Below are 141,981 nucleotides of genomic sequence, written 5' to 3' on the forward strand. Positions count from 1 at the left end.
AGAGATGGTATCTGTTGTTAGTCAATCAACCACCTCCACTGTGCTGTTGCCCCACTGGGGCCTCAAGCCAATTGACAGCATCATGTCTTTAGGCCCTTACGAAAGGATAGGAGGCTGGGGGCCAACCTCCCAATGGGAGAGGCAAGATGTTCCAGTATGTTATGGGCTTAATGGGGCACTAGATTAAGGGTGCTTGCTTTATTTTGATGTTGCTTGAAATGATGGCAAGATCATTCACAAAAGATCCAGTGTTGAATAGTAGTTAAAGAGCCTTGGTGGTGCAGTGGTTAGAATGCAGTATTGCAAGCAAATTCTGCCCACAGCCTAGAGTTGGATCCTAACAGGGCTCAAAGTTGACTCAGCCTTTCATCCTTCCGAGATCAATAAAATGAAGATCCAGATTGTTGGGGGAAACATGCCGACATTGTAAACCGCCTAGTACTGTAAAGCACTACAGGGAGGTATATAAATCTAAGTGCTGTTGCTAAATGCTAATGCTATTAATGAACCAGGACTCATGAGAAAATCCATCCTCAGCCATTGAAGTTTATAGGAAGATTTTTGAGTCAACCACTGTCTCATCCCAAACGTCTACACAGGATTGTTGCTGAAGTGGGAGGTGAAATGAACAACAGCAACAAATGTTGCGAATATAAGATAGCAATCTTTTAGAAAATAACATTGAAGGGTGTTTAGCGCTCTGCATGTATATCTGCCTGTTCGGGAGAGCTCTCCTGATTTTGTGTCGCCTATTTTTTATGAGATCTCATAATTTGAACCAGAAAGTTCTGATTTCTGAAATTCTAAATTGAGATTTTGCTTAATAGCATAACCATGTATATTGTATTCTATATGGTATTACAGTACAGGCAGTCCTCGACTTATGACCACAATTGAGCCCAATATTTCTGTTGCTAAGCGAGACAGTTGCTAAGCGAATTTTGCCCCATTTCCCAGCTTGTCTTGCCACGTTTCTTATAAGTGAATCACTGCAGTTACTCAGTTAGTAACACGGTTGTTGAATCTGGCTTCCCCATTGAGTTTGCTTATCAGAAGGTTGCAAAAGATGACCCTGGGACACAGCAATCATCATAAATATGAGTCAGTTGCCAGGTGTCTGAATTTTGATCATATGATCACAGGGACACTGCAAGGGTCATAAGTGTGAAACACAGTCACAAGTCACTTTTTTCAGTGCCATTGTAACTTCAAATGGTCATTCAACAAACTGCTGTAAGTTGAGAACTCGCCGTATACAATATCTTAAGTGACAATACATGACACAGTTACTAGTGCATTCTGCTGGGCTTTGTGGACTTGCTTTTAGCCATGTACAGATTTTTTTTTTTTAAATTTGATTTATATGCCGCCCTTCTCCGGAGACTCCAGGCGGCTTACAATGCGTTAAGCAATAGCCTTCATACTTTTTGTATATTTATACAAAATCAGCTTATTGCCCCCACAAACTGGGTCTTCAATTTACCTACCTTAGAAAGGATGGAAGGCTGAGTCAACCTTGAGCCTGGTGAGATTTGACTTTACAGTAATTGCAGACAGCTGGTGTTAATCACAATGCTATCAGTCTGCTGAGCCACCAGGCCCTGTATTTTACTGTGGATATTCTTCCTTCGGAAGGTAGGAGAGGTGCATTTGACTTGGATGCAGTGGTGAAACGTAAAATTTGTTACTACCGGTTCTGTGGGCATGGCTTGGTGGTGGTGGGGGTAATATGACTGAGTGGGTGTGGCCAACTTTTTTTTTTTTACTTTACTTTTAAAACCATTTTTTCTACAACCTCTTCGGCTGAAGAGGTTGTAAAAAAAATGCTTTTAAAGCCTCTGACGATCCCAGCTGACTTGCCTGATCGGCAGAGACTTTTTTTTCCTTTTAAAAACATTTTTTCTATAACCTCTTCAGCTGAAGAGGTTGTAGAAAAAATGCTTTTAAAAGCCTCTGATGATCCCAGCTGAGCTGCATGATCATCAGAGGCTTTTTTTTTTACTTTTAAAAGCATTTTTCCGGCCAAAGAGATTGTAGAAAAAATGCTTTTAAAAATTAAAAAAAGCCTCTGATGATTGCGCAATGGAGGGGGGGGAGGGATTTTTGCTACCAGTTCTCTCTGAACCACCCGCCTCCATCGCTACTGGATTGGGCAATCCGGTCCAAACCGATAGCATTTCACCCCTGCTTGGATGCTATTTGCATCAGATAATTCATCACTTAAATTGCGTATTTATTACCATAATTAGTTATTATAGTAACTAATAAAATAGCAACGCTAATATTTTACAGCTGTGTCTTGACCTGCTGCAATGTGAGTAAAAAACATGTCGTAGAGTGACAGCAAGCAGTGAATAAGGAGCGTTTTTAATATTGTTGGGTTCTACCAGTGACCTTTCGTCAAAGAAGCTTGCTTATTCCTCTCTCCTGCTCACATCAAAGCAAGTGCATCTATTTTGTGAAATGCTAGAGGTCGTGGATATTTGTTTATTTTTAAGCAGACTTAGAGGCACCCAGACACTGTCAGAGGTTTCTGTATAAACTTGCAGCCTTTTTTTCTTTCTTGTAAATTCTATGAATTACTTCATGAAATCAAAGCTAGTATTGTGAAAAGCAAGAACAGTAAAATCAGTAAATAATTATACACCCAAACTGGCCAATTAAGAAAAAGTAACAAATATAAGAACAGTTTGATTTATAAACAGTTCAAGTTGAGCCTTCCTTTTCATATACAGATGACGAAATCAGGCTAAGATAGGAACTTAATATACTATTATCCCCTTCATGAAATATTTATATATATATATAAAATTATTTTTGGATTGCCTAGTCTGGTGCCACTTAGCAATTAATTTAAGCTTAGCCAAGCAGGACAGCTTCCTATACATAGAATGGCAGTATAAACATTACAGTTAAAATTAAATATGAATCTGCATTGCAGTTTAACATAGCTGCATCTGGCGAGGCAGGATTAATACTTCTCATACTGTATTATGAGATGGTTGAATATGTATTGATATGTATAATCTGAAAACAAGAAATATTTAACCATGCGTTTTATAACAATGACTCTTGGTAGAACATAGATGGTTAACATCAAAAAAAGGCAGGCTGTCACAAAGAAGAGGGGTCAACCTATTCTCTAGAGCAACTGAGGGCAGGACAAGAAGTACTGTAACAGATGGGAATTTATTAAGGAGAGATCCAACCTACAAATAATGAGAAATTTCCTGACAATGAGAACAATTAACCAGTGGAATGGCTTACCTCCAGAAATTGTGGGTGCTCCATCACTGGAGGTTTTTGAGGGGACGTTGGACAGCTGTTTTCTGAAATGGTATAGGATTGTGATGGCGAACTTACGGCATGTGTGCCACAGGTGGCACACGTAGCCATATCAGTGGGCACGCAAGCTCAGCTCTGGTGCACATGCGTGTGCCAGCCAGCTGATTTTCGGGCCTTCTGGGCCCATCAAAAGTAGAGAAACAGGCTGTTTCCTGCCTCCGGAGGGCCTGGTGGGTGGTGGGGAAGGCCTGTTTTTCTCTCTCACCTGGCTCCAGAGCCTCTCTAGGAGTCTCTGGAGGCTGGGGACAGCAAAAAAGTCACTTCCTGTCCAACCGGAAGTTGGGAAACAGGCCATTTCTGATTTCTGGAGGGCCTCCGGGGTGGGTGGGGAAGCCCATTTTAGCCCTCCCCAGACTCATAAAGAGGCTCTGGAGCCAGGTGAGAGAGAAAAACAGGCCTACCAGGCCATCGTGTGCCAAGAATGAGGGGGCGCGCGCATGCATGCGTGGGGCGCATAGAATTATGGGTGTGGGCATGTGTGCGCACAACCCCCCCCTCCTGGCCCATGATGGCAAATAAGTTAGCCGTCACTGGTATAGGATCTCCTGCTTAAGCAGGGGGTTGGACTAGAAGACCTCGAAGATCCCTTCCAACTCTGTTATTCTGTATTCTGTAAATAAACATCCAAAATGTCAAGCCCAGTGTAAGAATGATGTAGAACAATCCAGCCAAAGTACAGTTCTTTTTTGCTTACAGCAAATAGGCAGAATCTTGTCAGACTAAACCTTTACTAAACCTTTAATCTTCACTCCAACAGATGTACCCTGGGAGATTCTAGGGAGTGATTACCCTAACTCTCTTCCTCTATGTCTGATCCAGTTCTGGGCTGTGTTGTTTCTTGTCTTGCCCCCACTTGGAAGGTGCTCCCTCCTTTCCATCATATCACCTGCCCATCGGTAGACATCACCCTCACACAAAATAGGAACACACAGTAACATACACCGGAGGTTTAAAAATCATCCCATTTTCAGTTAGAAAAGACAGAGCCCAATTCTTAGTCCAAATGCCTCCAAGTACATCTGGGTTTACAATGCCATACCGAAAACCAAAAAAGCTGGGGCCATCTCAAGTGCACAATGTTCCATAGTGCGAGACCTGCAATAGAGAAGGCATGACTCCTAGTTTCCACTAGAGGACATTTTCTAATAAAAGAGACCTGGACATGTCAACCCTGCCAATTCTGATGGAGCAAGCAGAAATGATAGAAACAGGCAGGCCCACAAATATTGTGGCTTTGTGCCCTGTAGGGCATTATAGGTGACAAGCAGCAGCTTAGAAGTCCATTGGGAGACTCTGCAGCTTGTAAAGTAGAGGTGACAAGAGGATGCATTGCAGAGCATCCAATATTGCCCATCCTATTGCATTCGGGATGAATTGCAGCTTCCAAAGGCTCTTCGAGAACAGTCGTAGGTACAATCCATTACAATGATCCAACTGGATGGTGACATGAGTTATTGTGCTTAAGGTAGTTACAAGTTTAGTTGTAGTAGAACAAGACTTATAACCTTCTTTGAATATTAACTTTGCCTTTAAATAGCATATGAGGGGCCATAATTTAAAAAGAAGAGAGTGCAGCTAGACAAATTTGAATTTTTGTTGTACTGACATTTAAATTTAACTAAGGCTGTACAGCGATGTAGATAGATATAGATACATATTCAATCAGGCATTTAATAATTTTCTCAGTCTGTCACATTAAAAATGTTAGGTTGGCAACAATTTTTGGAATTGTTCAAGAGCTTTTTTGTTCAGCTGTGCTGCTTTTAAATGATTCAGCAGTCTGAAATTGTAAATTTTACACATTATATAATGTGATGGTTTAATGGATGCTTACTATAAGCTTCTTTGAGTAAAAAAATAGCAAGGAACAAAAGGGAATATTCAGAGGTGCACAAATTGAGGCCACATCTGGCTCCTGAAATGTTTTGGTGTTGCTAAGTATAAGGAAAATATTAGAGTAGAAAGTATTCATTACAATCCTGGTGTTGGAGAAAACTCCTTGGACAGGCAAGAAAACAAACAATTCAACCTAGAGCTCTGATTCAAGCCACAAATGTCCAGACTCAAATTATTCTACTTCAGACACATGCAAATATGCAGCTCCCTGGAGAAAGCTCTGATGCTAGGAAAAGTGGAAGGAAGGAGAAGAGAATGACTAGCAGCAAAGTGGATGGATTCAGGTCAGGTCTTCCCCATTGGAAGACCTGAAAGACCAGTTTAGAAATAGTTCATCATGGAGAAAATATTTCTATGTGTTCATTAGAAGTCAAAAATGATTTGATGGCACTTAATCACTCCTTCAATCATTACAAGCCCTAATTCAATTCTGCCCAGTTTCTGCTTCTATGTATTTAAAAACAAATACCATGCTCACATTTATTACTAAATGTACAATATTTCATAATTTGCCATATTTATATGCCATTTTAACCAAGAATTATCATGAAGTTGAATAAGAAGACAAAGGATAACTTTGATTTGATCTGCTTGGTTTCAGTGTGTGCATGTTTCTGTATGTGTGTTATTATATAGATAGTACAAATAAAAAAGAAAAGCAAAAAATAATTAAAGAAGCAACTTCCAATCTTCTTTACCCCAGCTACAGACCAAGTTATTATTCCTTCTCCCTCTTTAAGATTACATCACACAGCTCCTCTGTATCCTGTTTTCAATCTTTTTAATCAGCAAATCCAAAAATTACCATTTCATTTCCTCACATTTTTAGTAAAAAGTCCATGAAACACTAGTCTTTGGGAAAAGTACTTGTGGTTCTGATATAATAAAGTTAAATTACTTTGCCTAAAATGTGGATTCTGTTGAATTCTGCTCCATTTGTGTTATGGAATATCACATTATATTTTATGTGCTGTAGATGGATATCAACATCTCTTTGGTAAGAGAACAGCAGCACTGTGGCAATTTAACCTATTTATTAGTGGAAGTAGTATTTTTATTTTAAACAGTACTATAGAAGGAGCACAGGTGAAAACTATGTGAAAAGTATGGTGGTGAAATGGCATCTATGATAAAGAGATAAACATAATATCTATTGTAAAAAGAAAATCTGTCACCCCAAAAAGAAGTGAAAGGAAGATACATATCTGAATAAAATATGCACCCACTAAGTGATGGCTATAGATATAAATAGGGAAATTATTTGAATATTTTAATCAGAAAACAATAAAGCAGAGGTTTTTGACCTGCTGACATGTGTGCCCTAGCAGTGGTGGGTTGCCCCCGGTTCAGACTGGTTCGCAAGAACCAGTAGTAAAACTGGTGGGAGGCTCTGCCCACTGACCCGGACATCATCAAAGTTGATCTGCACGTGTAGGGGCGTGATGCGAACTGGTAGTAAAGGTAACTAGAACCCATCCCTGTGCCCTAGGGTTGATTTTTCAGTCAAGGTGTTAATTATTCATGTACAATTTCAAAACCCCTGCTTTCCCTCCTAATGGTCTTTTAAATCATTAAGTTTGACTTGGATTGGGACCCCTTTCAAATGAGAATATTTTAAACAGAGAACTGCCCTCTGCTAAGTGCTACATGTGACCAGCCTATGGCAAACATGGTCTTTTCAAGTATTTTTGCATCATTGTTTTGCATCACACTTGCACGAGCCATGTTCATCTCGGGATGGATATAAGGACATACAAGGGCACAAATTATTTCCCCTCCCTATTGTAATTAAAAGTAATGGAGTAGGCATGGAGAAATAGGCAGAGTGAGCCCAAGACAAGGTTACTCTAAAATTGCTGCACTGAGTTAAACTTGTGCTGATTCCAGACAGTTGGAATGGAGAGAGCATTTGGCAGAGGTACAACTTATCCAAAGCTTATCCCCATACGATTGAGTTTGTGAGTCTCACTCTTCCTATTGCATCCCAGTCTTCCATCCTTGTAGTCCTCTGCCCATTACTGGGTTCACTTCTGCATTGGGAGCCTTCTCTTCTAATATAGTCTTATGGCATGATTTTCTTTGGATCCTGAAGTCCAACAATACCCCTGAGGCTGAAAAGCTTGTCGTATTGGTGAAGAGAAATGTAGTTTCCAAGGCAACAACAGAACTATAGACCTCTAAGATGACTGAATAACAGTATTACCAGGCTTGTCATTACTGAGCCTGAATCCAAATGGAGACCAGTGTCTGCAGCTTCCAGGCCTGAGCTCAGTAACAATCACCAAGGGCTACAGAGCTGGTACCCCAACATAGACAGCCTGCCCAGGATAAGCTCAACAACAACAACAACAACAACTTTTATTGTCATTGTACGTGTATACACAGTATACCCATACAATGAAATTCCCTTAACACAAAGACCAGGTCCAACACACATAACAATCCCCAAACACACTCCCACCCCCACAATTCCCCACCCCTAAACCACCCAAACATCCACACAACAGACCAAGTAATGCTGTCCAACAGCTCACTGATGGTGGCCCTTTAGTTCATTGTTGAGTGCAATTATAATTCTGGGATAAAAACTATTCAGAAAACGTGTGGTCCAAGTTTTAATTGTTTTAATTGTTCTGTATCTTCTGCCAGAAGGCAACAGTCCAAAAAGATTGTAAGCAGGATGGGAAGAGTCTCTGAGAATGTTATGCAACTTCCTCAAGCAGTGAGATTCGAAGATGTCGTAATAATTATTGCATACCAAGCCCTTGATTAATTGACACATTTTATATATTCTCCATGTTTCCATTAACAATTGTATGTCAGATGGTTTTCATTTCTCAGGAAATGGGTGGAGGCTGGGAAGGATGGTCAGGCTCAAGGAGCATAGAAGAGCTCAGTTCAAAAAGAGGCTGGAATTGGAATAAATTGCTGCTGCCTTGCCTCTGTCCAGGGTCCTGAAAAATTTGCAAATGCCCACTTATCTATTGTATCATCTTCATTTGTCCCTAACTATATACTGGATTTGTACCTTTCTGCCATTTGGTACTTCATTACAGATTGGGGAATGATTGATTGAAGAGCTGAGCCTTGACTGGGCAAATTCAAATTCAAGTCAGCCTCTAAAAATGAAAGCTCATTTGGTGACTTTGAGCCAATCAGTATCTCTCAGCAAAACCTTTAGCATAAGTTTATTGGTCTGGGGGAAATAAGAGGCTATAAATTGAATAAATAACGGAATGCAGAGTATCTAACTCTTCACTTGAAACATTCAGCCATCAATATGTGGAAGACACTGGTTTGGGGTGATGAAGGGACCATAGAGCAAAAAGTTTCAATGGAGAAACTTTTTACATGTAAGCTCAACTATGCACTCATATATCAATGTTCAGATTTGTGCATGCAAAGAAGAAGAAGAAGAATTGATTTTAAAAAATCCTAGAATGTGCCGAGATGGATAAATTAACAAAAGAGCTCAAAGAAAAGGAAGATACAGAATATTATATAATCTGGCACAAATGGTATAAGTTGTTATAGACTAGAAATAATGAATAATAAAAATAGGGGGGAAGTTGAAAATGGAAAGAATGAATATGATAATGTATAGAATGTATAAAATCAATATGATTGTTAAGAAGTACAATGTAATTAAAAGAGAAAGGGACAAGAAGAAAATGGAATAGTATAAAGGGAAACAGGGGAGAATGATTCTTGAGCTGAAAATTTTGCCCATCCCTGGACTAGATTTTTTTTTAAAATGCCAGGTCTGTATCAGCCTGTGGTGTGTAGATCCACTTCAAAAGAAGTGAGCTCTAGATCATGTCTCCCTATCTATACTGAACAACCAGGGAATTGCAAATGTCTATATACTTATTTACCTGCAATATTAGCTTCCTTCAACATGACTTACCACAGTAGCATGACAATCTAGCCACAGTATAATACAGTTATAGCATAATAATAAAGCATTAATGGAGTCCATAAATAGCATCGTTAAATCATTTACTTCATTCTTAAAGTTAGACCTATAACAGTTTAAAAACTTAGAACAGAGTAATAAACCTGTTCAAGAAAGAGTCAATACTTCCCCAGTATCAACCAATTCATACACCCAAGCCTGCCAGGAAGGCTGCCTAGATATAAAACCTATGTTCACAGGTTGATTCATCAGATAAAACAGTAGCCATGAGTTAGACCTTCTTGGAAGAAGCAGCCCAACTATAGATCTCCCATTTAAGGGAAAAAGCTATGTTCTCTTAGATAACATTTATGTTCATTCAGGCATTTGTAGAATAACAATTTATTCCAAGATCAAACTATCTTTTAGATGATGATGTTGATGATGATGATGTGGTGGTGATGAAGATGATGATTCCTCCCCTTTTGCATTTATTGATAATTTTGCTTTTTTATTTTATTTATTAAACAAATTTATTTTAGTTAAATTATGTTGTTTTATAAATTCATCTGGACTTCACCAGGAGTCATTGGAGTGGTGTAAAAAATAATTGAACAAACAGACAGACAGATAGATGATAGCGATAGATAGATAACAGACAGAAAGGCAGGTAGATAGAAAGAAGAAATTTTAATAAAAAACAGAGGGAATAAGGCATTAAAGAATTAAGTATAATTTTTTTAAAGAAAATGAGACAAAGAAGGAAAATTTTAAAATAGTAGGAACATGCTGCACTTGTAAAATTGTACAGTTATCTTAATCATGTGCAGAATTAATGTGCAGTGTAAATATCTAAAGCTGACTAGTTGCTGGCCTAAAGAGAAGCAGCTTTAACTAAAAGCAGGCTTCATTTTCTATGCATTAAAGTGTTTTGTCTCTGTCAGTTGTGTGCAGATATAACCATAACCCAGTTGTTCAGTCCCACCTACTAAATATTCCAGGAAAAAAAAAGAGAGAAGGGATATAGATGGCACTATAGGAAGTTTAACATTCAGAAAACAGCACTGAGGTGAGATATGGCTGAGCTATTTATGGAGTCCACAGAAGAAGACCATGACCTTTTCTCTATTACCCACAATGTAGGATTTGAAATAATGGATTTAAGTTACAGGAAGGGACATTGCCATTGGTGATAGTGGGAAACTGCTCACACCAAGGTCAAGACACAAGGAAAACCAAACAACCTCCAGCCCTGTAAAAGGGGTGAGTGCAAGCCTTTAACTGAAAAAAAAAAAAAAAAAGCAGGCAAAACATTCATAGGGAAAGACCTGAAGGTTTGAAATTTCAAAACCGCACCTCTTCCGTGTCTTGCAAGCTGCAGGAGGAAGCTACCTGCCAATTGCTGAAAACAACTAACAGAGCTTCGAAACAAGGGAGACACAGAACAGCGACTTTGGAGGACATTGCAAGAGACCTATTACACACTTTGGGTGGGGAACCTACTTAAATGGATATGAAAATCAAAATAATTTAAGTAAAGAAGGGACATTCTGACTTTAAAAAAATTAAAAAGTGTTTTTAAAAATTTCAACAGTAAGAATGATACAAACATTGGAAAAATGTCTCAGAATTAATGCCTTTTTCTTACAGAAGGTGCTCAAACTGTCTGGTTATTGCATTTAGAATAGAAACTATACCAGTGATAAGGCCTGTGAGTGGCAAAATTTGAAAGACCACTAGAGGGCAGCACATTAGAGTTGCCTGTATTTCTGCAGTTATCTATTGCAGCCTGTGTCTGGCAGCCCTACTCCATGGCCTAAATGTCCTTCCTAACTATTCTATCACTCCTGACTCTAGATTCTATTACTATAATCAAGGTTATTAGATAATCTTTCACATTTTTCTTCTGGGAGGGCTATCTATGATGCATCTGCTCAAGGTGTTTCTGGTTTATTGTTTTTCTTATTTGATATCTCTCTAGATACAGCCCCAGTTTGGGGACTAAATCTTATTTTTTTGTTACCCTGTTACATGGTGGTGTTCTAAGCTTGTTAAAATTCAACTGTTACATATCTTGTTGACATACATACTAAAAAGCAAATACCAAATTAAAGTGACTTATTATGCCTGCTGTGAATACCAGTCCAAATGCAAAAGTTTACAACTCTCACGTGAAGTGGATAGACTCAGATTCTGTTAGAAGATTTATTCAGGAAGGTGATTTGATGACTGCAGGGGCAGCTGCTGAGCACCTTCAGGCAGTTTTCATTATTGATCTCTTGTAAGAGATTCTTTGAAACAGTGTTAAGAGAGCAGGGAAAGTAGAGATAGGAGCAAAATAGGAGAACTTCTGAACATATTTGTGTTTTTCATGATTGGGCTTCTCTTGTTTTATGAATGCAAAACACTGATCATTATCCACGTCAACTAAGTATTCAAAATGTAAGTAAAGAGAGTGTAAGCACTTATACTTTAGTTCAGGGCTGTCAAACTCCCGGCCCATGGGCCGGATGCGTCACATTCTGGCCACTCCCACGTCCGGTTTAGCAAAGGGGAAAAAAGTGCCCATATGTCATGTGACACCACCGTGATGACATGAGTTTGATACCCCTGCTTCATTTTCTGTGTGATTGGAATGGCACTGAGACAATAGCAGGGTTGGCTCAGGTTTCCCCCACCTGTTTCAAATATTTTGTTTGTTTACATTGTTCAGTGCCATTCATGTTTACAATAAGATCAATTTGCAGAACCCTTTCCCTTCCTTGTAATTTATTTATTTGTTTGTTTGTTTGTTTGTTTGTCAAACATGTACAAGGTAACAAGTATACGCATGAACATAAACATGAACAAAGGAAGTAAATCCCGATAAATGGGGACAGTAAGACAGGAACGGTAGGCACACGGGTGCGCTTATGCACGCCTCCTTTAAGGACCTCTTAAAAATGCGGTGAGGTCCATGATAAACAGTTTGAGATTGAAGCTGTGAAGGTTTGAGACTGTAACAATGGAGTTGGGTAGGGAGTTCCAGGCATTGACCACTCTGTTGCTGAAGTGTATTTTCTGCAATTGAGTTTGGAGTGGCTACTCTCTACTCTATTTTTTACTCTTTTTTTTTGTTGTTGTTGTTAATTTTTGCAGTCTCTAGCTTGTCTTCACTGAGTGAGCATTATAACCCAGAATGTTGCCTTTGTCTCTGGGCTATCACCTGTCCTTAGGTAAGTACTTAAGAACATGAAAACTTAAGCAGTGCCCTGCTGGATTGGACCCCTGGCTGGCCAAGTTCAGCAGTCTGTTCTCACAATGACCAGGCAACTGTATAAGGAAGCTCACTAGTCTCCTAGCAGATGGCCTTCAAAGCAGTAACACTGACATCTAGGCTAATAGTCATTGACTCCCATGATTGCCTTGAACATTTTTCTTTTTTGAAGCCAGCCAACCCTGATAGCTAACACCTCATCTTGAGAGAGACAGCAAAATGGATAATTTCTTGTTAAAGTCAGGCCCTGTATCTCTAGATATTAATGCTGTATTAGCCTTTTTCCAGCTGTCAGGAATCCTAATATTTTTTAAAAATAAAAGTTATAAAGGTTCATTTTCAAACATTTATAGTAAGAGTTCAATAGACCATCTGGACCAGGGATTTTCCTGTTTTAGTCTTTTTTAAAAAGCTTCTCTTAATGTTATAGGTCCAACTTTCAAAATTTGTCTCTGACTCTCTGTAATATTCAGTAAATTCTGCTTATGTAAATATTGACCACTTTTTCCAAAGAAATTTCCGGACCCTTGTGCAAAGGGTGAAACACTTTTTGCTTATTTACATTTTTTGTTATTACAGTTATTACAGTTATTACTGTTCCTTCTTGGAACTTTAGCATCACTTTCTTTTCTTTTCCTTTTCACAATTTATATGCCAATCATTTCCCTCGTTTATTTGCCCATTCAAAACTTCTTGGTTTTGCATAATTCATCTTTATTTCCATCTCTCTCACTGCTAACATAGATAATTGCTTTTATAGAAGTTTAATTTGGTGGGTAATGGTTGTCCTCTATTAAACTCTTCTTCCTTTTCAAATCTCATCAAAATAACTTGTGTTTTCTCTTGCCCTTTCTTTTAAAATTCACTGCTACATGTTGTATAAGATATCCTCTTATAAAAGCTTTGCTTGTATCACAAACCATTCTTACTTCTGTGACTTTATTAAGATTATTCTCAAAAAATTCCAACTTCTTTTTGCAGTCCTTCACTAATGTTTCCTTTTGCAACAACATCTCATTCAATCTCCATTTGAAAAAAGCCATTTTTCCTTTTAGAAGTTAAAGTAAAGTGGTGTGAGAAAATCTTTAAGAATATATCCACTCTATGTATTATTAATAGCCAAATTCTTAGATATCAAAATTGTATCTATTCTTGAAAAAGATCCATGTCTTTTAGAAAAATCAGTATATTATTTTGAATTACCATTTTTCTATCTCCATACCAGAGGTGGGTTGCTCCCGGTTCGCACCGGTTCACAAGAACCGGTAGTAAAAAAATTTAGTAGTTCGGAGAACCGGTAATAAGATTGGCTGGCCACACCCCCGAACCGGTTCCCGGCCCGGTCGCCACTTGCTTACCCCGTCCACCGTCATTGCCCGCATGCAGCCCCGGGACTCCACCCTTTGCCAGCCAGGAGCGCTGCCGCCAGTCACTCCCATGCACCCTTCTGCCTGCCTGCCTGCCTCATCACCGCCACCATGAGGAAAGGCCCCAAAGTTGTACTGCCTGGGATCCACGCCGCAGGGAAAAGCCAGGTATGGCTGGGGGGACCCTGCTCGGAGCTGAGCTCGAGGCTGGCAGGAGGAGGAACGTTGCCTCTTAGCCAGCTCAAACTGTCTGCTGCCGAAGCCTGCCGCCATCCCCTCGTGGTAAGGCGCAGTAAGAAATGCATGAGCCAGGAAGCGGTTATGCTCCCTGGCCGGAGAGGGTTGCACGTTCACTCCAGCAAAGGTTTGTGCAACCCTCTCTGGCCAGGGAGCATAACCGTTTCCTGGCTCATGCATTTCTTACCGCGCCTACTTCCCCACCGGTAGATCTCCATGAGTGAGAAGCTGCGCTCTCCTCCGATCCTCCTGGTGCAGCTCGCCTCCCCGCTGGCAGCTTCTCCTTCTCCTGGCTGCTCCAGGAGCAGCCTGTCTGTTACCCGGCAAGAACGGCCTGCCACCACAGCCTGCCCTGCCCTCTCTGACCCAGCAGTTGCTCCTGGTGCTGCCGGAGAAGCGGCAGCACGAGAACCACTCTTGCTGGGGGCAAGGGTGTGGCGGCAGCAGGAGCAGCAGGCCAGGGCTTCCCTCTCTCCCTCCCTCCCTCCAGAGGCCTGGGGCTATCTTTAGCTTCACTCAGCTGGCGTGGGAGGAAAGGGGCCCGGCGGATCCCCGGGTGAGGGATGGAAGGAAGGAGGCCTGATTGGCTGACAAAAGTGTCATGGAGGAGTGGAGGATGCGCCTATCCCCGACCCCGCTTAGCGCCTTTTTTCTTCCTAAAACCAGGGACCACTCCGCTCTCGCAAGGCGCAGGGACTTCCCATCCCACTCCCTCCGTCAGGACTGAGGAAGACACACCAAACTTCTCTTCGAGGGGTTGCTAAGGAGGGGGGGAGAAGGGCAGCTGACAGAAAGAGCGCCTTGGGGGGCATAGGATGTGGGGGTTCGCCTCAGCGCCTTGACACCCCTCGGTCCCAGACAAGCACTTCCATCATAGCGGCTGTGGAATTTGGGAGGGAAGGCCGGCTGGGGTTTCCATTTGATGCTCACCAAGAGCTGAGTGAGCTTCCTTTCAGTACACAAACTCGGGGCACCAGATAAAAGGCAGGCTGGCAGCTCTGGCGCTGCTTTGATGGAGCCGGGTAAACCGAGGGGAGGAAGGAGAAGGAACTGATGGGCAGGCTAGAGTAGCTCGCTTTCCCCTCAGCGGGGCTTCCCTGTCGGAGCAGCAGCAGCAGCAGGAGGAGGAAGCGGCAGGAGAGGCTTTGCTGGCTGCCCGGCCGGGACCCAGAGTCAGCGGCTGTAATAAGGCGCTGGGTACGCAGAGGGGGGAGAAAGAAGGGTGGGCGATTAAATGTCTTCTGAGTGTATCTATGGATTTTTTTTTGCATTTTTTTCTGCAACCTCTTAAGGTTGTAGAAAAAAATGCTTTTAAAAGTAAAAAAAAAAAGTTGGCCATGCCCACCCAGTCACATTACCCCCACAAGCTACACCCACAAAATAAGCCACGCCCACAGAACCGGTAGTAAAAAAATTTAGAACCCACCCCTGCTCCATACATTAGTAAATTACAAATTCTCCATTAATGGAGTGGCGCAGTGGTTAGAGTGCTATACCGCAGGCAACATCAGCTGACTGCTAGCTGCAGTTCGGCAGTTCAAATCTCACTGGCTCAAGGTTGACTCACCTTTCCATCCTTCCAAGGTAGGTAAAATGAGGACCCAGATTGTTGGGGGCAATACGCTAACTCTGTAAACCGCTTAGAGAGGGCTGTAAAAGCACTATGAAGCGGTATAGAAGTCTGCTATTGCTATTGCTAAATCAAAGAAAACCTTTGGTAGTTTGCCTTGGGTATTTTTAACATTTTTCTCAGACGTTCTATCCATTTGTGGGAAATTCCACCATTACAATCTTCCAGGAGACACCAATTTTCACAGAGAAAGCCCAATCGTTAATCCACGATTGGATTAACTGTTTTCAGTTTCATTTTTTCATTCAATTTCATTCCTAAAGTCTTTACCCTTCAGCCAAATTTTTGTGACTCAAATATTTTATATCCTTTTTCCTAATGTTTTTCATGTAAGCAAATCACATTTTAACTTTTTCAAATATTAGAACTCCCCCCCCCCATTTTGAGGACCATTTGCACCATTTATACTTCCTGTTAATCTTTTATAATCAATAGTTATGCCAAAATTAGAGAAAATTGAATATCTGTAGCAGGGGTGGGTTCTACTTACCTTTACTACCAGTTTGCAATGGGGTTGTGCGCATGCGGTTGCTTCGCTCGTGCGCACCCTCTTCTGCCCAAGCGCAGAAGATTTTCATGACATCAGGGTCAGTGGGCGGGGCCTCACGCCAGTTTTACTACCGGTTCTATAGAACCCACCACTGATCTGTAGCATCCATAGTGGTAGCATCTTCACTGTCCTGCTGTATCTATTGTGGCATTTGTTTAGTTACATCTTTATTGTGACTTTCCTTTGCATTTCCTCTAATTCTTCTTAAAAATTTCTCAATAAATATCTTGCTTTCTTCAGTTTGAATCTCTACTGTTGAAAAGTAAAAATTACCCTTCCAAATAGATAGAATCCCATCTAAATAGAATTATTTCTGTTTTAAGTTTGTGGGAAAAAACCCACCCTATTTTTTCTTGTGCACTATTCCATTTGGAATTTCCTTAAGTACAATTTATATTATCTATATTATCAATCCTCAGTTTAGTATTAAAATGCTGCTGCAAAATCTGTTCTCTAGTCGTCTTGCAGATGGAATGTAGAAGGACATCCTTTGGAATATTTCTTAATTTTGCAAATTGAGGATTCATCCCAATCCAAAAATTAGACAGACACTTAAAAATCTTTTCTCCGATATCTTCCTTTTGTTCCAAAAATCTAGAATTGCTCAAAAATCTTAAACATTTTCTCTTTCTCTCAGTAATGCCAAGTTATCCAAATATTTATTCATCTCTTTATTATAAATTCTATCTTACTTTCAAAAACGTTCATTTGATCATTAATTTGTTTAACTTTTCTAGCCAATTGTCCTACAGATTCTTCAATCTTCTTAACTTCTTTCATATTTTATCCCTGCAAAACCTTCTTCCATTTCTTTTTAAAAGTTTCCAAAGTATTGGCAACTATTTCAGTCACTCTCTTACCAAATTCTTCAAACATTTTCTGCAATAAATCTAGTGATGTCCTTCTGTATGTTTTTCTAGTATTGCCTCTTTTCTTTTCCCATTTTTACTGCTTTTTTGTGTGATTATCACTGTAATAAATTATACACATTTCTATTACTAGGGTGAAAGTAAAAGTCAAGGTTCTCTTTTTTTACCTATTTTGCTTTTCTTTGTCTAATACCTTAATCCCAGTCAGTTGTCCATAGCTACATTCACACAGTCTGTTTACTTATTTTGTAAAATCCGCCAATTATCTATTTTCCTTAATAATAAATAATTGAGATTTCCACAAAGGTCTGGTCTGTTTGTCTAGTTAATTTTACTACTTTCAAGGGAACCTTTATAAAATTATTTTTTCCGTTTTCTAAAATTGTCCCTTTACAAATTTAAAACTTTCTTAAATCATAATATTGTGAAGCTTTTTGCTTGTAAGTCAAAATCCATTATGATAGTATTTTTTTCTGTTCTTTTTTAAAAAGAAGGCAACTCAAGTTCTTTCCTGCTGATTGGAAAATCACTCTTAAGTTGTAAATTAATTGTACCTAAAAATGTTTTAACAGAGTGTGTCTTTTATAAGCCATGTATCCATAAATGCTGCACAGCAGTTTTGATAGATGGATAATCCCTCAGCATCTAAAACACCGAATTCATGATTGACTGCAAGAAATTCAATTCCTGTGGTCTTATCACAGGTGCAGCTATCCAGAGCACAAGTGAGCAATATCCCAATTTTTCTTTCTCTGGAGAGAATTTGATGCCTGGCTGCTGATTTTTGCTGTGATGTTGTATCTGCACATGGAGATACTTACAGATAATTCTAACCAATAGGTCCTCACCTGGAAGTCCTGAATGGAAGAAACTTAAGCCGCCTGTGCAACTAAATTGGGCAACGCTTGATAAGAGGAATGTGTGCTCCAAGATGAGGAAGATGTTGTGACCCAGGCCCAAGTAGGTAGTAGTCGATGCAAACAGTTCCAAAACAAACAGATTTTATTAGAACAGCTGAGAATTAACTTATTCTCAGTGTAGTCCAAACTAAATCAAAACAAACTCTTCATAACACAAATTCTTCAGTCTAATCACCAACCTTGGTATAATTAGGCAAACTGCCAAAGGCTTCTCTTGGCAAAAGCCGACCAGAGATAAGTGCAGCAAGATAAGAACAAGTCTATCAATGTTGTTTTCTGACAAAGAGCCCAAGAGCCATTGCTGGTCTTTTCAGCCTTATGGGAGGGCCCCATCTCTGCCTCCGACACAGAGCCCTCATCTGGGCCTTCCCCAGCCTCCAGGATTGGCCCATGTTCTTCCTCAGCCTCATCGCTGTCTGACTCCACAGGCTGCTGACAGACCACAACAGAAGACTGGAACTCCACTCCAATATACACTATATATAAGTACATACGTGCTGTCTTGGGGTCCCATTAATTTGTCATTTATGCATCATATTATTATGTTATGCAAAGACTAGCACTTTGGTTTTTCTTACAATGTTATTTTAGGCAATAGGAAGCCAATGTCCTCAATGCCCTTCTCTGACAAAATGTACTACATCAACCACATATAGCAAAGCTGGAATTGCATAATGTTGTAACATTGGAGAGTGATAATGATCAGATGAAAGAGACTGAATTATTGAATTAATGGACATATGAAAAAGGGCTAGAATCCATCCTTGCCTCACCCTACTCAAAGAAGATGCCCCCCGGGAAGCACCTGACTCTCAATGAATAGCAATAGCAATAGCAATAGCAATAGCACTTAGACTTATATACTGCTTCACAGTGCTTTACAGCCCTCTCTAAGTGGTTTACAGAGTCAAGATATTGCCCCCAACAATCTGGGTCCTCATTTTACCCACCTCAGAAGGATGGAAGGCTGAGTCAACCTTGTGAGATTCAACCTGCCAAACTGCTGGCAGCCAGTGATCAGCAGAAGTAGCCTGCAATACTGCATTCTAACCACTGCGCCACCATGGCTCTTTGTGTTAGAATAAACAGTCTGGATATGTACAAAGGAGCAAATTTGTCCATTGAGGATTCCTGCAGTTTCTCCCATAGTTCTTTCTTGGAATCAGACTAAAAGATGATTTGAAATCCATAAATGTTGCCAAAAGGTGGCTTTGGACAGTAAGGCATATTTTTCAGCTAAATGGTACAGGACTGGACAATGGTCTAGAGTTGAACTGTCCCCTCTAAATCCTGGTTGTTTTTAAACACGACTATTTTCATTTTGGACTCAATTCTATAGTTGTAAGTAAAGATATTTTACATATAGCTGATTGTACTAAGCAAGCTAATAGGTCTGTAATTAGCAAGGTGAAGTCTATTTCTTGGATTCTTACGGAGAGGGATAACTAAGGCCTCCTTCCCTCAAATGGAAAATATGTTGTGCTGTTAATATAGGTAAAGGGAGCAGCCAGCACTGCACCAATTGCCCACCAATCTTTATTTTTTAAAAGATAAAATAGAAACATTTCCAGAAGCTTTCCCAGATTTCAGTTGAACAAAGAAATCTTAGCCTCAGCTATAGAAGCAAGAGGGCATGTAGGAGGAGTCATCACTGAGTAGATGACCACTTGATTATTTGATTGTTCTGTGTTGAAAATCTTTTGAAAGTAATTCTCCCAAATATCTGCAGGTATTTGGCAGACAGAACCTAAGCAACTACCCGTAGGAGAGTAGATAAGTGGGCTCCAGAACCCAGCAGGGTCCTTAAAATTAGGCTGCTGCAAATAATTGACACTGACATCAGTTAGAAAGTAATGCAGAGAAAAGCAGGGATGAGGTATAGAGAAATAACAACTGAGGTTTTTTAGTAGTGAACACCAGAGAGAAATAGCAATAGCAATAGCACTTAGACTTATATACCGCTTCACAGTGCTTTACAGCCCTCTGTAAAGTGTTTACAGAGTCAGCATATTGCCTCCAACAATCTGGGTCCTCATTTTACCAACCTCGGAAGATGGAAAGCTGAATCAACATTGAGCTGAACTGAACTGCCGAATTGCTGGCAGCCGGCAGTTAGAAGAAGTAGCCTGCAGTACTGCATTCTAACCATTGTGCCACCACGGATCATGAAATAGTATTAATGATATAATTTGTTAACGCCCGGTGATGTCACAGATTTGCTAATACCTCAAATATGTGCTACAATAATTGCTTCAATCAGCCATTGAGTTGAGTTAAAACGGTATCTGTGCAGGAAAAGGGAGAAAATCCGAACACTTTTATGACTGATGAATGTAACTTTACTCTGTGCTGATATGAGATATGTAACTGTTTTTAATAGCATATGTACATATACATATATAAATACATGTGTTTGGGGGTGGGAGTTGTGGGTTTATCTAAATTGCTTTGTGTTTACATTTTATCCTTTTATTTTCTTCTTAGGGATTATTCTAATGATAAGTGATTTGGAAATATATTAAAGTAAGCAATTAAATGGATATGGTTACTTTCTGAATGGCCTATTCCAGACAAGACAATTTATTATTTGTGTGTGTGTATGCATGTGTATGTGCGCTATGCATACCTGTCAGTTAAACTAAGGGAATTGCTAGAGAATATTAATAAACCCACTAAACAATCATTAAACCAGAGTGCGGAGAGCACTGAAGCTTGCAGCAGACCTTACTAAAGCATCTGAGGGTAGATTCTCACTCCTACCAACATTGACTAGTTTTGATTTCTTAGGAAGGAAGCATACTGTGTTATCCCCTCCAATTCCTGGAGTCAATTCAGAAGAATACCATGATTGATGGCTGTGAAAGTCACTGAGAAGTCAAGGAGAGCCAGGATGTGAAAGTCACTGAGAGGTCAAGGAGAGCCAGGATTTACATTACTGATTACATTGTGAATTTAATTGTTGCTTTCTTTGTTCTTTGACTTTTCTCTGCTTCAGTGTGTGATTTGAGGCAAATCTGCCCTCAATAGTTCCTTGTTTTTCCTCTTAGCTAGAAACATTATTTAACCCAACACACTAATTTATATTTCCCTGGGCATTCTCTGAATTTTTCTTCTTTCTTTTTATTTAAAATCCCAGTTTTAACAGCTGGGATCATCAATATAATATTTTATTATTCTGGGTAGCAGAATACAATGTAGGTTTGGGTATGAGCTTAGCTTTGAATTCATTGTGCACCACCACCTGAAATTGAAGAGGAGGAAGTTTGATATAGACTGTACATATAATTTTTGATATACAAGTTACTCTGGGCTGAAATCAGATTGTCTCAGATGGAATGAAGCTTTCATTTAGATAATATCTTTGATTATTCTAATCTAAGCCAATTTAAAACAATTCACACATAGTGATATTTCAGGCCAGTCTTTAATACATCTGGGGTGTAGAGCGGAGATTAAATTCCCAGAATAATTACAATTTTCAAAATTCTGAACTAGCCTCCATGATCTGATGTCTTTCAAACATGCATACTTTTAGCTAAATGTCTGTGGAGATTCTCAGTCATCCAGGTCATGGTTGTCCCAAAGGTGCTTTTTCAAGAGGCAACTGGACTTTCTGGTTTTTTTTTTTTTTAAAGAAGTTTCACTTCTCATCCAAGAAGCTTCTTCAACTCTGAAAGTCCAGTTACCTCTTGAAAAAAAAACTTTGGGATATACATACTTTTAGTTTCTATCATACTCTATCAGTGCAGATTATGACAATTTGGTTGGGATTATTGCAGTATTTTTTTCTAATTAGTGGACAGTATTGCATGACAGTGCACAAAAAAAATAATAATGCAAAGAAGAATGAAAAATTATTTACAATCCTGCAAGGTATTGCACATGAGCAATAAAGCCACATAACACTTCAGGGTTCCCATCTTAAATTTAAATTATGGGAATTAGAAGTTTGGAGGTATTTTGTTTAATAACTTGTTTAATCTGAGAGTTTCATTAACTTTATATGCCAGCTAAATGTGCCACATTGCTTACCTTCTTGATTATAGAAATCTTACACCTTAGGAACATGACATATTATAGGAAAAAGTGATCTAACTATAAACTCAACAGTTTCTTCTATTAGCTATTATTCATTTCACAAGCCTCCCTGCATTCAATTCATACCTCTTTCTTAACCTCATGAATTAGGAAGTCCCATCTTGATCATGCTGTAATTATCTTTTTCTTGCCTCAAGTCTTGAATGATAAATTCCTAGTTGTAGGATCATATTTTTCTTAATTTCTACCTAGTATGATTACCAGTTCTTCAATTGTCTCCCACCACCAATAAAAGCTAAATTGCAAAACAGTGACTAATCATTCCATTTTACAATACCAATTCAGTCAATCTCCATTGACTGAATGGAGTTGACTCACTGACTCATAAGCCAGAACACAACACTATATGATTTTTCTCTTCCATAGATTATCAATTTAAAATAAACAATTTCAACTGACAATATCCATGTCAATATCCATGGTTTACTTATCTAGAACTTGTTTATATTTGATGGCATTTTCCATTGAGAAAATCAATAGATATAATAAACAAGGTTTGGAGTAAAATTTTTTACAATAAATATTAGCATATTATTAATATAATTTAGTATTATAGTTTTATTAGTATTAGCATTTCACTTGGCTAAAATAGACTAGATTTGTATTTTCTAGCTTCTTGCTGACCTATTCTGCCCTTTAGCTGAGCCAAGTTTGGATTTATGCTCAGCTCTGTTATATTTCTCACAAATAATTTTAAAATAACCCAGCAGTCCATTTTTCCCTCTAGGAAATTATTTTGGACCCATAAAAAATTGTAATGTATCTTTGCCCTTCCCATCCCCACACCACTTCTTTCCTTCAATTTTCATCAAAGGGGTGAACTACTTCTATATTTTGTAATCTTGCCATAACTGTGTGTTTTATACTACTTGAACAAATATGCTCTTCAGCATGATCCATATTGTATATTAAATGATAAGTTAATAATTTACAGAATCAAATTTATAATAATGTATAATATGCATATTACTCACTATCCTTTTCCTAGTCTTGGCTATTGCTATATAAAGGTTCTAGAAACATTTGTGAATTGTGAAATTTACAATGACAATAGCAACTTTAGGCAAAATAGTTGTTACTGGTTCTTTTTTAATAATGAGAAGGTCAATGGATAGAATCAGATTGTTTCTTGGCCATGAAATGCCACTGACAATAAGAGATAAGAAGACATAAATGGCACAAAAGTACCAAGCTTAATTTTCACTCATTGTAGGAAACAACTGGAGAGACGCAAGTCCTGACTGACTAGACTTCACATATCAGAAAAACAGCACCTGTAGCATCACTTAAACCATATTAAAGCTGTTTCATATAGATAGCTTGTCATGCTAAGAAAACTGCAAGAAGCAGAATTTAGGCATTTAAAAGAAAATATAGGCTTTGGCAGCTCTCCAAGAAATGGGAATTCGTAATCTGGAATCCTGACAACCAATTTGGTGTAGCTGTTAAAGTTGCCAGGCTAAAAATTGGGAGACTGTGAGTTCTAGTACTGCCTTAGACATGAAATCAGCTGGATGAATTTGGGCCAGTCACTTCCTAAAATGTTGCCAGAAAACTCCTAGGAGTTGTACAGGCAGTGACTAGGATTTAAGATTGACCAGAAGGCGCCATAAATAGATAACCTAACTATCACACATACCCCAAAGCAAACCTCCGCATAATCACTCTACGTTTGACCCCTAAAGCATTTTCAAATAACGGTTTGCAATCATTTTGGGATTAGCTCCAAACCAGATTGATTTCATGCTATCATTTATTTTCAGATGCAAAATTGTTTTGTTCTGAGTTTAATCCAAATTCTTTGGAATCATTACAAAACTAATATTTTACTTAGAATTGCTTAACACTGTAAATCTCGTGAGTGGTTCATTTTCTCATTGGCTGGAATCCTCTCCTCACCCTGCTTCCTAGAATTTAAGTTACACTAGACCCTTCTAGTCCTATGATTCTATGATTCCACCCCCCACCCCACATAAACACTTTTTAAGTTCAGCATCTTGTTCTCAGAGCTTGACTTTTCCTGTATGTATCATTTAAAATTTCTTATTTTCCCCAGTCCAGCAAAGGTAACCATGGTCACAGTTGTAAGGAAAAGTATCCACTTGAACAATTGCCAAGACAGTGAGGTTTTTCAGTGCTTTGAGGCTGGTAGAAGTAATAACATTTATTGGTTGGACTTGGAACCACACTGCTTTATGAGGGATTAAAGGGGTGGAAACACTGATGCTGTGGAAGTGGCTCTAATTCGCATGAGAGCTTCTTTCTTCCTGACAGGCTTTGCCATGGCTGCCAGTCTCTAACAGCATGCTCAATTGTATGATCAACATGGATTGTGTTGGATAAGCATCTCGGTTGCACCAAATTATCCAGATGTGGCAAAGATCTGGTAAGAAGAGACAACCTCTCAAAGGGATAAACTAGGATCCAGTTATTTGCTTGCTTTCTCAGCTGGAGAAGGGGTTTGTCATAGCCTAAATATGAGCATTTCTTCAAAATGATTTTAAGTGTTTATTCTTCCTTTATAGATATTTCAGAATAAAGAGCTACAACCATAAAGCAGCTTTAATGTGGGTCTAATGACTTTCAAACGTACCAGTTTAATTCTATTTCTTTGATCTCTAATATCACCCAAAACATGCAAATGACATTTTCTAAGTATGCACTCCTAGAATAACCTTAAGATAAAAATAGTTTTTTCTATGAATTAACTTATGATGGCAAATAGATAATATTTGCTAAGAGTGAATATGAATACATCTATGTTGCCTCTGTTGGCTGGGTTTTGATAGCTCCCACAAATCTTGGACTCTGAATGTTTTCTTGCCATCTGAAGTTGTGTTTTACATTTTGTTTATTCTTATTCTTCACATCGTTTTGACCCTTGACTTTGGAGTGAAATGAGCTTACTTTCTTGAATTGGTTATTTGGCCTTGTGATGACTCTTGATTTCCCTTCATTTTCACTTGTCATGTTGTTTCTTTTCCTTCTTCATTCTCTGCTTCTCTAGTGATTTCACACAAGGCTGACTGAAAACCTCTTTACGTGAGAAGTGTGTTCTTTGGTAGCAGAGACAGTTGCTTGGCTGTGTCCAAAGCAGCCTTCCCCAATTTGATGCCCTCACCAGTCCCATCCCAACACATCAGGAAGGCATCATGTTAAGAAAAGATGTATAGGGAGCCAGGCTTTTAATTCTTTTTACCCGTTTCCCTGTGTATTTTGTTTTAGAAATACTGCACCTCATAATTACAAACACCGAATGGGGTGAGGTGACCATCTTGTCTCATGCTTTTATTTCAACGGTGTATGTTTTTTTAATATTGTGAACTGTCCTGTACATACCAAAAGATCTGACTTGTGCAGTTTTCCCCGTGACATGGAACTGAAAGTTGGACTTTGAAGAAGCAGAATAGAGAGAGTATAGATGCTTTTGAAGTTTGGTGTTGAAGAATGCCTTTATGACTTTTTTTTTTTTAAAAAAAACATTATATATTTGTGGAAACTCTTAATTTGTAACTTGCATTAAAATGCTTTTAATGAATTATTGTTTTAAAACCGTGTCAGATACATTTCAGCACCAGTGAAATGGAGGGGGTACTGATCTTCTCCATAAATTTTTTAAAACTATGAAATAATTATGAATGCTATCTTGCCCTACTGTGAAAATCATAAAGGACCCTTCTATAAAGGAAAAGGGCGACGCGTGACAAAACGATTTAAGCAAAATGCTCCTTCCCTCCACACCAACTGTGGAAAATCGAAGTTTTAATTCCCTATGAACTTTATGATGGAAGTCAGCGCTCGCACAGATACGGGACTTAGAAGTGGAAGGAGAGGACAGCGCTCAGCCCATGCTCAGAGAGAGAGAGAGAGAGAGAGACTTCATTTAATCATTTCACCACACGAACAAGTGTTAGAATTCCAGCGGGACTCCCGATATAAGCGCAACACCAATTACGCACGAATGAAAGAGCGCCATCTCTGTCACTTCTTCCTCGGAACTACGGCTAGGGGTCGGTCGTTCCTTTTTTCCTCCTGAATGAAATGTGTGCGGAAATAGCGCCCCCCCCCAACCCCCGCTTTTTCCTCTTTTCCGCTCGGCCACGCAAGGAGAGCCAACCAGCCTGCGGCTGGCGAATGAGCGGGGCGGGGACTGAGCTCCGCGGAGGCCCGTCCCTCGTTCAACCCGCCTCGCCAGTGCCGAGAAGCCAGTCTGGAGGCGCGCTTGGTGGTGGTGGTGGTGGTGTGCTGGTTGTAAGAAAGAGCCCGGCAGCGCGCGAGCGAGCGAGCGAGTGCGAGCAAAGAAAGGAACGCGGCGGGGATTTCCAGACTGGGCTCGAGGGCGGGAGAGGAAGTGCCGGGCGGGCGGGGAAAGAAAAAAAAAAAAAAAAAGAACCAGCCGGGGCAGCGTACCAGGGACTTTCCAGCCGGGGCAAGGCAAAGACGTTTGGCTGAACTGCTGCAAGAAACAGCAGCGGGTCGGTAGTGCTGGTGGCCGCGGTTCTTTTGCCTTCCCCCCCTCCTTCTTTTCCTCAGGCGCAGAGTAAGTAGTACGGGGAAGAACCGGAGAAGGTTGGCCGGCCGTTGCTCGCCTCCAGGCAAGAGGCGGAATCCGGAGCTGGTGGGGAGGAAGAGGGAGCGTTTCCCAAAGCCCGAGGCAGAGCCGGTCGGTCTCTCTCCCCCCCCCCAATTCCTGCTGCTTTGCTAAGTCAGGGGCGGTGTAGCTGGCTGGAAGGGAAAGCCGTCGTGTGCCGTGAGGTCCCCCTTCGGAAGAGCCCACGGAGGGGCGGCTGCCCGAACCGTGGACCTGCTGTGGGGAAGGGGCTGGCGCCGCGGCTAGTCGGAGGGAAAGGCGGGAGAGGTCCGCCGCTGCTCAGTTAAGCGCGTGTCTCGAGTGGTGGGAGCTCGCCTAGAACTGGGTAGGGGGCTGCATCTCCCCGCTCCCCCGAGCTGTTGCTTCGCTCTCTTGCCTCTTTTGTTTTTTTGTTTTTCCCAATTAAGGCAGCCGCCCGGAAAGAAGGCTGCTGCTTGGGGAGTATGCGGGGAGTCTGTTGGTGTCGCCGCCGCCGCTGCTGCTGCTTGCCCGGAGGCATTCAGATTCAGCCTCCATGCGCCTCAAAACTGCCTCTCCGAGGTAGATTTGTTCTGCTGCTCTTGCTGCTGCTGCTGCTGCCGCCAAGAATCACTACTGGCTGCTTTGCTCGCACATTCATCACCCTTCAAGCTGTTGCTGCTATTGTTGCTCCTCTCCCTCCTCCTCCTTTTCCCTCCTGCTCCTCCTCCTCCCACTATATGGCTTTGGAAGAAGAGAGAGGTGGTGTGTCTGGCTGCTTTAAGAGACGCGGTGTGCCTTTTCACCCCCTTTTTTTCTGTCCTGAAGCTTGTGGCGAGGCCGAAACCTCTTGTAACGTTTCAGGATCGGATCAGCAGGACGCGGGGTCTGATAGCTGCCGGCGGGGAAGAAAAGCATGCCGGTTTTCTTTTCCCTTCGGCCGCTGCTGCTGCGCTATAAAGGTGTCTGCCTGCATGCATTTGATGTGTGTGAATGCAGAACGCTCTCTTAATTCCTGGCTCCCTCCATATGCAGTCGATGTGGGCGGACCGAAGGGTTTTTCAAAGGGGAAAGCGTCTGCCTTGGTAAAAAACGGGGGTGGGGGGAATGCTGCTTTTAATTCACTTGTGGCAAACTCTGGTTGAACGTACCAACTTTGTATCTTCCCCGAACACTTGTTTTGCTTGATCACTTTGCAGTCAGTCACTGAAGGATGCTCAGGCAGCTGCATTTTGAATTTGTATCAGTAGTAGTAGTCATGCAGGATTAAGGACTGTTGCAGGTGCAACTGAAGAGGAGGGAGGACACTTGTAAAAGATGTGGGATGAATGAAATGCGATGGAGATTTCTTTATTGTGTGCTTTTGTTTTTGTTTTATAGGGATAGCTTTATAGCAAGTGCAGAAGAAGGAGCAGTTAAAGGATACAACATGACGGTATTACGGGCGTTGGGTTACAAATTGTTTTGCTGTTGTCACCACAGTAGTACTTTAAACGTGCCTCTATTTTAAGAAGTAGAAAAGCTTGAATTATACAAGATTACGTCATTTTATAGTGCCGTGAAGAATTTGCTTAAAAGTTTATACTGAGTCATGCCTCTGCAGATAAATCTTACTGATTTTTAAAGCTGATTGTAATGCTTTTTATTGGTTTGTCTGTTTTAAATGAGGAAGGGAAGTTGGCAACAAATCAGTTTACAAAATGTGTATTAGAAAAAGATAGGATTTAATTTAAGAAAATCATAGTTGCATTTGTCAGTCTAGTCATGTCTACATAGTGTTTTACTAAGATGATGTTGAAATATTCAGATGTTATTGTCAATAGCATGGGTTTCTGTCCTTTCAGTCATCTAAATGTATTTTGGAAAGCTTTGTTCTTTATATTATGTTGTGCTAGAAAATTAAACAGATGTGGATCGTTGGACCTTGTGGGTTTTTATATGTGCTGACAATGGGAGGAGTAACCCTCAAGCTAGTAAGGATGAATGTTCTGCATTTTGATCAAAGATTGTAAAAAAGGATGCATGTTAAAGATTTTATGGATAAATGTAATATTTTTTAGAGCTCAATTCTCCCACTTATTGAACTCGATGACTAAACATGTCTCTGAGATCAGGACTGCACCAGTAGTACTGTATGCTTCAGGCATGTCTGTGGAGAGAAGCAGTCTGCTCTAGCCTATGCAATCGAATGCTATAATGTGAATGACTTTGACTTTTTAATTGATCTCTATATAGGCTATTTAGAAAAATGCATTATTACAATTGTTACGGGCTGCATGTAGTAAATAAATTATAACATTCTGACCTTTTTAGTCCATATACTATCTTGTTTTTCTTTTTTAATCTTTCCATTCTAATTTGCTGAAGGCTAATGGTTGGTTTTGAAACTGCATGTATTTGGCTATCTAAAATAATAGAAGATAGATTTATGAAACCATAGTCGGGTTTAAAATATTTGGGAAGCAAAAGCTGGATTTTAGTGTTTATAGCAAAGATGTTCCATGTATGAAAGAATTGTTTTTAGTATATGGTAGTGAGATTGTAGGGTCATTTTGGGAAACGGCTTTTATTAGCGAGGAATGAAAAGAGTGTCAGGTTAAACAAATGAAATAATATTTGCATGTGTCCTTAAAAATAAGTTGTGTTGTTATATATATTCCTTATGTACAATTACAAGGATCTAATCCCAAATCAATGAAGGTGTTAAGAAAATTGTAAACCATGCTTTTTCTAGAATCTATAAGTAAGAAACGAATATTTATGACAGTTTGTCATTTAGATTTAGCGGTGAAGAGCAGACAATTTTGACATTCTAAAGAAAACATTAGACTAACTTATTGCATATGTACATTATTTTTGTCTGCAGTGGACATATGCAGCATTCCATGAAGCTAAAATCAGGAATTATGACATTTCTCGAAATGTAAAGTGTATACTTAAGAACATGACTGACCTGCTGGATCAGACCAAAGTCCTCCCTAATGTGGCATCCTGTTTCCTGTAGTAGCCAAGCAGCTGTCCCTGGGAAGCCTGCAAGTAGGATGTAAGAATCATAACCCGATATTGCTGTTCTCCAGCAACTGGTATTCAGGTTCATGCTGCTTTTCATATTAGAGATAATACGTAGTTATCACAATTGCTGCCCATTGATGCCTATGTTCTGCCTATGGTCATTAATAAGGAATAGCTTCAGTGAATTTCCAATGTTTCAGAGGGTTCAGAGAATGAGGTTTCCATGCTGATAAGAATTCTTAATTCTTGGTTTCATGTCAGTTCTGCACAAAGATCTCTGCTTTTAAATAATATTTACACAAGTATGTTTCAAGATTGAAAGAAACTACATATAATTTGGAGATGATGAAATGAAATAATTGAAGTATGTATATGATACTGGCTAGCATAATATGCTGTACAGTTGCTTTTTTTTTCTTCCTATTTTATTCTGAACTTGGATTCCATCTATAAAATCAATGGAAGTCTACATAAGAAATAAACAGTTCATTTTATAACTCTCTTCTGAAACTTTCGATACAGTCTTTTCTTAAAATGACTCAGTGGGGCAATACAGCAAGATAGCCATCTAGTTCTCTTGACAAGTTTGCTCAGTTTTTCAGAAAATGAAAAATTAGTTTATATTCTAAATATTCATTTCAAGTGAATGGATCAGAAAGATATAAATAGGATAGAAGCAAGATGATGCTTGTCCTCCAGTGGCCATTGAGATCTGGGTACACTATTTCCATAGCCGTGGATAAAGAGCAATGCATGCAGTTCTGTTTTGTGCAGTCATGAGGAATTTCATAAACATCACATTGCCAATATTTAGTGGACACAAAAATATGACTGAACCCCCCAACTACAGAGTTACTTTTGTATGCTGAAATAAATTTGGACAGCCCAAAACTTACAGCAGAACTTATTTTTGCAGTGGAGGAAGCTACATTTTTTGATGTTTGCATTTGCTACCAGCTTTCAATGGCATGGAATAGTGTGTTTGTGTGTGTGCATTCAGAAAGTATTCAGACCCCGTCACTTCTGTTATGCTGCAGCCTGATTCTACAGTAGTTGATTTTTTTCCTCATTAATCTACACTCGCTACCCCATAATGACAAAGTGAAAAACAGAAGTTTACAAATATCTGTAAATTTAAAAAGGAAAAAAAACTCCTGAAATATCACATTAACATAATAAGTATTCAGACCCTTTGCGACAACACTTGATGCCTCCCATTTCTCTTGATTATTGCTGACATGTTTCTACACCTTGATTGGAGTCTACATTTGGAAAATTACATTGATGGGACATGATTTGGAAAGGCACACAACTCTCTGTAGAAGGCCTCATAATGCACACTGTAGCAGAGCAAAAGCCATGAGGTTGAAGGAACTACTTGCAGAGCTCAGAGACAGAATTATTGCAAGGCACAGATCTGGGGAAGGGTACAATAAAATTTCTGCTGCACTGAAGTTTCCTAAGAGTACAGTGGCCTCCATAATTCTCAAATGGAAGATTTGGCATAACCAGGACTCTTCCAAGAAATGGTTGCCCAGTAAAACTGAGCAATTGGGGGAGAAGGGCCTTAAGAAGAGAGATGACCAAGAACCCAATGGTCACTGACTGAGCTCCAGACATCTTGTGTAGATGGGACAGAATTCCAGAAGGACAACCATCACAGCAGTTTTCCACTGATCTGGGCTTTAGGGCAGAGTGGCTAGATGGAAAACCTCTCCTCAGTGTAAAACACATAAAAGCCCACTTGGAGTTTGCGCAAAAGCACCTGAAGAACACTCAGACTGTGAGGAACAAGATTGTCTGGTCTGATGAAACCAAGATTGAACTGTTTGGCCTCAATTTTAAATGTTATGTCTGGAGGAAACCAGACACCACTGATCACCTGCCCAATATCATCCCAACAGTGAAGCATGGTGGTGGCAGTATCATGCTGTGGGGTTGTTTTTCAGCAGCAGGAACTGGGAGATTGGTCAGGGTTGAGTGGAAACTGAATGGAGTAAAGTACAGAGATATCCTCAATGAAAACCTGTTCTACAGTGCCCAGGACCTCGGACTGGACCGAAGGTTCACTTTGCAACATGACAACGATCCTAAGCCAAGACAACCCAGGAGTGGCTTAGGGACAACTCTGTGAATGTCTTAGAGTGGCCCAGCCAGAGCCCTGATTTGAACCCTATTGAACATCTCTGGAGGGATCTGAAAATGGCTGTCTATTGATGGTCGCCATCCAACTTGATTGAGCTTGAGAGGATTTGCAAGGAAGAATGGCAGAAAATCTCCCAATCCAGTCATACCCAAAAAGACTCAAGGCTGTAAGTGCTGCCAAAGGTGCTTCAACAAAGTAGTGAATGAAAGGTATGAATATCCTATTTGATATTTCAGTTTTTTCTTTTTAATAAATTTACATATATTTCTAAACTTCTGTTTTCACTTTGTCATTATGGGGTACTGAGTGTAGATTAATAAGAAAAATGAATTTCAACAACTGTAGAATCAGTCTGAGGCATAACAAAATTGACTAAAGTGAAGGGTTTTTTCTGATATGTGTGTGTGTGTGTGTGTGTGTGTGTGTATGTATGCATGTATATATATTCACACACAATATATAATAAATACAATACAATATAATATATATATATATATAATAAACACACACACGTTTCAATCAGAAAAATAATAAACCCTTAATCTCTTTTAATGGGTAATATGACATACCAGCAGAAACATTTGTTATCACTGTAGATCCAGTTAACACATTTGAATGAAATAGACGGATTTTATCATTTGAATTAAATTTAAGTATCTGTGGCCCAAAAACTTTATTAAGATATAAAGAAGCAACTTTTAGAATAATTTGTATAATAACTTAGTAAATATTTACTAAAGCAAAAATAATCACACTAATTTTCCTTTCCCTCATCTTCCTATCCTTCTCTAGCTACCAAACTAGATGAAATAAAATGCTCTATGGTACTTAAATATTGTAGGGTCTTCAAAAGAGAAACATTCCACAATTCTAGATATGTCTGGACTACTGTAATGTGTTCTACAAGGGGTTGCCCTTGAAGATATCCAGAAGCTTCAGTTGGTTCAGAATGCAGCAGCCTGAACAATTTTGTGCAAGCCTAGATTTGTGCACCTCTTTTGCTGGAGCTTTTACTGGCTGCCAGTTTTGTTCCAGGTACAATTAAAGGTGCATGGTTGTCACCTTTAAAAGCCCACATGACCTTACCCTGTTTCATCCCATTTGCCCAATAGTCGGGGTATGTTGTGGATGCCATCTATTAAGGAATGTACATCTGGTGAGATCATAAAAAGGGTCTTCTCAGTGGTTGTCTCTTTGGAACATTTCCCTTGAAGTATGATTGCCCCCTATCTTGTTGCCTTTCCAAAAGGGTCTGACAACAGGATTTTCTCAGTGGGTCTGGGGACCACAAATGGAGCCGATCAACTGTTGCTGCTGCCATGGGGGATGGTGGGGGATGTTGTTGGGTTTTAATATTGTGGATTTTTAATATAATCTGTCCAGAGTCATCTTTGTGTAAGTTGGCTGGCAATATAAATTTGCTATATAAATCAATAAATAAACAAATTGAATTGAAATGAAATGTTTTGTTGCTGATGCAAATATCCTCCCCTACAACCTACAGGTGGAGATAGTAATCCAGAATTGGTATGGGCAGAGCAATTGCAATATGAGCAATAGCAATGTTGCTAAATAGATTTTTTTACAAAAGCTAAATATGAAGCAGCATCTTCTCAGTCTAGAACTGATTCAAAAACGTACTAGCTATTCCTCAGTGTGAAAATGGAATCTGGATCCAAGTACACTGTAATACTCTACTCAGAGAATCTGACAGAAAATATGTGCAATGGCAGCATGGAATACATAATAATCAGTCTCTTAAGAATTGCATAGACTAAGGTGAGCCATTCCTGCAACAGAATGGGAAATGCATTTGGGTGCTTTCTGCATCCCAATGGCTCTCTTTTATTTATATAAGCAATATTTATATCTTCCTTCCAAGCAAATCTAGGCATACCTATAACTTTTCCAAAAGTATTTGTAAAACATTAATCTTTAAGTTGTTTCCTAAATCCATAAGCAATTAAACCAGATGACTGGTTTTTATAAAAGGAAGAACCTCAGAACCACAACTGAAAAGGCTATTCTTTTATTGATAAATTTTATAGTTATGCTACTCTTCCTCTGTTTACATTTCTGACTCATTCAGTGCCTTTTCATACATTTCAAACCGCAAAAGAAGGAGAAGGTGAAAATCTGCAGAATCCATGCTTTCAAAGGAATATCTTCCAAAGATGGCTATTGCTTTTCATAGATTATTGTTTAGAATTAATAGAAGCAAACCTGTTTTAGAAGTCTTAATAGAGATAGTCCTTGACTTGAGACAGGTCACTTTGCAACCATTTGATGTTCCAGAGGATCTACTTATGACCAGCTTTGAAATTCCAACAGTCACGACCCCCATGGTTATGTATGACGGTACTTGGGGCACTCTGTAACTGGCCCATGATTGTAGTGTCCTGCAATAATGTGATCATGTTTTATGACAGTTTTGCCAAAAATTGGCATTTGCTTCTGAATTTTGGCAAAACTATACCCATAGCCAACTATTGGTTTGCTTAATGAATGTGGCATTCGCTTAGTGACAGTGGTGATTCATTTAATGATTGCCACAATAAAGTCATAAATCGGGAGATCATATGACCTCATTTTATGAGTTACAACCGTGATAGGCAGGCTCCATTATGTTTGGAACACAAGAACAATCTGTAAATACACTCAGTAAATGGGATTTACAACTTAAATGAGCTATTGTACAGTTTACATTTTTAATGTAAGAATTTTTAATGAGGTTACCAGATACAAAGATAAAAAACCAATACAAACTAAGAAAGTACAAACAATAAAAAATGTGAGAAAAAACACAATAAAATATTAGTAAAGAAAAGATATATATATATATATGGCTTCTTCATCAAGAAAGTACAAACCACTTCAATAATTTATCACCTTCTCTGATAATTACTATAAATCATATCTACTTCCTGTATCTCATCTCTTATCTATAAACAAAAATCTCAACATTCAGTCCCAATCAGCAAAAATCCATTAAGAATTACCAGAAACAACAACATACACATTTTAACTTTAAATAAACCAACTTTATATTCCTTCCCTTTGTTTTTAAGAATCTTTAATTCCTTTAAATAGTGTTCCAAAAGATGATTTCATTTTCTCTTTGTTGCTTCTCAGAAACTCCTTCATAAGTTTAACATGTCTCTTTTGTAAATCTAAAATAAAGTTATTCAAGTTACTTTTCTGGTTTGTTATATATATATATTCCTTCTAATTAGCAAAACAAGTGGTTTCATTTGTAAATTCAGTGTAACATCTTTTTCCATATCATTGTAACAGTCATTTTTACAAAACATCCTCTTCTATCACCTCTTAAATCTTAAGATTTAAGATTTTACCTCTTAATTTTTATGATAGCGTCAATTTTTTAAAGTAATGCGAGTTCATTGCTCCTAAATAACATTGGATTCTTCCAAAGTTAGAATACATTGATCCATTCTATACTAATGGATCACTTCTCTTTTAATTATAATCTTTCGGTTTCTCTAATGTCCAACCTTTAAAGTCCCTTCTTATCCTTTTTTGAATGAACAGCATTTTCCATGGGAGGATACTTACATTAAATTTCAAAATGTTCATACTTCATAAAGGAAGCAAGAAACCCAGTGTCCTTTTGAAGGTGCTAAATCATGGCCTGGGTAAAGATGGCGGTTCCTCCAGAGCTCTAAAATGAGCCAATGACCATTGTTTTACTATCTTCTAGATTGAGCACTTGTGGGCTCCATCTTCTCCCCTTGAGCAGAGAGAAATTCTGAGAGCCAGTCTACTTGTCAGCTCCTTGTTCCATTATTCATTGGCTCTGGTCTCAGTGTAACTTGCTGGGAAATCGATTTAAAATTGAGATTCAGATGGCAACTAGGAGAAAATTCCAAGCATGGAGTATCTGTTATTTTTGGAGGTATGTCTTTGAATCAGTGTTGACTCCTGGCAACTGGACTAGTCCCTGAAGTTTTTTGGCAAGGTTTCACAATCAATCTTGTAATTTGCCATTGTCTCCTTTCAAGTCCTGAGGGAAAATGATTGGCTTAAGGTCACCGATGGTTTAAGGTCACCCAGCTGTCTTCGTACCTATGACAGGCCTAGGACTCATGATCTCCCAGTTTCTAGTCTCCTACCTTAACTATACCAAGCTGTCTCTCAGTAATTTAGTGATTTAGTACTATCTCTACTTGTAGAATCCAGACAAGCAGGAATTACATACTATTTTGAATTACCAAGGGCTTTCACTGTTTTTTCAATCTTTATATTGCTCTTTCTCCTAAAATTCAGGGTAGCATTTTACTTTTGCAAACATGAATTTGCAGAAGTCCCAATTTGCTACATATATGAATAGGCTTTCAATTTGTCTCCAACCTAAAGCTCAGCTCATTATACCATGCTAGTTTGTGCAGTTTTCCCTTCTCCCTCCTAATATACATAATTAATCACCATTAACTTCAAACTTTAATTACATATTAAACTTTGGTTGGTGTCACCAATGTTGCTAGGCTAAAATGTGGTTGTCTAATTTGTGACTAATTTTGCAAGTTCAGGCAGTTGAGCTAATAAACCATGGATCAATTAACTATGATTGTAGTGTACAAACACAAGTTTTTCAGCCATTTCCAGTTAATGTGGAAGAGCAGGCAGTTCCTGGACATGGCAGTCTTCAATTTGTTAGTAGAATTTGTTAGTAAAAAAAAAAACCACATTTGAAATTTAAATTTGAAAGAAATGTGTCAATAAATATGGATCTTCTAGAATGTATCTATTTATTTATTTAAACAATTTATATGGCTACCCATATCACTATTGTTACTCTGGGCAGCAAACAAGAAATTAAAACAAACAAACAAACAAAAAAAGAACAATGCAAATAATTCAAAAGAAATGTCAACCACAAACAATATATTGTATAACATGACAGACATTTAAAAAAATTCCATTTTACAATCAATAAAAAAACCCTACAGCCATAAACAAATCAACCAGCAAGACTCACTTAACATCTTGACCCAAATGCCTAAGGGAGCATGGCTTTGTTTGAAGCAATTCTTCCATATTAATGCATTAAATATGATAAGTTCCAAATTATGGTAATTAGGAAAGCAGAAAAAGTATTTTTCTAACACTCCTCTTACACATGAATTGCTGTGCCATCTTACCTGAAAGAAGCCTTTCCAATTAACATCTTTATTAACAAGATGTTAATAAAGAAATATTAATTATAAATAAATTATTATGATCATTTAGCTGACAACATCAACAAATTTTAAATCATTTATCATTAAATGATAAATCATTTATATCTGGTTAATATAAATCTTTAAGTCTTCCATTGATGGCCTGAAAATGGAAAAGAGTAAGCAATTAAAAGCTGAATTTGTCCCTATTGTCACCTGACCAGCGCAGGATGCCTTTGTCTGGTTCCTAAGTACAGTGCTTGGCCATGGACATAATATCCTTGTGTTGAAGCAAGTGAATTGGCTCCCAGTTAGCTACTGGACCTGAAGTAGCACGAGATCAGGCAGATTCCTTTTCATTACAGATTTGCAAAATTGCTAGGATTGTTAAATAATTTTTGTTGGTATAAATTGTGGATCATCATTCTGCAGTCACTGAGAATGGTCTTGTTCATAATATCTGCCCTTTGGAAACTTTTCTCAGTTGATAAGCAAAAGGCAACTATTAGTACATTTAGAAATATACTAATTTGTCATTGTGACTGATAGAGCTGGATTTTAATTTTTTCTCTCCCATTCATTTTTAATGTATATCATATATGGAGTGCTTTAACTTAACGGTTTTATTGTTCTTAAAAGTAATTGTAAACAACTTGGAAATGCAGTATACGTGGCAATATGTAAATGGTTTTAATGAATTTCTATCATGTTAAACTTGTAATATGGCCTTTGGATTGGATACTCTTATTTGAACTATCCAATAATTCTGGCTTTCAAAAAAGTGTAAATATATTGTAACGTCTCCATCTTGCATCTTGTTACTTGTTGAAATTATATTGATTAATCTTTCTACTACTATGATTTCTGTAAGTAAAAGATTTTTCTTGCAGATATAAACCACATTCAGATTAGTGATTTTCAAGACATGTTGAATATGAGCAATCTGATGTTGACTTTCTTGTAACTTACTTACTGGACCAATTTATTAACATCTATCCATTGATTTTTTAAATACATTTCATTAAACTTTTACAAAACACATAAAAACTAATATAGACCAATAAAGAACAGAATCAGTAGAGAAAGAAAGAATAAAAGCAAAAGTGCAGGAAGAAAAATCAAAGAAAAATTTGGATGAAGAAGCTTCTGATTTTCTTTACAGCAAATATAAATGATATTACAGAATTATCTCTTACACTGATTACAAAAAACACTCGGTTTTTTTCTATTCAATTTTTTTCCCCCCTGATCATCAAAACTACAAATCCTAAGTGCATTTGTCCTGTAAGGGGTCAGCCATAAATGTAGATATAAGTTTTTCTCTGACCAAATCAGTTAATTTGGTCATCTCTGCAAATTCAGTCATCTTCACCAAACAATTCTCTGTTGCAGGTAATGGTGAGCCTTTCCACTTTAAGCATATTGTCATACCGTATAAAACTAAGTTCCCCAATTTTTTCCTAGTTATTTGTCTATTAGTCCCCAAATCTCCGGTTTCAGTTGTACTTTAATCCTTAAAATCTTTTGAATTTATTCATGTATTTATACACAAAATTATTTTGAATTTTAACCGGTCCATCAAACATGATAGAATGTCACTAACATTCTACACAATTTTTCTGATGACAAGCACTAATGATATATTATTTTATAAAATTTCTCTTTAAGGCTACAATATAATGTAAATTTCAGTCTTTTCAACCACATTTTTTCCCATTAGTCCATTTGCATGTTATAATCAAAAGTTTAGCCCATTTTATCATACATTCTTTCACTTATTCTCTGTCTCCTATTTCAACAAAAGTTTATACATTTTAGCAATAACACGCTCATCATTAGTGTATCATTTTATTTCAAATTCATTATTACCTTGTTCAAAATCATAACTTTTATCCACTTTAAACTTTTCTGTTAATTTTTCATAAGAAAACTATTGACAGGAATACCCTTCTGTTATCAAATCTCTTGTTTTTATTTTACAGTACCCTTGAAAAAATTCTAGTATATCTTGGTAGGTTAGCCATTTATTTTATTACTTCTTGTCCATAAAATGCTTTTGTTGCTGAAAATCATAAAGATGTTTTCAGCATCTGTTGCTAATTAATCTCGGTGCTCCTTGTTTACCTTAAGCCTGGGGTATTCAGACATCCTTTTGTATTGCTGGACCTTGCAGTTCCTGGAATGAAATATATCACCAAGTACATTTGATGAGGAAGTTATAAATATGTCCTTCAACTCAGTTGTGACCTAACTCATTGTGACTTTCAAGAAGATGATTTAAAAGCTATTTTGGGACAAAATATGTGGAACATCCTCCCTCTGGAGATTAAAATGGCCCCAACTCTGTTAGCCTTTTGTAATGTCTTAACACTGAATATGTCCCCAGGCCTGGGGTTCTAAATGTATTAAATACCCTGTTTCCTGAATGTATTGCTACCTGGCCAAATATCTTCTTCCTATTGTATGTATGTTTAATAAATCCAAAATTATTGTTTTTAAATGTTTAACATTTTAAATGTTTTTAACATTTTTAATTGTAATACACACACACACACACACACACACACAGAGAGAGAGAGAGAGAGAGAGAGAGAGAGAGAGAGAGAGAGAGAGAGAGAGAGAATATATATATTTTAAGCCTCCCATGGTAATTGATTGTGAATGGGGAAGAAAGCAAGGAATCTGCTGGGGCTACAACAGTGATGGGTTGCTACTGGTTCACCCTGGATTGGGCAAAACTGTAACGGCGGTGGTAGGAGGCTCTGCCCACCCACCTGGACGTCTCTGCGCATGCGCAGAAGCAGTGCGCGTACATGCCCACGAGCAAACCGGTAGCGAACAAAATTGAAACCCACTACTGGGCCACAAGGATGCTGAAACTGAACTCTATCAGGGAGAAAGGAACTCTCCCTTTTTACAACCCTTAATTTGGGTTGACTGGATGGATCAGGGAGAAAGGAACTAATGTAGATAAATATTCACAAAGAAGAAACTAGATGGAGTAAAGTGCTTGACAGATAATGAAGACTAAAGAAGAAGCTTCTGATACGTGGCAATATATTATTTGTGGAGCAATAGCGTAAACATAACAATTAGTAAATTTGCAAATTTAGGAGTATCTGAATTTCAAAGGTTTTAAAATATATTAAAATATTCATATTTAATATTTTTTTTAAAAAAAATGTCTTGCTTTAAGGCAGGGGTGTCATACTGGCGGCCCATGGGCCGGCTGCGTCACGTGCAGGCCACGCCCACCCCAGCTCTGCAAAGGGAAAAAAATGTTGCGATACGTGATGGCAAGATGATGTGGCAAGTTTGATACTGTGTTTTAAGGAATGGAATTATATTGATATCCACAACTTAAAAGCCCAAACTGAGTACCAAGATGGAAATACATTAAATCAGAAAGAGAAAAAAACTGAATGAGAAAAGAAGAGAACTAAGCAAAAAAATATTTTTAGGAGTAGCCAACTGCCTAAATGTATTTATCCTACTGGCTAAATAAAATGGAGAGATAATATTTGGATATCTGAGGATAGTATTGCATGCCATTTCTCAAAAAAGGACTTTCACACTAATGACTCTTCTTTAATAAGTATTACTGTCATTGTGCTGGGGATGAGGCTGTTTGGTGTGTTTTGTAGCTGGTAAGTATCCTTAAAAACAGCAACTTTGTTTTGCACCAAAGTAATTGGTGTTTTTACTGGTTTGTCTTAATCTTTTGATAACCATGCATCTCCTCTCACCTGCTATTAGTTTGTTTGTGTGTCTCTGTGTATATTAGAATATGTAGAAAAAGTTGCAGTTGTAAATTCTTGCTCAGAATTGTGTCAACACATCACCTTTGCCCATTTTAGTGATCTCAGCCCTTGTACATGGCTGAAATAGAAAGCTTTCCTCTAGTGTGGGGTCTGTTTTGTATGTGTATAGCCTGAAGGTGGTTTTGAAACCACAGCAGACAAGTGGCAGAAATGGAAACCAAGACATTAGTTAAAAATAACAGAATGGCAATCTGGTCTCAGCCTTTCCAAAAATGGATTTTAATCAATACTGTAGTATAAATATAGAAGGCTGTTCAGTTTTTTTAAAGAATTGTAAGTCTAGCATGTGGTGATTTGTGATGTTTTTATTTTACTTTTTACTAAACTAGTACTCAAACTAAAATTTTATTTACAATAAAAGAATCTTCTGTCTCTCCACATCCCATCCCATCAGGCCAAGTGAGAAAAATAAATCCATTTGTTTGAACTAGAAGTTCAAATCAGACTCAACTTTCTGCAGATTATCTATGTAGAAAAGAGAGACGACTTGAAATCTAATAGACCCCCAACTTATTTCTTCACAAATAGATCTACTGCTGTTTTATTGTACACTTTACAATTATAAAGCTTGTACAGTAGCCCTCAACTTATGACTGTAATTAAGGTCATAAATTATACTGGTCATTAAGAAGGTCAACCACATGACCGAACCTGATTTTATGAGCTTTTTGTGATATTTAATCACTGTGGTCGTTAAACAAAACCATTTCCCTCAATGGGTGTTTTTTGTCATAAAGTGGAAGTAAACACCAGTGTGTAGCAAAAAACATAAAACAAAGTTGCCTGACCATAGGACAGTGTAAACGGCCATTAATGCAGGCCCGTTGCCAAGCGCCCAAAATGAGATCACTTGACAGTAGGAAGGGATGTTTGGGCCATCGGAACTTTGAATCTGGGTCATAAGTGTCCCTGGGGAGATCTGTGATAAATTTGACCAGTTGTTAAATAACTGGTTGCAAGTTGAGGACTACCTGTATGCTTAGATCTATTTTTTATAATGGTGCTCTACAGAGTACAATGATGCTCTGCCCCAACTCCTAGAATTATCAGCAATGGGAAAAGCCCAGGTCTGGGGAGACTGACTTATTTGTCAAGGTATCCAGTACCATTGTTTCCATTATCATGAAAGCTTAATGTTATGAACCTGTTTTATTAGAGTCTAATCTTTAATAATTTAGTATTTGCATGTGTTTAATCAGTTTGGATTGTAAGTGATTAGTCTTCTGTTATTTTTCATCCAAATGGTATTCTCATAGGATAAATTATATCTTTTAACTTTTGTATCTGTGTATTTTATTTTGTGCCTGTTCACCACCCTGAGTCCTTCGGGAGTAGGGCGGTATATAAATCTAATAAAAGAAAAGAAAGAAAGAAAAAGAAAGAAATTGGCAAAGGATAAGAATAGACTGGAAAGATCTATATTCTGATTGAATATAACTCAGAATAGATAGATGAAAATAGGTCTAAAAATGCATTCAATTTAGTACAGGTTTTCTGGAATCAGTTTTGGTAAAAAGTTGGTAGAAAATAAGTTAAAGGCTCGGTTCTGATAGGATCCAGAGCAAAGGGCAAAGCTCTAATAAGAGCTTTTTTCAAAGTCATACCTGAATAGTTTGTTGTTATTTGCTGAGTCATAGGTTTTGCAGACTAGGATACAGACTTATGGAGTTTAAGCATAAGACAGCAAGAGTTTATAAAATGTATAGGCTGCCATGGATTAATCTGGAAAAAGCAAAATCTTTACATGTAACCTAACGCCAGAATGTGAGCAGTTTAGTTTTTTCTGTTTTATAATGTGTCAAACAAAGCAGTATTTTAGTACTTTGCATCCCTTCTTATATTAAAAATCTAGTTCTGTCTTCTTCAGCCTGATGCATCTATACAAATGCATAGACCAATTCCCAGAATTTTCAGCAATGGCTATTCTGACTGGGAAATTATAGGAATTGAAGACTATAAACCAACTGGATGCCCAGGTTGGGTAAGGCTGATCTAGTTTTTCATGAGAATTTTAAGATGGTGAGGCTACAGATAACCATTTTTATAGCATAGAAGGCAGAAATCTGCATCCTTATATGAAGATATGTTAAGAGATGAGAAGGCTATCATTACTAAAAGTCACACAAGCGTCAAATTATGACTTTCTTATCTCCACTATAAATTTGACCATGAAAAAAAAAATACAAAGATCTAACAATAAAAGTATGTAAGGTAGAAAACAGTATTAACTAACTTAGCCTATTGATGTAGAAAATGCATTATTTGATGATTTTATAACATCTTAATTCATCATTCCATTTTTCAAAAGCAAAATTAACTCAGGGCTGGTTGTTAACAAAACCTTTTATGTTCCAATACAGAAATCTTTACATCAATGTTTTGAGCTGGAATTCTTGTGCTCAGTATCAAAGCCAGATTCTTGATATACGCAGTGCAAATAATACATACCTGGCCAATATTTTTCAGGAAAGTTGGGAATGAGCCTGGTTCAGAGCCACCCTTTCTTAAATTATTAGAATAACAGAGTTGGAAGGGTCCTTGCAGGTCATCTAGTCTAGCCCCTTGCTCAAGCAGGAGATCCTATACCATTTCTGACAAGTGGCGTCCAGTCTCTTCTTGAAAGCCTTGAGTTACTGCCAGAAAAGTTCTCTTTATTTCTAGGCTAAATCTCTCATTGATCAGTTTCCATCCATTGTTCCTTGTCTAACCTTCTGGTGCTTTGGAAAATACATTGTCCCCCTCCTCTCCATGACAGCCCCTCAAATATTGGAACGCTGCTATCATGTCACCCCTGGTCCTTCTCTTCATTAGACTAGCCATGCCCAATTATTCTAACCGTTCTTCATGTTTTAGCCCAGGGGTCTGCAACCTTAAACACTAAAAGAGCCATTTGGACCAGTTTCCCACAGAAAGGAAAACACCGGGAGCCACAAAACCATTCCTGTGCCTGACTTTCTTGAGTGGCCACAAAACTCGCATATGTAGTTGAATTAAATGTTCTGTTTTCTTCTGAAACTTTTCTTTTCTTGGATTTATCCATGGTTGGCCTACCGGGGGTTGAAAAGCTCAATAAACCTGTGTGACGGTGGGTGTTGCACATTGGCAGTTATGATGCATATTTTGAATGACAGGGAGCCGCAGTAGAGGGGTGAAAGAGCCATATGCGGCTCCAGAGCCTCAGGTTGCTGACCCCTATTTTAGCCTCCAGGCCCCTAATCATTTTTGTTGTCTGTACTCTTTCTAGGGTCTCAACATCTTTTTTATTGTGTGGTGACCAAAACTGGATGCAGTATTCTAGGTGTGGCCTTATTGTAGAATAGTATAGTAAATAATATAGTCGATAATATAAAATAGAAATTAAGTTACAAGATACAAGAGTTTTTGTTGTTATTTTTCAGCTACCTTGACTTTTTGGTGAAAATTTGGAATATAAATTTAAAGAAAAAATACTAAATCACTTGAAAGTTAATGATATTAAAAATTAAAGTAGGGAAGCACATTAACAAGGGAGAAGAACCAAAACTATTAAAAATCTTTAAGAGCTCATGAGACTGTATTTTTATGAGAATGAGATAATCTGGAACAAACCTGAAATGAATACATAGTTTGTAGAGCTAAATTTCCTGTTTGAGAAATAATCTGCTAGTTTCAGATGATAGAAGCTTTCATGGGACACTGAATGTTCCATGAAACGTTGTGTATTTATATTGTATTATTACTCTGAATAGATATGTGAATTCACACAGTCATGGCAACTCATTAGGAAAGGGCCCATTCTTAGACCTTGAACTTCCTAGCTTGAAGCCATAGACTCCATGGCGTAGGATAAATTCATAAATATAGAGCATCAGAAACTTTTTTACTCCAAGCCAAACTTTTTGTTCAACTAGTACAGTACTGTTTACTCTGATAAACAACAGCTGTTTGAGATTCCTGTCAAAGAAATTCTTTCTCATTAGCCATTGCTTGGCCTTTTTTTTTTATTGGAAATGCCAGAAATTAATTCTAAGCCCTTTTGCAAGCATACCAAGTGCTCTACCTTCATTTGACCTGAATTTTGTGTTTGAAGATGCTAATTGTTTTCATTTGAAAGTTAAACGGTATTCTGAGAAAACATGTTTTAGAGGCAGTGCCTGGAAACAATTTATTTCTTCTGTTCTTTCAGTATACTATTTGTCTCACCTTTCAAAACAAACATTTGTACTTTATCAAAAAATATTTTCAACTAATATTCAGTTCAATGGATTCAATTAATATTCGTTCAGTTAGACTGGAATCCCAGTGGATGGAAAAGAATGGAGTAAATTGAAATAAAATAAAATCCAACTTAAAATAAGTGGGAGTTAGACACTACTTCTAGAAGTGGTGCCACCACTGAAAATGATGTTCCTTGCAACTCTAATTTATCTTAAATAAGAGCAGAGTTTCTGTGATTAATGGTAAAGCTTAGAGGATTCTTATGAAATAAAGTGATCCTTTGTACAATCTGGTTTTAAAGCTTGGCAAACTGAAAGCACTGAGAGAAAAAAATATGTGTGGTACTGAGGTTTTGGTATCAGCCATCACTGAAAAGAATTGGAAAATAAATAAGGAAAAGGTGACTCTTTAGCAAGTTGTTCAAATGGAAATTTATTTGGAACTTTAGAGAGTGTGTTCTGCTTAATGCCATTAATCAAAGCTTGCATTGATACAGGAGTATATATTTATAAAAAATATTTGAATTGAAAATACATATTATAAAGTAAAATTGGACCAAATTTATTCTAGATATTTTGGCATTATTTTTTCAAACTAGGTTTTCATAAGAGTGTCAATTTACTGATGACACCAGGCTGCAAACAGAGAGACTATGAGTTCTAGTCCTACTTTAGGAATGAAACCAGCTGGGTGACCTTGGGCCAGTCACCCACTCTCAGCCCTAGGAAACAGGCAAAAATCTAAATAGGCATTTAGATTTATATACCACTTTATAATGCTTTACTGTCCTCTCTAAGCAGTTTGCAGAATCAGCATATTGCCCCCAATAATCTGGGTCCCCATTTTACTGATCTCAGAAGGATGGAAGGCTGAATAAACCTTGAGCCAGTCAGGATTGAATTGCTGGCAATCAGCAGAATTAGCCTGCAATACTGCATTTTAACCATTGCGCCACCATGGCTCTATGGCGAACAATGGCAAACCACTTTGAAAATCTTGCCAAGAAAATTTCAGGAACTAGTCCAGGTGGCAGCCAAGGGTCAATGCTGACTCAAAATATATACAGTAAATCACTTTAGTTGTTAAGATTATGAAATGAATCTGGCTTCCTCCATTGATTTTGCTTGTCAGAAGATCGCAAAAAGAGGTCACATGACCTTGGAACATTGCAACCATCATAAATATGAGCCAGTTGCCTGGCACCTAAATTTTAATCGTGTGGTTGATGCAATGGTTGTAAGTGTGAATGCTCACTAAGTGAAAGATTGTAAATCAAGGACTACCTGTAGTCCAAGTGGAATATATGTTGACTCTAGACCAATTTGAATTGTCCTAATTGTTTGCAAATTTTAAAATTGGACTAGTAGAATAATTTCTTCATTTTAATTGCCATTGTAAGTCAAGGGCTACTTGAACAATCAGAAGCTTTCACTTCCAGAAGGTATAGTTTGCTTAAATTGGAGGAAATGCATAGCACACAGTTTCATAGCACCTTGAAACTTCCTTGATTCTATATGCTGTTTAGAGTTCTCTGTCACAATTCTGCTGGATTCCCACATGAAACTTCCTTACTTGCTCCCCTGTTTGCTTGCTCAGTGAGTTTGCTCTCTCAGGAAGTGGATTCCATATATGGACCCTGAAACTATGTCATCTAGGTTAACAGTAAGCAGTCCTCCAAACATACACTGTGCACAATCAGCAACCTTCAGAAAATAGCCAGCTACTAGCAATTAGTCAGCAATTTTCCTCCTCTTTCTTTTCCCTCCTCAGCTTATCCCACTTGTGGAACCCTTCTGTTTTCTCCTCCCAGGCTGTCACGGCAGTCAGGCGTGGGTAGTTGACAGGTAGCTGCCCAATAGGACCGAGTCCACTGGAAAAGCTAAGTCCCGCCTCTTCCTCTTAGCTCCAGTTTTTTCGACTCGGTCTGCCAGGACAGCCGTGTCTATCGTGTTATCTTGCTTACTACTGACTAGATTGTTACTTTTGACCACGGAACGTTTGACTTCGATTTTTGCCTAAACCTTTTGCCTCTCAGCCGCTAAGCCCTTCTATTCTCGAGCGGCGGTTTTGTTGGCGCGCGCACGGGTTCGCCCTGCCGCGCTTCCCGGCTTTCCCGCCTTCACCGGCGGAGGCTCATCGGACCCAGCCTTGCAACCTGTGGGTCAGTATCCGGGCATTCCCGCCAGTCAGAGCGGTGATCGCTGCATTCAGGGCTTGTTTCTTGCCCAGCAGCGTTGCCTTCCCAGCCGCTTCAGGAGGCTTGCTCCGACGGATCTGACAAGCCTCCCGCCAAAAGGTTTCTCCCTCAGCCGCCCAGTGCCGCGCTACAGGAGGCTCGCCTCGAGTCATCGGACGGCGGTTTCAAGCCTCCCGCCTTCAGCCTCATCAGCGGGTACGTCTGCGAACTCCTCAGGTCTCTTTCCTCAGCGACCATTCAAGCCGGGCTTAGATCTTAATCAGGGCTCTGTAGTCAAAATGGCGGACGCCCCTAAATCGCGCCATTCCCGCCAGGCCTCATCGAGAGGAAAACGCCCTGCTCAGGAAGACCCGGGGGAAGGCACGTCGAGAGGGACTTCCTCGAGGGCCCCAAAGGCTGCGGGCCCCCCTCCTCACAAGCAATCAAGGGAGGAGGAGAGACGTCACAGGGCCATCGAGAAGGCTTTTCAAAAAGCCCTGGGCCCTTCCTCTGTAGATTCTGGCGCCATTCTAGCAGCTGTGGTCCCCCCACGGCCTCCCCAGGCCCTGTCCCCTGATAACTCTGTACAAGGGGAAGGCATCTTCGATCCTGAGGTGGAATCAGTTTTCCCTCGGGCCCAGGAGGAGCCTGTTTCTCCTCAACATGATCAGGATCTTCACTTAGCGCCTGAAGCGCCTTTGACCAATGTTCCATCTCTTCCTCTTCATAATATTACTCCCGAGCTGGCGAATTTGATTTCCACCGCCATTCGCCATGGCATAGCACAGGGACTTCAACAGAGGCCTCCTTCTGTAATTTCTGACCATGCCGGGACAGGCCTATCTTATAGGGATCAGCATTACCCGCCTCCGGTCGATGAGGTCATAGACGCTGGGGCGAATTTAGATTTAGAAAGCCGAGACTCCCTTTCTGAGGAGGGCCAGGTCATGGACAATGAATTGTCAGATGATGAAGGGTTGGAGCCCGATCAGCCCGCCTTCATTGGTCTTTTTCGCCCTCAGTTATTCAAATCCTTGCTGTTCAAGGCTCAGAAGGTCACTCAACTTGGCATTTCACCTCCCCCGGCGGCGGATACCTCCTCCTCTACTGACCCAGCATCAGTACTCTTCCAGGAGCCTGCTGTCCATAAGGAAGTGGTCCCAGCGCCCAAATTGTTTTCAGATGTCCTTACGCGCCAATGGTCCCTTCCAAGTTCTGGCCCAGTTCCAAACAATTTGGACAAAAGGTTTTATAATATGGCCCCGGATTTTTCCCAGCTTTTGCAGGTCCCTTCGGTGGACGCTCCAGTGCTGGCCCTTTCCTCCTCCTCGCCCCTTGCAGGTCCTCCGGAGGATTGTCTACGTCCTGAGGAAAAGAAAACAGAAAGGTCTTACATCAAGGGTCATCAGGCTTCGGCCTGGTCAGTTCAAGCTGCCTCCGCAGCTTCCTTCTTTAACAGAGCCACCATCCTCTGGCTGCGTCAACTGCAGAACCGGTTACCACCTTCAGATCACCGCTCCCACCAGGATCTGAACAAAATTTTAGCTGCGGTCGAATTTTCAGCGGACGCCACGCTTAATGCCGCCCGGTTTTCTGCAAAGGCCATTGGCTCTTCTATCACCGGTCGCCGTCTCCTGTGGCTCCGTAATTGGCAGGCGGACATCCGCAGCAAATGGCGCTTGGCCTCCTCACCCTTTGCCGGGGACAAGCTCTTTGGCGCTCAACTTGATCCTCTGCTAGTGGAAACAAGAGACCACCGCAAGGTTTTACCCGCCCTCAACCGTCGTCCTGATAACCGTCCCTACACTTCCTTTCGGCCCTCATCCTTCCGGACACATGACTCCTTCTCGTCCACTCAACGGCCTCAGCGCTCCTTCGCTTCCAGAAACCAGACTCCGGCGGATCTCCAGGTCAGGCCCGGTTCCCGGTTCCCTTTCAAACGGCCCTTTCGTGGGGGCAGAGGCCGCCCCTTTAGAAGGTCCCGCTGAACCCTCTGCTCCTATGGCTATAGGGGGTCGTTTATCCCATTTCTTTAATTGCTGGGATGTCACGGTTTCTGACGCCTGGGTTAAGTCCACCATTCATTTTGGCCTTTCCCTAGAATTTCATTCCATTCCCCCCAAATTTTTCCTTAGCTGTTCCCTCTCCTGGGATCCCATGAAGCGTGATCGGATGGACTCTGCCATCCTTCACCTTTTGGAGATCAGGGCCATCCAACCTGTCCCTCCTTCCCAGGAAGGTCAGGGTTTTTATTCTCGCCTTTTTCTAGTCCCCAAGGCTTCGGGGGGCTGGAGGGCCATTCTTGATTTAAAAGCCTTAAACCGGCACTTAGTATACCGCCGGTTTAAGATGCATTCCCTCCAGACCATCCTCCTGGGGGTTCGCCAGGGGGATTTCATGACCTCCATTGATTTAACGGAGGCCTACCTCCATATTCCAATTCGGCCTGGTCACCGCAAATTTCTTCGCTTCTGTTACAATGGGAGGCATTTTCAGTATACGTCCCTACCCTTTGGATTGGCCTCAGCTCCCCGTGTTTTCTCCAAAATCATGGCTGCCCTTATGGCCCATGTTTCGTCCATCCCTATTAGAGCTATGTTTTATTTGGACAACATTCTTATCCTCTCCCGTACTTCAGACCTGGCGTTTTCAGATTTGAATAGAACCATTCAAATTTTACAGTCCCATGGCTTCTCCATTAATTGGTCAAAAAGCCATTTAGTTCCTTCCACCAAGATTCAACATTTGGGGGCGATTATTGACACTACCACGGGGGAGGTTTCCCTCTCCCCAGACCGCATTCGGAGCCTCTCATCTATGGCCTCCCGTGTCCGACTAAGTAGGTCTGCCTCCCTTGCTGACTTGTCAACCTTACTTGGCAAAATGGTTTCGTCTTACGGGATCGTCCCCTGGTCTCGTCTCCACAGCAGGGCTCTCCAATGGCTACTTCTCCCCTTTCAACGGTCGGCCTCTGCTTCCATCTCTCGGCCCGTTCGACTTCCTCAAGCAGTCATCGAGTCCCTTCGCTGGTGGACCTCACCGTCCCTCTCTCGGGGGAGCAACTTCCTCGAGCCACAACGGACAATAGTAACTACCGACGCAAGTCTCCTCGGTTGGGGGGCTCATCTCGGCCCCTTTTCGGCTCAAGGCCTCTGGTCCCTGGAGGAGCAGTCTCTCAGCATCAACATTCTGGAGCTGCGAGCGGTTTACCTGGCTCTCCTCCACTTCGAATCCCATGTCGTCGGTCAGGATGTTTTAGTCCTGACGGACAATGTGTCAACGAAGGCCCACATAAATCGGATGGGCGGCACCCGTTCCACACTATTGATGAGGGAGACTCTTCGTCTAGGTCTCTGGGCCGAGATCCATTTGCGCTCTCTACGGGCCGAATACATCGCCGGGAGGGACAACATCCGAGCGGATGCTCTCAGCCGGAACCACGTGGACCACACCGAGTGGAGCATCTCCCCACGTCTCTTCCAGCTCCTCATGGATCGCTTCGGCCCTCTGCATGTCGACTTGTTCGCTTCCAGCGCCAATCACCGCCTTCCTCGTTTCTTCTCCCGCTTCCCAGATCCGGGAGCGGAGGCGGTGGATGCACTGCGCAGTCCTTGGCCGCGGGGAGTCCAGCTGTACGCGTTCCCTCCCCTACCCCTGATAGCCAAGGTGGTTCGGAAGCTCATCCTAGAGAAGGCCGACCTTCTCCTTCTGGCTCCATCCTGGCCCCGCAGACCCTGGTTTGCGGACCTAGTAGCCCTGTCAGTGGCACCACCGTGGCGCATCCCAGACGAGCTTGTCGAGCTACAACAGGGAAATCTGTTTCATCCGGAACCCCAGGCCTTCCAGCTGACCGTTTGGTCCTTGAGCGGCACCGTCTAACTGCCTCTAAGGTTTCTCCAGCTGCTGCTGAGGTCATTTTAGCTGCTCGCCGACCGGCCACCTTGCGCATTTATGATTCGACTTGGAAGTCTTTTCTCCGCTGGTGTTCCTCTCGGGGTCTAGATCCGTCGGATATTTCAATTGAACATTTGTTAGATTTCCTGCATGACGGTTTTGTCTCCGGTCTGGCTCCTAATACCCTCCGTCGCCAGGTTGCTGCATTATCGTCTGTTCTTCAACTCCGGTCTTCAACCCCTCTTTCGAAGGAGCCCCTGATCCGGAGTTTTCTGCGCGGCGCCACAAACTTGCGCCCCCCCGTCATCCACAGGTTCCCTACCTGGGACCTCAACAAGGTACTTGTGGCCCTGACCAAGCCTCCCTTCGAGCCTCTCCGGGAGACCAGCCTCAAGATGTTGTCCTTCAAGGTCTCCTTTCTAGTGGCAATAACTTCCGCCCGTCGTATATCTGAGCTTGCTTCACTGTCATCCCGCTCGGACCTTTGTCTCTTCCACAAGGACAGGGTAGTCCTCCGTCTGGACCCTGCCTTCCTACCCAAAATCAATTCCGCATTTCACAGGGCTCAGGAGCTCGTCCTCCCAAATTTTTGCCCTTCCCCCCGACATCACCTGGAAAGACTTTGGCACACGCTTGACGTCCGGAGAGCTCTTAAAGTCTATTTATCGCGTACTCAATCCTTCCGGCGAACGGAGGCCCTCTTCGTCTCCTTTCAACCGTCATCCATGGGATCTAAGGTCTCTTCGACAACTGTTGGACGTTGGTTGAGGGCCACTATTTCCACAGCTTACGATGTCCAGGCTTTGCCGGTGCCCCGGAAGATCACCGCTCACTCTACTAGGAGCGCGGCCACGTCGGCTGCCTGGGCTACCCAAGCCCCTTGGGAGGAGATTTGCAAGGCCGCAACCTGGTCGTCGGTTACTCCCTTCATCCGTCATTATCGGGTGGACACCTACGCTTCGGCGGATGCGGCCTTCGGCCGTCGTGTTCTTCAGATGGTCCGACCTACTCCCTCCCTGTAGGACATGTGGCTTTGGTATGTCCCACGCCTGACTGCCGTGACAGCCTGGGAGGAGAATGGGCGTTGTACTTACCTGATACGCCCCTTCTCTCCTTGCTGTCACGGCAGTCAGCCCCACCCGGTCGGGGTTCCTGGGATTTCTCGGGAGGGGGTGTCCTTTCACCTCTCTTGTGTTCTTTTTCCGATAGACACTTCAGTCCGCTGGATACCTTCGCCTCAAAACTGGAGCTAAGAGGAAGAGGCGGGACTTAGCTTTTCCAGTGGACTCGGTCCTATTGGGCAGCTACCTGTCAACTACCCACGCCTGACTGCCGTGACAGCAAGGAGAGAAGGGGCGTATCAGGTAAGTACAACGCCCATTCTCTCCATTTCTTCACTCAGGAACATACTCATCTGTATGCACTTGATAAAGAATATTCACTCAACCACATAAATAAAAAACACTAGAAGCAAGAAAAAAAAACATTGTCATGTACAATATGAAGGGCGGCATATAAATAAATAAATTAAAAAAAACCAGTATGCCTCGGGAAAACCCAAAAGACCAGGTTGTGGATAGATCATTTTGGAGAAAATTGACATCAATTTAATAGCACATAATTGATCAATATTGATATAGACTTTTGTGGTTAGCATTAAGGAGGGATGAGCTTTCAGGCTGAATGGCTGTAGTGCGGTTTTCTGATATCCTGACGCTTCGCTGGTAGTTCTAGTTGACATCTTCAGAGGCAGAGTAAGCTACTCTGTAGTCTTACTAGCAGCTGAGAGGCACAGGCAGCTGAACTGACTAGATTCTTGTATTTGTATCTGGATTTGTCCAAGTTATAGGAATCCAAGAAAGCTGGTTTCTCCTTGGTCCTCATTTTGCTAGACTAGGTAGCTATTTATTTATTACATATCTTAAAAATGTAAGAGATAACATTAAATCTATGAAATGTTATAAAACACATTTTTTTTTTTGACTTGAATATTGTTGGATACTCTATATCAATGTGTCAAACTCGATCGCGTTGCGGGCCAGATCATGACGTTTCGCGACGTTTTCTGCCTTTGGGGATCTGGGATAGGGTGGATACGGCCTGCGGGCCACCAGTTTGACAGGCCTGCTCTATCATATTTAATGATACTTCTTTGAATTAAAAAAAAAATCAAGCTTCCTTTAATTAAGGTCATGTATATGTGATCTTGAATATTTGGCTGATTACAAAGTTACACATACAATACATATACATTCATATATACATCTATATCTATATAGATGTATATTTACATGCATTTATATATATGCAAGTAGTTAGATGAAAACTTATCAAAGAGATAACCAACTAAAGAGAAATTTCTTTACACAGAACAACAATCAGTAGAATGGTTTGCCTTCAGAAGTTGTGAGTACTTTACCCCTAGAGATTTCTAAGAAGGGATTGGACAGCCATTTGTCTGGAATGGCATAGGGTCTTCTGCTTGGACAAAGGGTTGAATTAGAAGACCTCCAAGGTCCATTCCAACTCTGTTGTTCTGTAATATTTAATTTCCTAGTTAAATTTGGATCTCAGAATTTTGGCAGTGAGCCAGACTTGTATACAAAATTGTCTTAGAAATCAGAAACGGCCTCAGAACAACAGTCTAGACCTGTAGATCTCTCTCTCTTTCCCTGAAGTCAGTGTTTATGACTCTACTATCAGAAAAACATTAGATTAAAAACAGGTTCATAGGAAACTAGCTAGTTGAACCATTCCTTATTAAGAACATTGATGCTCACCTCAAATTTGCCGAAATACCTGGATCACCCTCTAGACTTCCAAATGAAAATTCTATGGACAAATGAGTCAAAAGTGGAAATTTTTGAGTTACCTTGAAATTATTTTGTCTGGTGGAAACTAAACATTGCACTTCACAATAAGAACTTCATACCAGCTATTAATTAGTGTTATGCCTTGGAAAAGCTTCACTGCTTCAGGACCTGGAGTATTCACCACATTTGAAGGAAGCATAAATTCTGGTTTAACAGAAATATGGTGTAACAGAAATCTGTAGGAGAATATCAAGACTTGCAGCTGACGTGCTTGTAGCTCAGGACAGTGATTCCAAATAGTGGCTGGTCAAAAGAACAAATTTAGTGCTTTGGAATGGCCAATCTCTGGATCCAAGCCAGACTTGATATTGTGTGCCAAGTCTTGAAATAAAAAGTTCATGATAGAATACCCTCAAAATTTACTGAGCTGAAACAGATTGTCATGGATAAATTAATCAAACTTCCTACATAGCAGTGCAAGAGACTGCTTTGTTATTGGTTGCATTGTTGTAGGTAAAGGTGTTACCACTGACTGTACCTATGGGTTATGTTTCTCATGAGTAGATTGCATATTAAATGACTTTGGTTATGAAATTGAACACCAAATTTTGGTGCTGTTATTTATTTACTCAGATTCCATTTAGTATAATGTAGACCTATATGAAGCTATGATAATATTTAATAGCAAAGATATACAAACATTCAAAGCATTAAAAAAAGGTGATTTAAAAAAAAAGAAAATTATAAGTTGGGAGATATTTCAGGATTGTAATTGACTCCTAATCGGGGTATGTTGCTTTTCAGAAATGATAATACAGGCATCCCTCAACTTACAACCACAATTGGGATCAGAATTTCAGTTGCTAAGCAAAGTGGTTGTTAAATGAGTCATACTTGATTTTGTTTTTGGCCATGGTTAAGCAAAACACTGCAGTTGTTAAGTGAAACATGCAGTTCTTAAACAAATTTGGCTTTTCCTATTGATTTTGCTTATCAGAAAAGCCAGTTGGGAAGTTTGCAAATGGTCATCACGTGACCCGAGGATGCTGTAATCATCATAAAACATGCCATTTGCCAATATTCTTTTTTAGTTTGTAATGCACAGTACAAGTGAAATAGCATTATCAATGGCACTTAGACTTATATACTGCTTCATAATATTTTACATCGCACTCCAAGCAGTTTACAGAGTCAGCATATTGTCTCCAACAATCTGAGTCTTGTTTCCATCCTTCCGAGGAAGGATGGAAAACTGAGTCAAGCTTGAGCCAGTCAGGATCGATTTCCTGGCAGTGAGCAGAGTTAGCCTGCAATACTGCATTCTAACCACTGCGCCAACACAGCTCGTACTACCAGTTATTCAGTCTTCCTTCAAATTTTGTCCACCTGCATTAGGGTAAATTGCCCTGTGAAATAAAATAATTCACTCCTGAATATGTGCTACTTAAAGATATATTGTCTTCCAAGATATGCATACTTATTCAACTGTTTCAATTGTTTTTCAGTTCATCATTCATAAATCATAAATCAACAGCAACCTATGGCCTATTGCTCTTAAATCCTAAGATCTTATTCCTTTTTGATAAACTCTATAATATGGAGAACTGCGGAGGACAGTGAGAACGCTGTCATTTTCAAGAGCAGTTTTTCTTTTTTTAAAAAAAATATATTTATTGTGAATTTTATATAAAGTAAAAGACAAATCTAAAAAAAAAAACAAAAAAAGGGAAATAATTATGAAATATTATGACTTCTGACCTATTCCTCAACAGTTACTATGAAACCTGGTTACCTTTCTTATCTCTGACAGATATTCTTCAATCCTTTATTTAATTCTCAACTGTTTCAATCATTAAATCCATAAATCATTCCACTTTTTTCCTTTTTTTAGCAAAAAAATCCATAAAACAGACTTATTTTTCGATGAGCAGCAAAGCTTCTAGAATTGAAATCTTTGTTCATTCTGAAGAATCTCCTGATAGTTCACTCGGGGTATACCTGAGGAGAAACTTTGAATTTGAAAACATGATCTGAAAAACTTCACACATTGACATTTTCACCTTCTTGAATATATACCAGTGCTTAATGAGAAATTCATATCTTAATGACAAATTAGTATTTCTGTTCAAAATTAAACAACTCATTTACATATATGATTAGCATTTACAATCCCTCGGAGTTGACCCAGAAGTATCATAAGAAAAAAAGGGAAGCATCAAAATTATAAACAAGAAATCAGGTATCCCAATAGTAGAATAATTTAACACTTCTGCAAGCAAGGTTTAAAAAGCTAAACCACTTTAGGTTGTGACCCTGATATATATCTAAGGAGTAGTCATTTTCAAGTGTTTCCAAAATTTCATCACTATATTTGTTTTTTGCCTTGGGAGCTTGATTTAATTGCTTGTGCTTATTAATAATAGGAACTTAAAATAAAGTTCACCAGTCTTTCTCCCAGCAGGATGTACCTGTCTATTGAGGCTTCCAACCACAATAATGAGATCAACTCAACCAGCTCTAATCTGTTCAAAATGCAGAGTGGGATTTTGCATCTTGTTCTGCCATTTTCTTTTAATTCTTACCTTTATCCCATATATATTGGAAAAATCCTATTAGAGTTATTTCACTTTTAGATATTGCAGAAGTCTGATCTTTGTGTATATGGCTTTTTGTATTCTTTGGCTGCTCAGTAAAATAATTAATCTGGCACTATCATGTCTGTAAATTTCTGCTATAATCAAATTTCTTAAATTATTTAAAGAGACAAGATTTATTGCTATACTCTCACTCTGTCAGGTTGAATATGTTTTGGCCTTCCAATTACATTTCACAGTCTGTTGCCTAAAATTTATATTCCATCTTAGCTTTTGCTTTTCCCCTTTCTGGGAGAGGGGAACCAACTGGTAAAATATTTTATGAAGAGATTGTGGAGATACCTCCATCTAGTAGTATCTCCACATCCTCTAGTTCGAAGCCTGTCCTTTTTTCCTCTCCCTGTTAATGATCAAGCAGTATTTGTCCATGGTGACTTCCCCTTTCACCTATCATGGAAGAGAACTTTTAACTCACTGAGTAGGAGTGTACACTGTGTACAGTACCTTGCAAAATAACTTTTTTATTTTTTATAAAGATAAGATAATTTTTTCACTCTGTTGTCTTTTTCCAGATTCCTTCTCTGTATTTCACTTGAGTCAATAGATACAGTTCCAAGATGTAAAGTTTGTGTCTCTTCAAATATTGTATAAATGGATAACAGCAACTACCAGGCATTATTATTATTTATTTATTTATTTATTTATTTATTTATTAAATTTTTATACCGCCCCCTCTCCCGAAGGACTCGGGGCGGTGAACAGCCAAAATTAAAAACACACAATACAAATATTAAAATACATTAAAACAGAATTAAATTATCTTAGGCTTCTCCAATTTAAAACCCCGTTACCCATAAAATTCACCAATTAAAAATTTTTAACCCAGCCCGGCTTGCTGAAATAAAAACGTCTTCAGGGCCCGGCGGAAGGTCCGGAGATCCGGGATTAGTCGTATCCCTGGGGGCAGCTCATTCCAGAGGGCGGGTGCCCCCACAGAGAAGGCTCTTCCCCGGGGGGTCGCCAGCCGACATTGCCTGACAGACGGCACCCTGAGGAGACCCTCTCTGTGGGAGCGTGTTGGCCGGTGGGAGGTTATCGGAGGCAGAAGGTGGTCTCGTAAATAACTGGGTCCTAAGCCATGGAGCGCTTTGAAGATGAGAACCAACACCTTGAAGCGCACTCGGAAGACCACTGGAAGCCAATGCAGCTCGCGCAGGAGAGGTGTCACGTGGGAGCGCCATGCCGCCCCCATAAGTACCCGCGCGGGCCGCATTCTGCACCAGTTGGAGCCTCCGAGTGCTCCTCAAGGGGAGCCCCATGTAGAGAGCATTACAGTAGTCAAGGCGGGAAGTAACGAGGGCATGAGTGACCGTGCATAGGGAGTCCCGATCCAGAAAGGGGCGCAACTGGCGTATCAGGCGGACCTGATAGAATTATGCATTGACAAAGACACTGTGCCCCTTTTACCAGGATGACAGCAGCATCTACAGCTTTTCTTCAAAGAATCCCCTTTACTGATTCTATGGAGGGCCACAATATGGACACAATTCACCACCTTCACCTAGTGCAGGGGTGTCAAACTCATGTCACGGCGTTGTCACATGGTGTATCAGGACTTTCCTTTGCTAAACTGGGAAGGGGTGGGGCCAGCATGTGACACATCCGGCCCGCGGGCTGCGAGTTTGACACCCCTGACATAGTGCTACAGACTGGATTTAGAATAGAATAGAATAACAGAGTTGGGAGGGGACCTTGGAGGTCTTCTAACCCCCTGCCCAGGCAGGAAACCCTACACCACTTCAGACAGATGGTTAGCCAACATCTTAAAAATTTCCAGTGTTGGAGCATTCACAACTTCTGCAGGCAAGTTGTTCCACTTATTAATTGTTCTAACTGTCAGGAAATTTCTCCTTAGTTCTAAATTGCTTCTCTCCTTGATTAGTTTCTTCCCATTGCTTCTTGTTCTACCCTCAAGTGCGTTGAAGAATAGTTGGACTCCCTCTTTGTGGCAACACCTGAGATATTGGAACACTTCTATCATGTCTCCCCTAATCCTTCTCTTCTGTAAACTAGACATACCCAGTTCCTGCAACCATTCTTCATATGTTTCCAGTCCCCTAATCATCTTTGTTGCTCTTCTCTGCACTCTTTCTAGAGTCTCAACATCTTTTTTACATCGTGGCAACCAAAACTGAATGCAATATTCCAAGTGTGGCCTTACTAAGGCATTATAAAGTGGTATTAACACTTCATGTGATCTTGATTCTATCCCTCTGTTTATGCAGCCCAGAACTGTGTTGGCTTTTTTGGGCACCTGCTGCATAGGCAGCAGGCTTTTTTGGGCACCTGCTAAATGGTTGTCCACTAGGACTCCAAGATCCCTCTCACAGTTACTACTATTGAGCAAGGTACCACATATACTGTACCTGTGCATTTTGTTTTTCTTGCCTAAATGTAGAACCTTACTTTTTTCACTGTTGAATTTCATTTTGTTAGATAGCGCCCAATGTTCAAGTCTGTCAAGATCCTTCTGTATCTTGAGCCTATCTTCTGGAGTGTTGGCTATTCCTGCCAGCTTGGTGTCATCTGCAAATTTGATGAGTTCCCCATCATGGATTTCCATTTTTGGAGATACTGTCTTTGAAACAGAAGTCCTTTCTTTTGCTATTTTATGTCAATCAGACCTTCTTCCAAGTTACTTCCAAGTATGTATGAATCACAAAGACTACAGGGAAGATGTCTAATTAGAATTTACATGAACTTCCGGTTGAACTTCCGGCTCTTTCGGTGCGAGAACTGTGACCTCTGCGAGTCCGTTCTGAGCTCTCCCTGTTGGGGGCTTCACTAGAAGCCATAGCCACCTTGGAGGGGTGGTGAAGCAAAGGGAGACTGCCTTGCACGTCAAGGGGAGCCGCATCTCCCCTCCCTGACTCGGAAAACCCCCTCATCCGAAGATTGGGTGCAGCGGCAGCCATGAAGCCAGGGAACAGCCAGAACCATAAGTTTGTGCAGGAGTAGAGAAATGCTGAGTGGTGTGTCGTCTGGGTAAGAAAAGATTTACAGCTGAAGTTGGACCCCACAAAAAATTTAAGGGGAATACCTTTAGATCAATTTGCTACAGCGGTGTACAACTATTGTGGAAAAAAAGCATATTGGAAATTTAAAGAAGTAAGTATCTGTTTAAAAAGATAATTAAGTGGGAAATGGAACCCCCCCCAAAATAAAAGGCATGATATTAAGAAGGCATATTAAGATGCTGGAACTATAAACCTACCTTTTCTTCAAATAACAGAGCTATAAGATAAACTAAGCAAGAGAAATAAACTGGGTGTGTCAAAATAAAAGTAGAACAGCAAGAGCCACAATAAAAGCAGAGGAAGCAAAGTGAAGTAAAGAGCGCCATCTGCTGATGATAGTAAATTTTTGTGACTCGGGAGCAAATATTGAAATGGAGGGAAATAACTGCTGAGCGATGTATATTTACTTTCTAATCACTGGAGACTGGAATATTAAAAAAAAAGAATTCGTGTCTGGACCCCTAAATACTTTTGAATATACAAAAACGACTTGAGGAGTGACGGATCCCTGAAGTAACTAACTGTTGTGATTGGACATTGATGAGACATTTAAACTTGATTAGGAGGTCTGGTTTCTGAATGGAAGATTGAGGAGACCTAAACAAAATGGAGTTAATAACTCAAAATAACAAAAACATTAAGGACCTTATCCTGGAACTGCACAAAGACATGGTAGAAATATTGGATTGTATAGATAGAAGACTGGAAAATTGTATACAAGAGATGAAGAGCAAATATCAGGACAAGAAGGAAAAAATGGAATTATCAACTGGAATAGAAGGAGAATTAGAACTGAGAAACCAGCAAACGGAAGATAACAAGGAGGAGACACTATTAAAATTAATAAGAATTGAGGAATTAAAACAAGGGGAAAACACTTTAAAAGATTTAAAAAAGAAATGGGAGGAACAAGAAGAGGCTTGGGAGGAAATGATAGAATTTAGAACAGAAAGCTCTCAAATTAAACAGTGGGGAAAGACAGGGCAAGGAGGAAAAATTGAATTATGGATTCAGAATATAAACCTTGAAGTAAATGGAATGAAAGACTTAAGAGGAAAATGGGGGAGACAAGTTAAAAAAAAAGGTAGGATTAAAGGAAGGGATGTGGAAAAGAGATAATGGTTAAGAGGAGAAAAAGAGTTAAAGATATGTCATGACTATATGGTAATAATTGTATTAATGTTAGAATGATATGGTTGAATGATGATATTAAAAGTGTATAAATATGATTGTCGTGTAGGTAAAGTGAAAGTAGATATATTTATGTGTATTAAATAAATTTTAAAATATATAGAAAGGAAGAGTTAGAGAATGGGAATATGAATGATAAAACAGTATCATGTCTTTGAATGTAATAATATGGAGGGGGGAAAATATTAGTGGAAGTTTAGAATGAAAGGGTGTAAAGCAATGTATCACAAAGTCAAATAAGGGAAAGAAATATGAAAAATAGACACAAAGAATGAAAATAGTGGTAAGCTGGAAATGTGAGGATGTAAGAAACTGATAATTAGTATGTTGTTTGATTAATGAAGTGATGTTAGTATTAAAAGAATATATATGCAGTTGCATATATATATATATATATATATATATATATATATATATATATATATATATATATATGTAGGTCTTTGGTTATTCGGGTCTTCTCCCACGTAAAATTGGAAGTGTCTTGGCGACGTTTCGACGAAGTCTCATTCGTCATCTTCAGGCTGGTGTTCTCGGCTTCGTGCTTCCAGGAGCAATGTGAGATCGCAGCTGTCTCTTCCTTTTAACTGCTAGTGGAGGTGTGAGCTGATTGGGTGGGAACTTGGCTGTGTTCTGATTGGGTGGAGGTGTGTTCTGATTGGTTAGGGGCTTGGCTGTGCTCTGATTGGCTGGGGTTGTGTTCTTTTTGGGTGGGGGCTTGGTTGTGCTCAGCTTAGTCTGAGTTGCAGGGGGATTTGAGCTGGTGAGCTGCGTTGTTGTTGTTTGGCTTCGTGTTTGTGGCCGTGCGAGCTCTTCATGGTGGGTGTCAGTCTGCTTCATGTATGGATTGGAGGGGTTTAAAGTGGCTAATGATGCAGCTGCGGTCTGGCTTCTGGTCCTTGGTCGTGGCTCATTATCAGTGTGGGTTTGAGTCTGCTTTCTGCGTGGATGTGTGGTGGTGACATCAGGTGTGGCACTCGTGAGTGTGGGTCTGGTGTCATTCGTCGTGTTAGGGACTCGTTTGTCAATAAGGGCGGGTTTCCAAATGGCTGGTAGGCGGGAGGTATCGTCTCGTTTGTTCATGCTGTGTGGGCGTTTTTCTATCTCAATGGCTTCTCTGATTATTCTGTTGTTAAAGTGTTCAGTTTTGGCGATAGTTCTGGTCTTTTTAAAGTCAATATCATGTCCTGTGGCTTTAAGGTGTTGGACCAGGGAAGAAGTTGGTTCCTCTTTTCTGACTGAGTTCTTGTGTTCTTCTATGCGTGCACTTATTCGTCTGTTGGTTTGTCCGATGTATGTGGTGGGGCAGGCGGTGCATGGGATTTCATATACTCCTTGATTTTCTAACTCAATTTTGTCTTTGGGGTTCCTTAGGATGGTGGATATTTTTCGGTTTGTGCAGAATGCTGTCTTGATGTTATGTTTGTGGAGGATTTTGCTTATTCTGTCTGTGGTGCCTTTTATGTATGGGAGGAGGGCCTTGCCGTTTTCTTGTTCTCTGTCTTGGATTTTAGTGGGGGTTTCTTTTTGGATTAGGTTGGTGATCTTATTTCTTTGGAATCCATTGGATGTGAGTACGTTAGTGAGGGTGTGTAGTTCGGTTTTTAGGTGTTGTTCGTCAGCTAAGCGTTTTGTTCTGGAAATGAGTGTCTTGGCTACAGAGTTGATCTGGGCAGGGTGGTGGTGTGAGAGTGCGTGCAGATAGCGGTTTGTGTGTGTTTTCTTCTGGTATATAGTGTGTCCTAGGGAGCCATTGGATTTTCTGTAGACTAAGACATCCAGGAAGGGAAGTTGGTTGTTCACTTCTGTTTCCATGGTGAACTGTATTTTGGGGTGTAGGCTGTTGAGGTGTGTGAGGAAGTTGTCCAGTTTTTCTTTCCCATGTGGCCAGATTATGAAGGTGTCGTCCACATATCTGAGCCAGAGTTTGGGTTTGTGTTCGGATTTTTCTAGAGCTTGGGTTTCAAAGTATTCCATATAGAGGTTGGCAATGACAGGTGAGAGAGGTGATCCCATGGGTGCTCCTTCTGTTTGTTTGTATTTCTGTCCATTATAGATGAAGTATGTGTTGGATAGGCAGTGGTTGGTCAGATCTAAGATGTGCTTGGGGGGGTTATATTTGTTTTGGATAACTGTCAAGGCTTCTTTGATTGGTACTTGGGTGAAGAGGGATATGACATCAAAGCTCACGAGTAGGTCACTGGGCTGTAAGTTTTGTTGCTTTATGATGTCTATGAACTGGAATGAGTTTTTTTACGTATGAGGTGATGGATTCTGCATAGGGCTGTAGTTGTTTGGCGAGAAATTTGGCTAGGTTTTGTAGAGGTGAGCCTATGGAGCTGACTATGGGTCTAAGTGGGGTTCCTTCTTTGTGTATCTTGGGGAGACCATAAAGCTTGGGGCATCTGGATGATTTCTCTCTGGGTATGATTCTTTGCTGAATCTCTTCGCTGATGGGGGAGGCTTTTATTTTGGATCTGGTGGTTTTTTCCAGGTAGGTGGTGGGGTCTGTGTTTAGGGGTTTGTATATGGAGTCTTGGAGTAGGTTGGTTAATTTGGTTTGGTAGTCAGATGTGTTCATAACCACCGTGGCATTGCCCTTGTCTGCTGGTAGGATTATTATGCTGGTGTCTTCTTTCAGGTTAAGTAGTGCTGTCTGTTCCTCTTTGGGTAAGTTACTTTTGGGTGGCTTGCTGGTGCAGAGGATATTGGTGATTTCGAGTCTGATTCTGTTTGCATCGTCGGGGTTGATTTTGGTCAGGCTGGTTTCAACTCCGCATATAATGGTTTCAGTGGGGATGCTTTTGGGAGCGACTGCAAAGTTGAATCCAATTCCCACCCAATCAGCTCACACCTCCACTAGCAGTTAAAAGGAAGAGACAGCTGCGATCTCACATTGCTCCTGGAAGCACGAAGCCGAGAACACCAGCCTGAAGATGACGAATGAGACTTCGTCGAAACGTCGCCAAGACACTTCCAATTTTACGTGGGAGAAGACCCGAATAACCAAAGACCTACATACAAACACCCGCGAAAACCTGAGAAAACAAATATCCCACCTCTACGGGGAGGAAATCCACCATCTGACCAGGACCTATGAAAAACTCGAAGTCCAAAGAGCTTCCATTTTATGTGACCTTGCATTCCTACGCAACTGCCGAGATCAAAATTTAATCCCCACAGGCTTCCAACTGAAATTCCACTTCAACTCTGCAGCCACCAAACGCATTCTGAAAAGAACAGAACTAGCCCTAATCAGAAATGAACTCCACAGAAAAAGATTCCTCCTAGACCAAATCAACAAAGATCTCCTCACACTTCACCTCAAACTCAGCAACAAGATCCACCCCGCACTTTGGGACAAATCCAAACAACTTGCCATCTGGAGAGCCGAAACACAGACCACCCTCAAGACAGACACACACACCAACAAACTCCGAAGACTACAAGAACGCCAGAAACAATCCCCTCCACCCTCACAGCCACACATGAAACAAACAGTGCATAACATCTCAGATAGGATCCTCACCAAAGCCGAAACCAATGTCCTTTCCAAAGGATTCAACTTTGCAGTCGCTCCCAAAAGCATCCCCACTGAAACCATTATATGCGGAGTTGAAACCAGCCTGACCAAAATCAACCCCGACGATGCAAACAGAATCAGACTCGAAATCACCAATATCCTCTGCACCAGCAAGCCACCCAAAAGTAACTTACCCAAAGAGGAACAGACAGCACTACTTAACCTGAAAGAAGACACCAGCATAATAATCCTACCAGCAGACAAGGGCAATGCCACGGTGGTTATGAACACATCTGACTACCAAACCAAATTAACCAACCTACTCCAAGACTCCATATACAAACCCCTAAACACAGACCCCACCACCTACCTGGAAAAAACCACCAGATCCAAAATAAAAGCCTCCCCCATCAGCGAAGAGATTCAGCAAAGAATCATACCCAGAGAGAAATCATCCAGATGCCCCAAGCTTTATGGTCTCCCCAAGATACACAAAGAAGGAACCCCACTTAGACCCATAGTCAGCTCCATAGGCTCACCTCTACAAAACCTAGCCAAATTTCTCGCCAAACAACTACAGCCCTATGCAGAATCCATCACCTCATACGTAAAAAACTCATTCCAGTTCATAGACATCATAAAGCAACAAAACTTACAGCCCAGTGACCTACTCGTGAGCTTTGATGTCATATCCCTCTTCACCCAAGTACCAATCAAAGAAGCCTTGACAGTTATCCAAAACAAATATAACCCCCCCAAGCACATCTTAGATCTGACCAACCACTGCCTATCCAACACATACTTCATCTATAATGGACAGAAATACAAACAAACAGAAGGAGCACCCATGGGATCACCTCTCTCACCTGTCATTGCCAACCTCTATATGGAATACTTTGAAACCCAAGCTCTAGAAAAATCCGAACACAAACCCAAACTCTGGCTCAGATATGTGGACGACACCTTCATAATCTGGCCACATGGGAAAGAAAAACTGGACAACTTCCTCACACACCTCAACAGCCTACACCCCAAAATACAGTTCACCATGGAAACAGAAGTGAACAACCAACTTCCCTTCCTGGATGTCTTAGTCTACAGAAAATCCAATGGCTCCCTAGGACACACTATATACCAGAAGAAAACACACACAAACCGCTATCTGCACGCACTCTCACACCACCACCCTGCCCAGATCAACTCTGTAGCCAAGACACTCATTTCCAGAACAAAACGCTTAGCTGACGAACAACACCTAAAAACCGAACTACACACCCTCACTAACGTACTCACATCCAATGGATTCCAAAGAAATAAGATCACCAACCTAATCCAAAAAGAAACCCCCACTAAAATCCAAGACAGAGAACAAGAAAACGGCAAGGCCCTCCTCCCATACATAAAAGGCACCACAGACAGAATAAGCAAAATCCTCCACAAACATAACATCAAGACAGCATTCTGCACAAACCGAAAAATATCCACCATCCTAAGGAACCCCAAAGACAAAATTGAGTTAGAAAATCAAGGAGTATATGAAATCCCATGCACCGCCTGCCCCACCACATACATCGGACAAACCAACAGACGAATAAGTGCACGCATAGAAGAACACAAGAACTCAGTCAGAAAAGAGGAACCAACTTCTTCCCTGGTCCAACACCTTAAAGCCACAGGACATGATATTGACTTTAAAAAGACCAGAACTATCGCCAAAACTGAACACTTTAACAACAGAATAATCAGAGAAGCCATTGAGATAGAAAAACGCCCACACAGCATGAACAAACGAGACGATACCTCCCGCCTACCAGCCATTTGGAAACCCGCCCTTATTGACAAACGAGTCCCTAACACGACGAATGACACCAGACCCACACTCACGAGTGCCACACCTGATGTCACCACCACACATCCACGCAGAAAGCAGACTCAAACCCACACTGATAATGAGCCACGACCAAGGACCAGAAGCCAGACCGCAGCTGCATCATTAGCCACTTTAAACCCCTCCAATCCATACATGAAGCAGACTGACACCCACCATGAAGAGCTCGCACGGCCACAAACACGAAGCCAAACAACAACAACGCAGCTCACCAGCTCAAATCCCCCTGCAACTCAGACTAAGCTGAGCACAACCAAGCCCCCACCCAAAAAGAACACAACCCCAGCCAATCAGAGCACAGCCAAGCCCCTAACCAATCAGAACACACCTCCACCCAATCAGAACACAGCCAAGTTCCCACCCAATCAGCTCACACCTCCACTAGCAGTTAAAAGGAAGAGACAGCTGCGATCTCACATTGCTCCTGGAAGCACGAAGCCGAGAACACCAGCCTGAAGATGACGAATGAGACTTCGTCGAAACGTCGCCAAGACACTTCCAATTTTACGTGGGAGAAGACCCGAATAACCAAAGACCTACATACAAACACCCGCGAAAACCTGAGAAAACAAATATATATATATATATATATATAATATATATGACTAGAATGATGATGTGTATAAAATTATTAACATGAAGATTAATTAATATAGTATAATTATTACTATTGTTAACATGTGTAAGTGATTAAGTCTGTTTGATTTTTTGAATGCAATTTAAAACTGTATGGTTATAATTGAAAGAGATATTAATTGCAAAATACAACATATTCTACAGGTATTGGGAATATTATATGCAACAATGAAAAGAGAGACGGAAATGGAGTGGAGTGGAAGGGAGTAGGAGAGGAAGGGAGAAAGAGTAAGAGGAGAGGGGAAAGGAGAGTGGGGAGGGGAGAAGAAACATAGAAAGGGAAAGAGATAGGAGCGGAGAAGAAGAGGGGAAATAGAGGGGACAGGAGAAGGAGAGAAGGAGAAGGGGAAGGAGAGGAGAGGAGAAGGAAGGGGGGAAGTAGAAGAAGAGGGGAGTAGAGAAGAGAGGGAAGAGAAAGAAGAGGAAAGGAGAGGGATGTAAAAATGAGTGAAATGTGTACAGGAGAAAAGAAAACAGATGGACAATTTTGGTGTTTTTTTTTCTTGAGGGTTATACTATTGAAACTATAACGGAAGATAATACGGATGCTAAAGCACATTGGTTTAGATGTTATTGCATACTAGTTAATATTTATATGAAAATTAAAATTTTGTGTAAAAGGTAGGAGTAAATAATATGAAATAAGGAAAATGGAATGCAATAATTAGGAATATGTTTATATATATTGAAATGTATGATACTCAAACATCGCGCCATTCACACAATGATATGTATAATTTTTTAAAAAAATAATAAAAACTTGATTAAAAAAGAAAAAGAATTTACACCATCCACTCTTGTATCCTACTTTGTATCAGGTGATTTCACTGTTCTTCCTGATATCTACTCTGTCAGCTTCAAGTGATTCAGCAAAAACCTTGCCTTGTTGCAAACTGTGCTCAAAGAGAAGGATTCCCACCAAATAATTCTCTCATCTCTAAAATGTTTCAGACAGGCCTCTCCACAGGTGCATAATCCATATGTGTGAATTCATAAATGTCTAATTGAAGAATTTCATAATAAATAGTACTTTCATATATATTATGGGTATGATCATGATCAGTCAGGTTTAGTATATAAATACTAAACTTTATATTCCAGAGCTCACAGTATTTTCTGTGGGATAAAAATACAGATAGTTTGCAGAGCCCACTATAGTATTAAATGGTGTTTGCCAATAACTGGCAAAAAAAGTCATGAGTTGTGGTTATATGACCACAGAACCACACAATCAGTTATAAAGACAACCTGCTGTCAAGCACCTGACATGCAGTCACATGAACATGGAAGAACATGGAAGAAGCAGTATAATCATTTACAATGGCTGGAGAAAGCTTTGTGGGTTGTAAAGCATCCATTCCATGGCAGTCATAATTCCAAAGTGGCTGGTCGTAAATTGAGAACTACCTCTATTGTGTTTGAGAAAGCTCGTTTAGTTCTTGCTAAATAAATTCAGCATCTTCATAATACGAAAGCTCAGAAAAATGTTTCTCTTCATAAGTGATCTCTCTTTCTCCCTGCCTTCAGCCACCCATTCATAGAATATTCTCTTTTGTTGGATATGATTTTCTTTTTGAAGAACAGATAAGATAAATGCAGTAATATGTATTTTTGGAGCAGTTCTTTAATCTGGCTATGTTTAATTCACCTTTTTAAGGCTGCCCATCTGAACTCCTGGAGTGTGCAGAATAATGTCTTTTGTGGATAGATTTTTTTCCCTGTTTAATTTAGCTAATCAAGATTGAATATCTGTCAAGTGCTAGTTTTTAATCCCAGTAATGTTTTATGGTGTCAGGGAGCCTCTCCACATTCTTTTTTTTTTTTAGAAAAGTAAATTTACAGTGATGCTTATTGTTCAACAGCATGATAGAGAAAGGAAAATCCATAAATTACAACATTTCCTTAAATTATTATTTTTACTCTTCTCACAATGCATATGAACCAGTTAAGTTCCAATTAAGTTTCTCTAAGCATTTTTAGCTGTGTGACTTCAAAACTCCTTATGTGCACTCATCCAGAACTAAATAGCATGTTCAGTGTGAAAACTCAATGTTCTTGTTATTTTTAAAATTTAAACGTTACTTGAAAAATATTAGAAATAATATGTAAAAGTAAGCAACAAGGGAAGAACAAAACTGCAATTGTGTTTAATTGGTTGGCAGCATAGTTCTGAAGTAAATTCTTACAAATATTAAAAATGCTGGGCTGCTAGATTGTATATTTAGAGTTGGCTGTTAAAAACTGAACTGGGGGGCAAACTGATCTTTTTTCCCCATTACTGCAACTGATGGTGGAGTAGTCCTCTTTACTGATTGTACATGCTTAACAAGTTATATATGTAGTTATATATATAACTACTCTTTGTCATACTGTAAACAGCTGTGTCCATTCACCTTAAATTCTGCCATACCTGAAATACTTGGATTTGATTTAAATCGAGTCGATTTAAATCATGATTTAAATCATGATTTAAATCACTAGTAAAAAGACTTGGTTTAAATCAACTCGATTTAAATCATAATTTTTAAAGAGCAACTGTCATCTCTGCTACTCCTTTGACCCGCTGTTGACTCACCGATAGTCCCAATGTTGCAGAATATACAGCCTTGTGCTACATAACAAAGCTCCATTTCATGCTGAATAAACTAAATTATTTATGTATCTTAAATAGAAAACTATCTTACGATAGATTTTTACCCCAAAAGTTTTTTATTAAAATAAATTCAATAAAAATAAAAAAAAATCTGATTTAAATAAAAAAATCCAATTTAAATTAAAAAAATCCGATTTTTTTGATTTTTTTAAAAAAAATCATTGATTTTTATCCACCCTGTTTGGGGGACAAAGAGCAAATCTATATATAAATTAGTTGTAGTGACTATGGAGATTCTCAATCATTCACGTCAAGGTGCTTTTCAAAAGGCAACTGAACTTCCTTAGTTTTTTTCCTTGAAAATGTTTTGCTTCTCATCCAAGAATGAACTGAAGAAGCTTCATGGATGAGAAGTGAAATGTTTTCAAAGAAAAACCAAGAAAGTCCAGTTGCCTTTTGAAAAGCACCATTGGGCTAGTTGTAGTGAGTACTGCTAGTAATGAATGTATTGTGATGCTGCTATTGTTCAGTAATGATCAATCTGACATCCTTTAGCTATAGAGATCTCCAATTCTCATAATTCCCAGTCAATGTAGGGGACTTTCAGCAATGGCAGATTGAACAGAACTCTACTTTTTGCAGAATCGGTAACCATGGTGATAATAGGAGCCAATGAATGTATTGGCCCCTTGGAATGGACAAGGCTCGCCAAGTTTGCCCCATACAGAATCTTCCTGTGAATCTTCCTGTGAAGTGCAGAAACCTGCGATTTCTAGCAGGTCTGAAGTCTCTGGGAGCAAGGAGCAAAATTCATCCTGCTTAAGCCACCATTTGGCACTTTTCAAACAGATACTATTTCCTCATCTAACTATTTTAGGATACTGCTTATAGCAGAATAATAGAGTTGGAAGGGACCTTGTAGGTCATCTAATCCAATCCCCTGGTCAAGCAGGAGACTCTATAACATTTCTGACAAGTGTCTGTCCAGTCTCTTCTTGAAATCCTCCAGTGATGAAGCACCCACAACTTCTGAAGGCAAGCTGTTCCATTGAATTTTCTTACTGTCAGAAATTTTTTCCTTATTTCTAGGTTGACTCTCACCTTGATAAGTTTCCATCCATTGTTCCTTGTCTGGCCTTCAGGTGCTTTGGAAAATAGGTTGTCCCCTTCCTCTCTGTGACAGCCCCTCAAATATAGGAACACTGCTATCATATTATCCCTGGTCCTTCTCTTCACTAGAATAGCCATGCTTATTATTAACTTCCTAGAACCGTAATGGCAAACATATGGGCATGCAAGCTGTTGCCCTAGCTCAGCTCCAGTGTGCATGCATGTGCTGGCCAGCTGATTTTTGACTGGCCCCGCCCACACCTGCCCTCCCCTCCCAGGAGTCTCCAAACAGCCCGTTTTGGATGCCAGGTAGGTACAGGGCTCACGTGGAGGCTCTGGGAGGGCATTTTTGGTCTCCAGGAGGTGGGGAGGCCGTTTTTGCCCTCCCCAGCCTCCAGGAAAGCTTCTAATCATGGGGAGGGTGAAAAACAGGCCTACCGGGCCCACCGGAAGTCGGGAAATAGGCCGCTTCTGGCCTCCGGAGGGCCTCCTGGGGGGTGGGGGAGGCCATTTTCGCCTTCTGGAGGCTTCAGGTAGGCCTGCTAGGCCCAAAATGTGGCACGGGGGGGTTGTGCGCGCATGCGTGGGGGTTGTGCACATGGGGCATTGAATTATGGGTGTGGGCACACGTGCGTGCAACCCCCCCACACTCTTCCCCACTTTTGGCACACAACGGCAAAAAGGTTAGCCATCACTGTCCTAGAAGTTAAGAATTTTCTGAAGGACCAGGAGAATCCACTTCTACTGTTGATGAGAGAACTTTTATGTAAATTTAAGGATTAAAAAAGTAAACAGTAAAAACTGTAAGAAACAGTAAAATAGGGACTAGACTATGGATTTTGGAAACTTAAGTGGTTATGTGGACTTGAAAGAATATTCCCTGTGGGATGTTTAAACATTTGTAAAAGAAAATAATAATAATAATAATAATAATAATAATAATAATAATAATAATAATAATAATAATAATAATAATAATAATAATAATTTTATTTCTATACTGCCCTTCTCCCGAAGGACTCAGGGCGGTGTACAGCCTATTAAAAACACAAAACAACATCAGTTAAAATAGTTTAAAATTATTAAATAAATTCGGCTAAATTTTAAAACCCCAGAAATTTAAAAACCCAATTTAAAATTGTTATGTTGATAGCCCAGCCTGGCGGAACAACAGGGTCTTGAGTGCGCAACGAAATACCCGGAGGTCAGAGATCTTACGTATTTCCGGGGGCAGTTCATTCCACAGGGCTGGGACACCCACAGAGAAGGCCCTCCCCCTGGGTGTCGCCAGCCGACATAACTTGGCCGATGGCACCCTGAGGAGGCCCTCTCTGTGGGAGCGAACTGGCCGGTGGGAGGCTATTGGTGGCAGAAGTCGGTCTCGAAGGTACCCGGGTCCTATGCCATGGAGCGCTTTAAAGGTGGTGACCAGCACCTTGAATCGCACCCGGAAGACCACTGGGAGCCAGTGCAGCTCACGCAGGAGGGGTGTCACGTGGGCGCAACGAGTTGCGCCCATAACATCCGCGCGGCCGCATTCTGGACCAGCTGGAGCCTCCGAGTGCTCTTCAAGGGGAGCCCCATGTAGAGAGCATTACAATAGTCCAGCCGGGAGGTGACAAGGGCATGAGTGACCGTGCGCAAGGCGTCCCGGTCCAGAAAGGGCTGCAACTGGCGAATCAGGTGAATCTGATAAAAGGCCCCCCTGGCCACGGCTGTCATATGCTCTTCTAAAGACAGCCGTGTGTCCAGGAGGACACCCAGATTGCGAGCCCTCTCTGTGGGGGGCAAGGATTCACCCCCAATAGTCAGCGATGGCACCTGCTGACTATATCGGGACGCCGGGAGCCACAGCCACTCAGTCTTGGAAGGGTTGAGTCTGAGCCTGTTCCTCCCCATCCAGACCCGCACAGCCTCCAGGCAGCGAGACATCACTTCAAGGGCATCGTTGGGGTGGTCTGGGATGGAGATGTACAGCTGAGTATCATCAGTGTACAGATGACACTTCACCCCTAAACCACGGATGATCTCACCCAGCAGCTTCACATAAATGTTGAACAGAAGGGGCGAGAGGACCGACCCTTGCAGCACTCCCCATGCGAGGTGCCTCGAGGTCGACCTCTGCCCCCCTGCCAACACAAACTGCGAGCGGTCAGAGAGGAAGGAGGAGAACCACCGCAGAACGGTGCCCCCTATTCCTAACCCTCTCAACCGCTGCAGCATGATACCATGGTCGATGGTATCAAAAGCCGCTGAGAGATCTAATAGGACTAGGACAGAGGAGCAACCCCTGTCCCAAGCTCTCCAGAGATCATCCACCAACGTGACCAATGCCGTTTCAGTGCTGTACCCCTGCCTGAAGCCCGACTGGTATGGGTCCAGATAGATAGCTTCATCCAGGTGCCGGGGAAGCTGTGCCACCACGCTCTCAACAACCTTCTCCACAAAATGAAGGTTGGAGACTGGATGGTAGTTGGCTAATTTAGCCGGGTCCAGGGAAGGCTTCTTGAGGAGGGGCCTCACTACCGCCTCTTTCAAGGCGGCAGGAAAGGCCCTCACTCAGAGAAGCACTTATAATTCCCTGGAGCCAGCCTTGTGCAACCTCCCGGGAGGCCAGTACCAACCAGGAGGGACACGGGTCCAATAAACACGTGGCGGCACTAATCTTACCCAGAACCCTGTCCACATCCTTGGGAGCCACAGGATCAAACTGCTCCCAGATAATATTCTCAAGACCTGCCCTCGTCTCCTCCCCTGGACACATCCAATCGGAGTCCAAGCCATCCCGAATCCGAGCGACTTTATCATGCAGGAATTGCACAAAATCCTCAGCACGACCCTGCAAGGGATCTTCCCGCACTCCCCCCCGAAGAAGGGAGTGGGTCAGCCTAAACAAAGCGGCTGGGCGGTTCTCTGCAGATGCGATAAGAGCGGAAAAATGGTTAGATTTTGCCGCTTTTATCGCCACTAGGTAGGTCTTGATATAAGACCTTCATAATTTATGAAGATTTTGGAATTAATTGTAAAAAATCCTCACGTGCGAAAGTTTTCTTGATTGGAAAATAAACGGAAGATAAGAGGGGACTTCAAAGCTGACTAAAGGAAACCAGAAAAAACAAGTGATTACAATTAAGGGAGGAGAGTTACTATTTAACTATAGAAAAAAATCTAGGCTGTTTAAGAACAATGTAAGATTATTTTGGAGCAAAGAATAATCTTCCTCACTATAGAATAATGGAGTTCAAATTGTTTGGAAATGGCCTTATAACTCTTCCCAGATTGATGGGCAACAACAATTGCTTCTCTAAGACCTATTTACTCTTTGGCATTGTGTTAACATATACCTAAATGCTGGAGACCAGTAAAGTCCTAAAGCTTTGGCTTTTTAGAGATAGTTACACTTGCTGATGATCAATTGATCCAGGGCACTTGATTAGTAGCACCTGACTACTTAGCCTCTTCATACCTATGGAAGCATAGGTGTTAGTTTTTCACACATGGCTTCTCCATTTTGGCTTTCTTTTTGTAATAAATAATGACATGGTGTAATATGTCATGAGCAGGGGTGAAATGCTCCCGGTTTGGACCGGATCGCCCAATCAGGTAGCGATTGAGGTGGGTGGTTTGGAGAACCAATAGCAAAAATCCCTGCCCCTCCCCCCCACGCCCAGCTGAGCTGCACAATCATCAGAGGCTTTTTTTTTTTTTTTACTTTTAAAAGCATTTTTTCTACAACCTCTTCGGCGGAATACTTCGGCGGAATTCTGTTAAATGCCTCTGACGATCCAAGCTGAGTTGCCTGAAGTGGCAGCCGCAAGCCTCATGGGTGTGGAGTTTTTCGGCGCCAGAGCAGCTGACAGAAGGGCTTTACTAAAAGTCTCTCATGGACAGCTGAAGACCAGCTGAAGACCCTTGGGAAAGAGCATGAAGGGCCATTGGTCTGACCCTGCTCAGTAGGCTAGTCGTCCTTGATGGTTTTAATTGGCACCAGAACAAGCGGCTGTCAGGAGACTCCCTCCTTGACAGCGCATGCCATTTTGGAAGCAAGTGTGAAGGGTCAGTGGCCCAAACCTGCTCTTTGATGCTTCTCCTGGCACAAGAGCCGCGGATTGAGCGCACCAATGTGCCAAGCAGCAAAAGGCAGAACTTAAAGCATGCTGCAGCTTGTTCTTTTCCGGAGCGAAAGGGCTTGAATTTCACGCGCTCAGAGCAGAACGCAGCAGCGGCTAGGCACGGGCCTCCGAATCGCTTCTCTCGGCTGCCTGCCCTATTGGGAGTGCAGACCCAGGGTAACAAGCGACAGGTGACAAAGGCTTCCTTTCTCTTACCTTCAGTTCTGTTCGGAGAGCAGCCTAGGAGCTACAGTTTGCCGCATTCAGGCAGGAATCTGGTCCAAGGCTTCAGACGATGGAGTGGTGAGTTACAAGAGCTATTCCAGCAATATCAACTGCTGTGGCCAGATAGAGTTTGACAGACTACCGGCCTTACAAAACCATATTTCGGTTAGGGACCTAACTGAGCCTTTTCAGTCTCCTTGCAGGATCCTTACTGGTAGGCTGTTCTTAAAATGGTGTCTCCCACTTCTCCTAATGAACACATAGAGCTGGGGGCAGGCTCTCACACTCATAGGGCTACTGGGTGGGGCTCCAGGCATAGCTATACTAAATCTAAAAGTGGAGCAAGCTGCAGCCAAAATAAAGGCCAAGGCAATCTCCATGAGGAGACCCTCTAAGGCCTAGGAAAGAGCGGAGAACAGGCTGCAAAAGGCCTTAGAGAAGCAGGTGGCAAAAGGGGCTAAAGAAGCTGAGAAGCGCAAGCACCTTAGTCCCCTATGAGAAAAAGAGGCCAGAGCTATATCCAGTCCTGCTCAGACAGCGGCTGCTGCTGAGACAGATCTAGGCCTGTCGGATGAACCAGGAGCCTCCACTGGGTTCATGCCTCCACAGTCCCTATCACCATTGCCTCAGGATAGAGAGACATGCATGGGTGCTAGGCCTTCACCAGAAACTTTGTTCAACCCAACTGCGGCAGGAACCCGCCAGTCAGGGAATTGTAAGGTGGAGATGCCATTGATGGTTCAAAAATGGATCTCTGAGGCGGTACAATGCGGCTTTGAGGCTGGCATGCACCACAACTGGCAACCAGTTTCCATGAGGCCAGAGGTGCCTACTCAGGGGAGATACCAGCATTTTCCAGACCCTAGGGACCTCGAGTCTCAGCAAAGTCCCAGCTCTCCGGCCCCCTTTTCTAGGAGCCATGACTCTCTGTCCATGGAAAAAGGACAGCTAGACCAGGAGTTGTTGGATGAAGAGGGCCTGATGCCTGACCAACCGGTCTTTAAGGGGTTATTCAGTTCTCATTTGTTTAAGGTCTTGCTTTTCAAGGCTGAGTTCAATGAGGTTGGGCACGACCTCCACAAGGCTAGATAGTTCAACTGCAGAGCAAGACCCCACTGAGTTGCTCTTTTCTGAGCCTATGACTGAAGCTGAGACCATTCCAGTGCCCCAGCTATTTATGGATGTGATTCAAAGACAGTGGGCTTCCCCAGGGTCATATCCGACCGCCATGTCGTTTGACAAGAAGTTTTATAACGCTACCCCGGACTTCACCGAGCTCCTCCAGACCTCTGAGGTTGATGAGCTGGTGATGGTATTAGCATCCCGGTCGGCTACCCTTGCAGAGGCAGAGGATGTTTTAAAGCTGGACAAGAGAAAGCTGGAGTTAGCGCTCCACAAGGCTCACCAGGCGGCTGCTTGGGGAATCAAAGCGGCCATAGCTGCATCCTTTTTTTACCAGAGCCTCACTGCTTTGGTTGAAGCTGATGCAGGACAGGGTGCCGGTCAGTGATCTTAGAGCACATCAGGATTTTAATAAGGTGGTGGTGGCCGCCAGGGATGAAATGTAAAATTTGTTACTATCGGTTCTGTGGGCATGGCTTGGGGGGGGGGTGTTAAATGTGACTGGGTGGGCATGGCCAACTTTTTTTTTTTTTAAACTTTTCAAAGCATTTTTTCTAATGCTTTGAAAAGCCTCTGCCAATCAGGCAACTCAGCTGGGATTGTCAGAGGAGCATTTTAAAAAATACCTCTCTGTCGATCAGGCAACTCAGCTGGGAGTTGTCAGAAACTTTTCAAAGCATTTTTTTAACCACCTCTTTGGCCAAAAGGTTGCAGAAAAAAATGCTTTGAAAAGCCTCTGATGATCCCAGCTGAGCTGCATGATCATCAGAGGCTTTTTTTTACTTTTAAAAGCATTTTTTCTTCGGAAGAGGTTGTAGAAAAAAATGCTTTTAAGAGTAAAAAAAAAAGCCTCCGATGATCCTGAGGCTCAGCTGGGCATGATGGGGGGGAGCACAGGGATTTTTGCTACCGGTTCTCTGAACCACCCACCGCCATCGCTACCGGATCGGGTGATCCAGTCCGAACTGGGAGCATTTCACCCCTGGTGGCCGCAGAGATTACTGCGAATGCCACCCTGACTTCTGCTAAGTTTGGGGCATGGGCCATTGCCTCATCAGTCATGCCCAGATGCCTCCTTTGGCTCAGGCACTGGCAAGCAGACACCAAGAGGAAGTGGAGGTTGGTGTCTGCCCCATTCAAAGGCACAAAATTGTTTGGCACGTCCCTGGACCCAATTTTGGTGGAAGCCAGGGACAAAAGGAAAATTGTGCCATCCCTCTCCTGGCGGTTTGACCGCCGCCCTTCACCTCCTTTCTGGAAGCCTTATTTTCGTCAATATGGGGGGTCAAGTTTCAACCGTTCCCAGAGAGGGTTCACCCAAAGGCAGTACTATCAGCCAGGACAGGGGTTCGCAGACAGGAACAGGTCACGTCCTCAGAATAAGCGGCCCTTTGGAGGGGGGAGCAATCACTCCTTTGGCTGCTCCCGCAGACTCCAGGGACAGGGCTCCCATTGATGACTGGCTAGGTCTTTTTGTAGACCAATGGGAGCAAACGACTACAGATGTGTGGGTGAGAAAGACCATACGGTCTGGTTTCTCCATAGAATTTATCGCTACTCCGCCGAGGTTTTTTATCCGTTGCCCAGAATAAGGGACAAGGCCAAGAGAAAGATCATGGACACTGCCATCCAGCATTTGTTGGAGATATGGTCGGTGGAGGCAGTCCCAGAAGAACAGAAGGGATACATATATTATTCCATTCTATTCGTGATTCAAAAAGCCTCGGGAGGGGGGGTGTTGTGACCAGTTCTCAATCTCAAGGGCCTAAACAAGTATCTGAGGTATTGGAGGTTCAAGATACATTCTCTACAATTGGTCTTGGAGAATGTCAGAAAGGGAGATTTCTTGACCTCCATCAACCTCAGGAAAGTGTACCTACACGTCCCGATTCTTCTGCTTCATTGGCAGTAGCTGAGATTTTGTTACAAAGGCAGACATTTGCAATACAGGGCCCTCCCATTTGGACTGGCATCAGCACCCAGAGTGTTCACCAAACTCTTAGCAGTGCTGGGGGCTTATCTTAGGACCAGACCAGTCCGGATACAGTGTTATCTGGATGACATTCTGGTACAATCGGCCTCACACAGCTGGGTGGAGGAAGGCTTATGGGCCATGGTACAATGTCTGCAAGAACATGGCGCCATCAATGTGGAGAAGAGCCATCTCATGCCTGTTACCCGCCTATTACATCTGGGTGCGGTAATCAACACTTTACACTGTCAGGTGTTCCTGTCCCCAGAATGCCTGGAGAGCATCAAGACTTTAATGAAGCTGATTCGCTCGGCCAAAGTGGTGCTCCTAGCCTTACTGTCCATGCTCTTAGTCAAGATGATTTCTTGCATAAGCATAGTTCCTTGGGCACAGCTCCACGCAAGACCTCTGCAGTGGTTTCTGCTCCCATTTCAGAGGTCAGGCAGGAGCACTTCCCCTGCCAGGGTTCAGGTCCCAGCAGCGGTACTGACATCCTTCCACTTGTGGGCATCTGATCGCATGGAAAGGGGTGTTTTTTCAAGGACCAGAAGCATCTACTTGTCACCACGGACGCCAGCCTAAAGGGCTGGGGTGTCCATTGCCAGAGCCTAGTGGCCCAGGGGAAATGGTCAAGGACAAAGTTACACCAAAGCATAAATTGGTTAGAACGGAGGGTGGCCCGCTTGGCCCTAAGGGAATTCAAGGAGAAGATTGCAGGCCATCATGTGCTCCTTCTCACCGACAACGTCGCCACCAAGGGCTCGAACAATCTGCAGTTAGATTGGCTGAGCAGGGTCACCATAGACTATTCAGAATGGCGCCTGCAGCCAGAGTTGTTCAGGGAGATACTGATTTGCTTGGGCCAGCCAATCCTGGATCTTTTTGCTTCCCCAGCGAACAGCCATCTGCCTTCTTCTCCAGGTTTCCAGCACTGGGTTGTGGAGGGAGTCAACACCCTTTGTTGCCCATGGCCCCGGGGATTACTATATGCAATCCCACCCCTGGCATTGATCCCAAGAGTGGTCAGCAGGATCTTGCATGAGAGGGCAGAGGTAATACTCATAGTGCCTCACTGGCCCAGACATCCGTGGTTTGCGGATCTGGTCAGCCTGTCGATTGCCAGACTGTGGAGGATTCCTCCCGACAGGGTGTCCCTCAGCCAGGATCCCATCTACCACCTGGATCCACCATGGCTGCACGTGACTGCGTGGTGGTTGAGCGGAGACTTCTGACAGAGCAGAACTTATATGGACAATCAAAGCTGCCAGACGACCCTCCACCACACAGATATATAATGCTACTTGGAGGATGTTTTCTGAGTGGTGCACCAAACAGACCATTGAGCCCACGATGGTATCAGTCCCTCAATTATTAGACTTCCTTCAGGACGGCCTAGACAGAGGATTAGCTCCGGCTACTCTCCGCAGACAGGTAGCGGCATTAGCTCCGGTTCTGTCCTGTGGGGCGTGAGAGTCTGTGGCATACCACCCAGAGGTGCGGAGATTCCTTAGGAGTGCCACCAATTTAAAACCACCGGTGGTTCACCGATACCCCACCTGGGATCTCTCTAAGGTGTTGCAGGGTCTCACCAAGGCACCCTTCGAGCCTATTAGAACTATTCGCCTAAGTTTTCTAGCATATAAGGTGGTCTTTATAGTGGCCATAACATCGGCCAGGAGGATATCGGAGCTAGCTGCACTCTCCATAAGGGAAGATTTATGCATTTTCCACACGGATAGGGTAGTGTTGAGGCTGGACCCAGCCTTTATGCCCAAGATCAACTCTTGGTTTCATTGAGTGCAGGAATTGATTTTGCTGGATTTCTGTCCCAATCCATCTCACTTCACAGAAAGGGACTGGCACACTCTGGACGTGAGGAGGGCCTTATGTATCTATATAAAAAGGACGAAGGTATTCCGGAAAATGGAGGCACTTTTTGTGTGTTCCAACCAGCTATGATGGGGCAAAAGGTTTCGGCATCGACGGTGGGCAGGTGGCTTCGTGCAACCATTGCATATGACTTGCAGACCCTGCTGAGATCCAGGGCGCTTACAGCACACTCTACCAGGAGTGCTGCTACTATGGCAGCCTGGGCAATGCAGGCTTCGGTGGAGGAAATTTGTCGGGCGGCAACAGTGCCTGATAAAAGGCGTCGCAGTCGCCTTTTATCAGGCACTACCAGCTGGACTCTTTCACCTCGGCCGAAGGGCAGGAGGGTCCTTCAGCAAGTACTGGGGATGACCGGTGAGCAGGACCAGACAGGTACCCACCCGTGAGGTACCTGTTTGGTACCAGATTGTACCAGAATGTCATGCTTGGAGTCTCAAGTCACCTAACTGGAAAAGGGGCATTGGTCCTACCTGATATGCCCATTTTCAGGAGGTGACAAGGGACTCCAGCCCCACCCTAAGAGGGGTCTGGTCCGGGGTATCCTTGGGGTGTCGTTGCAGGTACTACGTCCCAAGACCTTGCTGTGACATCGTCGAAACTGGGAGCGTCAGTAGAGGGCGTCTCTTCAGTTTAAACTCAGTCTATAGAGCTATAGGTCAACCCATGCCTGGAGTCTCTCGTCACCTCCTGAAAATGGGTGTATCAGGTAGGACCAACGCCCCTTTCCATTTGTTCAGTATTAACAATGAATAGCTGCTTTTAAAAAAATAATTGATTATGTATCAAGGGAGACATGTTGGAAAAAAGACAAGCCTTCCTGAATTTATGAAGTCTGTTTTGGGATCCTAGTTCAATTATGGGTTATTTCCTTTTATTTATTTAAGCTAAACATGCTTTAGAATATCTTATTTATTAGAACATCAAATTATTGTTCCTGAATCTCCTCAGAACTGGACACTATTTGAGAAGGATTCAGTTGAATGCTAAGTAAATTGGAAATAATATTTCCCATGACTTGAAAATATTTCTGTTGATAGAGTCCAAAATTGCAATTGCCTTTTTTTTTTTGCAACCATGTTACACTGATGACTAATACCAAGTTTGTAATTGGATTTTCACAAGTACTTTTGATGGAACATGATGAAACAGGCTAGTCCAGAATGGCAAAGAAGTGAGACAAAACTATATAGTCTGTCCTTATGTATTCAACCTACATGCTGAATACATATTGAGGAAGGTCTGGATTGGAGGATGTACATGGTTTTTAAATTGGAGGAAGATGTATCAATAACCTGTGATATTCTGATGACATTTCTCTGATGCAAGTGATCTACAAGCTTTAGTAAGAAAAATCAAGGAGAACAGTGGGTCTAAGATTAAGACCAAAATAATAACAAGTTTAACAACCAGCTTTTAGGACTGTCAATGAAGATACTGAAGAGGTAGATAGCTTCTGCTTTTTTTAGGATTGACTATTAACAGTAAAGGATCCAAGAATCAATAAATATGCCTCAGATTAGGACTTGGTAGAATACTATTGAAGGCCTTAGAAAATATGACTGTGGATTGTGTATACCCATATGCATCAAAATTGTTCTGGCAGTGATTTTCCCTTTGACAATAGTTGGACTTTAAAGAATTGGATAGAAAGAGTGTTGACAGTTTTCAATGTTGCTGTTGGAGAAAGCTTTTTGAGAATATAAATAGTCAAGTAAAAAAGAAAAAACAAATGGAATACAGAAAAAATCAATCTAGAGTTGTCACTTGAACTACAAATCATCAGATCAAATGATCATATTTAGGACACATGAAAATCCAATTCCTTTGAGAAATCTGTAAAGCTAGGGAGGGTAATAGGCAGGAAAAAGAAAAGGACAGCAACAGGATGGATGAACTCAATATAGTGGTGATGTGTGTACTGTTGGAAGACTTATGAGACTGGGGACAGAAGTTCCTGGAGAAGGTCCATCTCTGCTAAGAGATCATACAGATTTGGTTGCACGTAATTAAGTTATCAACAACATCGTCAAAGGAATACAATTCATAAGGGAAGAAGAAAACAACATGCTGCCCTACTCACAAGAGAATGTGTGTAAGAACACAGATGAGCACAAACAACTTGCAGTAATCCCTGGACATTACAAAAAGGAATCAGATGATTTATACAACATCTTCCAACAAAATGGATACCCATACACCTTTATCAAAAAGTGCTTGATCACTCAACCTACTACAGTACAACCAACACAAGCTGAGGAAAGGATAACACTGCCATACATTCAAACCATCTCAGAAACCACCAACAGTTACAACAACATGGTATCACTGTAGCACACAACCCAACTAAAGTTCTCCAAAACATCCTAAGTAAACTAAGGATGTAGCAGCCCCAGAAGAAAAAACAGGACTCATCTACAACATACAATGTAAGGATTGTAATATCCACTATGTAGGACAAACAGGCAGAAGACTAGCAAAATGCATCCATGAATACCAATTAGCAGTTAGATGAAAACATCTTTCGCAACACATGAACAGACTTAATTATAGTTTCAACTAGGAACTACTGTATGAGCATCCTAGACCAAACCAAATTCAGAAACGCTAGAAAATTCCTGGAAGCCTGGCATTCAGACAAATCAGCAGTCAACAGGCACAGGAGATAAACAACGACTACATACTATACAAAAGAGACACTAGGTAGGAAAGGGAAAAAAAAAAACCCAAACACCTTACCAACTATCATTAATCAGAGAAGCAGAGATTAACACCAAGATTAATACAAGACTAACAATCAAGAAATGAACAATACCCCAATTAAGGAACTACTAACTCAGACTTACAAGCTAAAAGTAAACAACAGCCTAAACAAGAAACTACTATCAACACTGATAGGGTTGATTAATATATCATTATTAGTCATTAATATATAAATTATTATTTAATTAATAATTAATATATAAATTTAATTTATATATATAAATTATTATTTAATTATTAAAATAATTAATATTATTTAATGATTTAATATATAAATCATTATTAAGTCATTAATATATAAATAGATAGCAAACCCCACTCTCTTCTAGCCCTGAGATACCTAGTTTGGTAATGAAACATCTGCAAAAAAACAACCAAGCTGAGAGAGCACCAAGGACCTCACACAATTAATTTCACAAATACTGTTGCCGAGCTAGATATTCCTCTTACATCTGAACACTTTCTATGATTTTACTTTCTATTTTTTAAGTGAAGAACTTTGCATTTATTTTTGATCAATTTCATTCTGTTATTTTTAGCCCTTTTCTCTAATTTACCAAGTAATCATAGATAAAATCTGTGTGCTTTTTAAGAGATCACACTGATATAATGACTCATAATAAATATAAAAATAAATATGAACCTTATACCATCTAAAGGTTGATAAATGCTTCTTTACACTTAACCTACTGGGCCAGTATAAATGACTTGTTGACCAGGGAAGCCCCAAATAGGCAGTCCCATCTTTTGGAGATCGACCATTTTTTATAGTTAATTATACTAAAATTTATGGCCTGACTGAGAGCTGCTTTTGATGAACAGGCTAGACAAGGAATAACTTAGCATAAGATTGAACAACAGTGACAAGGTACACCCAAAGTATAATTGTGGAGTTCAACTGGATTGAGGAAGTGTATACATACATACATACATACAACAAACAAATAAATAAGTGACACACAACTTCTAGTCCAGGATGTGAAATGGAATGAGATCACATAGATTGACCAGTTTAAAGGAGCCTATCTAATAAACTATAGAATGATTTAATTGAACAGGGCACTGCAGAATCTTTAGAAACATTCCTTCAGTGCTTCAAGAACTGGACACGCTGGATGGGAAAGATAATCTCTGATTTTCCCCTCCATTTCCATCCATCTAATACATGCAGCAAAGCGCCAGCAGAATCTTGGTGGTAGAAAAGCAGTGCAACACATGAATGACCTTTGTTATGTATTGTGGGACTTTGGGACATTTTGTAGTATTGATAACTTTTCCTGCTCTGAATCAGCTGTGAAATCCTGCACATAGGCATTGTGAGGGCATTTGGCCATCATCTGGCCTAGATGCTGTAAGCTTGGCTCTATGGTGAAGGAACATGGCCTCTACTCCAGGGGTTTGGAGGGAGGAACATCTGACAGTTAAAGAATACTGAAACTCACCATGTACAAAATCAACACTTATGCATAGAAAGGTAAAGAGATTCACTGTAGAAACAGAGACCCTTTGGATTGGCTATCTGAGGGGCAGGTGGGGGGATGGAAGCACCAGGCTTCTGCAGGAATGAAGGAAGGGGTGTTTTGAAAAGGAAGTAGCATGAGAATACATTCTCCTAAGATCACCAGCAAATATTAGATGTACTGTACACAGCAGTCAGTGGAATTCTTTTGTAATAATTTAATTAACTTTGCTATTTATCAGAGCTTTTCCATTCTTGGAAGTCTTGTTTCTGCAATTTCTTATCTAACTGCCCTGAGAAGTCTGATACCTCTTTTTTTTAAAGCAAGTTCTTATCCTTTCTCGAGTTCTTTTTCTGATTAGCTTCTCTTGCCATAGGAGGCTACTTAAGATTGTTATTTATAATTAAGGTTTCTAGCTTTCTGATTAATAATCAGAACATGGCTCATAAAGTTCATGGCCTTTGTTGTCTATACACGAATGCTTAGAATATGGGGAATAAATAAGGTGAATTTGATTTTTTAAAGTAAGAAAATATTAATCCTTCATTTAATAATGATTATCATAAATGTATAAACTCAAAAAATTATAAGCAGTACAAGGCAGTCTTAGTGTGTTTATATTTTCATATCCTTATAGATATATACATTATTTATATCTGCTCACAAGTCTAAGAAAATGAACCTGGAAATACTGTAGAGCACTGGTTCTCAACCTGTGGGTTGGGACCCCTTTGGGGGTCGAACAACCCTTTCACAGGGGTCGCCTAAGACCATAGGAAAACACATATTTTCAATGGTTTTAGGAATAATTTTATGGTTGGGGGTCACCACAACATGAGGAACTGTATTAAAGGCTCGTGGTATTAGAAAGGTTGAGAACCACTGCTGTAGAGTGTCTGGATTAAAATAAATACAGGAACAAATAAATATATAAATAATCCACAGTTAATGGCCCTTCCCTGACTTTGCAGTGACATGGAACAAGTAATACTTAACACTGGTCCTCAGAGTTCTGGCCATCTGACCGTCTCCAATGTCATGTGATTGCTGGTGGTTCGCTTGGCAACCAGGAGTTCCAGAATTCTTTGCTAAATGACACAGCCATGTGATGTCACACTTTACGACTGCATCACTTATCAATGACAATTTTTATTGTTATTGCTTTATTGTTATTGCTTTAAATGTGAGCTTCCCAGAGTCACATTTGTGAAATAGGTGGTTACACAATGTGATAAATGAAAATAAGGAAGACTTGGTAGAAAAGTACCAGACATTTTAGGGAAAAGTGATCATGTACTGCTGACTTTCTTGATTCTAAAAAAAGGTACAATAAAAAATGCACCTTGGATTTAAAAACAAATAATAATAAGTAGGTGGAAAACCTCATGAGCCTCAGTTTTCAGATTCTTGAACTTCCTTCCTAGATTTTTAAATAGATGATTTTGCAAAAAGTAATTGTCCCCCTGTGCTTGAGCAAGAGGAGATATTAACTAATAGATACGACAAATCTTGGAAATTCCATTGCACTCCTGATCCTTGCATATGGCAAACTACATTGAGATGATCAATTCTGTTCTGCACATATTTATTTCATTTCTCATGGTAGTGAGACACCATCTACCAGAACTCCTTGTGTCCTTGTGCTTACAATGCAACCCTAGGCACTGAAATAGACTTTGTCTTAAAGGAAAGTTGCAAAAGCTCTTTAATGCATAATATAGGTATGGAAATAGAGAATTAAAATAAATAGTTGAGCATAGAGGTGAGCTGCTACCAACACAGCAACTAGTGGAGAAATATGAAGTGCAGCTTTTAAGACAAGTTTCAACAAAACAACAAAACGGATGTTTTATGAAATCATGATGTGGCAAAAGCTGTATTAGAGATTGCTGTCCTATAGCTTTATTTTCTAAGAGCACTTCCATATTTTTCACTGTTTATACCGTGTTTCCCGGAAAATAAGACACTGTCTTATATTTGTTTGAACCCTGAAATAAGCGCTTGGCCTTATTGCCATGTGCTCAAAAGCCCGATTGGGCTTATTATCAGGGGATGTCTTATTTTGGGGGAAACAGGGTAGCTAAGGACTTTGTTTTCAGATGCTGCAGTTGCAGATTTCATAAAATCAGTTGGATGAGCTCTTTCATGGAAATTATTTCTGTAATCCATAGATTTCTTATCCAGTTCCTGGATATGATAAATCATTTCTCTAATACTAAGATATGCTGACTTCAAACATAGTATTTTCTTGTTTAATCAAACTTATTCTTTCCTTTTTCTGAAATGTAACTTTGCTTTACATTTAAGATTTGCTCCCTTTTTATGATTGTCCGAAATTAGAGAATAATTATGTAACTAACAACAATTCTATTTCATTGTGGAAAAACTGAAAATATTTATTTATTTATAAAATTTATTGGCCACCCATCTTACCACAGGGTAACTGTCTCCTAGAAAAATGTATCTTTGAGCTAGAAAAATTAATTTCTCATTGTAAATAACCAGTAAAGTTATCAAGATTAGGATGTAGCTGTTTATTTTTCAGGCCTTCTTATTTTGCACTTATTTTTTCAAATTAAAGGGGGTGATGGTGGAAATGTTTATGTTTGACTAGATATATTTGCTAACCTGTGACTGTAGGCAGATTTAAGTCTGAGATTAAAAACTCATTAAACAGTCTTATGGTAAAATATATCTGCGGTTGAAAGCAATAGTAATTAATTACATATAATCAAATGGCATTGTTTAAAAGCATATATTTGATCCTACCTATTTCTCTATTTTTTCCTATGCTTGCATTCAAATCAATTCAAATAATTATAATTAAAAATTTGCATGGTAGTACATTCATCTTATAAAGATTTCTGAGTTTGTTTGTTTGTTTTCTGTGCTTACTTGGGGAAAAAATACCACTAGTTTGGAAGAGTAGAAATTGAAATGTACATGTAACATTACAAATACTGAAAGCCAAATAAAAATGAAAACAGGGTAAGATGGGAAAATAAGTTTTAAAAGATTTCTGCTGGATAAGCAATATGGAAAAGAAATCTTAGATAAGTAAAAAGAAACACACTTAAAATTTGTGGCAAGAATGACACGAGGAAAGTCATTTTGTATGATTCTGTATACATCTATATTTTGGATGTGGTCTTAAAGATGTTTGTCTGTATCTTTAGGTTAAAAGAATCCACATTTGATGACATCAACTTGGAGTAGCCTGAGTGTTCATTTTTCTTTGACGTTTTCCTCTAATCAAATTTAGATGTTCTTATCCTTTTCATCTTTCATACAGGTAAGCTATTTTATTCTGGGAAAGAAATATTATTAACATTTAAGAACAGAAGTGATGTTATGAGGGCCAGCATATTGTATGGTTAAGACTTGGACTCTAAGGAGGGAGATCTGTATTCTAGTCCTCCATTGAGGTAAACTGTGTCACCTTGGGCAGTCAGTGAAAGATAGGGCCAAGGAATGGTAGATCAGATTAAAAAAACAAGATTAACTGGTGATGAATTTGGTTCGGCCTCTACAAAGAGTTGCAATGGAAAAGCCATCTTCCTCAGGTAGCAAAGGAGGTATGGCAGAGGTGAACTGTGCTGGCAGTATGTCCAGCTTAAAAAGTCAGGAAAGTAGTGCAGCTTGCCTTCATTAACCCCTGATTTAGAAGACCAAATTGGGAGATTGTACCCCAGCTCCAAAACTGGAGAGGCTAGTGAGACAGATAGCAGCAGAGTCAGAGACTTGGACTCTGATAAGGAGATTAACTTGTGAAAGGGAAAGAGAAATAAATACAGTCTGATCAGGTATTTTATAGCTAGAGTGGGGTTTCACATAGGAAGTAAGGCAATATCACATGTCCAGTGCACAAATTGGAAAGTACTGAGGAAGTCTCCTACTCCACAGTTAGAAAATTGTGGCAGGGAGGCACTGCTGTCTGGTAGATACTGAAAGTGTACAGATAACAGGGGAGTTCCTAGGACTTATTGAAGGGTAAAGGCTAATGGGACTAATTACAAGTTAGGCAGAAGGTGAAATGAGTTAGGGTTGATATATTACATGCCAATCTAAACCCATAGAAATGTCCTGTAATGATGTTGATGAGATAGGTAGATAGCCAGTGCAGGTAAGATAAGAAAGGGAAGTGTATATTTTGATGTTAGGGGTGATTTGATTGGGGTTCAATTGGACAGATGTAAATATAGCAGGAGGTGCTAGGGATTGTTATAAGGTTTTTGGAGCGATAAGGCAGTCCATAGAGAAAAGGTGGTTTTCTTTCCTCCTAGTGCAGTAGAGAAATTAATATTCTGTTATTCTGCTCTCTTATTCTATTAAAAATAAAGGTATGCTTTACAAATAGAATTGTGGGCTTTTAAAAAACTTATTCTTCAGACTTATCTGTTATTTTTGGGCTTCTTATTTTTAAGATTCTTTTATTTCCATATTTCTAAAAGTATATTTTTCTGTCTAATTATATTGTAATTATATTTCTCAGTCATTTTATTTTCACTTATCCAACTTTTATTATTTTTCTCCAAAATTTTACACCTTGTTTTATATACTTCCTATTATATTTTTGTAATAATTTAATTATTATTAAATAATTGAATTGAATTGAATTGAATTGAACCTTCTTCACATCGAGCATAACTTAATTTACTGTACTAATATACACCCAAGTTAAAAATTTTTTTAAAAAATCTCCCCATAGCTTAACCTTTGTTTCTCAGTCTAGTAATTATCTTTTTTTAAATTAGCTCAGCAAAAAGTCCATTAGGCATTAACAGAAATATCAAATCAATAATTTCTCCATGGTCAAATAGTCCAACTTTATATTCCTTCTTTTTGCTCTGCACAATCTTGATCTTTAAATAATTCCTTTGGCATGATCATTGTTGATCATTTATCACTGTTTGTGTAGAAGAATAGGCAGAGCGGAGTTAAGCATGTCATCAGTTTAGAATTCTTATGTGGCCAAAAATGATCTAAGTCCAACGACTCCTAAATTCCGTTGACATTTATCTGGTGCCAATTTAGTGTTGAACTTTAGTTGATTAGATTCTTGGTAGGCTTGAAAAAAAATCTCCTATGCTGCAGTCTAACAGAAAGCAGTCTTCAAAGCTTTCACCAACCTTTGTAAATCTCATGAAGAGGCATCACCTAGAATTTCTTGTTGCAGCTGTTCCATGTCCAAATATTTTTCTTGATTTGTGTTTTGTATTTCCATTTTGGTAATCTCAATTTTGTTGTCTTCCATGCCTTCAAACTCTAAAATGTCTATGTCAAGTAAAAGTTTTTTCATCATCTTTTAAAAGTCTATCCATTGAAATATGTATTCTTTCTGAGATATTAATATTTCAATTTGTGTTTCAAAATACTTATTTTAGATAAGAAAAAGATAATTAGCTTAGGCATTTTAACTCTTTTTTCTGCCTTGTCCTTTAGTTCCCTCTAGTATCTACTTGCAATCTTCATCAAATCTTGGTTCCTAGCATGGTTCCTTTCAGTCATTTCCCATGAGAGTATATTATTTAATTATGATATAATCTCATGGGAAATGACTGAAAGGAAATAGTTAATTATTTAAATAATAATTATTTAATTATGAATATGTTTTTCAAATAAATATATTTATAATTCAATAATAAACAATGCCCCATATCTCTCTAGTCTTTCAATCCATTTAATTTTTTAAAAAATTAAACTCCTTTTATAAAAAACTTTTTGCCAATTCTTTAAAATTTCTGAAGAATGTAAAACTCACCAGATGTCAAATTAAGCTCACTGTTTTGAAGGTCTCTAATATTCTTAAAGTGATGGAATTGAATATTTTTAAATGTGATTAGAAAATAAATTCAGCTGGCTTAGTGTCCTTACTAAAAGCTCTGCTGCTATTGAGAGCAAAGTTGTTATCTTCCTCCATTTCTGGGGCTTGAACCTGCATGAAACCACTGGAGGAGCTGCCATTCGTAGCACTCATTGGCAGTCTTCTTCTCCAGAGAGATTCAGAGGACTGGTCTACTTGCTGGTCTTTCTTTACAGCTCTTTTGCCAAGATATCTTTAGTCAGCCCCTACTCACACTGCGAGCTACTCATTACTGTATTTTTTATTATAATCTCTTTTTTAAATTTTCATTCTTTCTAAAGGTCTGTCAATTCCAGACCTTTACTGACCTTTCTCCTGGCTGTTTGCCATCTCTCTTGTGCATGTGTGGCTGGCATCATTGTAGATCTTGATTGCCTCTAGTACTGCTGTAGCCTTAACTTATTTTCTATCTCCACTGACCTTCTCTGACATAAACTGCTATTATGCTAGGACCACTTGGCTTTAGTGCTGGCTCTCATCACCTTGTCCCTGGCTTTCTGGTACTAATGGTCTGGCACTAGCTCTTTTTGATTGATACTGTCCGGCATTTGATACTTCTAGCCTATTCTGGTATGAACCTCTCTGATCACTGGTTTATCCTGTTACTCCGATTCAATCCTCTCTGGCATGCCTTCTTCTGGTTTGTCTTTCTCTGGCAATTTGTGTATCTAATATGCTCCAATTTGACTCTCTCTGTCACCTGGTGCTGTTGTTATTGTTGCTCTGTGCTGCTTCCAGCTTCATCTACAGCTTCTGACTGGCTTGGAATAAGTAAAAATGCTGGGGGCTGAAAAGCTAACTTTTTCTGGCCTCAACCCCTCCCAGAGTTCAGCCTAGTACTCCAGTGCTTTCCAGTTCCTTGTGACTGGAAAACCCCCTTTCCAAGGGACTTGCCCTCTCAGACTTTCCCTGGCACCACTTCCTTTTTTTTTAAAAAGTTCTCTTTAACACTTGAGCTCCTTTATCTCTCTCTCTCCTTTGTGATACTGCACTGCAGAGCCAAGCTTTCCTGTGCCTGCTCCAACTATATCATTGTTTAAACGACTGGCTCCTCAAAATGGTAATGGTGCAAACCTTTTAAACCATTGGACCAAAGTACAGCTATCCTGGTGTCCTCTCACAGAGAGATTGTTGCAGGAAAAAGAACATATTTCTTCAAAGCCAGCTGTTCATCCCTTGACATAGGGACCAGAGTTCTTAGGTACCCAGGGTTCCAGCTGCTGCTAGTAAACACCAGATCTTTATGAAATAAGACCATATCCATATATAATGGAAAGATGCATGGATGTGGTGTAACTGAGATCTTGTTGGGCAGCTATGGGAACATTTGCTCTCCTAGATTTCAGGTCTTGCTCAGTTATGATGTAAGATCAAGGAGGTGATGCAACCAGGGTTGCGCCTATGCCTTTTGCAGTGATTGGAGTTCAATTTCTCCAATTCATCTAGATAGGGAAAGCATTTGGACTTTGGCATGGAATGTTGGCAACTCTTCCAGATTGTTTTGTTTCTCAATGTGACTCTTTGCCTTTTGTAAATAAACACTTAAAAAAACCCCAAATAATGAAGTAAAAATATCAATATTCTATCATTTCCTACATAATATCTAGTATTTCAATTCCAGTTTCCAAATTGTGCTAATAAAAGGACCCTTTTGAGACTATACTGCAATTCTGCTTTTATGTTTATTATGCCCTACCCCAAAGAATCTGGAATACTTCACATCTGCTAATGAATGTGCATTCTCTGTGTTCCTATGGTTTCCTGTGCTAATGCACCTTAAATGGTAAATTATTCCTCACTAGTCTTTTTAAATTGGTGTATATAGAGTTAGTAATTTTGTAAAGCTTATACTTACTTTTCCTGCTGATCTCATCAATGAAAATGAATTTTTAGGAACATCCTGTGATGACTAAACCAACTGTTGATTCCCTTACACCTCTTAGGACTCAGCAAAGATCGGATACAAAATTCTATATCTTTTCCATCTCATTATTTAAAAGGTAAAGCAAGTTTGAAAGACTGCTATTAGGCTTGGAAAAAATGAAGGGTTGATTAAGCTGCTCTTTCCGCTGTTCAGTGCTTTCTAAAATATAAATTATGCAAAGGAGAAAAATGCTGACATTGACTCTTCCTGAGCATAGAGTTACTCAAAAGACTTCTCTTCACTATAAGAGTTTTCTGTGACTGTCAATCAAAAATATTAGTTCATTAGTCCTGCAGGTCCTAATTGATAACAACATAGCAGAAAGCTATTAATCATAAAATTACACACAACTATTCACATGGAAAAACTCAGTGTCTCATCTTATTTCTCTTCTAGACTTCATATATTCATATTCATAATCTTCGGAGCACTGGGACTCATCAGGCACTACTTTTCCAGAATTGGTTTCTTATCTAGTCTGAAAATCTAGGGAGTTGTATTTAAGAATCCTCCCATCTCATGAAGTTCTGGAATTGGGGGTGAAACAACAGGCATTTTCCTATACCCATTCGCCATGGTCACTCCCACTCCCATATCCTGGAGACATGCTGGGCCCCTTCCTTCCTCAAATTCTTAAGTATTTTATTTCACTGTGCCTTTGATTTTTATTGATTCTAGTTCATCATTATACTTATTTTTTTTTATTGTTGTATTTTACTTTTGCTTTCGTTTTTTTTTCTTTTTCTTTTTTCATTTCTGTTTTTTGTAACATGGCCCAGGTCTGCATGGATTGGAATAGTCAACAAATACTAAATCTATGACTAAACATACAGACATTTTAAAATATCATGTCGCAGATCATAGTGAATGATTAGAAAGTCAGTGAATCTTAGAATGTTTGTTTCACATGCAGGAAAAAATAAACTGGAAGAACTGAATGTAGGATAGAACATTAAAGTTTAAGAATATATTTTAGTTCTGATGTACTGATCAATAGTAAACCAATGAATGTCATAATGAGCAATTTTAAGGATGTGATTACCATACCATTGTTCCTCTAACTGTTTCCATGTTGTAACCATGTTTTAACTTTTTGCTCCTCTTATTATGTATTACAAGTTAAATCCAAGACTTTTGATAACAATGATAACTTTTAATCCAATTCATTTCAAATACATATACATTATAAATACTTCCTATTAGAGTATGAAATTGTGCCAATATGTCCCATTGTACAACTGGTTTTAGTAAATGGTGCACCATTTACTGCTCATAAAAGCACCTTCAAAAACAAGGAAGAGAAAGGACGGTCTCATCAACAAGTGTCAAGAATTGATGACAAGAGCTTTATGCCTGCAACAAAAAGACCCAACCTCCTAAGGATGATGAAGAAAGGGAAGCAGAAATAGGATCAGACATCCTTTAGGAAGAAGTCATGTGGGCAATGAGCCAGTTGCCAAACAAGAAGGCCCTTCAGAATTGCTGAGGCCTGCACTAGCCACATCCATCATAGCTTTGTGCCAGAAATTTGGGAAATGAACACATGGCCACAGATTGGAAATGATCAGTATTCATCCATTGCCTAAAACCAGTGACTCTAAGGATTACTCTAATTACCATCCAATTGCCCTTATCAGATATACTAGCCAGATTCACCTTAAGATCATACAACAATATCTGGCACTATAGAGTATCTGAGCATCAAAAGGGAATTACCTGAAGCTCAAACTGGTTTCAGTATCCATATTGCAAATCTATGCTGGAGCATGGAAAAATCTCAAGAATATCAAAAGAACATCTACATCTGCTTAATTGACTAAAAGAAAGCCTTTGATTGTGCTGACCATGACAAGTTGTTGAGAGCCCTAGAAGACCTGGGGTGCCATCACATGTGATCAAGTTGGTGCAGTTGCTGAACACAAATCAGGAAGTCATTGTGTGAACATCATATGGACACACTGACTGATTCAAGAAAGAAGAAGGAGTGCTTCAAGGTTGCATTTTTTCACCTTTTTTATTCAACCTGTATGTCAAAATGATCATGATAAAGCTGGAACTTGAAGAATCAAAAATCGGAGTAAAGATTGGAGGAAGGAACATCAACAATCTTTAATATGCTAAATATAATAATATCTTCAGAAACCAAAGAAGGCCAGGAATATTTGATCAAAAAGATTAAAGAAGAAAGCAAGACATTTGCTGATGCTCTTATGCTCTTCCTGAACATAAAAAAGACTAAACTCATGACCACTATAAAAACTAGAAATGTGTAAATAACAGTTGACAGTGAAAAGATTGAATATATGCAAGAATTCACTTTCCTAGGATCACTGATTGATCAAAGTAGGGAATGAAGTCCAGAAATAAAGTATATAATTGCATTGTGTCACCCAACATTGATGAATATAAATTGAGTATGGAAAAGCAAGGACATCAGGCTGGCAAATAAATGCAGATTAATATGCATTGTTGTGTGCTCCATAACTACTTATTGTTGCGAAAGTTGGACCATGGAAAAACTAGACAGGAGGAAATTCGACTCAGTCAAGCTATAATGTTTGGGAAGTTCCTGTACATTCCTTAGACAGAAAGGTGACAAACAAGCAAGCACAGGAGTGTATAAAATCAGACATCTCACTGGAAGGCAAAATCAAAATTCCATCTTACTTATTTTTGCCATGACACAATTCACTGGAAAAGGCAGTTATGCTCAGAATGGTCAATGGTAAAAGAAAAGAAGCTGCCAAAAACATGGCTAGACACCATCAAAGCTGATACCAGAGCCTAAAACAATTGAAAGAAACTATACAAGATTTGAAAATGTGGAGAGAGTTGGTCCATAGATTTGCCAAGAATCAGAAAACGATTTAACAGAAAGCATCAGTACAACTGGTTTTACAGAACTATTGTGTACGTGTTCGATGCAGCAAATATTGTTTTGAATGTACTTATGGTTATAGTACAAAATAAGACATGACATGTCTGAAGGAAAGCTGTGGATACATTAGTTTCCCCTTTTGCTTTTACTAAGATGGCTACACGGTCTGAAATGTGATTTAAAGTACAATTGGGAAAGTTTACCTAATGCTGTTGAGAAGGATGAGATGGCAGCAGATGTAATACATGTTCTTTAGCTGCCAGTTATAAGAAACACCATTATGTTGCCTTTGAGGAGCTGGCTAGTCTGGATCCAAGAGTAAGGTATTTTGAGTTGATGAAGTGCAGAAATAGGACAAAAGGAAAGGATTAAGCTTTTTCACAAATATAAAGAGCTAACCAGGTCACACACAGTTCACAGAGAGCTAAAATGTTCCAGTTCCTTAACGTCATTGATTTATTCTCAGTGCAGATATGCAAGATTAGTGAGAGCATTGCTCCTCTCTCTGACTTTTAATGACCCTAATACTTAGAAGCTGTAAGGATGAACAAGCTGAAAAAATATTGGTATTCATTATGTCTACTAGAAATTATATTTCAACATGTTGGTATGAATGAACTCAATTGAAAAATATTAAGTTTGAGGTGATAGGTGATTACTTGATGATGAATCATTGAGGATTAAGCCTTATCCATGGATTGGCCCATGGGGGGGGGGGAGTAGTATGATTTCAATCAAATGCAAGCATGATCTGTGGATTCATTTTCATATGAATTTCATGCATAAAAGATTATGCTTTATTTTACTCATAATATGTTTAATTATTGAGCATACATATGTTTTCTTTATAGTATTTATTAATTCCAACATGGATGCAAGCAAGAAAGCAGATCCTCCAGTTTTAGTGGAAACAATACAGCAGAAGGCAAATCCTGATCGCCACCCTATCCCATCCATTTATGTACCAGAACAAGGTGGTTACAAGGAAAAATTTGTGAATGCAGTGGAAGACAAATACAAATGTGAAAAATGTCATCTCATTTTGTGCAATCCAAGACAGACAGAATGTGGGCATCGCTATTGTGAGACCTGCATGAGTTCTCTGTTCAGGTTAGTCATTCTTTTTATATATGAACTGGACTTAAAAAAAAAAAAAAAAGAAATTTAGGATTTTTAAACCTGTATCTCAATTCTTTCTTCCAACTGACACATTAAATAATAATACTGTATGCATTAGGTACTTGCAGAAAGTCTTAGACACAATTCAGAGTAAACATAGGTTAGGTTTGTATTGAGCTATCCATTACTCATATGAATTTAATATAATTAATTAATTAATAAGGTCACCATTTTTAACCCAGAAAAAGATGAGTAGATCTTTCCCTCTAATGCAGAGATTCTCAATCATGGCAACTTTTAAGAGGTATGGATTTAATTCTCAGAATTTTCCATAACTAGCTGGAGAATTCTGGAAGTAGAAGTCCATATACTTTATATTTGCCAAGGATGAGAAACATTGTTCTAATGTTATGCTACACTTCAAAACATTTCTAATTCCTGTTGCTTTCAGAGCGCCTTAGAAAAAGCATATGTGTTATTATAAATAGAAGCTGTTGCTCTTCCATGAATTAGGAGATGATTAGGATTGCATTGACCATTCTGATTATCTGTATCTATAATACAATATTCAAAGAGTGTTATCTGCAAAAGAACATTTGAGCTCTTCCCCCCACCCCTACCCCAAAAGTAGGATAGCAATGAAGTATCCAAGAAATAATTTATTTTTAAATTGCATCTGTGTGATTGTTGATACAAAACTTACAGGAATTTGAAATAATGCAGTAAGACTGCAAAATTGAAATATCTATAATTGCTGAATGGACAGAAAACAACAGTGTGACTTTTACAGATGTGTAGAAAAAAAGAAATTGAAGGCTTTTACAGTTGAATTATTGTTCTTGGTAGTTCCTAATTACAAATTTCTGCCATTAGGTTCACTGCACAGGTTTTAGATACTTTGTCCTCCTTGATCCATCCTTAAATATGCAGATATCAGAAATGTATCTTCCTGATTTTCCCGATTAAAGTGATTGTGTATTAACGTTCTAGCTGATCATTTTCTGATATAAAATGTTTAGCGTTGGTATATTACTAAAATATTTTCTGTCGGAAAATAATAAATGAATGTAAATTTAAATATATAAAATCTGAAAAGAACAAAAGGCATTTTAGTATCTAGCATTCTCCTGCATTGTTGCTTTACATGCAGTAGCCTTCCTGAACAGTGGTTTTCAAAATACTATTTTCGATGATAGTATTTTTTTTTCCTTTTGCAACTATTAAAATAAATGAAAGATGTGTCGAAATGATGATTTTCAGAATAGTTTTTTCTCCCATGTCTGGCGTACATGTTAGCATTCAGTGATGAAGCTGTGAAGCTTTAGTACTTCTTTGGGTCATTTGAGGATACAAATACAAGAGCTACTGATGATTTCTCAGTGACGATTACTGCTCAGTAATCTCTACGACATAGCAGTTCAAGAGAACAAACAAGCCGCTCGAGTAGATTCAGCACGGACTAGAAAACGATGAGACCTTTCTGCTATTTGGTCTGCTGCAGAATGTAGTTTGTAGCATTGTGCTTCTACCGGAGGAACAAACAATAAAGAAAAAAAAAATACAGCTAGCGCAGAACTGTTGCTTTTTAAAAATAAGGTTTCAAATGGACTAAAAATGGTCAAGAACTGTAAAGATGGTAGCTGTATTTCAAATGCTGGAAAAACAATTCAGTGTAGTATTGTAACAATTATTGCTCTATTTTAAACAAATGCCATGGCAAAACCTTGGTTGTCCACACACTATGCAAGAATTTTAAAAATGGACATGACAATCATAAAAAAAATCTATGTAGCAGAAGGCAAACTAGATTACTTCTTCTAATCTCTTCTGCTGATATCTATCACCTCAGCTTAATTCTCTTTCTTTCCAGACCAATGGCATGTTTTTCAGCTAAAACACTGCTCTACATTTTTATTTTATTTTCCAAGAATAGACCTCTCTGGGTCTCAAAGATATTGCTGCGGATACAGATTGTATTTGAGATTGATGTTTTGCTTCCTATTTATTTACTTTTAAATAAAGAATGTAGAAAATTGGTGGAACAGATACCCTGGCAGAAGATGCCAACAAACATATACCTAAGCCTATGGGCTCCCATAGCATCACAAACTGAACCCCTGATCTATGTGTTGGCACACAAGAACAATGAAGCAGTTGTGTGTATAACAATGTATCCTGAATTGCATAAATCAAAATTTACATTAACAATAATATTGTTCCAGTCTAGTCTTTCTTGACTTTGTGTCTGTCTCCTTGGTCTCTCTGTCAACATGTATCTGAATGTCATTAATATTAATGCACTCATCTCTACATCATTTCTTCCATTTTCTGATTTGTCTGTCTGTCTGTCTGTCTGTCTCTGTCACTCTCTCTCTCTCTCTCTCTCTAGTTATCGGTAATTATATCTCTATAAAAATTTATAATCTAAAATCAAGGGTTTTTTTTCTCTTCTAGTTCCACAAGTCCAAAATGTACAGCATGTCAAGAAACAATAGTGAAGGATAAGGTATAATTTTCCCCCATAATTTTGCAATTTTGCGGTTGCTGCTGTTACCATTATTAGTGTAACAATACTTTGGTTTGGTTATATTTTGAAAATCCATTTAACAATATAGCTCGAATTAGAAAAGGGTTTTGTGCTATGTAAATGAATCTCTGCATTTCTTAACTGCAGAGTTTTTATCAATGCAGTTCTTGAATGAACAGATCTTTTTGATTTTTTCTGGCTTTCCCTAAAGCTTCACCCATTCAGTGGGCTGGAAATAGTGCTTGCTATTTTATTTGTATAATGGTGTACACAAATAAATAATAACAAGGTTGGCTACAGACTTCTTTTTGAACAAATACAGGTGGTCTTTGACTTATCATAATTGAGCCCACAATTTTGGTTGTTAAGTCGTGATGGACATAACATGGGTCCCCTTGTGACCGCATCCAACCTTTTCTGTGGTGGGCATTAAGCAAACCCATTGTTCGCAATAGGGTGCTTTTTTTTTTTTTTTTTTGGCCAGAAGCTGGAAGTAAGTGCCGGGGGCGGGGGGGACTGAGTAAATCATTGTCATGTGACCATGAAATGCAGCAAATGGCCATAAAGGCAGGCTGGTTGCTGGGCACCAAAAATGCGGTCACATGACACGGGGGTGTGTGTGAAATTGGAACTTCAAATCCAGGTCATAAATCCCTTTTTTTGAGATATTTTATAACATTGAATGGTGCTCAGTTGTCTACAACTACATATACAAACATTTCCTCTGACAATGCCCATTAAGAGAAGCTGTTCTTTATAAATACACATGCATGCAGATAGCCAAAGATAAATGTCCAATCTCCAGAGGTAGCAGAGAGAAAACATTTAACGCTAGGGCCTCCAAAAATAGATATACATTTGCTCTTCCACAAGGAAGCTGCTTTGCATTCTGAGAATATAGATATGGCATGCACACATGACTGGGAAAATACTGAAAAATTAAAAACGAGGAAGCATACAGTCCAGTATCCTTGCCCATTCGGTGCCCTTAGTTGTACTGCGTATATACTCCACAGAACCTGATGTGTTGGGAATCCTGGCATTTGTACCCTTAACATATTTAGAGAATAGATTGGGGTGGCTGCAGTTCAGTTTGCTCTTTGCAATATTGGCCAACCAAATTCTATCAGAAAACTCACTGACAGATGCAAAGAAAGGTATTATATATTTCCTGTGATATCTTCCAGCTGAAATTCAGAAGGTGATTGAGAGTTCCATTGAGCAGACATGACCAATTGCATTTTGCACTAGTAAAAATGTGTATTTTTCATTTTAAAGAAGAGTTAAAATTAGATTCTGGCAATTGAAAGTTAATACCATTTAGCTCATGTTTCTTTACAGGAAAAAAAACAAGTCCAAATGTTCTACTACTGAATAACAAAATAATAGGGTGCTTTAGAGGTTGTACTACTACTTTAGTGCCTGAACTGTTCTTCTATGATATTAATTCTGATTTTACCTGCTAGAGCTCTTCCTTTATATACTTTTTTTATCTGGACTTCAAATTGAGCTGGTTGTGTAGCATTTATCATATAGAACATTGCTTAGTGCACAGTCCTGTTATCTTATTCATTTCTCTGCTCCTTAGTCACTTGTGACAGATCCTTATTACTCTTTATAGATGTTTTTATTGCCTCATAAAATCTACTTTAAAACCAGTAAGCATTGACATAAGGTCTGCTTTTCTATAGATAGTCTAAACTCACCTTATAAATTTTGTGTCCATATGTGTTCCAATAAGAAGAGGATAGACAATCCTGGGAAATGTACTTTGCTTCAGCTGTATAAGTGACAGCTATGAATCTAGAGAACAATTGGAACAATTCAAAATCAGTCTGTAGCTATATAAATAATGCATGGCAGGGATCCCCAACCCCCGGGCAATGGCCTGTTGGGAACCGGGCCACATGATTGGTTGGCCGGCAGACATGCGTATACATAGCTCTACTTGCATGATCAGTGGGCGGGCGCACATGCACGCAGCTCGACTTGCAAAAGTGGTAGGCCAGTTCCCTTCTCCCCACTCCCCGCCAGGCCACCAAGCCTTAAAGGTTGGGGACCGCTGGTGTATGGTCGGGCAGTTAATCCTTGTGTGAACACAAAAAGATTAGAGTTGAAAGATGTGTTACTTTTATCACCCGACTCCTTGATGGGTCATAAGCAGGTAGGAGAGGAGAGGTAGTATTTCCAATTTCTATTGTATTATGGTTCTCTACTATAGTTGATATTAATAAAAGTTGGAAGTACACAGAAAGTCCTAAAGGTTACTGAAAATTTCCTTGGACTGCAATTTTTTTTTGTTTAAAGACAAATCTGTACCAACCAATCTTTAATGTGGGAAAAATATAATTGCAATTTTCTGTGGCTAAAATGTTCATTTTCTCACCTTTTGGACTGAGTCAAAAATTATAGCTCAACATTTTTTATTTAACTTATTTATTTATCATATTTAGGAACTGCCCATCTTCCTCCTTTTATTACAAAATGAAGAACTATTCTTATGTATAATTTTCTAGATACTGCTAATAAAAAATGATCAGGGCAAATACCGTGTACTCTATAGTGCAATGTGATCTATACGAGTCTTTTTTCAAACTAATTCAGACTTTACACAATACATCTTGCTGTGCAAAGAAAAGTGAAGAAGTTCTTGTATTGTCAGTTTGTAGCAGTATAGCAATTGCCTTCAAAAATTTTTACTCTTAAAAATGTTCTAAAATAGTTTGTCAGATTTCATGTGAATTTATGTTTATATATTTTAATTCTCTAAGAGAAGTTTATTTATCAGAATGTAGTTATTTACATCAAGCGGATTAGTGCCAAAGTGATAAACTTTTAGATCATCACTAAAATTATAACTCTATTAAATGTCTGTTAATTCTAGATATTTAAAGATAATTGCTGCCGAAGGGAGCTTCTAGCCCTTCAGATATTCTGCAGAAATGAAAACAAAGGTTGTCGAGATCAATTGACCTTGGGACAGTTGCTGGTAAGTAGCTGAAAACCTTCAAATATGTTTTTGTCTCTCCCTCTCCTTTGATCATTGAATGGTGATTATATGATTTGTGGTGTTAATTGAACCTAAATTACACATTGTTTTAACAAAAACCCCACATCAAAGTTGTAATGTATGAAGTAAGTTAAGTCTGTAGACCAGGGGTGTCAAACCGGCGACAGATTAAGTGAATCTGTCTCCCCCATTGACTTTGCTTGTCAGGCGGTTGCAAAAGATGAATACATGACCATGGAACATTGCAACTGTCATAAATATGAGTCAGCTGTCAAGCATCTGAATTCTTATCATATGACTGTGAGGATGCTGCAATGGTTGTAAGTATAAAAAATGGTCATAAGTCACTTTTTTCAGTGCTGTTGTAACTTGGATCACTAAATGAACTGTTGTAGTCAGGGACTATCTTTATCATATTTTAGCACTGCTACTGCAAGAAGATTCAGATGTTTCAAACTTCTGGGTGGCAATCTCAAATTTATTGGCAACCAGGCTTTTGTGTTTTTTTCTCAGCTCTTAATATAATATTAACTTATATTTTATGCCCAAGGAAAAACAAGGGGGAAGAATATTTTGAATTTCTTGCAATCACTAAATAAAGTTAACAAGATACATTATCTTTAAATTGATAAATAAACTAAATGTATTACCTTTTGTGTATTGGTGACCTGGTATTTGTTGGTTTCAGACACATCTAAGAAATGACTGTCTCTTTGAAGAACTTCCATGTCCTCGTACTGATTGTAAAGAAAAAATACTGAGAAAAGATTTACCAGATCATATAGAAAAAAACTGTAACTATCGTGAAACAACATGTAAATACTGTAAAAGCCAAGTACCCATCATTATGATACAAGTAAGTATGCCTTCTTAGAGGGCAAAACAACTTTTCAGGAAACTATCTATGGTGAACAAGGTCTTTTGAAGAATCTGGGAGCCTTTAAGACAGACAGCTCATTCAATGCCATATGCACTCTCTTAATATAATAATAATGCACATTTTCTCCATTGTTTCTGATTCATTACAATTAGCAGCCTTGTAAATGGGATTGAATGGAAAAAGTCCAAAAGGCTGAAGTCTCCTAAAGTCACTTTTATTGCCTTGATTGAAGCAGTATTAAAACCTTGTTTCTTTAGAGGTTCCTTTGCAGATTTCGGGATTTAGTGGGACAAAATGCATGCCTGTAGCCTTCTAAAGTCTATATTTTGTACTTAAATTCTCAGATATGAAAAATAAGCCCAGTTGTGTTTTGCTTCAAGCTTGAAACAAAACCCTGTTTGAAACATTCTGTGCTGCCTGTATCCTATTGAAAAAGAACTTGAAACAGCTGAAGGGTTCATGTATTTGTTCGAGCCAAATATGGAATGTTTCAAGCTCTGAATGAAATAGTAGGAAGTGGTTGTGACTGCCTTGCAATCTTCTTTTTATCATAGTGCTGCAGAAATAGGTAGGATGCACAGTTGCAGAAAAATCAGCCAGTGTTTTAAAATTATCTGACAGAGGATGAATAGAACCATTTCTAGGGAGGGGGGGCAGTGGTAGAGAGAGGGAGAGAGAAAATAGATGAGAGAGAGAGAGAGATGGAGATGGTAAGATAGTTGTTAGGAGTAGGATACTTAATGGATTATTACTGAGTATCCACTTTATTTTTGCTCTATAAAACATTACTGTGCTGCAATCAAATGTTGTGCTTACAACATACAGACATGCACATACACTTTAAAAAGTGATATGTATATATATCATACATCATCACATGTGCATACACACACACACACCTTGCTGCACAACTAACAAGCAAAATGCATTCCTAGAAAATTATGTCATCATAAAATGATTTGTGCACATTTACTTCCAGATAATAGAACTGAAGATAATGTACATTTTGTTCAAACTTGGAACACTTGAAATGGGAGCTGGAGGAAGAAATATTTTGTGCATCTCTAAAAGGCAGATATTTCAGTCCTAAAAATAAATTATATTGACAGGTTATAAATTCATGTTATTTGTTTGAAGAAACAACTTCTTCACCATTTTATTTTTTGTCCAAGATAAGTGATTATGAATGTACAAGTACATGACATGACTTTTCTTATTGTTTTCTTAGAAACATGAAGATGCAGACTGTCCTTGTGTTATGGTTACATGTCCTCATCAGTGCAGTGTTTCAGCACTCCTCAGAAAAGAGGTAAAAAATCATATTGCAGAGCTGTTTATAAAATCAGATAACATGCTGCATTATATTAGTTGCTACAGAATGTTTTTTGTTGAAATAGTATGCAAGTAATTTTCCAGAAGCAGCTCCAATACATTTGAAAAACAAGGGAACCTTTCTGTTGCTGAAATTAACTTTAAAGGTATTCCTAAATTCCCAGAATACAATGCTGCAATTTTCTTAAATAAATAAGTAAACAAGCATCTGCAGTGATTGCAACATTTTTTTCCCTTTACCCTTATTATACGCTGCATTAAAACTCTTTAATTGTCGCAGGTATCAGAAAAACTTGTTTGTGATTTGTAATGAATGTGTAGTATAGGAGATTTTAAGAATTGTGTAATTGCTTGGTAAAGGTTAGAGCCATTGGACTGTTCGGCTGACATGAACAACTGAGTTCATAATCTGTAGTTTTTGTCTTATAATTTACATTATAAGGGCACCATATTTCTAAGAAAGCAGCATACAAGCTTTTATTTATTTCCGCCAATACTCTCTTTGATTTGAGAATCTATTTGTACTGGGAGCTAAAGTAATATACATGTAATGTAATATCTAGCCCAAATACCTACAACCTACATTAAAGATGATTCAGTCATACAGGATGAAAATTCTGCCTGAAATGAAATTTAAAAACTACCTTTAGAGATAGAGGAGGATTTGTTTGTTTGTTTGTTTGTTTGTTTGTTTATGTCTGTCTGAGCAAAAATAAGTGCAGAAATACATTAATCATTCCTTGGCAATACTTCTCCAGTCCTTTTTAGTCATTTTATTTCCAAAGTTCTTTTCCAAATGAACTCCAAAACTGTCTTGGGTTTAAAAAAAGCCCTGGAGGAGAAATTTAGGTAGATGATTTAGCATTCCATATCCTGCCAAGCAATTTTTCTTCGCAGTTCAAATGAATGGTAATGTCTTGCATTACTATACAACTGATTGAAGTAATGTGATGCTTCACCTTCAGTGTGTATAACTATAATCATATTCATTGACCCTAATTAGAAAAAAATTATCGTATGATGAGTGTATTTATTGGTCTGAGATTAATATGGATGTCTTCTTTTGATAGAACATTTATTAGAGGTCTACTGACCCAATGGAAACAGGTTTGAATCAGGGAAGGAACTAACTATTCAGAAGATGTATTTGAATTAACTGTAGAATAAACATCCCAAAATGCTTAGTATTTACACTGAACTTAATAAGGTTTGGTGGTTTCAGTACTGACTGGGAAATAGATTCGGGTCAGAAATAGACTTGTGGGTTTGTGAAATAGACTTGTGGACTTCAGCTTCCAAAATTCCTCAGCCAGACCCCTACAAACGATTGATCAGGTTTTGTAATAAGCAAATAATGTCTAGATTATTTAATAAATTCAGAAAAATCATTACAGTTGAATAAAGCTTATATATCAATATCATAGTTGGGGTTATACTTTTGTGGGATAATTTTATTGAGTTTAAATTATAAACAAAGTTTATCCAAAATTTTCTGAAATGGCAAAAATAGCTATTTTACAGGGTTCTATCTTATTGCTTAAGTCATCTGATTTGCCAACAGTGAATTAGTAATCTCTTCCACTGCCTTGAAAATCTCCCACTAATATGAACATTTCAACCAAAAAATAAGTGTAGTACAGAGGGCAAGAATGCATTAAAAAATGAAGGTAGCTTTCTTTCTACGAAGCTGACCAAGTAAAATTGTGAGGTCTGGGAGGAAAAATAATGTTCAGGAAAATGAATTTGTGCCATTCTCTTTACACTGAATAGATTTTTCTCTAGGATGATATTATTCAATTTTAAAGAATTACTTCTTGAGAAGTATGGATTGGCTGTTGTTCTTTATTTAAAAACTACAGTAGGAAGTTGAGTTTCTTGGACTCTGCCCCCCCCCAACTTCTATAGCATCTTTTAAAAAATTTTTAAGTTTTACAAAAATGGAAGCATATCCTATGTTACCTGCAGTTATTCTTATTCTGATGCTGTAAAGTGAAGCTAAAACTGTTTTTTGTCATGCATCTATTATATGCCATAAACAAGAAGTTGAGCTGTAGAGATTTTACAGACTCCATGATCCTGAGTCAAATCTCCATTAGTTGGAAGCAGAGGGCTGAGGAACAAGACCATTGACATTGTATCAAGTAGCCATGGTTTCAGTGTAGTCAGTATTCAGTGATGCTTTAGAGCAGGGGTCTCAAACTCAAGGCGTGCTTAGAACTGGCCCTTGGGCCTGTCCTGGAAACAGCGAAGGGCTGGCCTGCAGTGCCTCTGCCAGCAAAAACAGAGCTTGGGAGGGCTGCACGCAGCCCTGCCCAGATTCCGTTTTTGGCTGCAATGGCTTCCTGGAGCCCTCTGCCAGCAAAAATGGAGTGGCCTCCCTGGGCTCTGTGTTCACTGGCAGAGGGTTCCAGGTGGCCGTCATGGCCGAAAATGGAGCCTTGAGTGACATTGAGCTGGCCCCACCCAACCTGCCCCCCCTCCCGAGGTCAAACACAACCCTGATGTGGCCCTCAATGAAATGGAGTTTGACACGCCTGCTTCAAAGGATCCAAGAGCTTTTTGTGGAATAATGAAGACTATTCCTTTATTTACTTTTTCCTGTCTCATATCTACTTTAGTCTCCATTAAGATAGTTTTATATATATATATATATATATATATATATATATGTAGGTCTTTGGTTATTCGGGTCTTCTCCCACTTCCAATTTTACGTGGGAGAAGACCCGAATAACCAAAGACCTACATACAAACACCCGCGAAAACCTGAGAAAACATATATATATATATATATATATATATATATATATATATATATATATATATATATATATATATATATATACACACATGCAGTGTGAAACAACATGTAGTTACTTAAACAACTTTTATTTCTATGTGCTGTTTTAGTAAATACAAAATTTAATTTACAAATGTACATGTTTGTTTCATGCGATATTTGTTTAAAGTCTCTTGTCGAAATGTTCTATTTTCTTATCACTGGAATTTTGCATGAAAATCTGTTTTGAATTAAAAATTTGGGAAGCGGTCTGAGGGGGAAGGATGTGCATTAATACAGTGAAACCTCTATCCAGAATGATTGTCCCATTCAGGTTACTTAATGTGACTTTTGAAAAATTGGCTTTTCAATAAAAACACACTGAAATCCTTTTGAAATTAACTGAAATGATTATTTGATTAGGTTTCACTGTAAATGTGTCAATTTGTATATTCTACTGGAATGTTCCTGTGATTACATGTGTATGTGTATACTCTCAAGTACAACTGGAGGTAATATGAACACATGGTTTTAAAATAAAAATAAAACCAATCAACCACAATACAAACTTGTATTGCATCCCCTATATATTTTTAATCTTATTATGCATACATTTTCCATCCCCCCAAAAAAACTCACATTTTTTTCCTATTACAGTTGAATGCACATTTGTCAGAATGTATTAATGCCCCAAGTACCTGTAGTTTTAAGCGTTATGGCTGCACTTTTCAGGTCAGTATATAATGATTTATATACTTGATGAAAGTCTGCAATAAGAAAATATTATTAATAACTCTCTGGACTGGATTTGATGTCTCTTGTTATCCATGAAGAGAGAATGCATCCAGTTGCTTGAGTGATTAAAAGCTTCGTATTGGATTTACAGTAATGTCCTTTTTCTTTTCTTTTTTCATACTTTAGAAATTTAAATGGTTTCAAGAGTTTTGAATATCAAATTTAGAATATGCAAGACACATTTTTAAATTCAAGAAAGCAGACTGCAATTATTTCAGCTGTTTCAGCAATACATTTTTTTTCGTTAGAAAAGAAACATTTCAATTCTTCCTGTTTGAGTGGAATCAAATCCATAGCAGGCTAAAAACTTGTATAACTTCCGCTGTTGTGAATTTCGCTTGGATATGTATTCCACATAGATTCAGAATTTAGTGGAATGTGTTCAAGAAAACTAAACATATTAGTCCAGTACAAATCTGTTAGAAATATTATTGTAAGTGCTAACAGACTTGTCTCTTTTGACAATGAGAATTAAATCGGCAAAAACAAATTAGTATAGTAGAAGATGGGCTTTTTTTTTTAGCAAGGCTATGTTATTTTAAGTTGTGCAGTACATGTTTTTCTGTAAATTGCTTATTTGATATCAGTGTTAAGTTCCAACAGAAGAGCTATATTAAAAAGGATAAGGGTAAAGAGTAGCTCACTGAAATAAAATCCCTGCATGTTTTTTTTCTCTCTAATCTATCTTGTAGACGTGTGACCTGTGACTTAATTTTTTTTATTTGAATATTAACTGCCCCTTTGAAAATGTAATGTTGAATCCACAAAATCCTTTGTCCCCCATAGTTTAACACTTTGCAATATTTTGGAAAAGAAGGGTACTGTAATCCAAGTTCCATACAGAGCTATCATTCTCACTGTTTAAAATGGGGCTATATTTCCATGTAATGATGTTATAAGATCAGTAAGAAGTAACAAGACAAATAAACTATTTTCTTCTAAAAGTCTCTAGACACCAAATGGCAAATTAAATGGTTTGCATATAACACATTTGCTCTAAGAAGAAATAGACTCTCATGTTAGGATTGCTTCCTGTTCCTTCTTTATTTTTATGTTGTGTGTTTGAATATATATATGTTTTACATATAGTTTGAATATATGAAACACAATGTACATATTGACATAAGGATACTACATTTGCAACTTATTCTACATAATAATACTTTTATCAAAATGACATGTGTACTAAAAGTATGACAAAAAGGAATGGCAAATACAGTCTTTTTCTTAAGTACTCCATATTATAATTTCTTCTTCAATTATATAAGATGCAGAACTATATTGTGTCTACTATATTGTGTTCTGTACATTCTTTAGAGTAGAGAATTTTATTTTATTAAAGCAGGCAGTGCTGCTATTTCTGGGGGGTAGATGAATTGGGTCTGACTGTTTTCATTTCAGTCTATTCAGCTGAAACGGCATGTCTCTGTACAAAAGCATTTTGATAACCTAGAAATTTTGATCTAGTCCACCAAGTTTTGTTCCTGTGGAATTTTAATATAACTAAGAAAATGACTGCTACAACTGTTGCCCTCAAAACCACACTGTTGATAATATCCAACTGCCTGTCCTTTCTTTCTTCTGTCATGGATAGAAGGTAATTGAGTTGAAACTCAATTTTTATAACTTCATGGACATATCCATGTAGTTTTCTTAACAACAGTAGTGATATAATTTGCCATTGCCTTCTCCCTCCAAGCTTATAGGTCTCAGATCTGCTAGTGATCAGTAGCAGCCCAGATGACTTTCACCAATCTTAACTGATTAATATTTTGAGATTGGTGCTGTCACAGAAATTTAAAATCATGCAGACATCTCAGAGCCAATAGTCTTGTCATATCATCACTCCATAATCAACTAGATTTTTCTAGAAAAAAAATCGTATTTTCCTTTTCTTCCACGGAAGGTGGTATATAATTATCATTGATAACTTTATTAACTGTGAATTTGTCTAGACTCCTTTTATGTTGATGTCTGTCATATCATATAACTGTGGGTCTGTAAAATATTTTTGGTTTGTCTGATTGAATCTCTTGTAAATTATCTTAATTGGATAACTCCAGTTTTACTAGGATGAGAAAGAGAAAAATGTCATTTCCCCTATTCATTTCTATATAACTATGTACAAAGATGGAAGCACCAGCACCCATTATTTGGCTCTTATATAGGATGCTTTCCCAGGGGAGTTTGCTATAAAGATAAGGGAACTTAACATTTGCATGGTAAAACAGTGAAAGGAAGAGATGGTTTAATTGAGAATGAATGGATGGTCATGATTAATCCTTTAAAGAAAAAGACAGGGTTTTTGCCACTTTTTGAGGTAATTATTTGCTATAGAGCAGCATTTGTGGAACATTTTACTGTTAAAAAATATACTGCATAATCTTCAGTTAGATAAATGATTCTGAAATGTGATTTGAAATAACGATAACATAGTTGTTACGTTTTAAAATTTTTAAGAAGAATTTTTGGTGCATCACTAATTATTAGAAAGTTTAATCTGTGTTGTTATTTGTACTGGGTTTTTTTTATTAAAATAGGTCTCCAGTAATATGTTTGAAAAATGCATCAGTCAGTGGGTTAATATATAATACTGTTCAATTGTAGATGGGCAAATGCTATACTTTAGTGTAGGTTTGCTAAGAAATGAAGCTGGCTAAAATATATTCTTTGTCACAGGGAACAAACCAGCAAGTTAAAGCACACGAAGCCACCTCAGCAGTGCAGCATGTAGACTTATTGAAAGAGTGGAGTAATTGTCTAGAAAATAAGGTACATCTCCTGCTCACATTATCTTTCATACTTAATATATTTTTATTAATGGAGCACAGGTAAAATTCTGGAATTTAGAGTGGTTATCTAAGTACTCTTCAGTTTTAAAGGCAATGAAATGACTTAAATTTAAGAGCAAATCCAAACCAAACTCATAGTTAAAAATAAACATTGAAGTAGTTTTTTCATGAATCAGTGGCATATTCATATTGTGTTTTTAGCTGGATGCTTCTCATAAAATATTTCCCATTGGGTTCATCTCATAAAGAAAGGAGTTGGGGACTTTTAATAATAGAGCTGAAGGCTTTTATCATTTACAACTGATTAACTATCTCTGACAGAGGCTGTGCCAGAAAATGTTACTGCATTTCTGGGTTTTTTTAATTGCTCATAGAACTGTAATGCATCATTCACAGAATTAATTTCTGTTATATTTTATTGCAAAGTAAGGTTTATTTTACTTGTTGGATCATGAAATTGTATATTTAAACTTATCTATAATAGTTCCAACTCCAGTCTTTTTCCTTCTTGTTCTTTCTTCTTTATTCCCCTTACATAACAAATATAATAATAAATATAGTACACTCCAGCATATACATTTTTAACATTAGACTTCCTGAAATATACATTATCAGTATTCCTATGTTATATAACAATGAAATAAACCCACCAGTCATGATGCTAGCTTTCTTGCATCCCAATAACAGAAGTCAGTATTTGCTATTGTAGCATTCAAGATGTTAGCTAAACCAATTTAATGTTTATTTGTACACTTCTCAAAATCATTAATGCCCATGCAGTTGTCTGAAATATTTGTGTGTGTTCTCACAATACCTTAAGTATTTCAGAGAGAAGGAATGAGCATCACTGCTGATACTGGAATTCTCTTTTCTACGCCATCTCTATCCCCACAGAGGGAAATGCCAGAGAACATTCATGTTTTAGAGTTGTGCTTCTATTCTGTTATTTCTGATTAAATGGTTTGTCTGTGTTCCAAGAAAAACAGGCAAAATGGAGAGATGGCATAAGAGATCTTCTTCATGTGCAATATTAACAATTCTTCTGGAATATTAACAATATTATGCAATATTAGTAATTCTTCTGGAAGTAGTCAAAGTTCTCAGCTACCTCACCAAAGTACAGTTTCTGTTCTAGTATTCTGTAAACCTAGAAGAATATCTCAGTAACATAATAGGAAATATATAAAAACACTGTTTTCTGTTCAAGGTGGCTCAAAGGTAGAAGTGATATCTAACACAGCTGTTCAGATGAAAGGCAAGTACATGGTTTAGAGTGCATGAGGATACCCCTGTCATATCCATCTGCAGTAGCTTAAAGCAGATTTATCTTTTCCCAGTAGTCCATAGTTGTTCCTTCACAATACTGAGAAAAGATGTGCTTAGTTTAAGGAGTTGCAGATACATATTCTGAAACATTTTTTGTCTTTGAATCTCAAAAGAACAGCCCTAGGATTTGACATACTTAACTTGCAATTAAACAATAGTTTCTTCAGAAACGTGGGCTTTGCCATTTTTGTTGGAAAACTGTTTTGTATGGGTAGAAACAAGTTACAAATTCAAGCCTTATTTTTTTCAGAAGTGTGATGCTAGTGCCTTGTTAAAAGAAAATTAGACTGGCTTTCAAGTGTCAATATTGAAAATCTAAAGTGAAATTTGAACCTGATTCTTATCTTTAATAAAGCTTTATGTAATATTTCTTTCAAAATACTTTTGTTTTGATTTAGTTATGTTGGATTTCAACTCCAAAATGATTCTCAGGTAACATGGTCTTTGATGAGAATTGGTCAAATATCTGGAAAGCACCAGTTTGGGAAAAATGTTATTATGTGAGAAGTTTGAAACATTCTGTTATCCGGGTTGTCTTAATAAATAGAAAGAATATGAAAAAAGACATAGGTTATTATGTTATGGTATTCTTATTTAGATTTAGATTCTAAGGGCCAGCTGTCCTAGGCAATAGAGTCCAGTAATCAGTAAAAAACATATGAAGGGCTACAGATTCCAGCACCATATTACATGCAACAAGTACCAATGCAGAATTTGAATATCTTTATATGCGTCTTTTCTAAAATAGCCAGGAATCATCTCATCTCTTGCAAATTGTATTGCCTTTGATATTGTATTGTAGCTTTGTCATCTTAAACTAGAATATGTGAACAGGTATACTGGGTGTTCCCTGAGAGAATTCTAGGATAAACACTTATTCATAGAACTGAGATTAGCAGGGGAATTTAGTATGAATATAAAGCAGTACTTCTGGGATGGTGAATGCTACTTGTGGTGATACCACCTTGGAAGGTTACCTAATCTGCCTGAGGCTGGTTCTGAAATGGTAGGAAGTAAGATAAATAACGTTTTTAGAGTTTTGCTATGCCTGGGCATACATCTTCATTGTGTGTCTGTGTTTTTTAAAGTTCAACATTCTGCAAATACTGTTCGGGTTCCAGAGCAAGGTGTTGGGAGAGCATCCTCTTTAAAAAAACAAAAACAAAGAAGGATTAGTTGATCTTACACAGTTTAATTACTAATGTTAGAAAAATGAATGTTTGTCTATCTTGGTGTATTTTTACTGTTATTGATAGTCAGGGCCAGATTGGATGGATCATAGATGCTTATCCTTAGCAATTTTCAATAAGGTTTGCTTTACATGAACATTTTTCCTAGTTGCTCTCGGTTTCAAATATATAGAATGTGCCTTTGGCAAGACAAGAAGGCTGAATTCCAGGTGCAAGATATTTTTAGGGACAGAAATACAGTGATGAACCATGTGCAAGTTCTCATGGGTGACACATGCTGTGAATAAAATATACTAGTTAGCCATCTTTTATGAAACTGTTCAAAAGTCTAGAAAGTTGGCTGAGAATTTTAAGGAAACAAAAGCATGGATTGATTACTTTCAGGGAATATCAACAAAGCTTTTCCCTCTTTCATTTTTTTCCTTTGTGTGATTTCATTCATAAAATTATTACAGGCTGATTTTGGCTTTCATCACTTGTAGTTTCACTTAATTACTACATATATAATAGCTTCAGTCCTGGCCACAAAACACATCCCCAGTAGGTTTATTTTGTTTAAGAGACAAAGCAGGATGACACAATTATCCCCATCTTACTTCTTTTGTAATTCATTGACCATGAGAGATAGCTGAAGCTTTTCCACATTTGGAGAAATAATTTTAGGATTTTTTTTTCAGGTGGCCATGCTCCAAAATGAAAGTTTGGAAAAGAACAAGAGCATACAAACTTTACATAATCAAATTTGTAGCTTTGAAATAGAAATTGAGAGACAGAAGGAAATGCTGCGAAGTAATGAAACTAAAATACATCACTTGCAGGTAAGATTCTGGCTCTCCTTCCGTAAAAACAAAACAAAACCAGAAACCATCTCCTTAGGTATTGGTTTTCATGTTGAAGACTGGTCAAGTCTGCAAACTTAAACACTTCCCCAGGAATCCCCAGCAATGTAGATGCATGTTAATAGCTCCTTCTTGGTTATCTTGGTTGAAGTTATATGAAAACACACAAGTACAGCTTTTATGGTGAGAATGTATATCATTATTTGTAAATCCAAATGTGTTTAAATGTCACTTTTCTACCTCAAATAGTGGCATTCATATATTAATGTAAATTGTACACGTATACATATTAGGCTGATGATTATTGTTTATGTCTTTCTTTTTCCCAAAACAGTGGGTTAAAATAATAAAGGTACAGCTCTCTACATATTTTAGTACTGCAGAACTAATTGATTCTTTTTGTTAAAGAAAATACATTCTGGGCAACTTTTTTAAAATGTTTTTTTTTGAGCAGAAAGACAGGGCATAGCCCAATTTAGGTATGGCTGTGTGATTTAACAATCTATTTAGGTCATATTTTAGAGCAGTGGTGGTGAACCTTTTAGACACTGAATGTCCAAGCTGCGCGGGTGCATGCCCAAACTAAAAGGTGCATGAGCGAATGCATGGACATGCGTGAATGTGCAAATGCGCAGACATGCACACATGTGCAGGCATGCGCAGCAGACACCCGAAAACCAGCTGGCCGGTGGGAAGTGAAGCATCCCAACACCAGCAGCGCAGCAAGAGGTAAGGTCTTTTTCTTTCGTGAGCTTTCGTTGTTTGCAGGGAAACAGAAGTTCATGAAAGAAACACCACGGAGATCTGACCTGGGGCGATAGTGCACGTACCAGCAGAGTGGGCTCGGCATGCCACCTCTGGCATGCATGCCATAAGTTCACCATCATGGTTCTAGAGCAATTTTGTATTTTTTTTAAAAAATATGAGAAAATGCAATATTTTCACTGAATTTTCAAATGTTATAATTATGGAAGGAAAGTCATTCTGAAATTCCACTGGGTTACAGTAGATACTTTTCAGTATGGTTTTTCCGTGTTACAATGAAACTGAAAGAATTTGAGAGCATCTTTCCTTTTTTTTAAATAATGGGTGAATAATTGAGAAAATATTGTCTATACCATTAACCCTAAATTTCACAATTTCTGCCTGAGCTTTGAGCTCGTGTGTGTGTGTGTGTGTGTGTGTGTGTGTGTGTGTGTGTGTACTAAAATTCCTCCTCACTGGCTTGTTTGAATTTACAAATAAAGTATAATCAAGCCACATAGAAGACAAAATGTTTCTTCTTGTTCTCCTTCTAGAGCAAGATGAAATTAACTATTCTGGCCAGTTATTTTGCAACTCATGGGTACAAAAATGAAATAAATGAATTGTTTGCTTAAAAATCTTAACCAAATATTAATATGGCCTGGAAATACTATAATTTGAAACTGATTAGGAGTTATCATTAGTGGTGGGAACTGTTAAAGAATGATTCAGAAATCACTTACAATTTTCTTTTGCCTGTTGTAATAATATAGATACCGTAGAGAACATTATAGCTGGAGTAAATATTCTATTTAAGTTGGGTTTGAATAGTAATACTTGTCACTTCAAATCCTGTGATTGCAATTGCTTCCAGTTAAAATTTTTGCTTTTTCAAATTGTATGGGGCAATGTATTGTATTAGAAAATACAATAGAGCTGTGGTAGTGCAGTGGTTAAAATGCAGTATTGCAGGCTAACTCTACGCATACCTTGGAATTTGATCCTGATGGGGCTCAAGATTGACTCAGCCTTCCATCCTTCCAAGGTTGGTAAAATGAGGACCTGGATTGTTGCAGGCAATACGCTGACACTGTAAATCACTTAGAGACTGCTGTATAGCACCATAGAGTGATATATAAGTAAAGTGCAAAAGTCCTATTGATATGCCTTGTCCCACTAAACACTAGGAATCGGACCTTCTTTCTGGTTGCATAATACATTTATATTTTGCTGTGATGGAGCTAGTACAGTTGGAGAGTAACAGAGACCAAGCTTTGTAGTGATTTTTCACCCCAAGATTTTACTCAATCACATACTGTATTTTCCGGCGTATAAGACGACTGGGCGTATAAGACGACCCCCGACTTTTCCTGTTAAAATATAGGGTTTGGGCTATACTCGCCGTATAAGACTACCCCTCTTCCAATGCACACCAAATAAAAATTAAAAAAACATCAACTGGATCACCCACAATGTAAAAGCAGCTGTGCTAGGCCCAAAAGGGCCCCTGCAACAAGCAGGAACCTCACACAGCCACAACAAGCCCAAAAAAACAACTTTCACACTTTACACACACACAACACAACACAACTGGCTCACCCACAATGTAAAAGCAGCTGTGCTAGACCCAAAATGGCCCCTGCAACAAGCAGGAACCTCACACAGCCACAAAAAGCCACAAAAAACAACTTTCATACTTTACACACACAAAATTCCACATACAGCTTTGTGAGATTTTGTGTGTTTGTGTAGTTAGAGTGAAACACTACAGAAACACACTAAATCTCAGAAAACTGCACAAATATTATTTTATTTTATTTTATTTTTATATGAAAGCTAAATTTAAAACTTCCTAAACTTTAAATGGCTAGGTCTAAAAAAGAACAACTAAAAAAACTCCAATTAACTATTTTTTTAAAGTTCCCAAAGGGGAAAAAAACTTACCCAATAGAACAGGGGTCTCCAACCTTGGCAACTTTAAGACTTGTAGACTTCAACTCCCAGAATTCCTCAGCCAGCTTTGCTTTGCTGGCTGAGGAATTCTGGGAGTTGAAGTCCACAACTCCCTGCCTGCTTGATTGCAGGCAGGGAGTTGCTTGCTGATGGAATGGATTCAGGCAAACGAAGCAAAGCAAGTGTTGCGACTAGCAGCTAAGGTAAGCAAGCTGGAGAGGGAAAACTTTTTTCCTTTTACATGGCTCTGGTGATCCAAGATGAGTTGCCTGATTAGCAGGCAACTCAGCTGGGATAGTCAGAGCTTGGCTCGTCAGAGCCTTTCGGGCTGGTCTTCCTGGTTACAGGAGAATGACATCCGGCATATAAGACGACCCCCGACTTTTGAGAAGATTTTCATGTGTTAAAAAGTCGTCTTATACGCCGGAAAATACGGTACTTGCTATTTCTCACATCTCTGTTGATTTTGCCTGGCCAAAAAGAATATAGCAATATATTTCTTTTTCACATTGCAACTGTAATAGTAGTATTGTGCTACACAAATGTTTCAGTAAACTTCCTTCCACAACTAAATGGATGCCAAAGATATTTGTTTGTTCAAAATCGATTGAAAAGACTTGTCCAGATTTGTAAGTTTCCTTAAATTTTATTTTCACTTAATTGTTTTGCATTTAATAAGGTTTATTAGATGGGTAAGTACCAGAGTATGGCACTAGGCAGTCATGTCTGGTTTATTTGAAATTCTTATATAATTACTATGTAATTACTATTATTTTCCTTGAGGTTCTTCTATATTTATGCAATATACTTTTTTCTAAAAGCGGGTAATAGATAGTCAAGCTGAGAAGCTGAAAGAACTAGACAAGGAGATTCGACCTTTCCGACAGAACTGGGAAGAAGCAGACAGCATGAAGAGTAGTGTTGAGTCCCTCCAGAATAGGGTGACTGAATTGGAAAGCATTGATAAAAATACTGGACAAGGAGCTAGAAATACAGGTAAGTTTGAACATGAGATGGTGAAGTAATGGCAGATTCTGGCAAATTAGACATTCTGAAATGCGGCTGCCCTGTAACCTCTTGCAAGATATCTATTTATTTAACCTGATTCTTTTATTAATTTGCATAATGTTTATTTTAGAGTGTTTATGCTGCTAAATCAACTGAGGCATTGTCCTGTCAAGCCCCATTAGAGCAAAGTAGTATATATAGTTTGCTAAGAGCCACATAGTTGATAATGCTATGAGTTACCTTTTGATTGTTTAGGGGGAAAAGGGGGTTTCAGAATTCCAAAGGAGTTTCATTTCTTGAACTACAGTATATAAAGTATGTATTCAGAAAACGAATAGCAATTGTCTTCTAAAGGGAGAAGAAAACCGTATTTAATTACATTATATTTGGCTTGATACATTCCCCATTTATAGCTTGAGGTTACTTCTACTATAAGGCTTAACATCATACATGTTTAGTTCAGAGGAATCTTTCTTCTGAGCAGCACAATGGGATCAGATAAAATAAAAAGGTCATTGCCTCATTTGAATGAAGCAATAAAGCCACCAATTAGCAATATGACATGTACTTTTCTAAGAGGCTCACACAATACTGTTTAGTCAATTGAAAGACAAATTAGCATATAAAAGGATTGCCATCTGTTAAAGCACCTTGAATTACTCTTCATTCATTACAGAGCAGTACTATAGTCATTCAGAGCTTGAAGTTCAGGTAGGATTCTCCTTGCTTCTGCTGGTGATTGAAATTTCACAAGCTCCCATCCCAAAAAGAGGAAAGTGACTCTGGTAAGCATGGAGAATTAATTTACTGAGGAGAATTCTGAGAGAGATTAAAGCCCCCTATAATATTAAAAAAAAATTCAACTAGAGCAGTAGAACATTTAAACCACAGAAAATATGATTTCAGTTTCTGCATATGTATGCAAATATACCTGCACACACCTATCTCCCCCACATATACAAATTTGTATTTACCTTTGGAGTATCTTTCCTCAACAAGGTTGTGTCACTGAGCTTGAAGATCCAGATGGGGTCTATGACAATTTGCCCTGGCAAACACACCACAGCTAACTTGCCACTGCCAATTCACCACAGAATAACTCACTGCAGGACTAATATCAAAGAAACAGTGGACTAGAATCATTAAAGAAATGATGCAAAACGAGGGACAGAATAAAATGTGAATGACAAAAATTAGAATATTTTCTAATTTATTTTAAATAATTAAATTGATTTGTTAGATTGTCTCACATGAGTTGTTCTGTGGCAAATTGGCTGTTGTGAGTTGGCCACAGGGAGTTCGCTGTGGCAAGTAAAACCGGAGCAAGTTGGCTTCAGCAAGTTGTCCCATTCCATCCAGATGTGTGGTAGAGGCTGTGATGTGGCACTGATTTGTTTGCTGGTTCTTTTGGTTTTTTTTTAACTTTAGTTGCTGATTACTTATTTAATTCAACTTCTATGGTCATCTCAGTCAATGACTCTGGGCAGCTTGCCATTCAATATATATAATTGTTATCTTATTTTATGGTGTTTTTCAATGCTGTTAGCTGCCCAGAATCATTCATTTGAGATGGGTGGCCAAATAAATTGAAATAAAAAGTATAAGTACATGAACATTCAATACTTAGTCACACTGCAGGAAGGAAGCCTTTTATTTGTGTAATTTTGCAGATATGTGACTGATTCACAAAATTATTTCTGAAGACTCTTTTTTAATGTGATCGAAGTATTAATTTGAAGATGTTTTTCACTAATTTCACCCTAAGCTTTTTGCATGTTTTGCAAAGATCCAACAAGTTTGGGTGTTCTTTGCACTGAATTCTCAAGTATATATAGTTATTTATTGTTAAGTAACTGCCGTGGTCAGCTACCATTCACAAATACGATGGTAATAAAATATTAATTTTGCAACCAATATATACACTGATGACCAAATTCTGTGTTTCTGATACTGCCCGCTGGAGTGAGAATAACACTGGTGTAGCTGTACAAGAGAACTTTATTTGAATGAGATGGCAGCAACCAGTAATCTTTGCAGCAAGGCTCACATGTTCACTTAGCGATCATATTGCTTAAAGACCTGGTGGGTGTAAATGAAGAAAGAAGTGCGGCACAATGGGAAAATCCATTTGTCATTTTTTAAAATTTAAAAAAGTCCCTTGTTTTCTTTCTAGGTCTTCTAGAATCACAGTTATCTAGGCATGATCAAATGCTAAGTGTTCATGACATCCGTCTGGCTGACATGGACCTCCGATTTCAAGTCCTGGAAACAGCAAGTTACAATGGAGTATTAATCTGGAAAATTCGAGATTATAAACGTCGAAAGCAAGAGGCTGTTATGGGGAAGACTTTGTCCTTATATAGCCAACCATTTTATACAGGATACTTTGGCTATAAGATGTGTGCCAGGGTTTACCTCAATGGAGATGGGATGGGCAAAGGGACGCACTTGTCTTTGTTCTTTGTTATAATGCGGGGAGAATATGATGCATTGCTTCCTTGGCCATTCAAGCAAAAGGTCACCCTTATGTTGATGGATCAAGGACCTTCTCGGCGCCACTTAGGAGATGCATTCAAGCCAGACCCCAACAGCAGTAGTTTCAAGAAACCCACTGGGGAAATGAATATTGCATCTGGTTGTCCAGTCTTTGTTGCACAAACTGTTCTAGAAAATGGAACATATATTAAAGATGATACTATTTTTATTAAAGTCATAGTGGATACTTCGGATCTACCAGACCCCTGACATATAGCAGAAAGGCAGATTCAACAGAAGACAACTCCATTTGGGGCTCTTTTTTATATCTGTCTTCAATGAGAGGTCCTTAAAGCTCAGAGAGGACCACTTTATGTTAACAGAGGAAGAGTTTGGAGGTATAACTTGCATAGGGTCCAATGGCAAACATAGCAACCCATTAAGAAACCATAACTGTGGTGTATTTTCTAAACTAATAGGAACACTTCAAGTTCTGACAAGTTACTTAATCCTCATGAAGACAAAGATCACTGTCAGAAAAGCTTTTTGTAATTTATTGACAATAATTTGGGAGAGGAAAAAAAAGTATCATGCTGAATACGACATCAGACTTTACTTTCATTTTAACTAGAAAATAAAAGTTCACATGTGGGTTAGCTAGAAACTGTCAGCATGTTAAGTAAAAAAAAATTATGAAGTATTGTTGCAGTTAAAGATATTATTACTTTGAACATCTAAGTGCAATGTTGTCTGAAATACAGTATATTGTCTATTTTTAAGGCCTCATCTGGTCTCTGTTTTAAAAATTACTTTGTCAGAAGACCTTGACAAAAATGTCTAGATCTTCTTAAAAGTGTCTAAATCAGAGTCATATTTTTGTTTAGAGTTCTATTAATTGCTACAGAAAACATTTTATTTTAAAACTGTTGATAGACTGATATTTCTTGGAAGAAAAAAAAGATCAAATGCAGGTTATCACTTGTGATATGAAAAGAAACTATTCAATACTGCTGTTATTTCTCTTTAGAAATGTAAACCTACAATATATGTCGTAGTTAATGACACTATTTCAAAATTAAGAAAAAAAATCACTCATGGATGCTGTGCATCATTATCAGATTTATAATTTTCACCCTAAAATAGGGCATTTGTTGAACTTTGGAGTTCTAAATGGAATCCTGTATGTTTTTAAAGTTCTGCCTCATGCGCTCAGACCAAGCTCTATAAAATAGATGTGTGTATATAAACATATTATATTATATTTTTTGCTAAAGCATAAATGTGCAACATATTTTTTGGGTTTGAGAGGAGGCGTAGTGCTGAGTAATACCTATATGGGAAACTGCTAATTAATCCTCTAGGTAGAAATTTTTTCTACCGTATCTTACAGAGGATATCCGTTAGGAGAAAGCAGTGTCTTAATGGAAATACGGTGGCGTGCATGCATTCATGTGCCTTAGCTGTGACGTGCTGCTTTATAGCTCATAGTTTTGTATTCAGACTTTAATTTCAGATTCTTAGAATACTTGTTTTAACTGGACTTTAGGCATAATGTGCTGACTGATCTGTAAAACCCACCAATATTTTGCAGCATACAAAAATGGAAACCCAGATGTGTGTCTGGCTTGCCAGTGTTTCCATCAATGAAATACTACTTATTCAGGTGCTATATTTTTGTTCACAGTGCTCCTATGGAGCTAAGACTTCTGACAGTGCCCCTTCCCTTCAGTTTCCAAAGCAGTAGTGAAACTGCTGCAAGATAAAATGCCTCGAAGTAGCAGAGCTAATCATTTCAATTTGGCTCAATTCAGAATTGTGAGAGAATAGATTTGCTAGCCAATTCACAGTGATGGTTTTCTGGCAAACTGACACCTATCCCTGCAGGGAAACCCACAGGAGCCTCCTACTTAAACAACTACCTGAGCTTTACTAGAAAGCATTCTCCAGCCTTTAAATCATGCTGATTGCAACCCACAGAATTTACTGACTTCTGTTTTAATAGTCCTTTGTGAGACTAGTAAGTCTAATGGCATAGCTTGAGCGTACACCAACCATGTGGGTGCTGCTTAATTGCATGGGTGCTGTGTAACCTGAATGCTCCCCTAGAACAAACTGATGTGGACCTGGAAAAAGGAATTGTGTGGCCTGTTGTCTAGCCAGTGATCTTACATCCATTGAGCTTTCCTCTTAGGTTGGGCATTATAGACAGAGTTCATGTCTAGGACTCAGTTGAATTGTCATGTTTCATTGTTGTGTTTCTTGCCCTTGCCATTGGTCTTTATGGCTGTGCCTTCCTACCCAGTGCCTGCAAGAGGTATTTTTCTGTTAATAAATATACAGTGCATGCTGAGTGGTTTTCATGGGTTTTCAAGCCACCTGCTTGAATAGGGCCTGCTATTTGGCAGCCAGAGCATTTTGTAGCAATATGTCTTCCTATTCTTGCCTTCCATTATTCAGGTACTGTATTCTGTCTTTCTTATGGTTCTTAGGTGTCAACTGGTACAAATCAATGTAAGAAGGCAAGCGTTACCATTCTAGTTCTGATACAAAAGGAAGACTTCTTACTCAAGATCTATATGCCACAGTTTTACGCAGGCTGATGTAAACCCATCACCTTTTCTTAGGGGAAAGAATTAACCTGGCTTCTCATACTATTCTAATAGTCATGAGTATAGGTAGCTGAGCTTTTGTATATGCATTACAGAATTTTACTGAAAACAGGATTCCCTAGTGAAGATGTCCAAAGGGCTCAGTACCCATAGCTTCTGCATCATGCAGTTAATGTCCAATTGAAATATGTTAATTGTGTTCTAAAAATCTAGACTGTTCTAATCTGGCATTGTTCTTTCAAAAATAACCCTTATTCCAAAAACATCTGAAAAAACAAATTGAGTAAAAAAAATCAATTCTAATTCTTTTTCTTAAATCTACAAATTGCCAATAACAATTTTGGCTTATATATTCCAATTACTCTGATGTGCAACAGTTTGAAAGCTTTTTTAAAATATATATATATACACATTTAAAACACAAATTACTTGACTTCTCTTATTGGGCTATAAAATTAGAACTTGTGCACTTTATTAAAACTTCCTTGTTAATAAATAAGACCAGATATCAGCATATTTACGGCAGCTGTTATGGCTCCATTGCTGTAGCTATTTTTCCCACCATTATGTGAAGTTTTTCTTCTTGCCACACTCCTGTAGATTAATGCAAATGCTGGAATCTCTGCTGCAGAGTCTGATAGCTGATAAAAATAACTTGTTTCCCCAAAGCACAAAAGAATAAGCTCATGGTTCTTTTTTAAACCAGCACCCAGAAAGTAGGAGCATGAGGGATGAGAAAACTCCCATTCAAAACAAAACATACCGTTCAGAAGATTAACTTGAGGTTATCTTCTCATATATTTTGGTGTTGTCTTTTAGAAACAAATGCTTTCTTCTTCAAAATGATCCAATTTTAATGCTGTGAACATACTCTTTGTCATCCACTTTGGCTCACTAATGCTTTTAATATAGCACAGCAAGCTAACTAGCCAATTATTGACAAAATTATTTAGTTCAGACAACCTTAACATGTTCTGAAGTAAGTTTTGTAGGATGGCTGTAAAGTTACATGTTCTTGATGATAACACATTCTTTGATAAAGATGTTTATTCAAAAAGACTGAAAGAACGATAGCTTATATAGTATGTATCTCTAGTACTCTTCACAGGATGTTTGTTTAGTCTATCATGAATAGCCCCAGTTTGTGGAAGAAATTGTATCCTGAAATGTAGATACAATAAATTGAATATGACATATAAATAGGATTAGAATTTGCATTTATATGATTTACTTTATTTTATGTATTTTACCTCCCTTAAGATTCTAAAAGTATTTGTCCACATTAACCCAATCCATATAGAGGATATATAATTTAAATTATAATAAAACATAACAAATATTGCTGCAAAATATCACCAAGTTGTTTTGATTGCCAAAAGTTAACCCATTTTAAAAATTAAAATTATTTCAAAAACCAATTTTTAATTTTGTAAATTTTTTATGGAAAGTGATTCTATAATGGGAAGAAGAAAAGTCCAGTCACTGCCCCAAATAATAACTTTCATGATTGATTTGATCATATAAGCTTATATCATTGCTTGGCCCTGATTTATGTTGAGATAGGGCAGAAGAGAAGATGCCTGCCTACAAAACCAGCCATCTTGATATCTTATCTGAACTGAGAGAAAAGTATGTTAAAAAGTCCAAAGCTATTGCTCTTTTTCTGGAAAAAAATGTGAATATGTTATTTTTTTAAATATATCTTTGGATTCCTTTCCCAAAGGCATTAGTACTGCCCTTGGATGCTCCCACTCCAAAGTTGCACTTGATATTACAAAACATCTTGCATTTCTGTGTACTACTAAAATTCTTGTGTCTGTTTGATTATTTTTAACCTTCGTTAAGATAAGGCAACCATTTTTGAATCAACATATCTCAAATGGGCTAACATAGAGAATGCATCCAAAATCCGGGACTCATGCTCCCATGGGATTTAAATTTGGTGAAGTTGTGGCCTCTTCAGTGCTGCCACACTGCCACAGACACATGATCATCATTTCCAACTCTCCTTGCAGCTTCCTACAAGAAAAGTCAATGAGGAAGCCAGCAGGAAGATGGAAGCCACTCCTGATTCCATAGCTTTTTTATCAGCCCATGATCATTCTGTTTCTTTGTTTAGGTAAGGAAATATCTCTGAAATGATGACCCCAAGGGAGGTTTATTTCAATGGAAATACATAGAATTCAGTATTAAGTCAGTTTTTGGTTATCGGTGTTTTCTTCTTCACTAACTACAGTATCAATGCTGTTACTTTCAATTCACCTTAGATCTCCAAACAGCTTTGCTCCCTTATATTTTAACAAAGCACTTTAGTTTGCCATCTCATCTTTTATCAAGCTAACCTGTCTGTTTTTAATCTCACAGAATCCAACCAAGATTATTTCAGTGCCTAAAGATCAATATGCATGACTGTGTTTGCATTGTTTTACTGTTTATTTTGTTTCAATTATTTACAGTAAGAATTTGGGTGGCTCTAGCAGCATTCATTTTCAGCCTTATATTGTAACTTTCACTGCTTTTGAGAATGTAGAATAGAAAAAAAAAGTACTGGTATTACAGATAATGGAATGTAATTGATCTCTTAACCTATAAAGGTGAGATACACTCCAATCTCTTTTCAAAGCTATCTTCCTTATACCGTGAGAAAGAGCATAAGGAATATTTGAGTATATGAAACAGTGATGTTAACAGCTGGCAAATCTTTGAATTCTAGAATTTTAATTTAATAATCTGGATGAGATTGCATTATTTTAAAATGTTACAATTTGCCCCGAGAAACTGTAAAAGAGAAAACACTTGTTTATATTGCTTTCCTAGCTTCTTAAAATATGGTACACAATATGGCTGCTAGACAGTGACTACTACGGGAGATATTTTTCTGCACCTTGATGATTTAACAAAAATTCCAATATCTCCTGTCATTTTGATGCCTTCATACATGCAACTATGCAAATGTATAAATAAGTGGATAGATTTAAAAAAAAAAAAATAATTTCAGCTATGGGCCTAATAATTTTACATGACGTGTCTGAAGTTTTCTCAGCAGTTATTCTCAAATTGCCCTTTGAAATTGCTTAGCAGGTGATGGACAGTAGCAGAACCTATGTTTTGCATTCAAAAGATTCCCCCCCCCCTCCATTCAGCTCTTGGCAATGTTAGTCTAAAATTAATAGATAACAGATAGCTGCTGCCCAGTCCTTGAAACTATAAAGTCAGCCAGAGTAGCCAGTATGGATTAGATAAGATAATTAAAGTAACTTCCCATTTTCCTATAACAAAAGTGAGAGGGGGCTTACGTCACAGAGAATATGTCCTCTTGAAAAACTTGTGTGCCAAATGTAATGTAATTAGTCTTTATCTGACCGGACAGTTTTTCATTTCCCACCTGCTTGTTGTGAAAGTGAGGGCTTAGGGATGCTACTAAGTTATTATTCAACAGCGAATGCTCAGGATATGTAAAATTCAACTTTGCTTAATATAAAAAAGTAGTTTATTGCTGCTTTAAAATACACTTGTGTTGGATGGACTGCCACAAATGTTAAATGTGCTCTTTTTCAGACCAAAAGTGAGGATAAAAATAGGTAGACCGAAATCGGAGCTATTATACAGACAAATGAATTGACAGCATGAAAATGTCTACCAGTTTACACAGTTAATTGTGTCTAATATTTTTTTTTCCTGTTTATCAATCAAAAATAATAGTTAAAACCAATGAATATGGGGTTTCAGTCAACTCCAAATAGTAACTTGGTGCTTGGTACAGTTTCCCTCTGTGCAGTGCTTTACTGATATCAATCAAGCCTCAAAATTGCTTATTTGTATAGAAACTGAAATTGAATGTTCTATGGAGGGCAAGTCTGTGTAGGTGCTATATAGAATACCCAGGCTCTGACCTCCTTGTGCTACTCTTAGGCCACTAAACATTGTTATTTATTGCTGTGCCATAGAAATGGGCAAGGAACCTGCTTTTATCCTGTATAACTGACTGATCAGTCATCATGCTTTGGGAACATATTTGTCCGATGTACACGTTATGATGTCCTTTTACTTTTGCAATTGATGAGATTGAGAAATTCAGTATGTATATTCCAGTGTGTGCCCAACAGTAATGATAACCTGTGTCTTGATTTCATAAAAACTTCTGGTAGAGCTTTTTTTTTAAAGATTTCAGTTTTAAGGGCTTTATTGGACAAGGTGAACTTAAAAATATTTTAAGCGCATGACTTAATTCTGTTCTGTCAACTTCTGCACTGTGAATATTATAATTAAGTATTTTAAAGAAAATACATTGAGGGCTTAACTACTACTTCCTGCTTTTTAATATAAGGATCACTTCCAGCATAAATGTCTTGCATCCATGCATGGCTCCTAAAGAATGTGAATATGAGATTCATTACTTATTGTGTGAATTGAAAGGTGCGGGGGGGGGGGGGAGCTCATTGTAATAAATTTCTCCAAATAGAATAGGGCTGTGCAAATTTCAAAGTAAGTCCTTTTTTTCAACAGACTTGAGTGAAACACCCCATCAAGCTGCTCCATAAAAGGATGAACCGTCCTCATTTCTAATGACAAATTGAATCACATTACTTCACTTTTCCTCCCTTGTGATTATTGTGCAAATGCCAGCTAAAGCTGAGAAACAACGCAAACCACCTTGTTGGTCTATGTAGATTGTGTGGCCTTTCCTCAATGAAGGGAATTGTATCATTTCCCCATTTGAAGTCCTTCATAGAGGTGAATCTAAATAATCTCACATAAGCAAAATTCACAGTGAGGATAATCATTCATTAAGAGCCATCCTTTGAATGTAAAATATTATGCTGAAATTGATCTCTAATGTTGTTGAGACTAATGCAAAATGGAGGAAAGCTGAAGCATTATTATGGCTGCAGAATATGGTTATCCTGTATGGTTTTGAAGTAGCATTAGGCCACAAAAAGGATTGATTAAATCTTAATTAACTTCTAGCAAATTGGCAAGACCATGTAGCTTTTCGTCTTCCATTTCATGAAAGTTTTAAGCCTAATCCTAAATATTTGCTCGTGGTTCTAGTATGATGCTAAGCGTGTTGTGCTGTGGGTATACCTCATTTCAAGCACCAGTGTGTCAGATGCATTAAAGTTTAGGATTAGGCAGTGCGTATCTATAATACTTTTTCAATAAGTGATTCCTATTGGAAGCATGCAAGCACTCCATATTTTATAAGTATTAAATTAGAATCCCAGGTCTAGAATCCCATAACATTTGAAATTAGACTTAGATCCCGTTCTCTTACTCTTGCCATTTTTATCAGATGATGGATGGAAAGATTGCTTCTTTCCTTACAATTTGCTGTTGCCACTTCTAGAAAGAGTAGTTTCTAACGAAAGGGAGTTCTGATTGTGAACAGTTTGGTAAACTCGGGTTTTGAAATAAACCACTATTTTAAAATAACTAAAATAATAATATTTTAAAATAAAATAACTCCTTCCCTGCTGAGACGATTCTGAACTCTAGCAGAGCTATTGCATGTGAACACAATATTTTCCAACCAGCACCTTTTCTCCTGGCAGAGAGTTAGTCTTTGGGCACTTGGAAAATGGGGGGGAAATCATTGAATTGCCAAGGCACTGAACCACCTTGTATTGTATTATTTTCTCTCTAGCTCTCTAAAATGTATATCTTCTACAGTTTGTATAAGAAAATAGTTTTTTTCACTGGATCCAAAACCTCCAGAGGTTCAGGATAAATGAGGATGTAATGGGACACCCCATCTTGAAATGATGGACCATGAATCTGTTATTTAAGACAAGTAGGATAACCTTTTAACATCCATAAAATGCCATTAATTCAATGTGATGGAAAAAATGGTCATCCTTTTCCAAGAAGAAATACCTGTTAAATGCATCAGTACTATGAACTCTGTACAAAATCAGTCTGTGTAAACTTGTGTGGTGTTTTATTTCATATTCTATTCTTTGGTAAAAGGTACATTGGTTGTGTTCAGTTTTCTGATCCAGAAACAAAGACCAAAGAAGGCCAACCTCATTTGATTGTGTATATTCTGCCTGTTTTAATTATAGATAGCTATAAAGGATACAGTGCAAGTAAGTGAATCTGGTAATCAATGATTTTTGTATTTTCTTTTTAAAGGAAAGGAAACTTTGAAGTGTATAATTTATTGCTCAGCAATACAATGTTGTTAATAACTATTAGCAACATATCCTAATTTCCTAATTTAGCATTATTCTATGTTGTCCTTCAGTTTGTTGTATTGTTATTTGATATTTATTTGTATTTGAAGGTCTTGCTCTGTCTTGTGTTTTGATGCTAATAATTGAGAACAGTGTGTAGAATGCAAAACTTTGAAATGCTGAACTGTATTAAAGGAAAAAAATAAACCTAAGTAGGAAGTCATATTTTTTAAGAAACAGAATTGTGTTTTAATTTTTTCATGTTACGTTGATGCACAAAATTAAAATATCCTTTTATCTATTTTCAGTTCACTTGCTTCCTGCCAATCCCTCTTTTGCTTTGTATTTCACTGCAAAGTATGCAACAGCTCACCTAACTAATATGTAACAGTTTTAATATTAACCCATTATACTCTAAACTTACAATTACTCTAGGGGTAAAATCTATTTACCTTCCCTACCGGTTCGGAAGTGCACTCAGAGTGTGTGTGTGTGTGTGTGTGTGTGTGTACACTTTGCTTGCCTGCACGCATCACATGCGCACTTGGATCCTTCTGCCCATGCGCAGAGGGTAAAAAACAGAACTGGTAGCATTCCACCCTTGAATTACAGCCATATGGAAGAGTAGACCTTTTCAGGAGTTTATTTTAATCTGTAAGAATCATCAGTGCATCAGCTGAGTAATCTGGTATACATGTTAGACTGTTTCCTAAGTTAGGGGGGAAAATCGTCAGTTTCAATTTCCAATTTATTTATTTAAAAAAATACATGTCAAAAGTGAATTCCTTTCTAGAATAAATTAATATAAAATATAAATCTTTTGAGATAAATTTATCAGTTCAACTTAGAGTGATTCCCTGGACTTTATAGCATGGGATTTCTTGTCATCAGACACTGTATGTCAAACAAAAGAATTTCTAGGTTTCCAAGGAGAGAGCTAGCAGATACTGAAAATTCTTACTGCCACTTACGGATTTTTGTGGACCAGATCTGCAATATATTACCATAAGGCTAGGTCACAAAGGAAATTAACTCACACGTAGAGTTTGGTTTAGCTATATGGGAATATCTATATTCCTGTATAAATTTTATAGGATTAGACATACTTAGTTGCTATATCCAAATGATATCAAATGTCAAATTGAAGTATGATTCTAAGGAAAAGGGGAAGAGTTTTAGGATAGATTGGAGTCTAAGTGACCTGAAGATTTGTCAATAAGATTGCACAATTTCAACATTACTTAGATGTGCTTCAAACCGTGCACAAATACATCAGTGCTGCTAATTGTCAGAGTGACTTCATGTTTAGAGTTCCACACAAGCCTGAAAAAATAGCACTGTTTCAAGAAGTCAATCATTAAGATTAATGCAGTTTTAATTAAAAGCAGATGTGCTATGTGAGGTCTGCAGTGCTCCTATATAAATTTCAAAGCATACTAAGCCCTATTATATACTTGTTATTAAAGGAATTGTGTTTTAACTTTGTAATTTCTTAGTATCAGCATAGATCTTGACAAATAATATACTGGTACTTTTAAATACAAAAATTGGAAGCCCCAAGTTATCTGCGAAGTTAACTGGCTGATAGCCCTGTTGCCTGCCTTCAATAGTTGTCAATCTCTAAACATTGCCTCCTGCTTCGCCAACCCTATTTTCTTATCTCCTTTTCACCTACGCACCCACATACACTCTTGTCTTAGTGTTTATGTTTGCAAGCTAACATAAGGATGTGGCTCAATTAGCCAGGCAGTTGGAACTCTGGTCTGGATGCTTGTAATAAATTTATGAATGAATGAATGAATGAATGAATGAATGAATGAATGAATGAGGTTTCTGGAGCTGTAAACTTTCACAGCCCTTTTGAAAAAAGCATAAACTATGCTGAGCCTTTGAGAAGACGGATGGGAGGTGTTTGCCTGGATGCAGCTGTTTTTCCCAAGTGCAGACAGCAATCTCAAGATTCAATTCCACACAAATAAATGATATTTTAAAAATTAGTTTCAATGTAGGTATAAAATATAGCTTTATCTAACATGATTATCATTGAAAGTCTTCCTTTATTATTCCCTCAACCATCTTTACAATGTAATGCTTTGATTAACTGGATCATTTTCTTCTTGATTTTGTAAACACCTTATAAAACTATTTGCTAGCTTGGTAAAAGGGAAAAATGGGTTTCTTGAAAATGACATTTCTTTGTGTGTCCTTGTCCTGTTTTGAGAGCTAAGGATATCTGACATGCTAAAAACGATAAAGCATGGAAAATTGGGTTTATTATAAAGTCTACACATGCAATGAATTGTATAGAAAAATAATTAATTCCTCTATTTTGAGAAGGCAGAATCAAACTAAGAGCTAAGTCATAGTGGAAAAGGAGAAGGTATCTTAAGTCATTGATCTTCAGCATAAGTTATGTTGCAGGGGGAAAATACCTTAACATTCAGCAAAAAAAAAAAAAAACGAGGAGAAGAGACAGGGTAGAGAAAGGGGACAGGAAAAAAAGAATTCCTTTAAAAAACCATTGACTAATAATGCTTTGAGCACATCTTAGATCCAAAGGGAATAAATGTTTATTCCACAACTGGCTGAACTCAAGCTCCAGTCCTTGCTGAGCAAAAAAAAAAAAAAAAAAAGTCACAACATTCAACATTCCATTCTGAATTAATTGGGAGGATGGAAAAGATGGGGAAAAATAACAGATTAACAGTGGTAAGTCTTCTAGCCCAACCCCTTGCTCAAGCAGGAGACCCTATACCTGTGATGATGAACCTATGGCACGTGTGCCAGAGGTGGCACGCAGCGCCTCTCTGTGGGCACGTGAGCCGTCGCCCCAGCTCAGCTGTGCCATGCATGTGCGCGTGCCTCCTGCCGGCCAGGAGTCATGCATGCTCATGCACAGGGGCCATGCGCGCATTGCATTTTGGGGGGCGGGTGTGCATGCACATTTGTGCGCTTTGGGCACTTGGTCCGGAAAAGGTTACCATCACTGCCCTATACCATTTCAGACAAATGGCTGTCCAGTCTCTTTTTTAAAAGCCTTCAGAAATGGAGCTCCCACAACTTCTGAAGGCAAGCCATTCTATTGTTCTCCTTGTCAGGAAATTTCTTAGTTCTAGGTTACTTCTCTCTGTCAGAGTGCGCACAGTGTGACAATTTTGAGACAACCCAGGAGTAAAATACAGTAAACAGAGGTTTATCTTTCAAATAGTGGTTTATCTACAAGGAATATATACATACACGTACTAGGCAAAGTCAGGCAATCAATTATTAACGATAGCACAGCACACAGGGAGAGAGGGATATCCTCACAGGACCTCTCATATATACGCCTCTTAAAGTGATAACAGCTAAATAACCCTGCTGACTCATTCTCATTGCATCATCATTTCAGTTTTACAGCATTACAATATTAAGCAGCTGGTCAGCTATTAAATTATCATTACCCTGACACTCTCCTTGGTTAGTTTCCAATCATTTCTTCTTGTCTTGCCTTCTGGTGCTTTAGTAAATAGATTGATCCCCTCTTTGTGGCAGCCCTTCAAAAACCAGGGTGTCAACCGGTGGGGATGTGGGAAATCTGCTTCAGGAAATCTGAAGTAAAATGAGGAATCATTTGAGGAATACTCATCAATTGCATAGTGGAGATTGAGATTGAAGAACTGTCCTGGATATGACAGCGGAGAAAGTATTCCCATTGTCAAATTTGTTGTGATACTTTATGAACAGGAAGATCTTCTTCTCTCTTGTTAAGTTAGGGCAATTCATTATCTGATTCAGCGATTCTCAACCTTGGCCACTTTAAGATATGTGGACGCTATATTCCCAGAATTCTGAAAAGAGTCCACATATCTTAAAAGTTGCTGAGATTGAGAAACTCTGCTTTAATTCACTTGGTGTTCGGGAATCTCGGGGCCTTGCTTTACATTCCTCTGATACAAGATATGAACTGCCTGTTGTCTCTCTGATATGTAAGGTCCTAGTGTATATATCCTGCCTCTGTTCAATACGATGCTTCATCTTACTGGAAAGTTATAGTTTGAAGTAGGAGGCAGATAATGCTAAAGTTGCAGGGGCTTAGGGAAACTACAGAACAACCATAACACATTAGAAAACAAATGTTCTTTGTTTTCTCAGAATGATTTTGGGACTTTTCTAAATAATTGTGTGTGGCGGAAGTAAAAAGTAAATTATAAAATATCTTCTGTTAGAATTAGAAGTCACACAAGAGAAGTAATACAAAATACTAACATACTGAAACTCTTTATTTACCCAATGTAATATTTGTAAACTAACCATTAGGAAAGGTGGTTGTTTTCCTACACAGTATCATTACAATATTCATGCTATAGATGCACTATAGTTGCAAGAGCAGATCCATTTCTAGCAGGTGAGACACTGTCAGTTTCAGAAGAAAAGGTGGAATAATTTAACACTTTCTTTGCTGATGGATTTTCATGCTCACTTTTGTAAGCAGTTTGTGGATCACCTCCAATTCTTTTGCCTTATCAGCTGACTAGCAGGAGTGCAGTGGAGATCATTCGTATAACTCCTGGATGAGAAACAAGGAACAGATTGCACTGCTTTTTTTTCCCCCAAGACAAAGCAAAAAAAAAAAAAATGCTTTGGGGTGGAAGAAACTCCTTCCCCAGAACTTTGCCCTGGAGATAAACAGACCAGTCCAGTACAAAGTACTGCATATTCTTTAGTGAACAATAAAGACTGCATATCTAGTAGATTAAACTCTGTTAAAGTTCCAGGGATATCTTTTCGTAATTGATGTAATGTATATTTGAATTTTGTGAGTAAAACCAGCTATCTATTTATCTTATCACATTAAGAGAAAACTCTGAATCAAAGAGCAATTGAGGAACCTTTCAAATATAAAAGACTGGAGGTGGAGGGGGCATCGCCTGGATGGGATGCAAACCTAGACTATTTGATCCTGCTTTTTTAAGAAGAGAAATCAATCTGTCCTTGTGCTTCAATGCTCTTCTGATTAAGAAGAAAACCAAATTGGTATATGTGGGTGAATGATTTCAGATGAATCTGTTATTGATTTAATGAGACTCTTCCAAATTAATATGGTAGCCCTGGAGCCTCTTAGTTGCAGTTATAAAGTGGCACTTTTAATTTTGGAGCGTGTGGATTTCAGAGGCTGCTAAAATCTCATTTTGCCTGCTTAGTGCTCTACCATAAAATTGTAATTTCTTGGTGATTGCTTAATAATTAAATATCCAATGCAAAGAGTTAAAAATATATGATGAACCTTAAATTATACCTGCTGAGTCTCTGTGGGCCAAAACTAGATAGGTGTGTGTGCAGTTCAAGTGCACCTTTTCAGTTAAATAAATACCCTGTTTCCCCCAAAATAAGACATACCCTGATAATAAGGCTAATCTGGTTTTTGGTGCATGGCAATAAGGCCAACCGCTTATTGTAGGGTTCAAAAAAATATAAGACAGGGTCTTATTTTCGGGAAAACACGGTAATCAATTCAGGGAAAGCAGTTTCTTTTTTTCTTTTTTACCCACCACATAGAAGCATTGTTTGCATTGCAAGGGAGGTTTCCATCTGCAGCAGTGAGGATTGTTCCCTTGAAATTCAAAGGAAGTAGCTTCTGAGAGAATGCATAGAGACTCTTGGAGTAGGGGTGGGGGAGAGAGATTTCTATCTTTCTTCACCAATTGGCACACACAGTACTTCAACTATGGAAGAAAGAATGGAGATACATTAGAAGTGTTAATTTAACAGTACTGATCCCTCAGCACCTCTCAATACCCCAGCTTAAGGGCTACTGTGTTGTAGATACAGTAGCTAAGGATTATGGGTTCCTTGGTGCTCTCTGAGCTTGCTTGTTTTCTTGCAAATGTTTCATTACCCTAACTAGGTAACATAGCTAGCTAGCATTGATGATGTTACCTAGTTAGGGCAGGCTAGGTAACTAGGTAACAAGCAACCTGAGAGAGCACCAAGAACCCTTCATTTCAACCCTGATCTACAAATATTCTCCTTTATTGATTTACTCTGTTTCTTCCTCTTTGACTTCCATTACATACGTATGTATGTCTTCAAGTAAGGTGACCAGATTTTAACATTGGTAAAGAGGGACATTGTGGGCGTGGCTTATTTTGTGGGCGTGGCTAGCTGGTCATGTGACTGGGTGGGCGTGGCTAGCTGGTCATGTGACCGGGTGGCCATGGCTATGTGTATAGGGACTACTCAGAGGGCTGAAAAGTCATTTCTGACAGGTCCTCACACTTTTGACTGGTCCTCACACTTATGACCATCCTCACATTTATGCCCGTGCAGCATTCTTAACAACCATGTCACTCATTTCACAACTGCTTCTCTTCAACAAGGTGACAAGATAGGGCAAAAATGTAAAATGTGAGGACAGTCGTAAGTTCGAGGACTGGTCAAAAGTGTGAGGACCAGTCAAAAATAACTTTTTCAGCCCTCTGAGTAGTCCATATGCACAAAAGGACTAACCAGAGGGCTGAAAAAAGTCATTTCTGACAGGTCCTCGCACTTTTGACTGGTCCTCACACTTATGACCATCCTCACATTTATGCCCGTGCAGCATTCTTAACAACCATGTCACTCATTTCACAACTGCTTCTCTTCAACATGGTGACAAGATAGGGCAAAAATGTAAAATGTGAGGACAGTCGTAAGTTCGAGGACTGGTCAAAAGTGTGAGGACCAGTCAAAAATAACTTTTTCAGCCCTCTGAGTAGTCCATATGCATTAAAGGATTACAGCAATAGAGAGGGATGAAGGAATGGAAATTAGAGTAGGAGTGAGGGTAAGAGAGGGAGGAAGAGAGGAGGAGAAGGAGAAAGAAAGAGGAAGTAGGGAGGAGAAAAAGAGGGTGGGGGGAAGAGAAAGTAAGAAGGAAAGAAAAGAGAGAGGTGGTAGGTTTGAGGAGAAAGATTGCTGTACAATAAAAAAGATGAAAGGGAAGAAAGCCAACCCCAAGCAAATATAAAGATATTAAGATAAAGAATGAATTGTTAAACTTTAAAGAATAAAAGAGAACAAATATGAATAAATAGCAATAATTAGAAACACACATACAAACATACAATGTATTTTCTTTGAACAGAATATTTGGCTGGTTCACAAATTTAAACAGCGTTTAGTCATTTCAATTATATTTACAATTTCTATATTTCCTTTTTGCCATATTTATTCCTCATCTATTTTTTAAAAAAACTAATATTACCCTTCATCCTCATCTCTAATCTTAATCAAATTCAATTTTTCCCTTCTATTCTATATTATACCCCTTCCCATTGTCATCTATTTTTATATCCATCCTCACATTGTTTAATTATGTAATTATGTAATACAGTTGTTTAATACAAATTCAACATTTTAATATAAATCAATTAGTTATAAAACTATCTTTTTTGTATATTAATCAATATGAACATGAATATTCCAATTATTTCCATGCAATCCAATTTCTTACAAATCAATTAATTATATTTACCAATAATAATAAACCAAATAATTTCTCCCATATATTCCTCCGAACCACAACTTAACCATTTCTGCTTTCAACACAATATACAATTAATAGTATCTCAATTATTACAATTCCCTAGTTAAATACAGCTTTTTTTCCTTTGTGTTTTAAAATCTTGAACTCTCCTCCTAAATTTCCCATTGTTTGCAGTTTTTCACCTACCTTTTTTGGGGAGGAAAAATAAAAATAAAAATAAATCTCTCTCTGCCTCATTTTGTCACGCTGCACCAAAGACCCTGGTTTCGTTTTCGTTTCTGAAGCTTAGCTAGGGGAAAAAAAAATTGCTTTACACTGATTGCCTGTAGGGCGGCCCTTTGAAGCCCCGGGCAAGAGTTTAAACAGTTTTTTTTTCTTCTAGCCATCAGCTGGGGCTCAAGAAAAATCGGGACTTTTTTGAAACGCCGCGGGACGCGGGACAAATTGCTCAAAAGCGGGACTGTCCCGCCAAAAGCGGGACGTCTGGTCACCTTATCTTCAAGTCAACTTTTTGTTGCCTGAATTAAACCTTGCAGGTTTCTTGGCAAGTTTTTTTGGAAGTGGTTTGCCATTGCCTGCTTCTTCCTAGGGCGAAGCATGAATGACTGGCTGAAGTCACCCCAGCTGGCTTTGTGCCTAAGGTGGGACTTGAACCGATGGTCCCCTGGCATCTAGCCTGATGCTATGAGCACTACATCAAACTGGCGTAGTCTGAGTTTGCTAATCTCAGAATCTTCTTTCTCTCCGTTATACCAAAATATGCCTGCACAGAGCCTTTGACTGCTGATTCTCCTCCTGATAGGATTCAGCCAGCTAGGTGCTCCGCTGGTCCCCTCCATGCATTTCTTTAAATAAACATTTCCACTGAAGTTATAAACATGCCTCACTAATCCTTGCTCAGGCCAGAGTCTCAATCTAAGGATCTCTCCTTCCCTCCCTCCCTCTCCCCTCCCCTCCCTCTCTCTCTCTCTCCCCGCCACACACACACACAATCACACACTTCAACAGGGCTATGTGCCCTCTGAATTAAATGTATAAAGAGGTTTTGAAAGAGTGAGCATCCTGAGTAGCTGAAAGAAAGCAGAAATGGAAACTGCAGATTTTCAACTGACAAAGAAGGCCAACATTTTCCCTTTGCTTTTTGAAAAAGAAAATTGTTATAAGGTTCCAAGGGTGTAGCTTTTGTGCTGGACAAAGAAAGTACCACAGAAAGAAGGCAGGATCAAAGAACCTTGGTAGCTACAAATGAGAAAGCAGCTGGGATGAACTGCCTGGGGAGGAGGAGTGCAATTCTTGTGCGGGATTTAGATCAAAGCAAAGATATTTGGAAAACCTTCTCAGGCCTTTCTGATAAAAAGATCCGCCATTTTCAAAGTGCATCTTTCCAGAGAGCTGTGTAATAAGTGCCTTGGAGGTGGTGGAAGATCTGGCACGTACATCAAATGTGGAGTTAGGAAAGATTACCTGAAGGGCAAAACATGCCTATTGTGCTAGAAATGCTGATTGCCCTATTTCAAAGCATCCTACATTAAGCCAGAAGACTATAGTAAATGTACTAGAAATAAAGCAGAAAGCAGGCATTAATTTTGTAATTAACTGCTTGCAAGACTTGGATCTCTGTAATTGTGAGCCAATAAAATTGACTTGCACTCAAATTTGCAAACCCAGTGCAGGGAGAGAAAATACCTCCATTACAGTTGGCTCAGTCGTTTGCATGGTAATTGTCAAATATAGGGAAGCTGCTCAGAAGAGCAGCAGTAAGGATGGATCAAATTGATGTAAAGATTGCATTCCTGCATGCATGGGGAAATCAAGCAGTTAAGGAGGCATTAAGGAGGGGAAAACAGGGCAATGGTATATGGTTGTACCTCGTAAGATTTCTGAGATCTGAAGCAAGTCTGTTACTAAGCCAGTGCAGTACCACGCGCGGCCAAGAAAGGATGCAACAATTTGCCCACAGGTTGGCGAGGGTCCAGAGCCAGATCTGATTCGCTTAATCATTGTAAAATCGGGTGCGACTCATTTAACGACCACTTTGCATAACGATGGACATTCTGGTCCCGATTTTACTTTGCATCTACAGTAAATGCTGCACAGGTCATCTTAAAACATTGTGACACTTTAAACAAGAAATGAATGTGTGTAGAGCCCCTTATGAGTAAACTGATTGCTGTTGATCGGTGTATTTTTGACAGAGAGCTAGATTTTGTGGGTGCGTCATCACTGGAGTTTTTCAGAAGAGACTGGACAGTCACTTGTCTGAAATGGTATAGGATCTTCTGCTTGAGCAGGGGGCTGGACTAGATGACCTCCAATGTCCCTTCCAGCTCTATTCTGATTTTGATTCTGATTTACAGATTGAATCATTTTCCAAAGTTCCTTCAGCCTTTTACTCCCCATTTTGCCTGTGATGGACTTATCAGTTTGTTTTTTTTAAAGGCAACTTCCTTTAAGAGGCGGTGGTGAGGCCCCTCCTCAAGAAGCCTTCCCTGGACCCGGCAATATTGGCTAATTATCGTCCAGTCTCCAACCTTCATTTTGTGGCGAAGGTTGTTGAGAGTGTGGTTGCGGGACAGCTTCCCCAGTACCTGGATGAAGCGTCGTATCTGAATCCGTTCCAGTCAGGTTTCAGGCCTGGATACAGCACGGAAACGGCATTGGTCGCGTTGGTTGATGATCTCTGGAGGGCTCGGGACAGGGGTTGCTCCTCTGTCCTGGTCCTGTTAGATCTCTCAGCGGCTTTTGATACCATCGACCATGGTATCATGCTGCACCGGTTGGAAGAGTTGGGGGTGGGAGGCACCGTACTAAGGTGGTTCTCCTCCTTTCTCTCCGACCGGTCGCAGTCTGTGTTGACAGGGGGGCAGAGGTCGACCCCGAGGCCCCTCATATGTGGGGTGCCGCAGGGATCGGTCCTCTCGCCCCTTTTGTTCAACATTTATGTAAAGCCGCTGGGCGAGATCATCCGTGGTTTTGGGGTGAAGTACCATCAGTAGGCGGATGACACCCAGCTGTACATCTCCACCCCGGACCACCCCAACGATGCCCTTGAAGTGATGTCCCAGTGCCTGGAGGCCGTACGGATCTGGATGGGGAGGAACAGGCTCAGGCTCAACCCATCCAAGACCGAGTGGCTGTGGTTTCCAACGTCCCGATATAGTCAGCTAGTGCCATCGCTGACTATTGGGGGCGAATCATTGGCCCCCACGGATGGGGCTCGCAACTTGGGTGTCCTCCTGGATTCACGGCTGTCGTTAGAAGAGCATGTGATGGCCGTGTCCGGGAGGATTTTTCATCAGGTTCGCCTGATCCGCCAGTTGCGTCCCTATCTAGATCGGGACTCCCTACACACAGTCATTCATGCCCTCGTTACTTCTCATCTGGACTACTGCAATGCTCTCTACATGGGGCTCCCCTTGAGGTGCACTCGGAGGCTCCAACTGGCGCAGAGTGCGGCCGCGCGGGTGGTGATGGGAGCGACATGGAGTTCCCATGTGACACCTCTCCTGCGCGAGCTGCACTGGCTCCCGGTGGTCTTCCGAGTACGCTTCAAGGTTCTGGTTATCACCTTTAAAGCGCTCCATGGCTTAGGACCTGGTTATTTACGGGACCGCCTGCTACCACCAATAGCCTCCCACCGGCCAGTACTATCCCATAGAGAGGGGCTCCTCCGGGTGCCGTCGGCCAAACAATGTCGGCTGTCGGCCCCTAGGGGGAGAGCCTTCTCTGTGGGGGCACCTACGATTTGGAACGAGCTCCCCCCGGAGATACGGAGGATCCCGGATCTGCGCACCTTCCGCCGCGCGCTTAAGACTTTTCTATTTTATCAAGCTGGCCTGGCCTAAATCTTCCCCCTTTTTAAATGTGGAAATTTTAAATTTTTAAATTTTAAATTCGTCTTATTTATAGGGGTATGGGTAAGGCGTTTTTAAATTGGGGAGCCATTTTAGATTTAATTCTGTTTTAAACGTATTTTAATTGTTTATATTGTATGTTTTTAATTTTGGCTGTTCACCGCCCCGAGTCCTTCGGGAGAGGGGGCGGTATAAAAATCTAATAAATAAATAAATAAATAAATAAATTGCTCCCCCACACCCAATCCCTGCTGTCAGTATTGAACTAACAGGGATGATAAAGGCTGATCATCCCTAATATTTAAATTTTAGAACAAAAAAGATCAGTGCTACAGTCAATAGTGTTACTCCTCGACTTACAACTATTCCTTTAGCAACTGTTCAAGATTGTAATGCCACTGAAAAAAGTGTCTTTTGACTGGTTCCCACACTTATAATCATCACAGCATACCCATGGTTACATGATCAAAATTTGGACACTTGGCAATTGGCATATATTTACAACACTTGCAGCATCCCAGGGTAATGTCATTACTGTAGTGTCGCAGTGGTTAGAATGCAGTATTGCAGGCTGACTCTGTTCAATGCCAGGAGTTCGATCCTGACTGGCTCAAGGTTGACTCATCCTTCTTCCGAGGTCGGTAAAATGAAGACCCAGATTGTTGGGTGCAAAAAGCTGACATTTGTAAATCGCTCAGAGAGTGCTGTAAAGTACTAAGGAGCGGTATATAAGTCCCAGTGCTATTTGCAACCTTCCCAGCTGACTTCTGACAAACAAAATCAACAGGAAAAGTTGGAGTCACATAATAACTGCCTAATTCACTCCACCATGACAAAAAGGTTGTTAAATCAGGTGTGACTCATTTAACAACCACTTTGCTTAATAGTGGAAATTCTGGTCCCAATTGTGGTCATAAGTCGAGGACTATTTGTCAATAGGAGATATAAACAAAGTTACAGGTGGAGAGAAATGGAGATCTGGTTGCAAATAAGGAGAAGAAGAGGAAGAAGTCCTATAGCAATAGCACTTAGACTTATATACCGCTTCATAGTACTTTACAGCCCTCTCTAAGCGGTTTACAGAGTCAGCCTATTGCCCCCAACAATTTGTGTCCTCATTTTACCCACCTCAGAAGGCTGGAAGGCTGAGTCAACCTTGAGCCTGCTGAGATTTGAACTGCTGAACTGCAGTTAGCAGTCAGCTGAAGTAGCCTGCAGTACTGCACTCTAACCACTGCGCCACCTCGGCTCTTTAACAACATTATCTACTAATATGATTACAACAATTAGAGAAGATATTTCTTCCACCTTGACTTTTTATCAGTTTTTGATGAAATTGTACACTACTCTTGTATCCTCATATTCCCTATAATACTGCCTATGGAAAAAATGGGGGGTTGAGAAATCATGGAGGACGCAATTAGGGTTGAGCTATACAGAGCAGTGTTGAAATCTCAGAATCCATAGGTCGGCCAAAGAAGCTGAAAGGAAAGAAAAAGGTAAATGAAGCATACCTCTTCTAATTCTATTATTTAACATTGCTAGCTTTGATGTTGCCAGTCAGAACAGCTTAATGAACTAATCTTCAGGATATGAACTCAGTTTCTGCACCTTGCTGAAGGAACGCAGTTCCCCTCAGCAGGTACCTCATTTACCCAGGCCACAGAGATGAGAGGAAATCCTCTCAGCAGGTGGAAAGAGTTTGCAACCTTTGCCGCTCGCTTTCTCATTGACTTTCCCCTTTCCCATGGCTTTCCCATTTCTCCTTTCTGGGGAAGCCAGCAGAGAAGATTACAAATGGCAGAGTCAAATGACTCTGGGGCATTTGGCAACCAGTCATACATGCAAACAGGTTGCTAAAAACCTGGATTATAGTCACAGGAGAGCAGGAATGAGGGTGCAACATTTTGCAATGGCTAGATGTCATCTGTCCCTTTCTGAGTCCATCATAATTCTGGACCATTGTTAAATGGATTATCATAAACCGAGAACTACCTGTAGCACAGCAGATTTTCAAACTGTGCTCTGAACTATTTTCATAACAACACTGAAACATTGTTTTGCCTTTTTCACCCTCATTCCTTCATACATGTAGAGTCAAGTTTTCCAGATGATGTATGGTGATGTCACCACTCTGATAGCTAATGGAATGTTTCTTTCGTAAATATTTAACAACAGCTGTGCTGGTGCAATTGCTGTTAGCTATCAAAGAGCAGATTGGTTCACTAGGCTTTAGGGCTGAGCTCTGCTCTCAACTACTTGCAAAATTTCAGACAATTTAACAATTGCTCTAATCCAACAACTGAATATGAAAAAAGCATCCTGTTTAAAGCTATAGCATAGTTTTTCCCAATCTGGTATTCAAGCCAAATGTTTTCCACCTACACAGCTTGGTCAATAAGTC

General features: G+C 39.1%; 1 protein-coding gene across 1 annotated transcript; it reads left to right on the forward strand.

The window, feature by feature from the left end:
* The first annotated feature begins 26,373 nt into the window (after window positions 1-26,373).
* Window positions 26,374-119,704, forward strand: TRAF3 (TNF receptor associated factor 3). Its single transcript, XM_070931570.1, has 13 exons — window positions 26,374-26,603; window positions 27,993-28,047; window positions 87,178-87,293; window positions 95,518-95,776; window positions 98,240-98,291; window positions 101,197-101,301; window positions 102,011-102,178; window positions 103,431-103,511; window positions 106,970-107,044; window positions 109,787-109,879; window positions 113,093-113,233; window positions 116,773-116,947; window positions 119,133-119,704. The coding sequence occupies exons 4-13, from the start codon at window positions 95,535-95,537 to the stop codon at window positions 119,702-119,704; spliced, it is 1,704 nt and encodes a 567-aa protein (XP_070787671.1). The 5' UTR covers window positions 26,374-26,603; window positions 27,993-28,047; window positions 87,178-87,293; window positions 95,518-95,534.
* Window positions 119,705-141,981: the final 22,277 nt, after the last annotated feature.

The sequence above is a fragment of the Pituophis catenifer genome, unplaced genomic scaffold (genome assembly GCF_029215685.1).
Source record: "Pituophis catenifer annectens isolate HBS135680 unplaced genomic scaffold, rPitCat1.0.hap2 SCAF_1, whole genome shotgun sequence".
In the NCBI taxonomy this organism is placed as follows: domain Eukaryota; kingdom Metazoa; phylum Chordata; class Lepidosauria; order Squamata; family Colubridae; genus Pituophis; species Pituophis catenifer.

Bases quoted from the DNA above. Each gene is read 5' to 3' on its own strand.
- TRAF3 (XM_070931570.1), top strand. From the start codon at position 95,535: ATGGATGCAAGCAAGAAAGCAGATCCTCCAGTTTTAGTGGAAACAATA. The intron at 95,777-98,239 runs GTTAGTCATTCT...TTTCTCTTCTAG, and splicing joins TGCATGAGTTCTCTGTTCAG to TTCCACAAGTCCAAAATGTA. The intron at 103,512-106,969 runs GTAAAAAATCAT...TTCCTATTACAG, and splicing joins CAGCACTCCTCAGAAAAGAG to TTGAATGCACATTTGTCAGA.